General features: G+C 44.4%; 1 protein-coding gene across 1 annotated transcript; it reads left to right on the forward strand.

Moving 5' to 3' along the window:
- Positions 1-40125: 40125 nt before the first annotated feature.
- Positions 40126-119515, forward strand: SUGP1 (SURP and G-patch domain containing 1). Its single transcript, XM_077475448.1, has 14 exons — positions 40126-40281; positions 53596-53764; positions 55648-55745; positions 65279-65500; positions 74275-74398; positions 82399-82502; positions 83872-83989; positions 86914-87233; positions 102688-102794; positions 105931-106108; positions 111251-111357; positions 113848-113993; positions 116594-116723; positions 119023-119515. The coding sequence occupies exons 1-14, from the start codon at positions 40260-40262 to the stop codon at positions 119047-119049; spliced, it is 1872 nt and encodes a 623-aa protein (XP_077331574.1). The 5' UTR covers positions 40126-40259; the 3' UTR covers positions 119050-119515.
- The last annotated feature ends 8476 nt before the right edge of the window (positions 119516-127991 follow it).

Here is a 127991-nt window from a genome sequence, read left to right on the forward strand (position 1 = left end):
ATGATGCAAACGGGCGCACGTGGGTGCGCGATGATACGAACGGGCGCACGCGGGTTCGCGGGGTCACGAACGGGCGCAGGGTTACACGCGGGTGCACGCAGACACGCTTTTGGCGCCCAAAGGGCTACTTAAAGGAATCTGTCACTGTGCCTCCTTGCTGTCCAGTCTACAGCGTGTCCGGTGATTCTGCTATCTGCTACCTAGTTGTCTTTGATTCCTGTTTACCCGGCCTGTTCCTGACGATGTCTGTTTGCTGCCTGCCACCGACCTTTGGCTTGTCTGACTACGCTTTGCCTCTTCCTTGGTACCGTTGCTGCCCACCTGTTACCGACCCGGCTCGTACCTTCGACCCTCTTCTGCTACCTGCTGTTCCAGCCTGACTGCTGAGGGCCTGCTGCCACCCACTGTTCCAGCCTGACCGCTGAGTGCCTTCTGCCACTTGCTGTTCCAGCCTGACCACTGAGTGCCTGCTGCCATTTGCTGTTCCAGCCTGACTGCCGAGTGCCTGCTGACCCAGCGCTCCTGTGGTTCTTTCGCTTCCCCAAGGGTCCGGACCGGTCCTGCACCAGCTTGGCACTTGTGCCCTCTGAACTCTTGAGTCCCTGTCTCCACTTCCAGGGGTTCTCGAGCCAGAGGCTTACGAGAGGCCGCTCCCTGCATTCTGGGCTCCTATACCAGGTACGTGACAGTACTGGACAGCCATGTCCGAGCCCACGCAGGGAGCTTCCCCTTTGGACGAGCTCTGCCACCACCTTGCTGGACTTACTCAGGCGGTGAAGAATCTGCAGGAAGGCTATAGCCAGCTGGAGGAACGTGTCCAGGCCCTGTCTGCATCCTCACCAGCTGCTTCTGTGACTACTGCTGCGCATTCGGTGGTGATGTTGCCGCCAGAACCCAGGGTTCCCACACCTGAAAGATTCTCTGGCAACTGGGGTAAATTCAGGGCATTCCGCAATTCCTGTGAACTTTTCTTTGCCTTGCAACCAAGGACCTTTTCCGTCGAGGCTACCAAAGTGGGGTTTGTCTTTTCTCTGCTGGCAGGTGAACCCCAGGCCTGGGCTCATCGTCTCCTGGAGAAGAAGGATCCCTCTCTGGATACCTTGAACGCCTTCTTTCAGGCTATGTCCCGGTTGTATGAAGATCCACAGCTAACCGCCACTGCAGAGGCAGCTTTGCACGCGCTGCAGCTAGGCCGCAGACCCGTGGAGGATTATGTGTCGGAATTCAGACGCTGGAGTTCCGACACAAATTGGAATAATGCGGCTCTTCGGTACCAGTTCCGTATGGGTCTTTCGGAGTCCTTGAAAGATGAACTGGCCCGAGTAGGCACTCCTGAGACTTTGGAAGCCCTCGTAGACCTGTCAATCCAGATAGACAGACGCCTAAGAGAGCGTCGCTTGGAATGTTCCTCTGCAACCTCTCGTCCAGTGTGGATGTTGCCTCGAGTGCCTAGTTCCCCCATTCTGATTCTTCTGCTTCCGCCACGGCCACCCTGGACCCTCCTGAACCTATGCAGCTGGGTTTGCTTCGACCTTCCTTGACACCCGAAGAACGCCATCGGGCAGGTAACTTTTCCATCTCTCCTGCTCTTACCCCTGATTTGCCGAACAGTGTTACTCACCTGGCTGTGCCTATTCTCTTGCAGCTCCCAGGAGGGAATATTCCAACCAGCGCAATAATTGACTCAGGGGCCTGCAGTGGCTTTGTGGACTTGTCCTTCGCTTTAAGATATAACATTCCCCTTCGGTCTAGAGCAAAGGGACTCTCTGTGTATTTGGCCGATGGCTCTACCCTCAAATCTGGCCACCATTGCCGGGATTCACCAGGAGTTACTGTGTTTGGGTGTCATTAAGTCTCCTCTATTTCCCATCATATTAGGCATGCCCTGGCTAAGAGCTCATAATCCACAAATCAATTGGATTTCAGGGAAGATGGAATTTCTCTCACCCTACTGTCTTCAGCATTGTCTACCGAGAATCAATGAAGCCCCTTCTTCTCTGCTTTGCCTGGAAGTAGATGCTGAAATCCGTCAAGCTGTACCCGAAGTCTACCACAGCTTCCTGGATGATTTTAGTAAGAAGGGCGCTGAAACCCTACCTCCACATAGGCCGTATGACTGCCCGATAGAACTGCTTCCCGGAGGGGAGATTCCTTTTGGGAGAATTTTTCCATTGTCGGAAACGGAATTAGGGGCCTTGAAGACTTACCTGGATGACAACCTGGAAAAGGAATTCATCTGACCCTCCACCTCCCCGGTGGGTGCGGGAATCTTCTTCGTAGAGAAGAAAGACCATTCCCTACGTCCTTGTGTTGATTATCGGGCACTTAATAAGATCACCATCAAGAACTGTTATCCTCTGCCTTTAGAGCCCGAATTGCTTCAAAGACTGGGGTCAGCAGTAGTTTTCTCCAAGTTGGATCTTCGGGGCGCCTACAATCTCGTTCGCATTCGGAGTGGAGATGAGTGGAAGACTGCCTTTCGCACACGTTTCAAGCATTTTGAATATTTGGTTATGCCTTTTTGTCTGTGAAATGCCCCTGCCACGTTCCAACACTTCGTGAACGATATTTACAGAGACTATCTTGACCTATTTGTTATTATCTATCTAGATGATATTCTGATCTTTTCCTCCTCCCTAGCTGAAAATCAGGAACACGTTAGAAACGTTTTATCGCGACTCCGTTTTCATGGTTTATATGCCAAGCCAGAAAAGTGTATCTTCGAGCAACGAAGTATCCAGTTCCTTGGTCTGTTCATCTCGGTGGAAGGCATTGAAATGGACCCCCAGAAGGTGTCTGCCATCCGGGATTGGCCCGCTCCTACTGACAGAAAGGGGATCCAACGGTTTGTGGGCTTCGCAAACTTCTACAGGAAGTTCATAAGGGGGTTCTCCACCATCATTTCCCCCATCACAGGATTGACCAAGCAGGGCCTGAAGTTCCAGTGGACTCCTGAAGCTCAAGCGGCCTTTACTACTTTGAAAGACTTGTTCATTTCAGCTTCAGTCCTAAAACACCCCGACTCAACCCTGCCATACATCCTGGAGGTCGATGCCTCTGAGATAGCGGTTGGGGCAGTACTCTCTCAGAGACAAGGACCTAAATCCCTTCTGCACCCAGTCGCGTTCTTTTCTCATAACTTTCCGAGGCAGAGAGGAACTATGACGTTGGAGATCGTGAACTATTGGCAATTAAGGCGGCTCTTGAGGAATGGCGCTATCTTCTGGAAGGAGCAGCCCACCCGATCCTCATTTATACTGACCACAAGAATCTGGAGTACCTGAAGACTGCCAAGAGACTGAGACCACGACAGGCCAGGTGGGCACTCTTTTTCACCAGATTCTCATTCCATATAACCTATTGCCCAGGGACAAAGAACACCAAGCCTGACGCCTTGTCACGAATGTACAGTGAACCTGAAGCTCCTTCGTCCCCGGATACCATCCTGTCTTCAGGAAACTTCCTCCTGCTCCAAGGGGACTTACTGTCCCAAATCAAGCAAGCTTCCGCTAGTGCTGTTTTCCCACCTGATACCACTCTACTGGCCAGGGATGATCTTTTTTGGTATAAGGACAAGATTTACGTTCCCCAGGAGGTGCGAGTTTCGGTCCTTAGCTCTTGTCAAGACCACTTGCTGGCTGGCCATTTTGGAGTCCATAAGACCTCTGAACTACTTCAACGCACGTTCTGGTGGCCACAGTTAAAGAAGGACTCTAAGGAGTATGTGGAGGCATGTGTTACCTGCATCCAGAACAAGGGCAGCAAGTCTAAGGCTTGGGGTCTGTTGAAGCCGTTACCCGTCCCAGAGAGACCTTGGCGGATGATTTCCATGGACTTCATTGTCGAGCTGCCACCTTCAGAAAATTGTTCCACGATCTTTGTGGTGGTGGACAGATTATCTAAGATGGCCCACTTCCTGCCAATGAAGGGCACTCCTTCCGCCGCGGAGACGGCCAAGACTTTCATCAGGGAAATAGTGAATAGTGCATCCCCGCGAATATCACGTCGCATCAGGGAGTGCAATTCACTTCCAAGTTCTGGAGGGCACTTTGTGGGGCCCGGAAGATTGACCTCTGCTTCTCCTCTGCCTATCACCCCCAAACCAATGGCCAAACTGAGAGAACGAATCAGACGCTGGAACAGTATTTGCGCTGCTTTTCCTCTTTTTCCCAAGATGAATGGGCTCCTCTTCTACCCCTTGCCGAATTTGCTTACAACAATTCTGTTCACTCTGCCACGAAACAATGCCCGTTTTTTGCGAATTACCGTTTCCATCCTCTGTTCCTGTCCAACAATCTCCCAGAATGCCCGGTACCAGCTGTCCAAAAAAACCTCAACTTCTTCAAGTCAAACAATAGGCTTTTGCAGGAGACCATGACAAGAACTCAGAACTACAATAAAGAGGTGTTCGACAGGAAAAGAAGGGGGGAACTTTATCTCAAGGTCGGGGATCAGGTTTGGTTATCCAAATCTCGTGAAATCGAATATGAGGTAGAATCCATCTTGAACTGCAGGAGAAGATGCAACCAAATCCAATTTCTGGTGAAGTGGAAGGGGTACGGGCCTGAGGAGAATTCCTGGGAGCCAGAGTCCAATATCCATGCCAGGAGATTAATTCTTGTCCTTGAGAGGTCCCATCCGGGTAAGATGGCACAGTTGGGCATCCGGAGGCTGCCCCTGGGGGAGGGGGGGCAATGTCATGGTCGTCCCGGTAATCCAGTGGCATATGGGAGACCTGCCCGCAGAATCCCCATGTTAAGAGCTAACCGGTATCCATGGGCGCGCATTGGCGCGAACGGACACAAGCGGGTGCACGATGATGCAAACGGGCGCATGCGGGTGCGCGATGATACGAACGAGCGCACGCGGGTGCGCGGGGTCACGAACGGGCACACGGTTACACGCGGTTGCACGCAGACACGCCATACGATCGCTTTTGGCGCCCAAAGGGCTACTTAAAGGAATCTGTCACTGTGCCTCCTTGCTGTCCAATCTACAGCGTGTCCGGTGATTCTGCTATCTGCTACCTAGTTGTCTTTGATTCCTGTTTACCCGGCCTGTTCCTGACGACATCTGTTTGTTGCCTGCAACTGACCTTCAGCTTGTCTGACTACGCTTTGCCTCTTCCTTGGTACCGTTGCTGCCCGCCTGTTACCGACCCAGCTCGTACCTTCGACCCTCTTCTGCTACCTGCTGTTCCAGCATGACTGCTGAGGTCCTGCACCAGCTTGGCACTTGTGCCCTCTGAACTGTTGAGTCCCTGTCTCCACTTCCAGGGGTTCTCGAGCCAGAGGCTTACGAGAGGCCGCTCCCTGCATTCTGGGCTCCTATACCAGGTACGTGACAAGCAGCAACAGATGAAGTTTATGTCCCCAGGCTGTGGTACTATGAGAGGATGCAGTTTCTGTCAGACCAGGCTGAGGTCAGGGAATCCCTCTCTACTCTTCCTTCCACGCTTCCTTCTATGTTTCATTCCACTCCTGCTGAGTCTTCCGACGCTCAACCTGGGCCTTCCAGACAGGAAGAACTGGAGGAGCCCAGCTTGAGTCAGGTATAGTATTGTTCTACATATTTTTGGAGTAAAAATGAATGATGTTAACTTGATTTTTGCTCACTTATTGCTGGTTTTAGAAAGTGTTTCACATATCAATAGTAGTGGCCAAAATATTTGGGCCAAGAATGAAAAGTGCTGGGCTTAGAATGATAGTCTTTTGTATTTGTTAACAATTTGCAACAGTCAAGAGCTGAAAATTGTGTGTGTTTGATGAACCAAAAACTAAAACTAGGTCCCTTTTTCAGGGAGGCCATTAGTTGAGGCATTCGGTCCAGAGTCCTCTGGGTCACTAAGGACGACATGATCTGCAGCCACCTCCTCCCAGCTACGTACTAGTCCACAGGTTTCTTGGGACTGTAAATCATCCCTAAAAGACTGCTGCTTCTGATGCTGAGTGGCAGGCTCCACCTCCATGCTGACACAATCCTCCTCCTCCTCCTCTTCCTGTGTGATCGACGGGACAGCAGGAACACTGTCTGGATAAAGGGGGCCTTGAGAGGCAAGGAAGTCCTCCTCTTCCTGCCTCTGTTCTGCCTCAAGTGCCCTGTCCATTATTCCATGCAGCGTGCGCTCCAACAGGTGGACAAGAGGTACAGTGTCACTGATGCATGCACTGTCACTGCTCATCATCCTCATTGCCTCCTCAAATGGTGACAGGACAGTGCATGCATCCCCGATCATGGCCCACTGGCATGGGGAAAAAAACAAGCTCCCCTGACCCTGTCCTGGTGCCGTAGTCGCACAGGTACTCATTGATGGCCCTCTGCTGCATGTGCAGCCGCTGCAGCATGGCCAACGTTGAGTTCCACCTGGTGGGCATGTCACAGATAAGGCGGTTCTTGGGCAGGTTCAACTCCTTTTGGAGCTCAGCCAGTCGAGCACTGGCATTAAATGACCGGCGTAAATGAACACGGACTTTCCTGGCCTGCCTCAGGACATCCTGTAAGCCCGGGTACCTTCCCAAGAACTGCTAAACCACCAAGTTACACAGGGCACATGGGTCAGTTGTCCCTGTCGGAGGGCGGACAGGAGGTTGGTGCCATTGTCGCAAACCACCATTCCTGGCTTAAGATGGCATGGCGTCAACCACCTCTCAGCCTGTCCCTGCAGAGCTGACAGAATATCTGCCCCAGTGTGGCTCCTGTCCCCCAAGCACACCAGCGCAAGCACGGCATGGCATCTTTTTGCCTGCGTACTTGCATAGCCCCTTAAACGCCTATGGAGCACTGCTGGTTCCAAGGACAAAGCACAGGAAGAGGCCATGGAGGAAGAAGAAGATGAGGGGGTGGAGGAGAGAGGTGTGTCACAACCAGTAATAGCATTTTGGAAGCGTGGTGTAACAACCTCCAACACTACTGCACCTTGTCCTGCATCCTTCCCAGCTGCCAGAAGAGTGACCCAATGCGCCGTGAAAGATTGGTAACGTCCCTGTCCATGTCTGCTGAACCATGAGTCAGCGGTAATATGCACCTTACCGCTGACCGCCCTGTCCAGCGAGGCATGGACATTGCCTTCCACATGCCGGTAGAGAGCCAGAATCGCCTTCCGTGAAAAAAAGTGGCGTTTGGGAACCTGCCACTGAGGAACAGCACATTGCACAAACTCACAGATGGGGGCCGAGTCTACAAACTGAAAAGGCAACAGATGAGGAGCAAGGAGAGGTCTGCTTTGTTCTTTGGTGTGGATCTTTCAAAAAGGAAGTAAAGGCACTTTATATATTTTTTTTAAAATGCAACCTGCAAGGCAAAGGCATAATGAGCTAGTATGCATACCGTCTATTTCTGCCTTTTACCTGCACTGACCTCGGCCTGTTGACCATGTTTTTGCCTGCCCCTTGGAATGATCTTTTACCCTGCTATACAGGGGTCTCACATGTGAGGGGCTCCAGAATAGTGTTCGGAGTTCAGAAAACCAATTTTGTTTTTTTTGTGTTCCCAGAACAGGGTCTGGTTGTCCGGAGGCTTCAAAGCGATTTGGGTGGGAGAAGCCTCTACCCCTGTCCCCATTCTTTCCTCACCGATGCCCAAAGCTTGATGGTCCTGCCTGCTCCCTGGACAAATACTCTGGCTGTGCTGACCATACCTCTGCCTGCTGCATGTACTATGGACAGGATTCCTGCCTGCTGCATGGACGATCCCTTGATCCTTTTGCTTCTGCTGACCACATCCCTGCCTGCTATCTGGACCAATGCATTGGCTGTGCTGACAACATCTCTACCTGACTATTCCTGCCTGCTGCCTGATTTGCTGTCGCTGTCCATGTTCCTGCCTGCTGCCTGGACTGATGCTCTCCTCTGTGGACCACTGCACTACTAAACCGCAGGTAATCTTTTCTTTACCCTTTGCTCAGTAGAATGTATTTTGGTTTGTAATTGGTATGTACAGTACATGCTATGTGTTAGAAATATGAAGGGCCTTCAACAATGTGATAGGTTAGCAGGAATTTATGTGTGTAATTTATGCTCCTAGAACACCTGATGGTGCTACTTGGATGTTGGGCCTCTTTATGTGGCCATTCAAAAGACTCATTATGCCTCACAGATTATACAGTGGGGTGTTAGCTTTCCAAAATGGGGTAATTTAGTGGGCTTTTCTATTGTCCTGGTGCTCCAGGGCCTTCAAAAGTGTAATAGGTGGTTGTGAAATGAGATGTGTAATTTATGCATGTAGAACGCCTGACGGTGCTACTTCAATGTTGGGCCTCTGTATGTGGCCAGGCTGTGTAAAAGTCTCACACATGGGGTATTGCCATACTCGGAAGGAGTAGCAGAATGCATTTTGGGGTGTCAGTTTTGCTATGTACATGCTATGTGTTGGAAATATCTTATAAATGGACAACTTTGTATAAAAAAAATGCGTTTTCATTTCTTTTCCACATATTCCAAAAACTTCGGGAAAAAAATGAACCATTCAAAAGACTCATTATGCCTCATAGATTATACGTTGGGATGTTAGCTTTCCAAAATGGGGTCATTTTGTGGGTGTTTTCCATTGACCTGGTGCTTCAGGGCCTTCAAAAGTGTGATAGGTTGTGATAGGTTGTCATCAACTGAGATGTGCAATTTATGCTCGTAGAATGCCTGACGGTGCTACTTGGATGTTAGACCTCTGTATGTGGCCAGGCTGTGTAGTATCACTATACTCAGGAGGAGTAGCAGAATGTATTTTGGGGTGTCATTGCAAGTATGCATATGCTGTGTGAGAGAACTAACTTTATTATTAACGTTATTATGCCAATTTTGTGCAAAAAAAAAAAAAAAATAATAATTTTCCCAAGAATTGTGGGAAAAAATTACAACTTCCCAAAACTCACCATGCCTCTTACTAAATACATTGGAATGTCTGCTTTCCAAAAAGGGGTCATTTGGGGGGTATTTGTACTTTCCTGGCTTGTTAGGGTCTCAAGAAGTGAAATAGGCCTTCAGTGCATCAGGTGTGATCAGATGTGATAATTTTTCAATGATTTGCACCATAGCTTTTAGACACTATAACTTTCACAGAGACCAAATAATATACACTTATTTGGGTTATTTTTACTAAAGATATGTAGCAGTATACATTTTGGCCCAAATTTAGGAAGAAAAATGTTTTATTTGCAAAATTTTACAATAGAAACTAAAAAAAAGGTGTTTTTTTTTTAAATTCTCATTTTTTCGCTTATATTGCAAAAAATAAAAAACTCAGTGGTGATTAAATACCACCAAAATAAAGCTCTGTTTGTGAGAAAAATATGATACAAATTTGGTTTGGGTGGAGTGCAGCATGACTGAGTAATTGCCATTCAAAGTGTGAGAGCGCTAAAAGCTAAAAATTGGTCTGGTAAGGAAGGTGTATAAAAAGCCCTTTCCTGACAGGCTCCATGGCAGCATACGTGTGGGTTAGCCCCGCCTCCATAATTACCCAATAGGACCTCTACTCCCATAAATCTTTGCTCCAGGCTGCTATCCGTGTTCCTTTTTTGTCCTCCTCCATAGGACAGGTGTTTCCTATCTGAAGAGATCTTCACTACGATCAAGTTGGCCGACTATCAAGCTTTTGTTCCTCCGATAGGCCCTGTCTGTTAAGCATGGGTATGGAGTGTATGGCAGAGTAGCGCTGAAGACTTTGTTTATCCGAAGATAAGTGCGCACGGCTTATTACCTGCTATGTAAGGTGGCCATTATCTGCCCGGTGGATCGGTGGTGTGTGCTTGAACCTGTTCGGCCAGACGATCGTTGGTGGAGTGGTGAGCTGTAAAAATTCAGTTTTTCATGGCAGCAGTGTTTATGTGTTTTCTTTTCTACCTGTGTCTTTTCATATGCCAGCTGGTTCTTGTGTATAGGCGCTGACGCTTCCGCGTTCCAGCAGCCTTTCTCCCCCTGTTTCCGGGTCCAGCGCTGCGTTCTGCGCATGCGCGGACCCAAATCCAAAGCGAGGCTTGGTTCCCGCGCATGCGCGCGGGCATCTCGCGTCTGACGCCGCTGATGACGTCATGGGCGCCATATTTAAAACACAGTGAGAGATGTCAGAATTTGGGAATGATTGCAGGAGATTCAGCGACTTCCCGGGGCTATTCTCTGGTTGGTGTAAGGTAGGGTTATGATCTGCTCTGATGTATTGTTGCTCCTGTGTTTTGTATGGCTGCTTATGAGGGTCTATTGTTGTTACAGTCAGCGTTCTTAGTCATGGATGCCTCACTGCCTACTAGTGACCTGCCCGCTTGTAACAGGTATGTGCATGGCTGGATTGCTGTGTATTTGTGGAGTATTCCTTAGCATTTGATACCAGCCTGGTCTGTATCTCTCTCTTTTCTTGTGTATTTCCTTATAGCCCTTCTAGGTCTGAACCGCATTACAGTGCGCATAGTCGCAGTGGATCGTCAAAATCGCACCACCGTAAATCATCGTCAAAGTCTGGTTACCGCAGGTCTTCCAGATCTGAACAACGCAGTGGTCACTCGCATTCAAGCAGAGGACCAGATAATTCATGTTGGGGCTGTAAGATGCCCATTTCATCAGACAAATCGCTCTGTGATCATTGCTTCTCTAAAGTCGCAGATGAAAGAGATGGTGCGGATCAACGCTTGGAATCTATGGTGAGAAGAGTGGTAAAAGAATCCCTGCAGCAGAGGGAAGCTCATCACGCTATGGAATTCCCCTCAGACCCATTATGTCCTTCAGGAGGTGAAGGGCTCTTACAAGAGACTGGGGAATCTTCTCAACCAAGCCACCACTCTGTGCTCTTGTCTGACAGCGAATCGGATCCAGAGGATCCAGGAGTAGGATTTGATTATGCTTTAGTACCTGCTCTTGTCAAGGCAGTGAAAGAAGCTTTAAAATGGGAAGAACCCACTACTTCTCCCCAAACAAAGAAAGTTTTTCAAACAACTCAAAAAGGAACGGCAACATTTTCCTTTCCTATCTGAATTGGGAGAAATCATTACTGAAGAGTGGAGCAAGATTGATAGGAAGAGCTCCATGCAATCAAAGGTGTCTAAATTGTACCCCTTTAAGGAGGATGATGTGAAGCACCTTGAATCAGCTCCTCTGGTAGACGCAGCACTTATGCGTTTAGTCAAATACGTGACTCTCCCTTTGGAAGACACAGTATCTTTCAAAGATCCGTTAGAGAGAAGAATTGACTCAGATCTGAAAAGAATTTATCTAACTTCAGGGATGGCTTGTAAACCAACTTTGGCTTTAGCCGCAGTCTCAAAGGCTATTGAAACATGGGCCGACAATGTTGAAGAGTTCTTGAGAGGTATCTCAGTGAATACGGCTAAAGACTCTCCCATTCAGGAGATCAGAATGGCATCAGCCTTTTTGGGGGAGGCATCTATTGACATTACCCGCCTTCTGTCTCGGGCTATGTTGGCAGCAGTCTCGGCACGCCGTGCTTTGTGGCTCCGTCCCTGGTTGGCGGATCCAACATCTAAGCAGGCATGGTGTCGTATACCATTTGAGGGAACCTCCTTGTTTGGTAATAAACTAGATAGCGCCATATCCCGGGCCACAGGTGGGAGGTCTGGGTTCCTCCCTCAAGACAGACGCCTTCAAAACCAAAAACGTATTTTTCCAAGAAGGCAGACCTCGGATCGTGCTAGAGAAGCGCACAGTTATAGACCCGGCAGGGAGTTCTCTAGATCTTGGAGGTCCAGACAATCCTCCCTTAAGAAAACCTCAAAGGGGGCTTCCGCAGGTAATCAAGATTCTACCAAATCTTTTGAATTTGGGCGGCCTCAATTCAAGATTATTGGACCGTCATGACGGTTTCCTCGGGTCACAAGTGGACTTTCATCAACACTCCGAGATTAAGGTTCATTCCCACAACAATTCCAGGCTCAGAGGAAAAAGAAACAGGTCCTATTGACCTACGTAAGTTGTTTGCTGGATCAAGGCGCAGCCGTGCCCGTGCCAGAAGACGAACGTGGCGAAGGCATGTATTCCCCTCTGTTTATGGTTCAGAAAAGAAATGGCGCATGGAGGCCGGTGATAGATTTGACCTTCCTCAATTTCCTCATTCGCAAGGAAAAGTTCAAATGGAGTCTCTTCTTACAATCCAACAGTCGGTGCAGCTAGGGGATTGGTTAATCTCAATCGACTTGAAGGACGCATACTTTCACGTGCCAGTAGCAAGGGATTTCCAGCAATTTCTCCATTTCGCAGTTGGCAATCAACACCTCCAGTTTACCTGTCTCCCATTCGGGTTGACAACATCTCCTCGGGTCTTCTCCAAGGTACTCCTAGCGATAGTAGCTCTTTTACGAGTCAAAGGAGTTCGTCTCCATCATTATCTGGACGATTTGCTCTTATTATCTCAGGACAGAGATCAAATTCTGGTTCACAAGAATTTAGTCATCTCCACTCTACAGACGTTTGGTTGGCTCCTGAACCTAGAGAAGAGCCATCTGGTTCCAACTCAAGTGATCGTGTTTCTAGGGGCTCAGTTTGACACATTAAAAGGCACTATCTCTCTGCCAGAGGAAAAAATCTATGTTATCCGGGACAGGATTCACAAGGCTTGGGAATCATCTCATCTTTCGGCTCTTCAATGCTTGAAAGTGATCGGCCCAATGACGGCCACCATCCCTATGGTGAAGTGGGCCCAGTGGCACACTCGTCCCTTCCAGAAAGGGTTTCTGCAACAGTGGGACTCGTCCAATCAATCACAGCGCATACTCCTTACACCAGCGATGAGGATGTCTCTCCTCTAGTGGCTTCAAGGGAAGAATCTACGCAACCATCATTCGATAATCCCCATTTCCTGGGTGATAATAACCTCAGATGCCAGCAACAAAGGTTGGGGCGCTCATTGCCTTACGGAAGTAGCTCAAGGAAGGTGGTCGTTCCCGGCGCTGTGTGTAGTCTCCAACATCCTGGAGTTGAGAGCAGCCTTTCAAGCACTAATAGCATTTCGCCATCTGGTGGCAGGGTCTTCAGTAATGCTGAGACTGGACAACACAACTGCGGTGGCCTATATAAAGAAACAAGGAGGGACTCGCAGTTGGTCTCTACTACGAGAAGTAGAACCGATAATGAACTGGGCTCAGAAGAATGTGGTCAACATTTCTGCTGTATACATCCCGGGGGTCCAGAATGTTCAAGCAGATTTTCTGTCAAGGGTCAAAATAGACAACAACGAGTGGTCCCTTCACAGGGATGTCTTCGAGTGGCTTCTGACTCTGGGAGTATCTCCAGAGGTCGATCTGTTCGCTTCGCCGTACAATCGCAAGATGCACAGATACTACTCGAGGTTCAGGGATCCTCAGGCGTTCAGGATAGATGCTCTCACGGATTGTTGGAAGTTCCAGAGAGCCTACGCCTTCCCTCCAGTTCCTGTAATCCTACAGTTCCTTCGGAGGCTCAGAGGGGAGAAGGTGGAAATCATTGCGATAATACCATTCTGGCCCAACAGGCCTTGGTTTCCTCTGCTGTTGCTCCTCAGCTATCAGGACCCAGTTCCCCTGCCTCTCAGGCCAGATCTACTGTCTCAAGGCACACTGTTACACCCATACCCATCCTGTCTACACCTCAGGGCATGGTTCTTGAGAGGGGAAGGCTAGAAGCTCTAGGTTTCCCAGAAGAAGCGATTCCAACCCTTCTTAGTGCTAGACGGAAGAGTACCAATAAAGTATACGAACGTATATGGGCCAGGTTTATGGGCCACATGTCTTCTAGATCAAATTCATATAATTCTCCGGCAGTTCAAGATATCTTGTCTTTCCTTCAGTCAGGGTTAGACTTGTCTCTGGCAATAGTTCTCTTAGAGTACAAGTTTCAGCCATTTCAGCCTTTACAGGAGTCTCGTGGGCGAATCATACATTAATACAACAATTCTTTAAAGGAGCCATCAGGCTTAGGCCTCAAAAGAGGCCCAGGTTTCCCAAATGGGACCTTCCGTTAGTATTGGACTTTCTTTCTGATCTTGGGAAAGGTTTGGATGCTCCCCTGTCTTTAGGAGATCTCACTATCAAGACGGTTTTTCTGGTAGCAATAACTTCAGCCAAAAGAGTGTCGGAAATTAGGAATCTTGGGTCAGTTGAACCATTTCTATCTTTCTTTCCGGACAGAGTGGTCCTGATCCCTATGCTTGGATCAAATCCAAAAGTCACATCAGTATTTCTCGAAAATCAGGAGATCGTGCTACCTACGTTTAGAATGTCAGACAACCAAGAGATTCATCCCCTGGATGTTGGTCGCACCTTGAAACAATATCTGGACGCTACAGCCTCGTTCAGACGAACAGACTTTCTTTTTGTCCTTCTTCATGGCAAAAATAAAGGGATGCGAGCATCAGTAAGATCAATCTCATCTTGGGTGGTCCAAACGATTCAAAGGGCATACAAGGCAAAGGGCATGGTTCCTCCTGAGGCAGTGACAGCTCATTCAACTCGGGGCATCTCGACCTCTTGGGCAGCAGTTCGACATGTTGCACCAGAAGTTATCTGTAGAGCAGCTTCCTGGTCTTCAATTAATACCTTTGTTTCCCATTATTGTGTAGAGCCAGCTGCGCTTTCTTCTGTTAATTTTGGTTTACAAGTATTGTCAGTGGACAATGAAAAATAAAATTCTAGTTTCTTTGCTCAACATTTTTAGCCCACCCGGGTGTGTTTGGCGAGTTATTTCCCACACGTATGCTGCCATGGAGCCTGTCAGGAAAAAGGAAAATTTATATCAAATACTTACCGTAATTTTCCTTTCCTGATGGGCTCCATGGCAGCAGGAGTTCCCTCCCAAATGTTGGAGTAGGCTAGTTACGGAACACGGATAGCAGCCTGGAGCAAAGATTTATGGGAGTAGAGGTCCTATTGGGTAATTATGGAGGCGGGGCTAACCCACACGTATGCTGCCATGGAGCCCATCAGGAAAGGAAAATTACGGTAAGTATTTGATATAAATTTTCCTTTGTATTGAAGTGGATAAAGTACGCTTGCCAACGAACTACATGGCAGGTCAACATATGTCTGGTCAAGCATGTGGTACCCAAGTGGCTGATGTTTTGGCCACGCAAGATACGCTTGAGACATATGTTGAAAATAGCAGCGGTGCGATCTGATGCACTGGTCTCAAGCAAGACCCACACCAAAGAACTTTTGGAATAGCACGCAGAGGCAGCGCCCTGCACAGGCGGAGCTCTGCGGTGTGATTCAGTCGGTGAGCTGGCCCCGAAGGGCATCCTGCCTCGTTGGAAATGTGCCTCCTCCTCCTCTCCTATCAGGCACCCATGTGGAGTCAGTGACCTCATCATCCCCTCACTCTTCATCACTGGAGCAAACGTGGCAGTATGCTGCAGCTGGTGGAACATGACTGCCACATTGCCTTCTTGAGCAGTCTCCCCTCTCTCTGGGCTCATGCTACTGCCTTCCTCTAGCTGGGTATCATCATCAGAGCCTTCAAAATGCTGGACATCCTCCTGGAGCATGTACCCAACCAGTGGCGTAACTAGAACCTTCAGGGCCCCGATGCAGGAAACCATGGCGCCCCCCCCCCCCCCCGACCTCCGGACAGGGCTCTTTTCTCCGAGCCCGATGGTGGAACACCAGGGCCCAGTCCCAAGTGGGTGGCTGCATATAAAGGAACCGATTTAAAAAACATCAATTACAGCCACAGTGCCCATCAAACGCCACCACTGTACCATCTAATGCCACCACTGTACCATCAAATGTCATTACTGTGCCCATCAAACTCTGCCGCTGTGCCCATCAAGCTCTGCCGCTGTGCCCATCAAATGCCACCGCTGTGCCCATCAAATGCCACCGCTGTGCCCATCAAATGCTGCCACTGTGCCCATCAAATGCTGTTGGTGTGCCCATCAAATGCTGCCACTGTGAATCCCCACCGCCCGCTCACTGTCTGCCCGCCACTTACCCTGTCTTGGTGGGGCAGTGGGTAACGGCCATGAGCGGGGTCCTCCATGCAGCTACTGCCATCCTCATCTCCCGTCCTCTCCTCCTGATGGGCGTCCAATAGCTGTGTCTATCGTTTCAGCCAATTGGGTGATGGGTAAAAGACCCACACACCTGATTGATGGAGAGGCGGTTCAGTGTTAGGAAAGTGAATATTAATTCACTTTTCTAACACACCTGGGTAGACTGTGAGCGTCAAGAATGGCGCTCGCAGTTCACCTATTTTGAAGCCTATTATAGCCCATGGCTCTAATCAGGTGCTGCAAAAATACCCCCCACCGCTGTAATTCAGGCACCGGGCACCCCAAAAGGGACCAGACACCTAAATATGGGGGTGGCAGCGGTGGCCATGGATAGATTCATGCTATGCTATGCATGAATCTATCAATTGGTCATAGAGGGGGTGGAACCTGTGCACCCTTTTCGATGCACCGCCACTGATAAACACATGCACACACACATGCATACATACACATACATATATGAACACACACACACATACATGCATGCTCACACACACACACACACACATACATGCATGCTCACACACACATACAAGCATGCTCACACACACGCACATACAAGCATGCTCACACACACACACGCACATACAAGTATGCTCACACACACACACACATACAAGTATGCTCACACACACACACACACGCACATACAAGCATGCTCACACACACACACAAGCATGCTCACACACACACACAAGCATGCTCACACACACGCACATACAAGCATGCTCACACACACATACAAGCATGCTCACACACACACATACAAGCATGCTCACACACACACATACAAGCATGCTCACACACATGCACATACAAGCATGCTCACACACAAGCATGCTCATACAAGCATGCTCACACACGCACACATACAAGCATGTTCACACACACACACACACACATACAAGCATGTTCACTCATACAAGCATGCTCACACACACACACATACAAACACAAATACAGTAGATAGTCTTATTAAAAAAAACAGCAGACATTTACCTTGGCTCTTCCTGCCGGGAGAGACAAAGAGCACACACTGCTTTCACTAAGCCTAATGTGAGGAGCTCCCGCACAGTGCCGATTTCAGTTCGGCTGATGATCGTGAGCTCCTCTCAGCCTTCCCTCCTATTGAAGAGTACAGGGGGCCCTCGAGCCCCCTGCAGGAAGGGGCCCGGTCGCCATGGCGATCTTGGTGACCCCTATAATTCTGCCACTGTACCCAACACTGTGCTCAAACAGTTCGGGGGACTCCTCAGGAGGACATGGTGGGTTTTAGGGAAGGAGTGACTGATGCCATTGAGATGAGGGAAGAGGCTGCGTTGGCAGCTGCTTTGCCAGTACCCTGAGCCTGGGTGAGAGAGGATGAGGAGGACTTGGTCATCTACTCTACCAAGTCTTCGGCATTTTGTGGCTCAACACATCTAGTTGTCAAAAATAAGGATAAGCGTGTCCCATGGCCACGTGCTGATGACATGCACCACGTCAAGGCCAGCACTTTTGCCTCTAGACACAGAGCCTGCTTGCCCTCTTTTATTAGTTCATGACTGTCTGCCTCTCCTTGTTGGCCTTCCAGGCATACTAATGGCCTGTAGGGAGATGAGAACACCAGCAATTGGGTTAGCTTTAGGTGCACACTGAGCAGATGACACAGTACACCGACTGTAATTATATATACCTATACCTGTGGTATAGGATCTGAAGAACACAATTAGGGGTAGCTTCAGGTGTACACTGTGCAGGTGGCACAATACACAGACTATAACTGCTGCAGCTGCCTGTGGTATAGGACTAGAACAACACGAGCAATTGGGGGTAGCTTCAGGTGTATACTGTGCAGGTGGCACAATACAACAACTGTAACTGCTGCAGCTGCCTGTGGTATAGGACCAAAACAACACCAGCAATTGGGGGTAGCTTCAGGTGTATACTGTGCAGGCGGCACAATACACTGACTGTAACTGTTGCAGCTGCCTGTGGTATAGGACTAGAACAACACCAGCAATTGGGGTATCTTCAGGTAAACACTGTGCAGGGGGCACAATACACCAACTGTAACTGCTGCAGCTGCCTGTGGTATAGGACCAGAACAACACCAGCAATTGGGGTAGCTTCAGGCAAACACTGTGCAGGGGGCACAATGCACCAACTGTAACTGCTGCAGCCCCCCTGTGGTATAGGACTAGAACAACACCAGCAATTGGGGGTAGCTTCAGGTGTATACTGTGCAGGTGGCACAATACACCGACTGTAACTGCTGCAGCTGCCTGTGTTATAGGACCAGAACAACACCAGCAATTGGGGTAGCTTCAGGTAAACACTGTTCAGGGGGCACAATGCACCGACTATAACTGCTGCAGCTGCCTGTGGTATAGGACTAGAACAACACCAGTAATTGGGGTAGCTTCAGGTGTACACTGTGCAGGGGGCACAATACACCAACTGTAATTGCTGCAGCTGCCTGTGGTATAGGACTAGAACAACACAAGCAATTGGGGGTAGCTTCAGGTAAACACTGTGTAGGGGGCACAATACACCGCCTGTAACTGCTGCAGCTGCCTGTGGTATAGGACTAGAGCAACACAAGCAATTGGGGGTAGCTTCAGGTGTACACCGTGCAAGTGGCACAATACACCGACTGTAACTGCTACAGCTACCTGTGGTAAAGGACTGGAACAACGCCAGCAATTGGGGTAGCTTCAGGTGTACACTGTGCAGGGGGCACAATACACCGACTGTAACGGCTGCAGCTGCCTGTGGTATAGGACCAGAACAACACGAGCAATTGAGGGTAGCTTCAGGTGTATACTGTGCAGGTGGCACAATACACCAACTGTAACTGCTGCAGCTGCCTGTGGTATAGGACCAGAACAGCACAAGCAATTGGGGGTAGCTTCAGGTGTACACTATGCAGGTGACACAATACACTGACTGTAACAGCTGCAGCTGCCTGTGGTATAGGACTAGAACAACACCAGCAATTGGGGTAGCTTCAGGTGTACACTGTGCAGGTGGCACAATACACTGACTGTAACTGCTGTAGCTGCCTGTGGTATAGGACCAGAAAAACACCAGTAATTGAGATAGCTTCAGGTAAACACTGTACAGGGGGCACAATACACCGACTGTAATTGTGCTAGGTTCACAAGAAATGAAGACACTGTCCCTGCCTATCTGTCTCTCTATGAACGCCGTAACACACTACACAAATATAGTGTGGGGCGTGTACTAAACCCCATGAGCTATAATTGGCCACAAGCATCCTGCCTGTGACCAATTATGGCTCTCCTCGCTGCTGGCGCTTTGATTGGCCAAGCATGCGGGTCACAGTGCATGCTTGGCCAATCATCAGCCAGCAATGCACTACGATGCCGCAGTGCATTGTGGGCCGTGAGTGCCGCACGAATATGGCGCGAATGCCCCACAAAGTTCTGGCTTCGCCGAACGGGTGAACACCCGGTGTTCGTGTCGAACATGCGTTTGACTCGAACACCGAGCTCATCCCTACTGGGGACATGATACAGGAGGTGTCAGAGGCTGCGGGCATGGTACAGGAGATGGTTAGAGACTAAGGACATCATACTAAAGATGGTCAGAGACTGCATACATGGTACAAGAGATGGCCAGAGACTGCAGACATGGTACAAGAGATGGCCAGAGACTGCAGACATGGTACAAGAGATTAATGCAACCTCACCAGTGACCGTCAAATGCACCCTCACTGTGCCCATCAATGCACCCTCACTGTGCCCATAAAAGCACCCTCACTGTGCCCATAAATGCACCCTCACTGTGCCCATAAATGCAGCCTCTCTGTGCCCTACAGTGCCCATCATTACAGCCTCACTCTGCCCATCAAATGCAGCTTGATGGTGCCCATCACTGCAGCCTCACTGTGCCCATCAAATGCAGCTTTACGGTGCCCATAAATGCATCCTCGCTGTACCCACCAATGCAGTCTCGCTGTACCCACCAATGCAGCCTCGCTGTGCCCACCATTGCAGCCTCACTGTGCCCATCAAATGCAGCTTTACAGTGCCGAACAATGCAGCCTCACTGTGCCCATTAATGCAGGCTCACTTTGTCCGTGAATGCAGCCTCTCTGTGCACCACCAATTGCAGCCTCTCTGTGCCCACAAATTCCAGCCTCTGTGCCCACCAATTGCAGCCTCTATACCCACCAATTGCAGCCTATGCGCCCACAAATTGTAGCCTCTGTGGCCACCAATTGCAGCCTTTGTGCCCACCAATTGCAGCCTCTGTGCCCACCAATTGCAGCCTCTGTGCCCACCAATTGCAGCCTCTGTGCCCACCAATTGCCACCTCTGTGTGCCGACCACTGAAGCCTCTCTGTGCCCACAAATTGCAGCCTCTGTGCCCACCAATTGCTGCCTCTGTGCTCACAAATTGCAGCCTCTGTGCCCACAAATTGCAGCCTTTGTGTGCCGACCACCGGAGCCTCTCTGTGCCCATAATTGCAGCCTCACCATTTCCTGGATTGAACACACATCGGTCATCTCCCGCTGTATGTCGTGAAGTTGGGTCTGTGTGTGTACGGAGGTGCTGTAAAAAGGTCCCGCCCCTCTAGACCAGCTCGTATGAAGGCGGAACACTGATTCAATCAGTGTTCCATAGAACAGTGGTCATCAACCCTGTCCTCAGGGCCCATTAACAGGCCAGGTTTTATGTATTACCTAGGGGAGGTGCAGACTAGAATACTGCAATCGCTGAACATCAAATGATATCACCTGTGATGTATTTCAGTTACCCTGCAAGCCTGGCCTGTTAGTGGGCCCTGAGGACAGGGGTGATGACCACTGCCATAGAAGACTATCACACAAGCTAGTCTAGGGTGGCGGGACCTTGTTACATCATCGCCGTACACACAGACCCAGCTCCGCAAGAGGAGGAGGACAGAGGGAAGCAGAGCGTTGCAGTCACAGCACAAAGTGGCCCCATCGCAGACGGCCTACCGGGAAATTTCCCGGTATCCCGGTAGGCCAGTCCGACCCTGGTTGACAGGGAATTTGATGGCAGGGGATATGCCGGGTGAATGGCTGATGTTAGCACTAAAATCATCCCGACACCATGCTTGATGTGGTGTCAGGATGATCAAATCACATTGTTTTTATTACTACATTGTAATATATAATGAAATAGTTAAACTCACCATAATGCAGAATTAATGGAAACCCTAAGCTTGCCACTTGCCACCAGATGCAGCATACCACCGTCGCCTGCTCCAAGATGCAGCTTGTCACTTGCCACCGTCGCCTGCTGCTAGATGCAGTGTGTCACTTGTATATTCATAATACTTCATTAATTCCAGCCTAAATACATAGAATAAGCTGTTTCATCTTACAAATAATTTGTGTTTCTACCCCCCCCCCCCAAAAAAAAAACACACCTTGTTGAAAGCCTACTGAAGTCTTGCTAAAAAGTATTTTCTACTTTTCATTCCATGTTTCAGCCAAGACTGTCCCCGATATATCTCAATAATGGGTGTCTTTCCATCTGTCGCAGACTTGTGATCTCAATAGAACTGCGACATCTCTGCACTTCATTGTAGTTCATTGATTTTATCCATCTAGCCCCATAACAGAAACTTTGTAGCTCCGTAGAGACCCGGGTCTGCAGAAGCCTGTGCATTGTACTTACCATGCAATGCTCTGCAGGACTGAATGCAAAGAAAAGTAATAAATGCACATTTTTAATCAATGTGTACACAGTTACTTTAAAGTGGCTCTGCACTACCATAAATGTGGCCCTTGCAATGAGGGAGTTAATAACTCTCCTCCTTCTTAACCACTTGCCTACTGGGCATTTGTAACCCCTTCCTGCCCAGGCCAATTTTCAGCTTTCAGCGCTGTTGCACTTTGAGGCTGGGTTCACACTAGTGCAATTCGCACAGCAGGAGATTTTGACCCTCTCTCTTTAGAGCCGGTTCACATATCTCCGCAGCGGCTCTGGTGCGATTTGCACCATTTGTGCGATCTGTGTGTCTTTTTGGTTAGTTTTAGGTCCGAATTCAGCCAAAAATTATGTTGAAATCAGACCTAAAATGGGGAACAATGACGCATTGGATCCCTGCTGTGAGCCGCTGCGTGCTCATATGTGAATCCAGCCTGAATGACAATTGTGTGGTCATGCAACCCTGTACTCAAACAAAATTTGTATAATTTTTTTCATACAAACTTAGGTTTCTTTTGCTGATATTTAATCACCATTGGGGTTTTTATTCTTTGTTAAATAAACAAATAAAAAAAACAAAAAAAAAAACTTCTTCATAGTTTGTTAAAAAACATTTGGAATTTTTTCTTCTGCACTGATGTGTGCTGATGAGGCGACACTGATGGACATTGATGGGCACCGATAGGCTGCACTGATGAGGCAGCACTTGTGGGCACTGATAGGTGGCACTAATGGGCTCTTGTAGGCGATACTGATAGGTAACACTCATGAGGAGGCACTGATTGGCAGCATTGATGGGCACAGATAGGCAGCACTGGTGGGCACTGTTTGGACTGCCCTAATTATCAGGGTACATGTCCCTTTCAGAGAAGCCAGTTATCGGCTCTCTTCTCCAATCCTCATGCTGTCAGCATAAGGAAAGGGGTGCCGATAACCGGATTCTATTTACGTCCGTGAACAGCTGTGATTGGACACAGCTGATCACGTTGTAGAGAGCAGCTGAATGGCTCTTTACCTCAATCTGTGATCAGCAGTGTCCTCCGGACACTGTGCTCACAGAGCGCGCCGCCCACACCCTGCACCATCATATGATGGCCTCCCAGAACTAGCCATCTGTGAGGTAGCCGTCATTTGGCTAAAGCGCAGTTGGCAAGTGGTTAAAAGAAAAGCATGGCCATTGTTTTATGGCCATATTTCTCTAATGGGTCATAGGAGTGCAGTTACTTGTACTCTCCTGTGACCCAGAATCAGCTGACAGTGGGCTTAGCCCACTGTCAGTTGACGTCACAGAGCCACTCCAGGCTCTGGAAGGATCCTGACCATATTGTTGGTATGCACCCATATGCCCAGCGCACCAGTGAGATCTAAAGGGGCAGAGTGGAGTGTGCTGACTGACCATCACTGCTTTCTGCTCCAAGCAGATTGAGAACTGAGCAATCAGGGGCGATGTGATCACTGGTCTTGTAGCTGATGGGGACAGCTGTCAAATAATGGGCAATCAATTGTCTGTTTTTTACAGCCCCCCTGCCATCCGAGTGAACTTCAGGTTAGGCCTTTCACATGGACGATCGTTCAAGTCCGCCTGTCAGTTTTTCAGGTGGACCTGAACGGATGCTCCATAGAGCTCTATGGAGCGTCGGATGTCAGCAGTGACATGTCCGCTGACATCCAACCATCATCGGATCGGTTCAGGTGACGACAGACACTGCAGCGGTCCGTCGTCACCCAATCTCCCATAGGGGAGAGCGGCGCTGTGACAGGTCCTGTCATCTTCCTGCTCAGCGGAGATCGCTCCGGCTATACCCGCTGAGCAAGCGGATATCCACTGGGCGGATCAGCACTGATCCGCTCCGTGTGAAAGGACCCTAACTGTGGATAAACATATCAGGGATGCCTTGCAAAATACAAGACACCTGACAACTATGCAAGGAAGAGGGCCGAATCAGGGGAGGAATCGGGAAATATGAGAATTTATTCAAACTGGAACAGCTGTGCATGGCAACTTCTATCTTTCATTTTCAAAGCTTATCTGTACAAGCTGAAGATAGAAGCTGATTGGCTGCCATGCACAACTGTTCCAGATTCTGTCTGCTCCAGTTTTGATATACTCCCTCCCTGTAGGAGTAAATGACAAGATGACTGCTTGGATTTGTTAAAGAGGAGGGCCGGTTTAAAAAAAATAAATAAAAGTCAGCAGCTGCAAACACTGTAGCTGCTGACTTTTAATAAGCACACTTACCTGTCCAGGGCGCCCGCGATGTCGGCCGCCCGAGGCTGACCCGTCCCTCAGTCTCGGGTCCTGGCGTCGCCATTTTGGCTAAGGGAAACAGGCAGTGGAGCCTTGCGGCTTCACTGCCCGTTTCCTACTGCGCATGTGCGAGTCGCGCAGCGCTTTGTGAATGGGGCGCGCTGTGTTCTGGGACACACAGTTCCCAGAGCACAGCGCGACCCATTACCCAGAAGACGCCGCACGGAGGAGAGAAGACAGAAGATCTCCGCAGAGGAGGAAGAGGCAGATTAGGATGATGTACCTAGCAACAGGCATTTCTGGTAAGTTAAAAAAAAAAAATTTTCATTTTTTTTTCTGATTTTTTTTCTAATTTTTAATGTATTTTTTTTTTTTTCAGGGTGGCCCTCCACTTTAAACCCAGAACCGAAAATGTAATCTATTGCAGCTTACTAATCATTAGATGTGGTGGCTAAATTTGTTTTCATTTTTAGTCTTTTTTCCTGTTTTCACCTGGTGATCTGGCCAGTAACACACCTCCTGTATTAGGCTGCTTTCACACTGGGGCGGTATTCAGGCGTTACAGCGCTAAAAATAGCGCCTGTGTAGCGCCTGAAAAAAAACGGCCCCTTTCACTCCAGTGTGAAAGCCGGAGGGCTTTCACACTGGAGCGATGCGCTGGCAGGACGGTGAAAAAAGTCCTGCTAGCCGCATCTTTGGAGCGGTGAAGGAGCGGTGTATTCACCGCTCCTAAACCGCTCCTACCCATTGAAATCAATGGGACACCGCGGCAATACCGCCGGCAAAGCGCCGCTGCAGCGGCGCTTTGCGGGCGGGTTTAACCCTTTTTAGGCCGCTAGCGGGGGTTAAAACCACCCCGCTAGCGCCCGCAGACCGCCGCTAAAACGACGGTAAAGCGCCGCTAAAAATAGCGGCGCTTTACCGCCGACGCCGCTCCCGCCCCAGTGTGAAAGCAGCCTTAGAGTGCCTCCACTCTGGAAAAAGGAGCACATGAGGCACCTTTAGACAGCAGCATTTAAGCGGATTTAATACACACAAAAAAACTGATGCCAAACTCTAGCTCACACTTTATAAGCAGTTACAGCAACAGTTGTGTTCCTTTTGGGATAAAGGTTTTACATAAGTAAATAAAACCTGATCATTGTAAGCACCTCAGTCAGTGTTAAATGGTTTGCCTCAGCCCTGTAACTTATACAACTGCAAGAGAGCTTGTAATTTTGAAAGAACCTACTGGCTGGATCACCAGGTGAAAATAAGAATGAAAACCTAAAGAAGAAAACAAATGCATCACATGCTACCTTAGGATGAGCTAACAAGGCTGAATGGGACTGTCAGTGGGAAGATTGCTTCTAATACTGGTGATCAGACAAGCAAGAGATGTGCGGAGGGGTACCATTGATTCCTAAAAGAGAAGTATTGGTATTTTTTTTTTTAGATTCATACTTATCTAGGTGGCTGCAACATCAGTCCAATGCTGCATTTGTACCCCGTCGCCTCTGCACTGAGAACCGAGCCATCGAACACGGCTGATTGCCCGCTTCTCACAGCTCTGTGAGCAGAGAGCTGCTGACTGTCAGTCAACAGCTCACTGCTCTTCTCCCTCCTCTCTTATTGGAGTGCTGAGCTGTGGAGGAGGAGGGAGGGCTGGCTCAGCCTCTCAGCAGCTTTCTGAAAGGCTGAGCTGATGTTCTGTTGAGAAATGTCGTCTGTTGAAAAATGCCTGATGGGTCTGCACGTATGCAGTACATAACGTCACTCCAGCTGATATGTTGATTGATCAGCTGGCATGATGTCAACACGGCGCATGCGCAGATCGTCTGAGGCATTATCCGCTAAGCACCGAGGGAGAATGTAATTGTCAGACTCTGTCTCACTATTTCAGGGTGCGTTGTGGGTGTGTTGAAGGCCGGGTTTTGTGTGTGTTTTAAAGAGGTTGTAAACCTTGGAAAAAACAAACAATCCCAAACCGTGCAAGACAAAGGCATAATGAGCTAGTATATATTGGATACTAGCTCATTATGAAATACTTATCTTAGAACGATGCCCTGGATTGGCGTCGGCCCTCCAAGTACATCGTGGACATCTTCCACCGGAGATACTTCCGGGTTTGCACTGTGATTTGCCGGAGCCACGATGACATCACTCCCGCACATGTGCCGCCGGTCATGGCACGGCTACTGAAGAAATGGCATGAGCGAGACGTTTCTTCAGTGTACATGTGCCCATGACGTTGGCACATGTGTATATCCCAAATCTATGGTCGTGATGACGTAGAGCCTGGACCCACTTTTGTGACTTTAGCACAAAAGAGGGTGGACTGAAGGAACCGCACTCCTGTGATCGAGCTTTGGCTGTACTTCTTGCGTTTCTATATGCGTGCAGCACCAAGCGATTCCATGCGACACAATTTAAAAAAAATTACCTGGGATTTTTTTCCCCATTTTTCTGTGGATAGGATACAATACTGAAATGAATGTGGAACGCTGGTTGCAAAGGTCTGAACTGAGCCTTTTTGCATTGATGATAAATCGCTTATTTGAAATTGCTCGTACCTAGACGGGTTACTAAATAGATCCATGCATGGCTGCTGTTACCGGCCTCAAAATGTGAATTAAGAGAGCCGATGATTGTAGACGTAATGAGATAAGGTGATCAGCTTGGCGTGGACTGCAAAGAATCACACAAACAGCATGAGATATGACCACTGACTTTATGGCTGGAAGTAGTTTAATTTTTACATAACAATATATCTTTTACATTTTTATAGTCACATGTTTATAACCATTAACCATATATATAATACCGATTTTAACTAAAGTATTTTAAAACGTAGTTACAACAATGAACATTACTAAATTTAATAACATATATATCCCTGTTATTCAGTGTTATAGATAATTATCTTTATCTCTCTGGTACACTTTAAGTGTGCAATAATCATACTGTGCATTGCTTTAATACAAATATTATCATGGTAGTACTCTTTTTTAACCACTAGATGGTGCACATTGCATGTCTGTATGATGCAATACATAAGCTTTACATACAATAGGTTTTTTTCTATATTAAATAACAGAAAACATGTGCTTCTATAAATCTATGCCATTTTCAATAAATAAGGTTTAAATATACCTATTTAGAATGGTTTAGTGTTTATCATAGACATTTGTTCTGACTAATGCAGTATTTTCATGTTCTTATGCCCTTTTCACTTGTTTCTGACACATGCTGTTCTAAACTTCTAATTACAGCAAAACTATAGCATAAAATCTGCTGAGACTTTTTCTGCATCTGCTCAAGATGTTTAGCAATCTTTCTATCACAGGTTAATACAGATTCGGAATGATTTAGAGTACATACCTGCAAAGAATCACACAAACAGCATGAGATATGACCACTGACTTTATGGCTGGAAGTAGTTTAATTTCCAGTCACATGGTGTGTGGCCTTATATAGACTCTGATTGTGTACCTTCTCTGCCATCTACTGGTTATTAATAGAATAGAAGGGCCATGTTTAGAAATATAAAAAAAAATGAATATGTACTTTGCTTTGGGGTGTCTGTTTTGTGACCATATAAACCCCAGTCCGTCACACTCTCCCCTCCTTCAGTTAATGGCTCCCGACATTAAACTCAATTGGTATCTGAACACTATTTAGTGATTTAAGTAACCCAAATAGGTACTTGTTGCCACCAAGGAGCTACGTTAACTACCTGGCATGTCATGGGAGTAGCTAGCATTGTAGGAGTTTGTATGGTGTGAATCTGACTTGGTATGTATCTTGGCTGACCTAGTGTGTCATATGTAAAGATCTCTTTAGGCTTAGCTTGTCTGGTAGATCTTCTGACAGGAGTTGAGTCTTCTCCATCAACATCATTTTCCATTTGCATATCTTGGTTCACAGGTAAGTCTTGACTTAATGAGGGTAATTCTGCAGTGTCTAGTCCCACCATGTCTGTAGCCCAGATTTGGTCGCCAACTACTGTTCCATCATTTTGTTCTTGTTCAAGATTGCTTGTGGTAGTTGTAGGATAGAACTCTTCAGCAGAAACTCTTAATGGGATTTTCTGTACGTTTTGAGAGTTTGGTTGAGACACAATACACTCATGACTTTCTGTAGTCTCTGGTATATAAGGATAATACCATCTTTCTTCATCTGAACATTCCTCCTCCTGGTCCACATCCATTCTGGCATCCTTTCTGTTACTTGATTGTCTTTGTTTCATCGGTACTCTTGGAATGTGTCCTTCAATTGGTAGGTCATTTACTGGTAGTAAAAGATTTCTGTGCAGTACTCGAATAGTCTTTTTACCACTTTCAGGCTGAATTTTGTACACAGGCCCATCTTTGATTCTTTCTACCACTTTGTGTACTGATTCTTCCCAGTATGAACGAAGTTTACCAGGTCCTCCTCTTTCAGAGAGATTTCGTACTAAGACCCGATCACCCGGATGAAGAGGTGCTCCTTTTATCTGTTTGTCATAGTACTTCTTCCCTTTAGCAGATGATTTTTTGCTATTCTCGGATGCGATTTTGTAAGCTTCTTGCATTCTAGATGCCCATTTCTGAGTACCGTATATACTCGAGTATAGGCCGACCCGAATATAAGCCGAGGCCCCCAATTTACCCCCAAAAAAACTGGCAAACTTATTGACTCGTGTATAAGCCGAGGGTGAGACATGCCTGTCCATCCCTGTGTGTGTGTCCGTCCATCCCTGTGTGTCCGTCCATCCCTGTGTGTCCGTCCATCCCTGTGTGTCCGTCCATCCATCCCTGTGTGTGTGTGTGTCCATCCATCCATCCATCCCTGTGTGTGTGTGTCTCCATCCATCCATCCATCCATCCCTGTGTGTGTGTGTCTCCATCCATCCACCCATCCCTGTGTGTGTCTCCATCCATCCACCCATCCCTGTGTGTGTGTGTGTGTGTGTGTGTGTGTGTGTGTGTGTGTGTGTGTGTGTGTGTGTGTGTGTGTGTGTGTGTGTGTGTGTGTGTCCAGCCTACCTTTGTCCCGAGCCTCCGTCCCGTGCCTTGCCTCCTTGCCTCCGTTCCGTCCCGTGCCGTGCCGTGCCGTGCCTTGCCGTCGTGTCGTGCCTTGCCTTGCCTCCGTCCCGTCCCGTCCCGTCCCGTGCCGTGCCGTGCCGTGCCTTGCCGTGCCTTGCCTTGCCTTGCCTTGCCTTGCCTTGCCTCCGTCCCGTGCCCTCTTCGGCGGCCATTGTAAAATTCAAAAGCCGCGCCTCCTCCTTCGCCTGTGATAGGCGGAACACTGAATTTCCCAGCAGCCTGTGTTCCGCCTATCACTGCCTTCGTATCATCCTCGTCCGTAGTACGAGGATGATACGATGTCCGTGATAGGCGGAACACAGGCTGCTGGGAAATTCAGTGTTCCGCCTATCACAGGCGAAGGGGGAGCCGGAGGCGCGGCTTTTGAATAGAATGGCCGCTGTCTGTCTGCTCGACACGCTGATCGAGCGGGCAGACAGCGATGACTCGAGTATAAGCCGAGGGGGGCACTTTCAGCCTCAAAAAAGAGGCTGAAAATCTCGGCTTATACTCGAGTATATACGGTAAATGTTGGTTGACTTTCTGATTCCTTTTCCAAATTTAGGTTGAGCATGAGGTCAATTGGCAAATGAGGAGATCTTCCATACAATAGAAAGAATGGCGAGTATCCTGTGGCTTCATGCCTGGTGCAATTGTATGCATGAACCATATGTGGAAGATGTTCTTTCCAATCTGACTTTTTCTCTTCCTCTAAGGTGCGAAGCATCTGTAACAAAGTACGGTTCAGTCTCTCCACTGGGTTACCCTGTGGATGGTATGGAGTAGTTCTTGAATGAGAAATCCCTGCCAATCGTTGCAATGTCTGAAATAAGTTGTTTTCAAATTCTCTTCCTTGGTCATGGTGGAGTTTCTCTGGATAGCCAAAACGTGGTATGAAATCTTGAAAGATCTTTTCTGCCGCCGTTTTTCCAGATTTGTTCTTAGTTGGATACGCTTGTGCAAAGCGTGTGAAATGGTCAACTATTACAAGTATATACTCATATCCTCCTTTGCTTTTCTCCAAGTGAAGATAATCAATGGATACTAACTCCAAAGGTGAACTGGTAGTAATCGAACCCATAGGTGCTCTTTCGGTGATATTTGGACGCTTTTGTTTGATGCAGCTGCACTTCTTCAGCACATATTCATCAATGTCTTTTTGCATAAATGGCCAGTAAAATCGTTCACGTGCTAGGTGGGTTACCTTCTCAGTACCAATGTGACCCATGTCATCATGAAGATTTCTTAAGACCAATGGTTTTAACTTTTCTGGTAGAACTAGCTGTTTTCGGGTTCCAGAGTGTCGGTAGAGGATTCCTTCATTGACTCTGAGTTTATTCCATTCATGTATCAAACGTCTTGTTTTGCTGGTCATACTCTCCTTTTCTTTGTGGTTTGGAATCCAGTCATTCTCCTTAAGCCAGACCACTTCTCTAATGTTGGTATCGTCTTGTTGTAATGCTCTGATATTCTCCTGAGTCATTGGGCAGATTGTCTGTCCTTTCAGCAATTCTTCGGCCACATCACTTTCTGAGTGAAGAGTCAATGAAGCCACCCATAATGCCTCTTCTTCATCAACAGCTTTGCTCCCTTGCCACATAGCTGACACAACCTCAGATGGTACAAGCTCTGTGTACTCACTCAGATTCTTCGTGAGTTCCACCGGAAATCGTGACAGTGTATCTGCGTCTGCATTCTGTTTACCTGGCCTGTACTTGATATCGAAGTGGAAATCAGCCAACTCGCCAACCCAGCGATGACCCACAGCATTCAGTCTGGCAGTACTCAATACATATGTCAATGGGTTGTTGTCTGTGTAAACGGTGAATGTTGGAGCGTAGTACAAGTAATCTCTGAATTTGTCACAGACTGCCCACTTGAGAGCTAAAAACTCAAGTTTACCAGAGTGAAGATGGTAATTGCGCTCTGCTGGAGTCAATGTTCTGGAGCCAAACCCAATAACACGAAGTTTTTCTCCTTGTCGTTGGTATAGTACAGCACCTAGGCCTTCATTGGAAGCATCAGTGTGTAAGACGAAGGGTAAATCAAAATCAGGGTATGCTAGAATTGGTGGATTGGTTAGCATGTCCACCAGTCTGGATACTACAGCTTGATGTTTGGGTGTCCATTGAATCAGTGTTTTAGATGGCACTTGTGCTTTGTTCCCGTTTTTCTTTGTAGATTCCCTCCGATTGTTTTTGGGGATGGATGTAGCAGATTCTTTCTCAGTGTTCTGCAAAAGTTCATACAGTGGTTTAGCAAGTCGAGAGAAATCTTGAATGAAGGACCTGTAGTAGCTCAGGAATCCTAACAAAGATATGACTCCTCCCACTGTTTTGGGTTCTTTTCTTTTCAAATGTAATACCGCTTCAAGATCTTTTGGGTCAATTTTTATGCCTTCTTCTGACACCATTCGTCCAAGGTATCGAATCTGTCGTTTAAAGAGTTCACACTTCTTCGGTCTAAGTTTGATACCATGCTCACGCATTCGACTAAGCACTTGCCTAATATCATTGACATGCTCCTGAAAAGTTTTGGAGTAGCAAAGTACGTCATCCAAGTATGGAGAACAACATTTGTCTCTGATGCCCTCTAATACATTCTCCATGCATCTCTGAAAAGCTGCTGGGGCATTCGTTAATCCAAATGGAATACGGTTCCACTCCAGGAGTCCCCAGGGGGTGCTGAAAGCCGTCAGATGTCTGGAGTCTTCATGCACAAAGCCTTGATGATACGCACTACCCTGGTCCAGGATTGAGAACCACGTAAATCCTCCTAAGCTATCCAGCAGATCTTGTATTCTGGGTAGTGGATGTCTATCAGGGATAGTCTTTCGGTTTAACTCCCTAAAGTCAACACATAGTCGTAGGCTACTGTCCTTCTTTCGAACACAAACAACTGGTGATGAGTATGCGGAAGAAGATTTTGTTACCCAACCTCGGTCAAGAAGGTTTTGGATATATTCTTTCACTTCTTTGTATAGGGGTTTCGGTATCGAATTGTAGCGTTTCTGGACAGAAGTTTCATCTTTCAGATTTATCCTCAGTTTCAGGTTAGGGATGCATCCTATGTCTCCCTCATCTCGAGCAAAGACATCTGATTCATCATATAACATTTGTCTCGCTATCTCCTGTTCTTCTTCTGAGAGATCTTCCAAATTGACAGGTGGGTGCCACTTAACAGATTTGTTAGTGGGTAGCTGATTTCCAGTGTCCACTTGATTCAACTGGTTTACATGAAACACCCTTTTCTTCTGGTCAATTCCCTTTCCATCGTCTTTGTTTGGAGACAATGGTAGAATCTCATCTGCTGGAGAAATGGTACCCAATACTGTTCTGGGTGGAAGATAGATGTCATGTTGAGAACGGTTCAGTATAGGTATCTTCACTAGTTTAGAGAACCCATTTGGCACATCTACCACTGAAGGAAATAGTTCAAGTCCTTCCTCGACTGGATATTCGGGAAGTGGTTCAAATGGCATGATTCCTCCTTTCGGCCACGCTCTAATTCTGCATTTGACTTCACAGAGCTCGCCTCCTTTAATCTGGAGTCCCTTCTTCCCCACTTTGACCATACGACTATCGAATATTTCTCCTGGGTCAGTTGCTTGACTGACAGCATTGACAATGTTATTCGCTACACTCTGTCTTACTTTCATAGCTTCACTCAGCAAGATAGTCAGGTTTTGGGTGCTGTTTGGTCGGTCACGGTTTTCTCTGATCAATTCTTCGATAACATTAAACCCAAGAATTGGATTGTCATTACAGCAGTCACTCACCAGCATTGGCACATAAATGGCTAGGTTTCCATGTCCACTACTTTTGAATTCCAGGCAGACTTCAATCCACCCGATGAATGGAATGATAGAACCATTTGCAGCTGTAATGGATAAGTTGTCATCACAAAGTAAATCTTGTATGTGCCTAATGGAGACACTGGGTAGAAACTTTTCTAACCATGCCTTCCCGACAATGCTGACCTGAGCTCCTGTATCCATCAACATGTCAACCGGTACACCATTCATCCGACATGACAGTAGGCATTTTCCTCCAATTAATTGTGCTACGTGTTGTTTGGAGAATCCATTCTCTTTTGGGAGTGTTCTAGTTGACCGGTGGGTGAATACCCTGTTTACCTTAGCATGGGACAGATCATTTGAGGTGGTCACTGGTTGTCCCTTTCCCAGTGACTGTCTGTCGTTTCCCGACTGCCTTCTTTTCTTCAAGCAATCAACCGCTCTGTGTCCTGTCCAACCACAGTAGAAACAAAGGTAGCAGTTCTGACTCTCTCGTTTAATGCAATCATCACACCTGGGCTTGCAGTGAGTTGTATCTGGAACTTGAACATTGGTTAGTGACTTAGTCATTTGGTTTCCAACAATAGGAGTTAGCTTCATCATCTTTTCCAGGTTCTTTGTGAGAGCAGAGACCTGTGTTGTTAGTTCCATTAATGCAGTGTGATTTGCTTTAACATCTCCCTCAACTCTCTTTTGCAAGGTGTCTTTTTCACTATTCCCTGGTGTCTGTGATGAATAAACAGTAAGAGGTTTATGTTTAGGAGCACTGTTTAAGCGTCTCTGCCTTTCTGTTTCCTCATCAACTGATCTGGTGACCTGCTCTATGATAAAGTCATCCGTTACTGTCAAATCAGACACGTAAGGCTTGATATCTCGTCTAACATTAGAATTTTTCTCATTTAGTCCCTGATAGAGTGTATGAAGGAATATGCCCTGCACCAGTTTTTTGTCATAGCTAAGCTCTTGCCTATCATGTTGTGATGTAGACAGAACTTTTTGTTTTAACCCCACTAGCCTGTAAACAAATTGTTGTGCTGTTTCTCTTTCTTGCTGGGTAGCATTGCTAAGGTCCTGAAATAACTCATTACCACTTCGTTCTCTCATATGTGACTTCAAAAACCTTTTCAATTCAGCAACAGTAAGATCATCTTTGTCAGTCAACATATCTTTAAAATTACCAGGTTTGATTATTCTCAACACTGTGCGTATAATTTCAGATTCAGGGAATTTTTCTGTTAGACCCTCGTCAATTTGTCTGCACACGCTACTGTAACTCATGTCCGAACCATGATCTGAAATTACACCACCATGCATTTTAAATTCTCTACGTGGCAATAAAGCAACAACATCAGTTAATCTCACCACCTCCGATACCTGTTCAGTCCTTGCAGTCCCACTACTTATTTTTTTTGCAGCGGTTGCAATGTCCACAGTTGGTGTACTTTCCTTGTTAAGTTTTAGTTCATTGATCTTGTCTTGGATGATGAGTAGGTAAGACATACCTTGATCTTCCAACTTTTCCAGCTGATCACTTCTCAAGTAGTCTTCAATAAATTCAACAAGTTCCATTTCGTTGGTACCAGTCACTGATGGAACGTCCACGTCTCTTTCATCTCCCAGCGTAATAGCGAGGCTATGCAGCTGTTCTTCATTAAGCAGATGAATTTGTTTCTGGATATCCCACATCAGCGCACGACGAGGAGACGCCATTTCTGTTGCAATCTGAAGACTTGCACTCACAAGACAGACGACACTCAGGACTCTCCTTGTAGCTCTGTAGCAGGCTCACGCTTGTCTCGCACTTCCTTCTCACTGGTAACACAACGAATCCCGGCACACGAGCCCCCAAAATGTTACCGGCCTCAAAATGTGAATTAAGAGAGCCGATGATTGTAGACGTGATGAGATAAGGTGATCAGCTTGGCGTGGACTGCAAAGAATCACACAAACAGCATGAGATATGACCACTGACTTTATGGCTGGAAGTAGTTTAATTTTTACATAACAATATATCTTTTACATTTTTATAGTCACATGTTTATAACCATTAACCATATATATAATACCTATTTTAACTAAAGTATTTTAAAACGTAGTTACAACAATGAACATTACTAAATTTAATAACATATATATCCCTGTTATTCAGTGTTATAGATAATTATCTTTATCTCTCTGGTACACTTTAAGTGTGCAATAATCATACTGTGCATTGCTTTAATACAAATATTATCATGGTAGTACTCTTTTTTAACCACTAGATGGTGCACATTGCATGTCTGTATGATGCAATACATAAGCTTTACATACAATAGGTTTTTTTCTATATTAAATAACAGAAAACATGTGCTTCTATAAATCTATGCCATTTTCAATAAATAAGGTTTAAATATACCTATTTAGAATGGTTTAGTGTTTATCATAGACATTTGTTCTGACTAATGCAGTATTTTCATGTTCTTATGCCCTTTTCACTTGTTTCTGACACATGCTGTTCTAAACTTCTAATTACAGCAAAACTATAGCATAAAATCTGCTGAGACTTTTTCTGCATCTGCTCAAGATGTTTAGCAATCTTTCTATCACAGGTTAATACAGATTCGGAATGATTTAGAGTACATACCTGCAAAGAATCACACAAACAGCATGAGATATGACCACTGACTTTATGGCTGGAAGTAGTTTAATTTCCAGTCACATGGTGTGTGGCCTTATATAGACTCTGATTGTGTACCTTCTCTGCCATCTACTGGTTATCAATAGAATAGAAGGGCCATGTTTAGAAATATAAAAAAAAATGAATATGTACTTTGCTTTGGGGTGTCTGTTTTGTGACCATATAAACCCCAGTCCGTCACACTGCCTTAGGCCCCTTTCACACTGAGGCGGTTTTCAGGCACTACAGCGCTAAAAATAGCGCCTGTGTAGCGACTGAAAAAAACCGGCCCCTTTCACTCCAGTGAGAAAGCCAGAGGGCTTTCACACTGGAGCTGTGCGCTGGCAGGGCTGTGAAAAAAGTCCTACTAGCTGCATCTTTGGATCGGTGAAGGATCGGTGTATTCACCGCTCCTACCCATTGAAATCAATGGGGCAGCGAGGCTATACCGCCAGCAAAGCACTGCTACAGCTACGCTTTGGGGGCGGTTTTAACCTTTTCAGCCACTAGCGAGGATTAAAACCGCCCTGCTAGCGGCCGCATACCGCCACTAAAACGACGGTAATAGCGCCGCTTTAGCACCGACGCCCACACCGCCCCAGTGTGAAAGAGGACAAAAGATGAGCTGATAAGGCTCCAATGGGCTGTCCTTAGAAATCAGTGCAAGTTAGAACCTATGCAGGGTCCAATATACACCACTGCTAGTCCTGTGCTTTTATTATATATTGCTCTCAATTATATGGAAACTTCTTATTGTTGCCTATTTCTTATAACTAATTGAGTGCCGTCATTTCTGAAGCACGAACCACAAACTGCTAGGAATAGCGCTTAAACAATGCAAATAGCAGCAGTGTTCCGTCAGATTAGGCGACCCGTCAGACCTGGTAATGGAAGTGACGTTCGTTGCCGCCATCTTGCTACACCCCGCACTCCTTCACAGAAAGGATACACCGAGAAGGGGCAAGCGGCCGTCTTGTTACACCCACCGGAGTTTTGCATTCCAGTTATTTTTAACAGTAAACGGAGCTTGTAAGGTGTAATACAAGATTTGGAAATCTATCGGACTGTTTACATGTTGAATTATAAAAGCAGCGTTCTGTCAGATTAGCAAACCTGTGAGATTAGCAGGTTTGCCGCTGTAGTGTCATATTTTGCTGCCTATCACAGGATGCTGCGGAAGTGACGTTGCTGCCAGAAATTGCGTACTGCGCATGCGCGATGCGTTCCAAACACTCGCTCCGTGCGTTCCAACATAGTTTCGGCAATACAGTTCAGCGAAACCATCACATAATGTTACGGAAGTGATGTTACACACAACACAAACACTGGGCCGTGCGTCACAACACTAGTACTTCCCTTGTTACCTAGTATCATTATTTACCAACCATGCTGAGCTACGTGCCGTGTTAGGTTCTGCATTGCAGGGACTTGTAGTGCCTATCCTGAGCTACACGCTTCAATGTTCAGTGTCCTCATCCTTATCCCCAAGCTTCAATGTTCAGTGTCCTCATCCCTATCCCCGAGCTTCAATGTTCAGTGTCCTCATCCCTATCCCCGAGCTTCAATGTTCAGTGTCCTCATCCATATCCCCCTGCTTCAATGTTCAGTGTCCTCATCCTTATCCCCAAGCTTCAATGTTCAGTGTCCTCATCCCTATCCCCGAGCTTCAATGTTCAGTGTCCTCATCCCTATCCCCGAGCTTCAATGTTCAGTGTCCTCATCCATATCCCCCTGCTTCAATGTTCAGTGTCCTCATCCTTATCCCCGTGCTTCAATGTTCAGTGCCTCATCCTTATCCCCGAGCTTCAATGTTCAGTGTCCTCATCCTTATCCCTGAGCTTCAATGTTCAGTGTCCTCATCACTATCCGCAAGCTTCAATGTTCAGTGTCATCCTCCCTATCCCCCTGCTTCAATGTTCAGTGTCCTCATCCTTATCCCCGTGCTTCATTGTTCAGTTTCCTCATCCTTATCCCTGTGCTTCAATGTTCAGTGTCCTCATCCTTATCCCTGTGCTTCAATGTTCAGTGTCCTCATCCCTATCCCTGTGCTTCAATGTTCAGTGTCCTCATCCTTATCCCTGTGCATCAATGTTCAGTGTCCTCATCCCTATCCCCCTGCTTCAATGTTCAGTGTCCTCATCCTTATCCCCGAGCTTCAATGTTCAGTGTCCTCATCCCTATCCCCCTGCTTCAATGTTCAGTGTCCTCATCCTTATCCCCGTGCTTCAATGTTCAGTGTCCTCATCCTTATCCCCGAGCTTCAATGTTCAGTGTCCTCATCCTTATCCCCGAGCTTCAATGTTCAGTGTCCTCATCCTTATCCCCGAGCTTCAATGTTCAGTGTCCTCATCCTTATCCCTGTGCTTCAATGTTCAGTGTCCTCATCCCTATCCCCATGCTTCAATGTTCAGTGTCCTCATCCTTATCCCCGAGCTTCAATGTTCAGTGTCCTCATCCTTATCCCCGAGCTTCAATGTTCAGTGTCCTCATCCTTATCCCCGAGCTTCAATGTTCAGTGTCCTCATCCTTATCCCCGAGCTTCAATGTTCAGTGTCCTCATCCTTATCCCTGAGCTTCAATGTTCAGTGTCCTCATCCTTATCCCTGTGCTTCAATGTTCAGTGTCCTCATCCCTATCCCTGTGCTTCAATGTTCAGTGTCCTCATCCTTATCCCCGAGCTTCAATGTTCAGTGTCCTCATCCTTATCCCCGAGCTTCAATGTTCAGTGTCCTCATCCTTATCCCTGTGCTTCAATGTTCAGTGTCCTCATCCTTATCCCCGTGCTTCAATGTTCAGTGTCCTCATCCCTATCCCCGAGCTTCAATGTTCAGTGTCCTCATCCTTATCCCCATGCTTCAATGTTCAGTGTCCTCATCCCTATCCCCAGGCTTCAATGTTCACTGTCCTCATCCTTATCCCCATGCTTCAATGTTCAGTGTCCTCATCCCTATCCGCGAGCTTCAATGTTCAGTGTCCTCATCCTTATCCCCGTGCTTCAATGTTCCGTGTCCTCATCCCTATCCCCGAGCTTCAATGTTCAGTGTCCTCATCCTTATCCCCATGCTTCAATGTTCAGTGTCCTCATCGAAGCAGGGGGATAAGGATGAGGACACTGAACATTGAAGCACAGGGATAAGGATGAGGACACTGAACATTGAAGCACGGGGATAAGGATGAGGCACTGAACATTGAAGCACGGGGATAAGGATGAGGACACTGAACATTGAAGCACAGGGATAAGGATGAGGACACTGAACATTGAAGCAGGGGGATAAGGATGAGGACACTGAACATTGAAGCACAGGGATAAGGATGAGGACACTGAACATTGAAGCACAGGGATAAGGATGAGCACACTGAACATTGAAGCAGGGGGATAGGGATGAGGACACTGAACATTGAAGCTCGCGGATAGGAACTAGGACACTGAACATTGAAGCTCGGGGATAAGGATGAGGCACTGAACATTGAAGCACAGGGATAAGGATGAGGACACTGAACATTGAAGCACAGGGATAGGGATGAGGACACTGAACATTGAAGCACAGGGATAGGGATGAGGACACTGAACATTGAAGCACAGGGATAAGGATGAGGACACTGAACATTGAAGCACAGGGATAAGGATGAGGACACTGAACATTGAAGCACGGGGATAAGGATGAGGACACTGAAGATTGAAGCAGGGGGATAGGGATGAGGACACTGAACATTGAAGCTCGCGGATAGGGATGAGGACACTGAACATTGAAGCACAGGGATAAGGATGAGGACACTGAACATTGAAGCACGGGGATAAGGATGAGGACACTGAACATTGAAGCAGGGCGATAGGGATGAGGACACTGAACATTGAAGCTCGCGGATAGGGATGAGGACACTGAACATTGAAGCAGGGGATAGGGATGAGGACACTAAACATTGAAGCTTGCGGATAGGGATGAGGACACTGAACATTGAAGTTCGGGGATAAGGATGAGGACACTGAACATTGAAGCTCGGGGATAGGGATGAGGACACTGAACATTGAAGCTCGGGGATAAGGATGAGGACACTGAACATTGAAGCTCGGGGATAAGGATGAGGACACTGAACATTGAAGCAGGGGGATAGGGATGAGGACACTGAACATTGAAGCTCGCGGATAGGGATGAGGACACTGAACATTGAAGCTCAGGGATAAGGATGAGGACACTGAACATTGAAGCTCGGGGATAAGGATGAGGCACTGAACATTGAAGCACGGGGATAAGGATGAGGACACTGAACATTGAAGCAGGGGGATATGGATGAGGACACTGAACATTGAAGCACGGGGATAAGGATGAGGACACTGAACATTGAAGCATGGGGATAGGGATGAGGACACTGAACATTGAAGCTTGGGGATAAGGATGAGGACACTGAACATTGAAGCATGTAGCTCAGGATAGGCACTACAAGTCCCAGCAATGCAAAACCTAACACCGCACATAGCTCAGCATGGTTGGTAAAAAATGATACTAGGTAACAAGGGAAGTATTAGTGTTGTAACGCACGGCCCAGTGTTTGTGTTGTGTTTAACATCACTTCCGTAACATTATGTGATGGTTTCGCTGAACTGTATTGCCGAAACTATGTTGGAACGCACGGCGCGAGTGTTTGGAACGCATCGCGCATGCGCAGTACGCAATTTCTGGCGGCAACGTCACTTCCGCAGCATCCTGTGATAGGCAGCAAAATATGACACTACACCGCTGCTTTTAAAATTCTACATCCAAACTGCAGCACCGTTCCTCGGACTACAATTCCCGGCATGCTCCGGAACCGGAAATGCCTGTGATGTTATGATGCTCTAGGAGGGCTGCCGATCGGGAAGAGAGCAAGATGGATGTCTGGAAGGGTGCAGGTATTCGAGGGTCATCGCTGTGCTTGAGCGGCACTGTACTCTCACGGGGCATATTGTGATTGAGGGTCCTGGGTAGCTAAGGGGCCTAGACATTTCCAGGCGCCATTGTTAGATGACTGTACAAAGCATGTCGGTGCATTGCTTGGGCAGTACACACAAGCATAGGGCACAGTTTGCAGTGTGTTTCTGCTATTCAAATCAATTATTATAGGCACAGGCAATTTTACAAAGATGCTAGTACAGCTATTCTTTACAGTGTTATTAACCACTTCAGCCCTGGAAGGATTTACCCCCTTAATGACCAGGCCATTTTTTGAGATGGGCACTGCACCGCTTTAACTGACAATTGCGCGGTCATGCGACGTTGTACACAAACAAAATTGATGTATATTTTTTTCCTACAAATAGAGCTTTCTTCTGGGGGCTTTTTGTTTTTTTGCACTATAAACATAAAAAGACTGACAAATTTGATGACAAAAAAATTGATTTACTTTTTGCTATAATAAATATCCCTTTACAAAAATGTGTCGTTAGTTTAGGCAAATATGTATTCTACACATTTTTGGTAAAAAAAAAAATTGAGATGAGCGTATATTGATTAGTTTGCACAAAAGTTGTTATAGCGTCTACAAAATAGGGATATAGTTATGGCATTTTTATTATATATATTTTTTTACTAGTAATGGCGGTGATCAGCGATTTTTAGTGGGACTGGAACATTGCAGCGGACAGACCGTACACTTTTTTGACGCTTTTTTTGGGACCAGTGACATTTATACCGTGATCAGAGCTAAAAATAGCCACTGATTACTGTAGAAATGACCCTGGCAGGGAAGGGGTTAACACTAGGGGGCGATCAAGAGGATAAGTGTTCCCTAGGGAGGTGTTTCTAACTGTGGGGACAGTGTAGTGACTGGGAATCGTTGTTCCTAATCACTAGGAACAGACAATCTCTCTCTACTCCCCTGTCAGATCAGGGATCTGGCTGTTTACATTGACAGATCCCCGTTTTGGCTCTCTGTAGAGCAATCATGGGTTGCCAACAGACATTGTGGCCGCCAGCGATGCGCTGCTCCTGCTCTTAAATCAGCCGACGTACAGCTACGGCGACTTGCACAGCTGTGCCAACCTGCCGCAGTATAATGACAGCGGTTGGTCGACAAGGGGTTAAACACATTTGTTTTATTGCAGCGTACTAATTCTTAGATGTGATGGCTGGATAATTTTTTTTTTTTTTTACCCGTCTCCCCTTTATTTTCATCTGGTGATCTGGCCAATATATTTGCTATTTTTCAACTTAATTTAAAGCGGAAAAAGTGGAAGTTCCCCTTATATGCTCCCCTCTCCGGTGCCACATTTGGCCCCTTTCAGGGGGGATGTGGGAACAGGTACCTGTTTTTGCCAAGTACCCTTCCCCAGTTCCGGGAGACAGCACCCTCAGAAGTTCGGCCTCCTTCCTCCGCTGCTGGGCCAGTTAGGAAGCGCAGCAAGGAACCGCCTGGTTTCCCTTACCTTGAATGGGTGCGGCAGCACCTGAGAGCCGATAAGAAAATTGGCTTTGGGGTGCTGACGTTATGGGAATCCTGGACAGGTAAGTGTCCCAATATTAAAAGTTGGCAGCTACAGTATTTGTAGCGGCTGACTTTTCATTATTTGGGGGGGGGGGCGCACCTAACGCCTCTTTAACAGATTAAGCTCTCTAGCAAAAGTGACAGAAGGTTGAGTCAATTCATTTAACACTGACAGGAATGCTTACAATGATCAGCTTCTCTTCATTGATCTAAAACCCTTTATCCTAAAAGGAAAATAACTATTGCTCCAAAAGTGTTAGTTGGGGTTCAGCTTCAAATGGGAAGTAAACCCATCAATTTAAGTTTCCCGAATAATTCCATTCAAAGTATGCTGTAAGGCTATTTTCACATTAAAGGGCTAAAATAAGCACCTGAAAATTGCCTCCCCTGCCACCCCAGTGTGAAAGCCCGCGTACTTTCACACTGGAGCGGTGCGCTTGCAGGATGGGAAAAAAAGTCCTGCAAGCAGCATCCTTTGGGTGTTGCGGGAGCGTTTAATACACCGCTCCTAAAATGCCCCTGCCATTGAAATCAATGGGCAGCACTATTGAAGCGCCCTCTTTTAACCCCTTTTTTTTTGTCCGCAAGCGGGGGTTAAAAGCACTGCTCTACCGGCCGAAAAGTGCTGAAAAAAAATCTGTAAAGCGCTGCTAAAAATAGTGGCGCATTACCGCCGACACCCCCCTGCCCCAGTGTGAAAGTGCCCTAAATGATAACTGTCACAGCAGCCTGTGCTCGCAACTGAACTGTCAAGCCATCAAATGGCTGGTCTGATAGCTGATTATATGTGTAGCACCATAATAACTGCTGATCAAACCGAGACCCAGAGGGCAGCTTCCTTAGCTGTGAAGTATAAGAGGATTTAGTTCCACTTTAATTCGCTCTGAATGTTAGTACATCTAACACTAACCTCTCCCTGGACTGACAATCCTGCAGTCTAATGCCCTGTACACGGTCGGACATTCCGACAACAAAATCCATCAGATTTTTTCCGATGGATGTTGTGCCAAATTTTTGTTGCATACACACAGTGGGACAAAGTTGTCAGAAAATCCGATCGTTCTTAACGAGGTGACGTAAACCATGTACGTCGGGACTATAAATGGGCCAGTAGCCAATAGCTGTGGTCTCGTAATGTATTTTGAGCATGCATGGCACTTTGTCCATCAGAATTTAAACTATCGGATTTTGTTGTCGGAAAATTTTAGATCCAGCTCTCAAACTGTGTGTCAGAAATTGCGACGGAAAGTCTGATGGAGCCCACATACGAACGGATTTTCCGACAACATGATCCAATCGCACATTTTCCGTTGGAAATTCTGACCGTATGTACAGGGCATCCACAGTGGAGACACCCTTGGACAGGAGGTGTGTTAATGACTGGGTCATCGGGTAAAAAAAAGCCCAGAAAAAGAATGCAGCAACCACATTTACAGATTGGTAAGCTGCAATATATAAACATTTTGGTTTAAGGGTCCATTATTCACACGGGGTGCAGACATGCATCTCCTATGCAGGGCTGTCTTTTATCAACACAGGGATGCACATGTGTTGTGTGCATACCTGTGCTGGCATCACAATAATGTCTACTGTGATACCCGGCTGCATAGACACAGCCACGGTGTCCATATATGACGTGGGTTCTAAGCCCACAACTCACCCTCTGTGTTCAGAGACAAGGCAGCTGTGTGCATGTGTGTGATTTTATTTTGTTGAGAAATCACTTTAATTAAAGACCCTCTAGCATTTCTGGCCATGGCCATCTTAAGTAAGGGCGAATGATTCATGTAGCATTTATTTTTTGGAATACATCTGTCCTTAGCAAGCATGTATGCAGGAGAGTGTGCTTAACTGAGAAAACCTCTCCTCCTCTCCTGAAGACTCTTGGGATGCATGACATCATTTGCCCAGGCCTGAAAACCAGGAAGTAACTAAAGAAATGAAAAAAGAACAACAAGAAAAAAATGATTTACTTTCCTTTCCATTTACTAATGCCTGCAGCATAAGGATTAAAAAATAATCAATGTTGATTGGGAGAATGAAGTTCCACTTTAACTACTTACAGACCACCCGCCACAGTTTTAGGCGGCTGTTTGAAGGAGAATATCGTTATGGCAGCTGCTAGCTGCCATAACCTCGGTATCCTCGTCTTCAATGGGTGGTCCACTACAAGATAAAAGTGGTCTCTGCGGCGGATTCTCCGCCAGATCACTTTTATCGGTGGTAGGAGAGGGGCCTCCCGCTGCGATCCGGTACCCTCCTACCGCTTACCGAAGCCATTCGCAGCGGTGGAGGCGATCGGTCAGGTATTTAGACGAGTGAGGGGAAGATGGGGGGGCCCCCCCCCTCCATACAATTGCTGGGCGGAAGCGACGTCAAAGCGTCACTTCCGCTCCCACAGCTCTTAAAGGGCCGTTTTATTTAAATAATTTTTCCCAAGGCGTCTTTCAGGACAGCACCTGAGAGATAGCGACTCCACCCTCCTCGTTAGGAAACACCTTCTTCCTCCAGACTTTAAAGGGAGGCGCCTCCCTACCACACATCAGTTTTTGTGTTTCCTCCGGCCCGGAGGGAACACCTTTTGGGAAGGAGTCTGTTTCTCTTAGGTGTTCCTGAGGGACTAGGCTTCTTTCCCTTTTTTTCCTCCTTTAGAGACCCGCTGTCCTCCCGACCTACCCACGCCTCGTCAGCAGTAGCAAGCGGGCTCCTCTTCCCCTCTTGTGCTCGGAGAGAGCCGAAGACTCGGTGGCCCGCACGTTCGTAGGCGCGGCGGCGCGCGTGTGCCGCCGCCATGTTTGTTTTCGGCGGTCGCGCCGGAAGTGACAGAGCGGGTCATCGGGTCAGCTGAAACGTCGTTTCCGGCGTGGACGCAGGGGGGAGGAGGGAGGACAGGTGCTGGTGCCTATTTCCGCTTCCGGTCCGGTGCAGCTGCACGGCGTGACTCCGGAGGCGGCGTTTAGCCACAAGTGGATCTCTGCACAGCTGATTATGGAAGATTCAGCGTCTGCAGCGGTGGGGACAGGCACAGGCACCAGCAAGGCCCAGGTAAGAGGCAGCAGTTAAAGTCTGCCTTTCTTTTTCTATTTCCTGGCGTTTGGTCTCGCTCTCTCCTTTCTTTTTTCCCCCCTGGTGGCAAGGGGCCTGTCTGGGCACTAGAAGCTGACTGGTTTCTTCTTAGTGCACCTGTGTGGTGATCCCTATCAAAGCTGAGACTGGGTCTCACTAAGGGTTCCCTGTTTTTTTTCCCTTTTTTGTCTTTTTCTTCATAGGCTAAGAGCTCTGACCCAAAGAAAAGATGTCCTTCTTGCAGGGCCAAGCTGGGAGAAAATTGGAAGAAAACCTTATGCAGTCCCTGCATTACTTCTTTAGTTAAAGAGGAATCTGCCTCTGTATGTGAGGATCTGGTGGCCTCTGTAAAGAAGGAGCTGTACGCCACGATCCAGAATTTTCGTGACTCACTAGCAAACCCGGCTGCTAGTCAGCCTTCCACTTCAGAGTCTTCCCAGGGGTCTCTCTCAATCCCGGTGTTAGAATCTCTGCCTGAAGACCCTTCAGATAGGGAAAAGCAGTCCACTGCTCTTTCCGTTAAAGATTCGGAAGAGGAGTTGGAGGATTCTGAGGTAGCCCCCTCTAAATTCAAACTGTCCCTTGAAGAGGTCGATGGGCTCCTTAAAGCCATTCATGCTACGCTTGGTTTAAGTGAGGAGAAAAAGGAATTATCACTCCATGACCGCATGTATGCTGGGTTGGATGAGCCTAAGGGCCGAACATTCCCAGTTCATCCGGTCATCTCTGAGGCCATTAGGAAAGAATGGCAGGATCCAGAGAAAAAGCCCCTTTTCTCCAAAGCCCACAAAAGGCGTTTTCCTTTCGAGGAGGACCCTGCAGCAGTATGGAACAAGGTGCCCAGACTGGATGCCGCCTTTTCCCAGGTTTCAAGGTCCACAGATCTGTCCTTTGAGGATATGGGAGTTTTGAAAGATCCGATGGACAAACGCATGGATCTTTTGCTCAAGAGATCATGGCAATCAGTTATGAGCAATTTAAAACCAGCAATGGCCACAACGTGTGTAGCCAGAAATTTAGAATACTGGATTAACCAGTTAAAGTCACATATAGCTGCAGATTCCCCTAAACAGGAAATCTTAGATTCTTTTCCTACCCTGATTACGGCAGTGGCCTATGTTGCAGATGCCTCAGCTGAGGCAATTAAGATATCGGCCAGGTCAGCAGCTCTAACTAATGCTGCAAGAAGAGCCTTATGGCTTAAAACCGGGCCGGGTGACTCGGCTTCAAAGAATAAGCTGTGTGGGTTACCCTTTTCAGGAGACTTGCTCTTCGGCTCTGACCTCGATAGTATTCTTGACAGGACAGCCGATAAAAAGAGATCCTTTCCGGTCAAAAAGAAAAAGCAGGTACCAAAGCGTCTTTTTCGACCTCAAAAAACTCAGGATCAGGACAGCAAGTTGCAAGGGAGAAGGAAAAGTTGGTCCGCCCCGAAGCCGAAGGGTAGAGGCGGAATTCTCTTCCGTCCTCCTACACAGGCCGAAAAATCGCAATGACTCGTCTCTGCGGGTGGGCGGAAGACTACAAGAATTTCTTCCGCAGTGGTCAGGGATAACTTCAAATCAGTTTATCCTGACCACTCTCGCGCAGGGTTACTCACTCGAGTTTGTCAACGACCCCCCAAAAAGGTTCCTGATTACCAACACCCCGCGGGATCCAGTAAGGGCCCTGGCCATGAAGTCCTCTCTAGAGGAACTGATGCAACAGGGCGTAGTAGTACAGGTACCCCTGCAAGAACAGCAGGAGGGGTTTTATTCCCATGTTTTCCTAGTAAAGAAACCGACAGGGAAGTTTCGGTTGATTCTCAACCTAAAACCTTTAAACGAGTCCATAAGGTACAGGAAGTTCAAAATGGACTCAATTTTTTCGGTCAGAAACCTGTTGACGCCAGGATGTTTTATGGCGTCAGTAGATTTAAAAGACGCATAGCTACATGTTCCGATCTCTCCCCAGTCTCAGAAGTTTCTCAGGCTGGCGGTGAGGTTGGGGGGTATGGTTCATCATCTCCAGTTCAGGGCCCTACCCTTCGGCCTGTCATCATCTCCCCGAATTTTTACCAAAATAATGGCAGAAGCTTTAGCGCCACTGCGTCTTCAGGGAATCGCAGTTATTCCTTATTTAGACGATCTGCTGTTTTTCGCCCCATCCAGCGAGGAATTGCAGACCAATCTAGGCAAAGCTCGCAGCCATCTGGAGGCGTTGGGTTGGATTTTGAACCTCCAAAAGTCGTCCCTAAACCCATCTCAGGAGATTCGGTTTTTAGGGTTTCTAATAAATTCGGTGGAGCAAAAAATCTTCCTTCCCTTAGACAAAAAGGACAGGATTTCCGGTGCAGTGTCTTTATTACAGACCAGCCAAAATCTGACAGTAAGACAGGTTATGTCAGCTTTGGGAGTTCTGACTTCAGCAATGCCAGCAGTCCAGTGGGCAAGAATGCATTTCAGGTGTCTGCAGGCTTTCCTTCTAAAATCTTGGGATCACACAGTGGCATCCCTAGAGGCAGAGGTGAGAATGTCAACCCAGGTAAAAAGGTCCCTATGGTGGTGGAAAAGACAGGAGGTCTTATCGGAAGGGTTAGTCTGGGCTTTTCCAGTCGGGAAAAGACTAACAACCGACGCCAGTTCCTGGGGGTGGGGAGCCCATCTAGGAACACGTTTCACTCAGGGGTCCTGGGCCAAAGAGGAGACAATAAGGTCCTCAAACTGGAGGGAACTCAAGGCGATTGCCTTAGCTCTGGAGTTGTTTGTTCAGGAACTGCAGTCCCATCACGTCCAGGTCCTAACAGACAATGCCACGGCAGTGGCTTATTTAAACAGACAGGGGGGTACAAGAAGCAGGTCGCTTCAGGTACTGGCCATGGAGATTCTTCGGTGGGCGGAAAAACATTTGTTATCCCTATCAGCAGTCCACCTAAAAGGGGATCTAAACAGGGTAGCGGACTTCCTAAGCAGAAACGCTATTCGGGAAGCAGAATGGTCTCTAAACCCGGAGGTATTCACAATGATTGCCGGAAAATGGGGTTTACCAGAAGTAGACCTGTTCGCCTCAAGGGTGAACGCCCAGGTTCCACAGTTCTTTTCCCTGGACAGTCGCGATGGCTCGCTGGGCACAGATGCGCTAGCTTATCCATGGGAATTTCGTCTTTGCTATGCTTTCCCCCCATTTCAGTTAATCCCGTTAATTTTAAGAAAAATTCAGAGGGAGAAGGTACCAGTTATTCTAATCACGCCCTTTTGGCCAAAAAGGGCTTGGTTTTCGACAGTTCTAGGCCTGGCAATCAAGCCTTGTTGGCGTCTGCCCCTCAGACACGATCTGTTGTTGCAGGGCCCAGTGAACCATCCAGGAGTGGCCAGCCTGGCTCTCACGGCCTGGTTTCTGAAAGGCAGCTCCTTAGGAGCAAGGGGTTTTCCAACCGTTTGATCTCGACCCTTTTAGCAAGTAGGAAAAGGGTTACGAGGGCCATTTATTCTAAGGTCTGGAAGCGTTATGAAACTTGGTGTTTGTCAGCCGCCCAGGTGACAGGGAGCCTTGTCTCCATCTTGGAGTTTTTACAAGATGGTGCAGACAAGGGACTGGCAGTTAGTACCCTGAAGGTGCAAGTAGCAGCCCTGACGGTGTTCTTAGAAAAATCTGTGGCCTCAGATCCGCTGGTGATCAGGTTCTTTAGAGCTCTTAAAAGATCTAGGCCAGCTCCTGTTAAGGTTTTTCCTAGATGGGATTTGTCGGTAGTCCTACAGTCTCTAACAAAAGGGCCTTTTGAGCCTCTTGTGGAGGCTTCCCTTAGGTTTCTCACATTAAAAACCGTGTTTCTGATTGCCATTGTCTCTGCACGCAGGATCAGTGAGCTAAATGCTCTGTCAATTAAAGAACCATATCTTTCCATTTTTCCTGACAGAGTTATTCTTAGAACAGATGCAAAATTCTTACCGAAGGTAGCTTCAGTTCAGAACCGTATACAGGACATAGTACTGCCAACGTTTTGTGTTAACCCCAAAGGAAATAAGGAGACTTCTTTCCATACTTTGGACGTCAGAAGGACTCTGCTGAGTTATTTAGAAAGGACGGAGTCCTTCAGGCGTTCAGATTCACTGTTTGTACTTTTTCTCAGGAAGAAAAAAGGGTTTTCAGGCTTCTAAAGTTACTTTAGCTAGATGGCTGAAATTAGCTATCTCAGAGGCATATTCCCAGGCAGGGTTATCTCCTCCAGCAGGAATTTGTGCACACTCAACCAGAGCTCTGGCGTCTACGTGGGCAGAGAGAGCTGGTGCCACCCCTGAGCAGATCTGCAAGGCGGCGACGTGGTCGAGTTTTCACACATTTGTGAAACATTATAGACTGGATCTCACTTCTGCCAGCGATCAGGCGTTTGGCAGAAAGGTCCTGCAAGCTGTTGTCCCGCCCTAAGGGGTAAGTCTCTGTTATCCTCTCAGGTGCTGTCCTGAAAGACGCCTTGGGAAAGACCAAGTTAGACTTACCGGTAACTTGTTTTCCAGAAGTCTTTCAGGACAGCAAGCATCCCGCCCTATGGTATTATATTATGCTACGCTGTGACTAACGTATGTGTTTATGTGTTCCAGCCGGGGCCGGAGGTTCTCTTCTACAACTGATGTGTGGTAGGGAGGCGCCTCCCTTTAAAGTCTGGAGGAAGAAGGTGTTTCCTAACGAGGAGGGTGGAGTCGCTATCTCTCAGGTGCTGTCCTGAAAGACTTCTGGAAAACAAGTTACCGGTAAGTCTAACTTGGTCTTTTTTATATTACAATCTTCTTTTTTTTTTTTTTTTTTTATTGCATTTTTGTTTAACCACTTGCTTACTGGGCACTTAAACCCCCTCATTCCCAGACCAATTTTCAGCTTTCAGCGCTGATGCACTTTGACAATTGCGCGGGCATACAACACTGTACCCAAATGAAATTTTTATCATTTTTTTCCCACAAATAGAGCTTTCTTTTGGTGGTATTTAGTTACAGCTCGGAGTTTTATTTTTTGCTAAACAAACAAAAAAAGATGCAAAAAAAAACTAAAAAAAAAAATGTTTAATAGTTTGTTATAAAATTTTGCAAACAGGTCATTTTTCTCCTTCATTGAAGTGCGCTGATGAGGCGGCACTGATGGGCTGCATTGGTGGGCACTGATGGGCTGCATTGGTGGGCACCGATGGGCACAGATAAGGCGGCACTGATGGGCAAAGATGGGCACAGATAAGGTGGCACAGATGGGTGGCACGGATGGGCACTGATAGGTACCACTGATAGATGGGACTGATGGGCACTGATAGGTGGCTCTGATAGATGGCTTTGATAGGTGGCACTGCTGGGCACTGGTAGATGACACTGATGGGCACGGATATGTGGCACTGGGGTGCAGCACATTTGTTAAGGCAGATTGTGGGCACTTCTGGGTGGCACTGTGGGCACTTCTGGGTGGCACTGTGGGCACTGACGGGGGGCACTTACTTTTTATTAATGTGGCACTGGCAGGGGGCAGGTGGGCACTAGCAGGGCTGGCCGTGATCGGGACTGATGTCCCGATCACGGCCGCCGGTGATCGGCATTTTTTTTTCTCCTCGCTCTGACAGCGCGAGGAGGAATAATAGCCGATTACCGGCTCCGTTATATCATATGATCAGCTGTCATTGGCTGACAGCTGATCACGTGATAAGGGGTCGAGATTGACCCCTTGCATGGATCGGTGATCAGGCGAGTCTCGTAGACTCGCCGATCACAGAGCGCGCCGCGCGCGCCCCTCAGGGGGCGCGCAGGCCGCTCGTGCACGGGACTACGTCAATAGACGTAGTCCCGGAAAAGGAGATCCACGCTGTAGCCGTCATTCGGCTATAGCGCGGGTCTCAAGTGGTTAAATATGAGATCTGAGGATTTTTCTATTACAAGGGATGTGTATACATAAAAGGTAAAATAAATAATACACATTTTTTTTTTTTTTTTTTTTTTTTTTTTTAAATGCGCCCCGTTCCGCCGAGCTCACGCACAGAAATGCATACTTGAGTAGCGCCCGCATATTAAAATGTTGGTCAAATCACACATGTGAGGTATCGCCACGATCGGTAGCGCAATAATTCTAGCCCTAGACCTCCTCTGTAACTTAAAACATGCAACCTGTAGAATTTTAAACGTCACCTATGAAGCTCTTTAAGGGTAAAAGTTTGTCGCCATTTCACGAGCGGGCACAATTTTGAAGCGTGACATGTTGGGTATCAATTTATTCAAAAAAAGTTTTTCCAAAAAAAGTGCGCTTGTAAGACCGCTGCGCAAATATGGTGTGAAAAAAAGTATTGCAATGATGAAATTTATTCTCTAGGGTGTTAGAAAAAAAACAATATAGAATGTTTGGGGGTTCTAAGTAATTTTCTAGCAAAAAAAAAAAACCTGTTTTAAACATGTAAATACCAAAATCTCAAAACGAGGCTGGTCCTTAAGTGGTTAAGGGGCATGCTTTCTACTTGTCACCATTGTAAGGGGGAATTCTTCTCTCTGATCATCAATTTAAGGAGCAATCTTCCCACTGACTGCCAATGTAAAGGACATTCTTTCCTCTGTCAATTTCAGAAATCACATTTATTTTTAATGTTATAAGCAATTTTTCAAACAACATTTGTCCATTCATTGGATGTACAAAGAATTTGTATACTAATATTCTCGTTCAAAAATCAATGTGTATGCTTTTTGTATCGCCTGTCATGATGGGGTTAAAAAATGAAATGATGCCCTTATAGTACAAAAATGACAGATAATCTACAATAAAGGGGCTAATTTATACTGTGAAACAGTGAAAGTAATAATATATACCCAGAAGTAGGTTATACAGGATATTTTAACAGGGAGTCGGATATGAAGCGGGGATATAAATCTTTTATTTTAAAGTAATACTAAAAGCTAAGACACAAAACTGGTGAACTTTAAATTTAATTGTAATGCCTTATATTACCTTCATTCTATCAGCCTCCAGATTCTTTGGGTTTGGATGCCTGCTCTGTGTAATGGTTTTGCACAGAGCAACCCGATCCTCCTCTTTTGGGGTCCGCCCCACCGGAGCTTCTGTCTTCTCCTGCCATTAGAGTGCCCCTTAAGCAAACTAAAAAATCTTTTGCCTTTAAAATCACTCACTTCCTTCTCCTGCCCAGGACTACGTGTCCCATAAGGCATTGCACCTCACACATTCACACGTTTTTAGGCACTTACTGACATGTAAGAACGGTATACTGAGCTGTATGTGTGCTGCACTGTGTATACTGACATGCGTGAACAGTGTGCTGCACTGTGTATAATGACATGTATGGATGGTGTACTGAGCTGTATGCGTGCTGCTCTGTAGTTCCTGATATTTGGGCAGCACAGTGGTGTAGTGGTTAGCACTCTTGCCTAGCAGTAAAAAGGGTCGCTGGTTTGAATCCCAACCACAACACTACCTGCCTGGAGTTTGCATGTTCTCCCTGTGCCTGCGTGGGTTTCCTCCAGGTACTCTGGTTTCCTCCCACAATCCAAAGACATGCTGGGAGGTTAATTAGCTTCTGTCCAAAATAAATTGGCTCTAGTATATGAATGTGAGTTGGGAACCTTGAATTGTGGGCTCCTTGAGGGTAGGGGACCAATGTGAGTGTGCGATGTATGTATGGAGCGCTGCGTAAATTGACGGCGCTATATGGGTACCTTTTTTTTTTTTTTTTTTTTTTTTTTTTTTTTTTTATTAAAAAAAATAAAATAAAAATAGATGAGCATCTTAATGAGACACAATTTATAGGGGTAGGGACATTTGTAGAAACGCACCCACACTCACTCAGGTTGAACTGGATGGACTGGTGTCTTTATTCAACCTTACTAACTATGTAAGAAAATAATGCATTCTCTGTATGCAGACCAACTAGTCATCTGAGCAACTAATCGATTATGAAAATAGTTGACAACTTATTTTCATAATCGATTGTCAATAAGATGTTTCAGCCCCAATTATAAGTTAATAATTTCATTCCATTATTTAAAACGACTGTCCTATAGCACTGGGTGTCAAATGCATTAAATACATCACGTTCCTTATTTTTTGTTATATCAACTTATTCTTACTGTTTACGTTAATGTAAAAAAAATATTAGCAGGGGTTCCCTGACACCTGAAAGTTAGGCAGAAACTTGTGTGCATAACATATTACTCTAAATAGAACTGTAAAAATTTGCAGGCCAAAAAAATTATAATAATCAGTAGCATGACTGTGATTAATCATGTCCAGTCCAAATAAGTGAAAAAAATCGTGGAGCTCACATGGGACACGACTGATTTGAAGCAATGTACCAGTGTCCTGTCATCGTACAACTCCTATCTCCTATGAGCATGCTTCCTGTGTGTACCAAAATGAGGCGATTGACAAAAATCCACCTGTGTGTTCCCAGCCTTAGGATGCATGGTTGATAGAAACAACTTGCAGGCTTCAGACAAGTGCTCTGAACAGCTTTCTGCACCATCATATGCCCACACAGAAGGTACATATAGTAACCTGTGCACTATGAAAGGGTTGTATTCATAAATAGACCCTTCAGTTGCGTACCCCAAATCTAGATTGTTTAAAAGGTGTTATAGTTTCAAAGTTTGGCTGAGTTGCTTTCGAGGCTTCTAAAACAACTTATGTAATATGATGGCTAAAAAAAAACTTGTCCAAACTTTTCTTTTAGGATTGGGTGGAAGACGGTTTGGATCTGCTCCTCAGAAACCTGTGAAACCAAGCGATTATATTCAGTACCAAGAGGAGCTTATAGAGAAGAAAAAAAGAGAGATTGAGGCCAAAACCAAGCAGCAAGCTCAGAAATCTATTCCAAGTACCACCCCAGTTCAAGGCCCAGCGTAAGTAACCAAGTGGTTCCACACTATGTACTGTAGATGTCTATAATAAAAAGATGGCCTGCAGACTTGCCTACTGCTAGGTACACATGGGCCGAGAATCGTCTGAAAATGGTCAGTTCGGCAGTTACTGGCCAACTTTCGGCACATTTGTACAGCTGGAAAACCAGCAGCCGACATCCAATCAGCGCTCACCACCAATGGCTGTGAAAGCTGACTGGTGTGTCCTGGCAGTGGGCGGTCCGCTGACGGAACACAATAGCGCAGCGGGGAGATCGCTGTACTAACATTGCATAGTTAGCACAGCAAGCTCCTCAGTTTTTTTTTTTTTTTTTTTTTTTTTTTTTTTTTTTTTTTTCTTTCAGCCCACTGGGTTGAATAGGAAAAATACTGTGAGTACCAGGCTTACATCAAATGGCTTTAGATGTCTTTGCAATGGACATCATACTCATTTGAAGATAAAAAGTTAAAATAATTTTTTTCTCTGCTTTGCTGTAACTGTTTCACGCATTCTATATTAATCTAAGAACATATTGTACATCAACAAAAATTAGGGAAATGACAGAAAAAAAACATCATTTCTGGGTATACAAACTGAAGCAAAATTGTGCAACGCAGTCAACTGCATAGTCTAGCATGTATAGTTAGAATAGCTAAGTAATACAATTTAAACTTGATTCACAATAAAATTATACCAAGGAAGGAATATTCAGATAAAATTGGTTGGAATTCCTAAGCCAGTAGCCATGAACTGGCCATCTGACACACCCAGTAGAGTCGTATTGTGGCCACACTGCGAGCTTCATAACACAAATTTCACTTTTTCAGGTTCAACGTTTTTTACAGGGGGTGGCTGTTTTTGTTTTTTCTCTCTAGCAACAGGGGTTGCTTTGTGTTGTCTTAGTTGGTATGATGTTTCATGAAAGCTTTCAGTGCACTTTACCCTATATCCACAGGAAGGGCCACTCGAAGGCTCCTTCCCTTACAAATGCACATGCACAATAGAGCTAGACTGGGTCATCAGGAGATCAGACAGCCTGCAAGTTACTGGGGCAAACGGTTGTGACCAGAATGGAAGAGTCGCTAAGTGCACCCTTTTATGCTGGTCAGTTGCCCCAGACTGTTGCACGTTTCAGCAGGAGGTTGATGGGGTCAACGTGTCTGAGTGAAGGGTTGGGCCTCTGTGGCCGAGGGAGAGGTAATCTTCCAGCGCAGCGGCACCAGGGGAGAAGGTGGAAGCTAGGTGCCTGTAAAAACAAGGAGTGGCATGTCAGGGGGGTCATCAACTCTTAATTCCATTTTTGGGTGGAACTCTCTTTAAGACCCACTCCTATTTTGGCATACAGAGATAAACTGGCGCAGACTGATGTTGCAAATGTGTCTCCTCGTGCATTCTAAAAATGGAGCAGCATGCTCCAAATTCAAGTATAAGTTCTAGACAGGTACATCAGTTTGGCGTGTTGCACCACTTTTAGATTGCCTGAGAGACACTTTCGCAAAGTCTGTCAATGCCAGTCCTCATGAATTCCAGAGAGTGTGAATTAGTTAGGGGCAAGGATACTTGCATAGTAAATAACATTTGTTTGTGTTCCTGGAGTCTCTCCTTGGATTGCATACTTTGATATCGGTTTTGGGTGTAACATTTTGAATAAACTGTATATTTGCTTTTAATTTTTATTATTTATTTTTTGTACTTGCTGTATAATCCTTTTCTTTCTGCGTTCATTGGAGGATGCACCACCCACCCCTCTGACTTTGCTTTGGGTCTTTTACAAAGACAGATGGACACAAACACTTTACAACTATATTTGTAGTAGTTCATCTTTAAATAAAAAATGGGGATTTGGTTACTTTTTACAAATTGTAATCTAATTTTTATATTGCAGTTCTGCAAGCTCCTCTTCAGCCACTTCGAACAAATTTGCAAATGATGGAAGCTTCTTACAACAGTTTCTTAAACTACAGAAGCAAAAGACGGGCCCTGGTGAGTTGGCGCTTTTACAATTTTAAGATGTTTTTTTTCTTTTGAAAAGAAGAAAACTAGCACATAATTGCAGCTGTATCCCACAGTAACTGATCAGAATTCCCCATTCAAAATAGTGAAATCTGATAGGTTTCTGTTAGTCGCAACTTAAGTTCTTTGCTTATTTTCAATTCTCATTTGTTTTATGTAATGTTGAATCCCTGGAGCAGACCTATTTTTACAGTGCCAGTATCTTGAATCTGCACACAAATGCACACACCAGTGAGATTTGATACAAACTGACAACAAGTCTGATCACTGGGGCAGCACTGAGGTAGACGGCAGACACAATTTGTCAGCATTATGGCATTGTGCAGCTCCAGCAAAAGATAACAGCTCAGGAGGAGAATGTGACAGTGAGTGCACAGTTCTTGTAAGCTGCAATGCTCCCCCGCACACACCACATTTCAACAGCAGATTGCACACTTTCCTGCCAACCTACAGAGCACACTACAGGCTTGGCCAGAGCTGGCATTTTTAATGCCCTGGCCGAGAGAAGGAGGTTCTCGCTTAAGATTTGATGGTACATGGGCCCCGTCCATTGTCCCTTTCTGGTGAATTTGTCCTGTCCCCTTAGCAGAAAAACACCGCCCAAATCATAATGTTTCCACCTCTGTTTGACGATGGGGATGGTGTTCTTGGCGTCATAGGAAGCATTTCGCTTCCTCCAAACACGGCGTGTTGAGTTGATGCCAAAGCGCGTGATTTTGGTCTCGCACAACACTTTCAAACAGTTCTCCTCTGAATCATTCAGATGTTCATTAGCAAACTTCTTACAGGCCTGTACATGTGCTTTCTTGGGCAGGGGGACCTTGTGAGCGCTGCAGGATTTTAGTCCTTCACAGCATAGTGAGTTACCAATTGTTTTCTTGGTGACTATGGTCCCAGCTGCCTTGAGATCATTGACAAGATTCTCCCATGTAGTTCTGGGCTAATTCCTCACTGTTCCCATGATCATTGAAACTCCACGAGGTGAGATCTTGCATGGAGCACTAGACCAAGTTAGATTGACAATTATTTTGTGTTTCTTCCATTTGCGACTAATCCTACCAACTGTCACCCTCCTCTCACAAAGCTGTTTGGCGATGGTCTTGTAGCCCATTCCATCCTTGTGGAGGTCTCCAATCTTATCCCTGACATCCTTGTACAGCTCTTTGGTCTTGGCCATGGTGGAGAGATTGGAATCTGATAGCTTCTGTGGACAGGTGTCTTTTATACAGGTAACAAGCTGAGGTTAGGAGCACTCCCTTTAAGAGTGCTCCTAATCTCAGCTCGTTGCCTGTGTAGAAGACACCTCGGAGCCAGAAATCTTGCTAATTTATAGGGTATCAAATACTTATTCCACTCACTAAAATGCAAATCAATTTATATAACTTTTTTTAAATGCTTTTTTCTGGATATTTTTGTTGTTGTTCTCACTGTTAAAATAAACCTACCATTAAAATTCTAGACTGACCATTTCATTGTCAGTGGGCAAACATACAAAATCAGCAGGGGATCAAGTACTTTTTTTTTTTTTTTTCCCCCTCACTGTATATACTGAAATTTTCCATGACGCTGATTATTGCACTCCCATTGGCCCTTGAAACTACAGCAAAGCCACAAGGCTCTCTCCAGCTGCTGCATTGTACTAATAAGGAAGATGAAGACTGGTGCGTGTCTTTTTGCTGTGACTGTCAGGTGTCCAGGGCACCTAGGGCTCCACCCTCGTGCCAGGATCCAAATGTATGCAGGACATCGCAGTGTTGCCCAGCCATGGCTCCTATCTGCTCTGTTAGCTAGAGCCTAAAAGTAAAGTAAATTTACCTACATAACCATTATTGTTACCAGCCTTTATATTACAGGTGGTTTGGGAATGCAGACTGTGGTTGGTAATATAGCAATACATGTTCTATACACAAAATAGAAACAACCACTCAGTCACTACATGCACCAAATCCTCCTTTCCTTGTTTTTATTGTAGAAATAGTAGATGTCACTTCTGAACATATTAACATGCAGTCAAGTTCTCCAGTTAAAAAGCCACGTTTGCGCTGGCACGGCAGCCGATTCACGTGAATGGGCTTTTATGCTGGGAAAAAAGTTCCTGCACCCTTTGTCTTTTTTAAACGTAACAAACCAGAACCTAGGGTTGCACCGATTCCATTTTTTGTTATCAGGGAGTATGTGTACTAATACTTTTGATCAAGTACTCACCGATACTGAGTAAGGATACTTTGCAGTGTGATTAGCGGCAATACAAAACAAATTGGCGCAAGTTGCACTGCAAAGAATTGCATGTCATTTGAACAGGAATGCGGTGTGATTCTTGTCCAAATCCCATGCGATATCCCCCCCCCACTGCTTGTGTGTGTAGAAAGGGAAAAGCGCCATCTAGTGACTAGTTCATTAAAAATGTTAAAACTCACATTAAAGTGTTACTAAACCCAGGACCCTGCATTTACTATATCTGCTCTCACAGTACAGTACACAGAACATGGAAATGCAATTATTTCAGTGGGAAAAAAAGTATGTACTCTGCTAAATACCCTTTCTCATCAGCGGTATATAGCAGTCTTGTGACTTTTATCAGTGTCTAGTTAAAGCTTGTAGGAGGCGTTTTCACACTACTCTGTTCTATGGGGCCGCAGGACCCCTGACCCTCTGTCTGACAGTGTTGATTGGCCCTGTGCTGATCACATGCACTCTCACAAGAAAAAAACGGCTAAAACTGAGCATGTGCAGAGTAACTCCAAGGCTCTGTAGTATCAGGAGATGGTTTGGGGACAGTGGGACAAGGGGAGGATCAGAGAAAACAGGAGTGAACTGTTTTTACACAATACAGAGGATTAACCCCTTGGGATCTACAGTTAGTACAACTAGCAAGCTTTACTGCATATACAGACTATTTTAACTTTTGTGGGTTTAGTAATACTTTTTAAGTACATATCTGGCTGAATGTAAAATCTGTGTTCCGGTCCCGCCAATGAAAGCTAATTACGGCCACTGGGGGTGCTGACAGGGAAGTTCCAGGACCTCATGGTACGTATATTGCGGAAGTGATGTCAGTATGGGGGCAGACCACCTCTAAATCTCCTGTTCAAATTGCACCGATTCTTTGCAGTGTTATTTGCGCCCATTCAGTTTATATAGATGCAAATCGCACCCAAAAGTATCAGTTTCGATTAGGGCTGCAACTAACGATTATTTTCATAATCGATTAGTTGACCGATTATTGTTTTGATAACCTTAAATAAAAAAGTGTGGTGCATAATTTAGTTAATATATAAAGTTTAAAAAAAAAGGCAATTTATTCTTAAATATCTCCTATATGCAGTGGTAAATATAAATAGCTATATGGTTAGGGAGCAAAATATCTAGTCCACTCTTAGAATAACAGACAGAAGAGATATACTGTATATATTAGAGAAGAGAGATACTGTATATACTATTAGAAGAGATATACTATTAGTGGCGAGATATTGTATATACTATTAGAGGAGATATACTGTATAAACTATTAGGCGAGATATACTGTATATACCATTAGGAGAGATATAGTGTTTATACTATTAGAGGAGATATATACTTTTAAAGGGTCAATCTGATAAATATCAGACTCATTAACTTTAACCCCATTTTGTTACTGGCCGATTAATCGATTAATTTCATAATCGATTAGTTGTTTCAGCCCTAGTTTCGATATCGGGAGCAATTGCGTGAGTACTGAAACTCAAATGCTTGGTTACGGCATCTCGGTATCGGTGCATCCCTAGACCCTACTACAATGTAACAAACTAAATGTCTCAGTCTGAAGAATTCTAAACTCAGTCAGATATTGGCAATATTATTTCCTATAGAAAGTCTTACAGATGATTGCAGCAAGTTAAAACCACAAGTTAAACTGTAGTAAGCACAGCTCCCAATTACTTAGGAACACCACAACCTTACTGCTCATCTCTCCTACAGGTAAAAAAATTTTTAGCCTTTAGAACCACTTACTTTAAGGTTTTCATAGTTGAATGATGTGGTTGCGAACTTGGTCAACAGCGATCAGGGTGACTTTATACTTGGTAGATCAACCAGAATAAATTTTTGCAGACTGTTCCACAATTTACAGTATCCCCATGACTGTCCCCCCACCTGTGCCATTGTGTCCTTAGATACTTGCAAAGCTTTTGACAGTGTGGAATAGCCCTATCTCTTTCAGGTGCTGCAGCTATATGGTTTTGGCCCCTGTATTGTAGCATGGATAAGACTTTTCTATACTTACTGAATTTTCCCAATCACTAGGGGAACTAGGCAGGGGTGTCCGTTGTCACCCCTCCTATTCGCTCTTGCTATGGAGCCTCTTGCTGTGCACGTGCGCTCCTCCCCTTCTAATTAAGGGTCTCCCCATTGCTACCATAGAGGAACGAGTCTCGCTGTATGCTGATGACACCCTGGTATGCATGGCTGATACGAGTTGTTTCAAGCTTTGCTGTCCGATATTAAAAACTGGCGACTTTTCTGGCTCTTGGGTGAATTGGGGTTAAGTCTAATCTCCTTTCCTTTTGGATCCCGCTGTGATTCCACTGATTCACCCACCTCCAGACTGCAGGTTGTGTCCTCATTTCGGTATCTCCAGGTTGTGGTACAGCTACCTCTATGTTCCTTATTAATTCAGCTACAAGTACAAACCAAGCAATGGATAGTTTTGCCTCTAGATCTTATGGACAGGGCCAATACCCTTAAAATTTATATATTTACCTAAGTTATCCCCTTGTAAAATCCCTAAATCAATTTTTAAGCGCATAGACACGATCTGCATGGCGTTCTTATGGAATGGCTGCCCCCCCCCAGGGTGGCACTTGAAACACTAAGGCTGCCTACTCATCTGGCAGGTTTGGTTTTCCTAACTTTTATCTATATTATCTGGCATCTCAACTGGTCCATGTTCATGACTGGCTGCAGCGAATGCCTGTACTACAACTGAGGGAGCTGTTGCTTCTTCTCTAGAGACCCTCCATAACATTCTCTTTAGAGATCGGGCACCAGCCTGTTCAGGTACATCCATATAAGCTACCTCTTTCATTTTGGTCAATTGTTTCAAAGATATCCAAAGACTTAATGGTTGACCTCCCCCAACAACCCTCTGTGGTTCAATCCCAATATGCAGGAACTGTACTCCCTACCTGATCCCAAACGCTGGTACTCTAGAGGGTTTAAATACTTCTATAATGCACAGAGTTTAAAATCTTTCCATCAACTACGCATTGACTTTGTCCTACCACGCTCCTACTTGTTCTATTATGAGCTTCGACATGTTGTTCCTGCTCAGTTTGGTTCTTTAGACGACCCTATAACTGTACCCCCGTTGGAGATAATGCTAAGACACCCTGCCTGACCCAACTAAATTCATCCCCACTTACTATGCTGCCCTTATGACTGACTTTAACCCTTGAATCTTCATGGCTCAGATAAAATGGATCTCCTATAGACATTTCCCTCACGGAAGATGACTGGTCGGAATTTAGTGATACCTACAAGACCTCAGTTATCTCATCTAGGGACTGCATTGCACACGTTAAAATCTTCCACCATTCTCGCCTTATTGCAGCTAGGTTATATAAAATGGGGCTGTTTCCCTTGGCTGAATGCTTCCGAGGCTGTGGCCATGCTGCTGATTTCCTACACTGTTTCTGGTCTTGTCCAGTGGTTCAAGACTTCTGGGTGGATGTAGGTTTTTATCTCCTTTTTGGTGGGTCTCCCAAACGTTGTTCATCCCAAGAACTGCCTTTAAGGCATCTTTGGTGATTTTGCTCATACCGTCTCATGTTAAGACTGCTCCACATTCTGTATTTTTATGTTAAAAAGTCTTGTTGTCCTGGAAAGGAACACAGACCCCTCTAAAATCCCTCCCTTGAAGTTGCTTAACATCTCTATACCACTATACAAACTTAGTTTGAAATCCGGAAGAGAAATAGGACCTTCCACAAAATTTGGGGTAGATGAATAGCTAGCCCTCTTACCCTTACCCCAGGGTGAATACAATATTATGTCATTCCTTGGTGGGGCCACGTACTTCAATGTGCTGATCTCCACTATTGCTATAATAACCAATAACCATGTACTGAATAATCACAAGAGACATATGAATTGATATTTGTTTATTAACTGAAAGAGTGTATTGCCTGTTTATGTATAACAATGAACAACCAAAGTTTTTTTTTTTTTATTTTTTTTATTTTTTTTATTTTTTTTTGTTTTGTATGTTGGTTTATCTTTAAACTCATTAAAGATATCTTTAAAGTTTTCATAGTTGGGAGGGACAGTATGTTTAACAACTGCTAAAGGGTGATGTTGCATGGTTTATAATAGAACACCGAATTGCAGTTAATTTTATTTTTTTCCATTTATCAACTGTAATATACTAAATGTAAAACTTGAAACAGATCTCAGCAAAGCAATTTTAAATTAAAGTAAAAAAAAAAGAAAAATCACTTCAGGAGGAAAAACCCCTTCAAATATTTTAGTAGATATTTTTTTTGGCAACAATTATAGTGTGGGGTCTATGTAGTTCTCAGTTGGCTTTGCACATCTGGACACTATAATACTATACTATTCCCTATTTCTCTTTGCAAGACCTGACCAGTTCTGTTAAGTTGCATGGGGGCTGTGGGGAAACGGCCTTTCTTTATGTCCAGCCACCAATTTTCTTTTGTATTATGATTTGGACTTGTGGCATTAACATTGTGAAACTGAGCTCAAAATGTGAACATTTGATATGTTATAGGGGACATCTAGAAGTGTTATTTGTATCCAAGCAGTAACCTAAAACAATTTCACATTGTTTTGGATTCCAACTGAAAAATAGCAGGGCATGCATGTGCATAAAGCCTCATAGCTGTATATCTGCAGTGTGAGCCTAATGCATACCATAGATGATGCAGTTTTCTTCCCTGCAACCACAGTCAGTGTTGATGGGGGGGATTCCCTCCTGCAGCACTATTGTGTTCTGCCGGCAGGGAGGTTTCCCTGACAGTATACTGCAGGCAGCTATAGCTGCTGTCAATTACATGCAAGAAATCTGACAGGCTAGTTGTACTTAAAGCGGACTTCAGTTATTATTATTATTTATTTTATTTATTTTTTTTAACTTTCCATCTATTAAATCTTCTGCCCTTGTTATTTTAACTTACTTTGGATAGTAAAAAATGTTATTTTATTTTATACAGCCCACTTCCTGTTTCTTGTCTGGTAAAAAGCCTAGGCTTATGACATCATGCACAGCTCTCGCACTCTCATGAGAGTTTGCCAGGAAGGGAGTGGGGATGATTCATAAGAGTGCCAATGAGGGCTGCAGAGATGGAGGTGTGTGTGTCTCTGTATTAATCCAGGAAGTGAACAGGCAGCAGCTTTAGCTGCCTACAGTTAAAATGGTTGCAGTCAGACTTCAGTGGAGGGAGATTTCTGCAGCATGTTTGGCAATTACAGAATCGCAGTATATATAAAATATGCAAAGTAGTTGGAGGGAAGCTTCAGAATGACAAAAATATTTTTCTCTTTTCAAAAGTTTTATTGGTAATGATCAGAAAACAGAAACGGTCACTGTTACACATAGTTTTGCTTAGAATGAGAATTTCTAACAGTATATGCACAGGGGAAGGCTAACGGCAACATACAGAAAAACAAGGTATATATGTCGTGAGAACTGATAATCATGTATAATCAGGTAGATAGCAATGGTTCTATAAATGATAGGGGCGAGGGCCCGATAATAACATTTCAACAGATCTAAGGGGGTACTCTGCTTGGGTCGAAAGGGGCAACAGTAACGATTGCATGATACACATTACAGACTTCATTACCAGCGGGGTGTATCAAGTTAAGGGAAGGCATGGTGGGAAGGAATAGTTGGGTAGGGGGCAGGGAGGGAGGATAGTGATGAGAGAGAGTTAGATGAAGAAATGAGTAGGAGCAGAGGGGGGAGGGTATTTGGGGTCAATCTCGTAACTATATGGTTGAGGGTCAGGGTTCCAAGAGGAGTCGAGGTCAGGAGGGAGAAACTGGTCTATCCATGGGTGCCAAATTTTGAGATGCTGGGGGATTTTGTCCAATATTGTGGCTTCAATTTTACTGTGTATCATAGCCTGGGCAACTCTATTTTTTACAAACACAATATTCAGGGTTGGAGTCTTCCAGGCTCTCGCTATCGTCTGCTTGGCAGCAGTAGTAAGTAGAAGGAGGAGATGTAATTGCACCCTAGTATAGTCCTCTGGGGAATGGTTAAGTAGAGCAAAGGAAGGATCAGGGCCGAGAGGTTCAAATAGTAGGGCAGAGGCCATTTGGAATATAGTCGCCCAGAAGCGCTGCAGTATCGGGCACGTCCACCATATGTGAACGTGGGTGCCTTTTATCTCCGCAGCCTCTGAAGCAGTCAGAGGCAGTTAGTAAGAATTTGGCGATCCTAATCGGGACCAAATAACACCTCATAAGAACTTTATAGCTCACTTTTGATGTGACAATATTCTGTGATGACGGCTTTATTTGCCCATATATTCATCCAATCTCCTTTTGTCTAAATCAATGGTTAGGTCCTTAGACCACGCTGAGGCATATGATGGGAGTGAGGCAGGGGGAGATGTGAGGTACGCATAGAAGCTAGATATTATACCCGGAGCATGCGGGTCCGAGTCGCATACACCCTCAAATATAGACAGGTTGTCTAGACAAAAATATTTTTATTACAAATGATGTGAGCAGACTGCAGTTCCTCTTTAAATCAATGGATGGCATGTGAGATGTAATGAAAAATGTTGTTGCTTGTTTTATTTAATTATTTATTATTTTTTTTCAAACTCAGCCACTGAGGGCCATTCACACTAGAATGCAATTCATGCCCCATCATGACACTTATTCATAGCCATGATGGGGCATGAAATGCGTTAGTTATTTTTCCTGGTTTCCTTATTTTTAAGTGGTGACTGTACTTGGATTTTAATCGTTTGCCAATAAAGATGCCTTTTTTGATGTGCGGCCATCCAGGAATTCTTTGTCTCCTCAATTTTGAGCAGAGCCAGCACCTGCGAGTTCCATTAGGGTGAGCACTTTATTGTGGATCTGGGAGGTTGGAGCGGTTATCTCGTTGTACCATGCAATCTGGTTGCAGTGCGTTTCAAAAAGCACACTGGTTTTGGTGTGGTGTGATTTTAACCCATTCAAAATTAATAGGGCTGAAATAGCACTGCAAGAATGGGCCCTGAGACTTTAGAGTTGTCGTCGCTCTGTGGGTGGCCATCCACCAAAGGTCTCTTTGGTCACTGGTGGATGGCCTGTTCTAAGCAGTTTTATAGCTGCAATATAACAAATGGTATACCACTACATGACTATTGCCTTTGTGATACAGTAAAAGCCAAATTGTTTCAAATTGTTTAATTATTTTAAAATCACTTTTGAAATATTGTTGTATAAAAAGGTACAAATGGATACTGCAACTTCTTGTACACACTTATGGCTCTTGTTTTGTTCTGCAGAAAACTCAGCAACACGTTCCAGTGGAAATTCAACAACAGCTCAGAAGAAGCCTGTACTTATAGGAAAACGGCATGTGTCGTCTATGGAAAGCATGCTAAACCCAATGAAGTCCTATTCTCAAACGAAGCAGACCCCAAAAGTGACCAGAAACAGCGTTTTTAAGTCCCCAGATGAGGATGACGATGATGAAGAGGACTATGAGCAGTGGTTAGAGATAAAAAGTAAGCTATTTCATGTGAGAGTACATCAAAAGAAACATGTCTAATGGGACGAACTCTCTACGCTGACAATTTTAGTTGCTGTGGGCCACAAAAAAGTTCTTTTTTTTAAATAAATTTTCCATTGCAGGCCTTATTTCATGCAGTATGAGGACTAGGCACTGTTAGGCCGCGTACACACGGGCGGACTGTTCGCCCAACTTTGTCCGTCCAACAGTTTCGGCAAACAGTCCGCTCAAAATTAGCATGGACGGACATGGCCACACACGACGAACGAACAGTTTGCTGAAACCGTGCGCGATGACGTGAACGGCACGTACGACGGGACGAAAAATACGACGTCCTATACACTGCATTATAGCTTTCGGCGTGAAAATCCTTTCTGAGCATGCGCGCAACTTTGTTTGACGAACAAGCCTACACACGAGCGGGCTGTTCGCTGAAACAAGGTTTCAGCGGACAGTTTTTCGGAAATTCCGAAAAACCTTGTCCGTCCAACTGTCCGCTGAAACTGTCCGCTGAAAGCCCACACACGAGCGGACTGTCCGCCCAAACACTGTTCAGCGGACAAAGTTGGGCGAACAGTCCGCCCGTGTGTACGCGGCCTTATGTGTATTAGGAAAGCGAGGTATTACTATAGTATATATGGGGTAAAAGAAGAGGTTCAGGATCTCATAGAGTTTGTTAGAAGTAGGCAGAAACGAACAGTAAGTTAAAGAGGAAGTAAACCCTGATGGGTTTACTTCCTCTTTTTTTCCCTGCAAAGGTAAAGCATAATGGACTACTATGCATCGCATAGTAGCTCATTATGTGTCACTTACCTGACACAGGAGCCAGCGAAGTCGCCGCTGTCACCTGTAGTCCGCCGCATTCATCTTGGTTGTGGCGTCTCTCGCAGCTCCGACGAATGACAGCGGAGAAGCCGCGATGACGTCACTCCCGCGCATGCGCACGGGAGTCGCGTCTCGGAGCTCCGACGCTGCCATTCGCCGGAGCCGCGATGACGTCACTCCCGCGCATGCGCACGGGAGTAGACAAATTTGGCAAATCCATTCTTGGACTTGCCGCATTTAGTGCGCCTGCGCGCCGCTGTCTACGGCGCATGCGCCGTAGACAGCGGTGCCCATTTTCGGGCAAATATCTCCTAAACCATATAGGTTTAGGAGATATTACTTGGACCTACAGGTAAGCCTTAATCTAGGCTTACCTGTAGGTCAAAGTTGTTTGGAAGGGTTTACTTCCATTTTAACACAAGAGGGAAAATCTCCCAATAGCAATACTTGTTCCAGTGCTTTTTGCTGTATCTACCTTAGAAGAAGTGAAGAAAAATCTCCCCAGTGGGACACAAATGACAAAAATAAGCCTGAGCAGGTTTAAACCTTTCCGGTCTATCAGAAAATGTTAAAGTTTTGACTTTGAACATACTTTAACTTGCAATTGGTTTCACTTAAAAAATCAGAATTCGTGGAGTCTGATCTGCTTTACACTTTAGCCTTAAAACCAACTACAATATGGTATGTTGGTGTTTGCATGCAGCCATCGGTGTATTGAGCAGGCTTTATGTGGACTAATTCCAAACACTACCAAACACTTTTTAGTCCACACCTTATCCATGTACTTGTGCAGTTGCTATTGTAAGTTAAATACAAACACTCCGTGCAATTTTTAACTCCTAAAAATATAATCCCTGGGATTCATCAAGACTGATGCAGACAGATTTTGCTCAAGTGTCTCCAATGCATTCTGAAAGTGGTGCAGCATGAGCCAAATTCATATACTTGTCTCGAAGTTGTAAACTTTGACTGCACGAGACCCTTTTGCAAAATCTGATTGAGCCAGTTTCTCTCACCAAAAGTTAGTTAATATTAAATAGCTCCACTTTCACAGAATACAAACTGTTAGTATTGTATTTTGAATTTGGCGCATTTAGTGTGCCACAGTGCAAAAGTTTCACATTTTAGAACTACTTGAACTTGGTGTACGAGTCGCAGTCAGCATCAAAAATGTCGCAGATGCTTCTGGAGTTTTGGCGCAATACGTTAACGAGAGGGATTAATACCAGAAAAGTGGGACAGCAGCTTTATTGAATTTCCCCCAATGTCTGTAATTGCCCTTACAGGAGGTAGTGTGATGCACGGCACACTCCAGTAACTATTCACGTCCTCATTCTGGTTAGACCTTTTTATCATGTAAGAAATGGAGTGGATACAATTACATTAAAGTGTTTGTTAACCCCAAAACATATATATACAGATCCTGGTACCTTTAAAGCAGATTACACAGCACAATGCGTGTGTAATCTGCCCCCCTCTAAACCTGTATAAAAAACCTCCCTTAACCTGCCACTTCCTGTATCCTATCTCTATACTGACCACGAAAAACAGGGCTGCTCAGCCCTGACCACCGTGGTCAGAAAATGTGTCCCTGAATCATACACTGCTGTCCCCTCTGCTCTCCTCTCTCCCCCAATCTCACCCCCTCCTTCCTGCATGTTATCTCCCTCTCTGTATCTGTCCACGCCCCACCCCCCACCGCTTTTCTTGAAAAATAAAAGGTACAATTGTCACTGCCAGCCCCTCTATTAGAGGCTGGCATAGCATACTATGTAAGTAGTTTTTAAAAACGAGCGTTGTTAATAACGAATTTGAGCTGTCTTCAGGCCAGCCGTTCACATGACATTGTGGGCGCTTTACAGCTACGAGACAGAGCTTCTGCGGAGGAGGCGAGCGGCCGCGTGATCTCCCCGGCTGATGTCAAAGGGAGATCATGGCTCCACCCGCAGAAGACATCCAACAGAACTTGCACAAGCAAAAGTCAGTTATTTAGGGATAAATTAAATAAGGTAAATTCAGAATCTAATATTTGGTGTTAGGAAACCATAGCATGCACATTTTGTCCAGAATAGGTTGTTGATGAATATAGTGTTATGCAGCCTTTTTTTTATTTTTTTTATCAAATATTGCTTTATAAATTTCTGAGTGTAGCTCTACTTTTGCAGTCAAATTTGAGAAAACCTCACTATGTTTGGTATGTGCTCCTATTCACACAGCATACAAAAAACAATATATGTATTTCTTACATTTTAATTGGCTTGTTTAGAGCAGGCCTCGGGCAGACTGCAAGCTATTCTGAACAGTTTTTTTTTAAAATGAAAGAACACTCCAAGCTATCCCCGCTGGCAAAGGAGGACATCCTGATTTTCGCCTTGTTCACATATAATGCAGAAGCCAAGCTTGTAAATCTTTAAAGCCTAGTATACATGGGCTGAATGTCAGGTGGCATCGGCCAGTTCAAAAGAAACCGACCCATATTTGGCCTGTGTGTACTGCAGCTGGTCCGGCTTTTGTCGAAGGGGCATGACCGAAAATGGTCTGCCAACCGACTCCCGTTCAGCGCATTCAGAAAGTGGTTGAGAGCACTGACTGGAGTGTTTTGGCAGGGGGGCTGTCCCCCTGTCAGAACACAATAGAACAGCAGAGAGATCATAGTACTAAGGTCAGATAGTTAGTACATCAGCTGCTCCTGGCTGTCAGGGTTTATTTATTTATTTTTCCCATTCAGCCCTGCTGGGTTGAACAAAAAAAACTACTAGCGTGTACTAGGCTTAAAGGGGTTGTAAACCCTTAAGGTTTTTAATCTTAATGCATTCTATGCATGAAGGTGAAAAACCTTCTGTCATTCAGCAGCCCCCCCTCCCCATATACTTACCTGAGCCCTGTGTTTCCTACGACAGAAACGAGCACACCAGCTCAGGCTGGTGTCTTGTGTTCTAATTGTTTATATTGATATTCACCTTCTGGTTTATGTTTATATTGATAGCAACACAGCCATTGGCTTCCGTGGCTGTCAATCAAATCCAATGACATCGGGGGTGGGGCCGAGTCCAGCTTTCTGTGTTAAGAGACGCATAAGCAGGACATGGGAATGCGCCCGCACAAATGTCCTGAAGGAGAGCGCTTCTCCGATGGGGCACTTGAAAAGAAAAGGAGCCAGGAGCACCGCTGAGGGTCGGGCCACTCTGTGCAAAACCAACTGCATACAGGAGGCAAGTATGACATGTTTGTTTTAGAAAAAAATAAAAAATAAAACCCTGAACCTTTACAACCCTTTTAACTCTGTATTAGGACAGAGAGTGTTCAAATCTATGATAAACATTAAAGTCTTTGTAAACAGCTGAAAAAAAAAAATCCTGCAAGACAAAGGCATCCCGTCTAGTATATCATCACAGCGCTCAAACACCCCCCTCTCCCCAGCTGCCACTTAAATAATTGAATATATCTCTCAGAAGGTGAAAAAAGGAAAACTAACAATCACAATACAAAAAACACCTTGTGGCGCTACAAAGAAAAAACACTGCTGAATAACAGTGTACTACAATATCCAAAACTGAGCTGCGTGAAAATTATAAACGCATGTGCATAAATACAGTACAATAAACATTAAAGTAAATTGTGATTTAAATAGCAATCAAAAAAATCGCATAAAAGTGATAAAGTGAATATGTGACAAAACATAAATAAAACAAATCAACAAAATATTTTCTGCTACAAATAGTGCTCTAATAGCAATGTGCAGTTCCAAAAAATATTTGTTCTAAAAAGTTCGATATTCAATCAGACACAATTATTGTCTAATAGAGAACAATAACTGATGGTAGCATTAGTTCAAAAAACTCCTTTTCCAGTGAAAGTTCTATACCAAAGTGTCCATAAAACGCAGAGCCTCCACCGCACCCTTGGTGTTCGTGCCCCCCTTGTTTAGAACACTCACCCGCAGTATTGCCCAGCACTCTCGTGTCGGGCAAAAATCGCTTATAGTGTATACAGATGATAACTGTTTCTCCAGCCAACTCTTGTGAAAGACTTCGCAGCAGAGGGTAATCAATTAATATCTCAGAGTTACCTCAGGGAAACAAAGAGACTTCCCATAGTGCAAAATTGCAAAACTATTTTTCTCAATTAGGAGATCCTTCACTCATAGGCATTGGTGAGCACACTGGAAGCAAGCCAAGTTCATATCAAAAAGCACCGTCTCTATATAAGGTAGCTGTCTTGACAGCTACCTTATATAGACGGTGCTTTTTGATATGAACTTAGCTTGCTTCCAGTGTGCTCACCAATGCCTATGAGTGAAGGATCTCCTAATTGAGAAGTGCAATGTCTATTTGAAGTGCCTGCTTTTAATTGGATCCATGTGAGTGTGATTTTAATCGATTGTTTTATTGAGATTAAAAAAAGTTTTGCAATTTTGCACTATGGGAAGTCTCTTTTTGTCTCCCTGAGGTAACTCTGAGATATTAATTCATTACCCTCTGCTGCGAAGTCTTTCACAAGAATTGGCTGGAGAAACAGTTATCATCTGTATACACTATAAGCGATTTTTGCCCGACACGAGAGTGCTGGGCAATACTGCGGGTGAGTGTTCTAAACAACAGGGGCACGAACACCAAGGGTGCGGTGGAGGCTCTGCGTTTTATGGACACTTTGGTATAGAACTTTCACTGGAAAAGGAGTTTTTTGAACTAATGCTACCATCAGTTATTGTTCTCTATTAGACAATAATTGTGTCTGATTGAATATCGAACTTTTTAGAACAAATATTTTTTGGAACTGCACATTGCTATTAGAGCACTATTTGTAGCAGAAAATATTTTGTTGATTTGTTTTATTTATGTTTTGTCACATATTCACTTTATCAGTTTTATGCGATTTTTTTTTTTTTTGATTGCTATTTAATCACAATTTACTTTAATGTTTATTGTACTGTATTTATGCACATGCGTTTATAATTTTCACGCAGCTCAGTTTTGGATATTGTAGTACACTGTTATTCAGCAGTGTTTTTTCTTTGTAGCGCCACAAGGTGTTTTTTGTATTGTGATTGTTAGTTTTCCTTTTTTCACCTTCTGAGAGATATAAGACAAAGGCATAATGTTCTAGTATGTTACACACTAGTGTAACTCTGAGAGTGCTGACACCTTCTCCCATTTCGTCCGGGGTGCACAGGGAGCCCTCCGTTCCGGCAAGAAGCTCTGAGGTTCCAGCACTGAACGCTGACCCTTCAGAGTGAATGCGCCGCTGGTGCCAGCAGTGGCATGCAGGTTGACTATCTCCTAAACCGTGAAGGTTTAGGAGATATTCATTTTACCTCCAGGTAAGCCTTATTATAGGCTTACCTGTAAGTAAAAAGAACAAAGGAGTCGTTTACAACCACTTTAACTCCCCAGCCCACTCTGCATAGCAAGGGAAAACTTTTGTTTTGGAGCCTTTAGAAAAGAGCAAGTAAACTTAAAACGGGAGTCCGCGTTTATTTATTTATTTTTTTTTTTAAAGCCGGCAGCTACAAATACTGCAGCTGCTGACTTTTAAAATAAGGACACTTACCCGCCCAGCGCGCCCGCGATGTCGGCACCCGAAGCCGATCTCTCGATTGTCTCTCGGGTGCTGCCGCCGCCATCTTGGGTATGGGAATCAGGAAGTGGAGCCTTTCGGCTTCATTTCCCGGTTCCCTACTGCGCATGCGCGAGTCGCACTGCGCAGGTCGCTGCCTCTGGGATCTTTGTGTTCCCCAGCAGGCAGCGGGGGACTTTCGGAAAGGGGCGTAATCTATGCCCCTTTCCGCAGAGAGCTATCCCGGAAGTGGGTGCAGATACATGTACTGTAGGATTCCAATGAGCAGAAGGTCCACTTTAGGGTGGAGCTCCGCTTTAAGCAGCAGTTGTTAATAATTTTTAAAAGTATGCTATCTGGGAACGTGTAACAAATATAGATTAGATGTCATCTCAATTTGGCTGCATGAATAGAAATACACTTCACGATGTTTTGGTGTATTCTCACTTACCATGTCGATGTAATTTGGGAAGTTTTTTTGGGTTAGGTGGATTATAGTATTTGGGACCAGGGCTGGTTAGAAAGCTAAGGCACATTATAAACTTATTTTCTTATCGGTGGCAATAGATGTAAAAAGTTATTTTGGAGCTCTAAATTAGACCGGCCCACTTGTATATCTCAAGTTATACTTCTATATGCCAACTTTAGTTTTTAAAGCTGACCTCCAGGCAAGCTGATTAATACATGATGAAATGCATACAGTATATAGGAGCCGTTTTACATGCCAATGATTTGTATTTGTCTATTTCTAAGATTTTTACAGCTCAGCCACACAGCAAAGATCTGTCTGTCAGAGGAGACCTGATTTTTCTCTGCTGTGGTGAAGTATCGGTCACAGGTCATCTTCCTGCCTACACCATGTGTCTGGACAGTCAAGGGAGAAGCAATAGACTAAATGAGCTCATCTTGTCACTCTGCTCTCTCCCCTTATCAGCATGTTTGTTGGCATATGATCACTGGAGCACAACTCACATGCCCCTTGTTCTGCTCCTGCTCTTTCAGCCTGTACTGTAGACATTAATACCAGGCCAAATTCAGGCTCGTTGATTATGTAGTAATGGCATACAGAGCTGCATTAAAATATATAGAATATCTCTGCCTGTAGTTTAGCTTTAAATGTACCCCCCTCAGAAACCAAGATAATTTTATTCTGTTTGTCAGGAAGAAATACATTTTTATACATAAGTGCCACTGGGTTAAAAGAAAATTGGGTAGGGGCAAAAAAAAAAAAAAAATGCATCTTTATGCAACCAGTCTGATTGTACGTGCCATCATTGACAGCAATTGAAAAGGCTTAAAAGTGTTGATTGTGAGGTGTCATTTTTAGAGTGGACTATGATTCCAGTTAACCAAAGATTGTAAAATGTCAGTCAGGTTTTTAACTGATATTAATTTGATGGGTAGATGCTGGCTTGTCGATTTGCTCCATTGGCTTCTTTATTACCAGAGTATGCTGGTGGTGAAAGCTCCACCTACTTATGATGGCCATTATGAGTGCATTTTATTTTCTGGGTGCAGCTGGAATAGTAAGACCTGAAGTTTGTGCTACTTCTGCTGCAGGTGTCCATAAGACAAATGGAACCAATGGATGATTCAACCAGTTGGAATCTACCTTAAGCTGGAATATTGGTTTCAGGTGGAGTGGCCTTGGCTGTGCCAAAATTACATCTGCTTTAAAATCTAGTCTTGGGGGGGAAAAGTGAAAATCCTCTTTGTGGGGCTCCTTCTGCATTGCAAGGGTTATGTCTAGGGGACAGAAATGCAGTTTTACTTGCCTGATTCACCGCTCCCCAGAAGATGATGGTCCTTGCTCCACTGGTAGATGACTTGGTTGATTGTCCCTTTGTGTCCTCAAGTCCAATGTAGGGCTTTGAGCCCCCTACATCAGCCTTGAGCTTTGACCACTGGATCATTGGGGAGAAGAGGCTGCTGGGACCAGTCTTGCAGCATGAAGGACCCTGTGGGAGCGGAGAATCGTGTAAGTAGAAGTGCTTTTCCTGGTCTTTTAGGCCTAAAAGAGCAGTTACTCCTTGCAGTACAGGAGCAGCTCTACTGCAAAAGAGGATTTTTGCTTTCTCCTCAGTTCAGCTTTTAACTGAAAAACATCAGTATATATTATGTACAGTGACACCAGTTTACATGCAGCACTGTACTAAACATAGTACAAGTTAAGGGATTTCAAAAGATATTGTGGAAAGATAGTTCACTGGATAATTTGTACATAATGAAGAATACTGGCCAGAAGAGAAGACCATAAAAGTGTGTCGCTTTCTCATGCCTGCTTCTGTTCCCTTCCTCTCCTTTGCCTTGGCATTCTTCCTAGCAATAAAATGCCTGTTGACTATTTGCTGTGTGAATTGAATCCCAGTACTGACAGCCTGCTTAAAGTTTCACCCCCAGAGAACTCTGAAACCCGAAAGGTGGTGGAGCAGTTGGCTCGATTTGTAGCTGAAGGGGGCAAAGATCTTGAAAAAATGGCAATGGAGGATTACAAAGATAACCCAGCGTTTGGGTGAGTAGTGAAAGTTTTTTGTGAAGAATGTACATGGATGGGTGCATGGTGTGTGTGTGTGTGTGTGTGTGTTTGTTTTTTTTTTTTTTTTCTTTTTTTTACTCTTTTACATTATACATTAAAAACATATGATTAGGCCCTGGTTCACACTGACTGCGGAGATGAAGTTCAGCTGAATGATTCCCGCATGACAGTCACGACTTTGGGGGGTGATTTCAGAGCCATCTGTGTGGGTTTCTGCACAGATGTCAATAGAAATCGCATCGGCAAAAGTAGTACAGAACTACTTTTGGGAATCAGTGCGGCATCGCACCAAGTCGGACTCTGCAACTGATGCTTATTTGGCATGCGATTTGACATGTCAAATCACATGAATGTGAACCAGGGCTAAAACTTGTTGGGGTCGGTTTATGATGGCTGAAGCAGAAAGGTGGACAGTTTGCTGATGGCAACCATCATCTTTATTTCTGACCAAAATGGAACAGCAGCTCCATGTTTTGGTCAATTTCTTTTTTTTTTTTATAATTGTACACCTTCAATATCCATAATCAAATTTTCTAAAGAATTACATTCTTTTTTTTTTTTTTTTTTTTCCCCCACATGTTCAATTTTAAACATTCTGATCTATCTTGGTTAAAGACAATTGGTTTGTAAAAATTGCAATTTCACTGTCGTTTTAAAGCGGGAGTCCGCCGTTTTTTTTTATTTTATTTTTTTTAAAGCCAGCAGCTACAAATACTGCAGCTACTGACTTTTAAAATAATGACACTTACCCGCCCAGCGCGCCCGCGATGTCGGCACCCGAAGCCGATCTCTCGTTCGTCTCTGCCGCCGCCATCTTGGGTATGGGAATCAGGAAGTGGAGCCTTGCGGCTTCATTTCCCGGTTCCCTACTGCGCATGCGCGAGTCGCGCTGCGCAATAAGGATGGTCCCCGCTGTCTCTGGGATCCATGTGTTTCCCAGCAGACAGCGGGGGACCTTCGGAAAGGGGTGTCGATTCTGCAGATAGCTATGCCGGAAGTGGGTGCAGATACCTGTACTGTACAGGTATCTGCACCCCCCTCCCCCCTGAAAGGTGCCAATTGTGGCGCCGGGGGGGGGAGGGTTCCAATAACAGGAGGCTCCTCTTTAGGGTGTACCTCCGCTTTAATCTCCGCAATTAGACATAACCTGCAGCCATGTCTCGCACTGCAGGTTGCAAATTCAAATGGTCGGTGATCTTATCCTGTCTTCTGATCCATTTGCAGGCTCAATCGGTGCATATCTGTGTTTTGTTTACAATGTTCAAATCAATGACCCATCAGTTTGGGCCTTCAAAATTTAGAGCAGTCCCAGAAGCTTAGGCCCCTCACACGGATGGACTGTCTATCCATTTTTCTTTCTCCGTCAACAGATGATAATACATTCCTATGGGCAAATGGATGACCATCTGTTAACATCCGTTTCCATTTTTACCTGTTTTTTGTTTTTTATACATACAAGGCTATGTCCAGATCCGTCAAAACGGATATTAACTGACAATGTCCGTCAATGTCCGATCAGTTAGGCTCCGTTCACACAGGGGGCGATGCGAGGTGACACGACTTGCCTCGCCGCGACCTCAGCGGCGACTTGCAAATGACTTCTGTATAGAAGTCAATGCAAGTCGCCCCGAGGTCGCCCAAAAGTAGTACAGGAACCTTTTTTCTGAGTCGGAGCGACTCGAGTCGCTCCTCTTAGAACGGTTCCATTGTACAGAACGGGGGCGACTTGTCAGGTTGCGGCACGGCAAGTCGTGTCGCCCCCCTGTGTGAACCGGCCCTAAAGATCTGTTTTGAAGAAATAAAAAAAAAAAAAAAAAAATAACTTTTATTTTAAAAGGGTTATGCAGAATAATAAAACTATTTTGAGTGTTTTTAACAATTTTTAGTGTTGTGTCTTTTATGCTATCAAAACACAATGAAATAACCAAATTAATAAATTTAAATTATATATTAAAGGCACAGAAGCTGCTTGTCAGAATGTTTATACTGAAATAATAAAAATCTTTGATTTACAATTTTCTACCAATACCAACAAGAAATGTTTGTTTATCAGTGCTATTTTGAAGACAAGTGATACAAATGATATTTCTTAAAAATAAATATTTATTAACTAAAAATACAGGGCTAAATAATATCCGGTATAATTTGTGATAAAATTAATTAATGGATATACTTCTACATATCAGAATATATGATGATTCAGATAATATTCACAGTTAAGCTCTTATAATTACCACATTTCAATACTTGAATGATACTGGTACTTTTAAGTCTTGGTAACTCTTAGTGAATATCTTCCCGTGTCTTCATGGGCTAGTGTAAACCATCTTGTTTACCTTCGCTACGGTATGATCTCTTCTCAAAACAAACAGACCTTCTCACTTAAGGCCCGTACACATGATCGGACTTTTTGACAAGAAACATGCAAATTAGCTGCTTTGGAGCAACATCCGACCGTGTGTACGCTCCATCGGACGAACTTTTTCGTTGGACTTTTGTTGGCAGTGCGAACGGACAAACTTTTTGAAAACATAAGTCCGATGGAGCAAAGTCTGATCGTGTGTACAGAAAACCATCGGACTTTACAAACACGCATGCTCAGAACCAATGCAAAAGATCAGACAACAATACAGAAGTTGACCAAAGGTGGCGCTGGAGTCCTCTTTTGTAGTGTTGTCAGCATGTTGAAACGTCACTACGTTCATGTTTGTTGCCTAAAAAGTCAGATCGTGTGTATGCAATACAAATTTTCAGGCAACGCCCTTTGTACAAAAGTCCACGGGAAAGTTTGTACAAAGTCTGATCGTGTGTATGGGGCTTTACACTCTTAAATGTGCACAAACAAAAGTTGTTATATTGTGCACAGCTTGATAATTTAATCAAGAATTATTGTTAAATTTAGAGTGAATTTATTTTACACATATCTTGATAATAAAACCATTGTACCAATATTGGCTTTAGCTTTATAAAGACAGTCAAACTGTGTGTCTTATTAATATTTGGAATATAATTATTTCATATTGCAATTAAAAATAATGCAACTCCAATTTGCTTTGCCATATATTTAAATGGTCTTAATAATGTATATGCAAAAACAATTCAATTACCAAAAAGGTATAATATGGAAAGGTTAATACTTTGCCATTACTTTAAGAAGTCTGTCCGTTTGAGAAGATTCTGTTATGATGATGATGATGAGTCCCCCAGGGGGACCTCTTCCAACCTCCCAACATTTCTATGTCTTTCAGTGAGGTATAGACAGCTCCCTGGAGATCTTTCCTTCAGCCTCTATAGAGATGGAACTGTTCAGCCATCCTCCTTTCTCTCTTCCATCAGACCTCTCTCCTGCTATATTTGTAGCTACTTTTTATCTAACCCTAAAAATGGGTGTGGCTCACAACTATGTAATTTGATGATGTCATATGACAATGGTGTTTATATGTTACCTTGACAATCATGACCAACACCATTTTGAATAATTAACAATTTCTGCCTCTTAGGGGCAGTGTTAGATCAGAAATTACTTTTAATGTGATTGACATGACCTTCTGACCTTGGCTTAGCAAAACACCATTAATTGTCTAATGGTTTACAATCAAGTGTCACTATCTCTGGACACACTGGCGTTGGCTTAAATATATGGGTTGAGAAAGTTACCCTACATCATTAGTTGGGTTGTAAGTGCCATGAAAGTGAAGTCATTATTCTAACGATAGCTTAACAATTATACATGAACATTTCCATTAAATAGGATACCATATTTGCAACCTTATAATATGTATGTAGTAAACAGGTTTATATGTAAATAATTAATACTGATACATTGTAGACATATTATAAAAGAAAAACCTTATTTAAAATGCATAATACAATAGGAATTGTGAATAAGCCCTCTGGCTTCGTTCATGCAAAGATGATTCCAATGCTCATGTGAACACAAGAGCCTCTAACCATTTTCTTATCTTGTTTATATTACTTAGGCCTCTTTCACACGAATGATCCGTTCAAGTCCACCTGTCAGTTTTTTAGGCGGACCGGAACGGATGCTCCATAGACCTTTATGGAGCTTCGGATGTCAGTGGTGACATGTCCGCTGACATCCAACCCGCTCCAATCTGAAAAAGTGTGACGGAGGAAAAACCTACTTTTCCATCCATCATCGGATCGGGTGGCGACGGACTCTGCGGTCCGTCATCATCCGATCTCCCATAGGGGTACAATGAGCAGAAGTTCCACTTTTGGGTGGAACTCCGCTCTAAAGTATAACTAAAGTAAAAAAAAAATGTTGTTTTAGTTTTGAACAGAGTGGAGAGGGATTAGAATCCTGTCAGTTCTCATTGCTATCTGTGCCCGTTAGGAAGATTCACCCTCTCTATTTGTTCTGTTTATCTTTATCATTGAATGTAAATGAAAATTCTAATTTTTGGGTTGTTCCCATAAAAGCAATATAGGGAAAACCTAGTGTGACTTTTGAGTGCAGCTTTGATCCAACTTTACACTCTCTCTGGATCAAAGTTGCATCAAAGTAGTGCAGGTGCCTTTTCAAAGTCAGTGGTTCTCAAAGTTCCATAGATGGGATTGGGTGCCATTTAAAATCAATGGTCACAGTGCCATGCAGAAACAACCACGGGGTTGTACACTGTAGAAAATCTGCAGCATGTTGCATTATAATCTATCTTACAAACATAATCTCTCGCTCTCTCTATCGCCCCCCCCCCCCCCCCAAAACAAGGCAATGAAGACGGGGGAGAGATCAAGTTCTATGGGGGTGGGGCTGGAATGGAAGGTCCAAGAATGACCAACATTTTTTGCAGGAAGTGAAAGACAGCTGGGCAAATTCAGATAAAAGGAGATGGCGTTGTCGGTGAAGAACAGGGAGAAGCTGATTGGCTTTGATAAAGGCTTTCTAAGCTACACAATCGGCTTGCCAGAAGATGAATAAGATCAAAGATAACAATATTTAACATACTATTAATAGAGGGGGAAAAAAAAATTTTTTGGCTGGACTTCCACTCTAACTGTGTATTTTGCTAAAAGCACTGATTGTGAAGCAAGCAAACAAATCCATTATTTTCTTACAATACTGTTTAAATATAGGATCGGTGTGCAAAGTCGACACTCGTAATTTTATTTATTGATCCTTTTTCTAGGTTCACACCTGCTTTGATAAATTTTAGGTCAGATTTATTGCCATTTTGAAGCACTAGATTATATCACTGGAGCTTTCATTTTGTTAATCATTACTGGTATAATTTTGCAGTGATTGATGATGATAGAATGCTGTATGCCTAGCTGACCAATTTTTTTTAAAATGTGTGTATTCATGGTTGTGAATAGTCAAAATATATGCTTAAAAAAAGCCTACTCATTGTGCGCACACTCCAGGGAATTCACTAAGCTCCCTTTGCTATTATAATGGCGCTGGAAACTGTCAGGTGTGGCGTGCACCACATTAAGCAGATAGACAGGTTTCAGGTCTACCTGCACCAGTTTCTATTTTAGAGTGACTTGGAAACTAGCGCAGATCTGCCTCTACATAACAGGCAATATGGCAGTTTTCCATATAGAATACTGTCGCAGATTGCCACTAGGTGTGACTTTGTACGAAATGTGAGCTGTCTGCAGCTGCAGAAATATTCAGGGCATGTAGCTCAAAAAAAAAAAAAAAAATGAAATGGACACAACTCCTAATTTAACAATGGGGACACAAGAAAGAGAGGAGGGTTGTTAACACTGTAGTCCCTGCTCGTGTAGGATAATCGCTGCACAGGCAGAGAGGGAGATGTGAGCTGTCTGACCGCTTACATCCCATATGACCAGGTTTCACCTGGCGGGAATCTGACTGTTCTATATGGACAACTGACACATTCCATCTGTTAATTAGGAGTAGACTTGTGCTAATTTATATTTCACTTTGAAACAAACTGGCATAGATGGACCTGAAACAGGTATTTTAGTACGGTTTCACCAAAAAGGATTTATATTATATTTGTTTTTGTGCATTTCTTTTTTTTTTTTTTTTTTTTTTTTTTTTTTTTTCACCCAAAAGCATGTATTATTCTTGCATTTTGTACAGCGCACCATTTATGTTGAATTATTTTGATGTATTGAGATTGTTAGGAGATGAAATAGGAGTATCTAAGTAAGAAAAAAATGTTTGGATGAGCTGGAAATGGTATAAATATTGGAGCTCCTTATTTGTAGGAGTGAAGCTGTGCAATTTCTGCAGTTCATTGCAGGTGTGGATCTTAAATATGCACCCAACACTTATGTTTCAGATGGGGTGAGGGGGTATTATGTGGGTTGGTTATTTAAACTTGCTATGGGGGTCATCGTTCATGAAGCAGTGGACTGGAATAAGCATGTAGATTGTGAGTTCTTCACTCTGACATCTGCATGCTTGATCCTGATCCTGGACCTAATTGAAGTAAGACACAGCCAGGCAACTACTGCTTCTCCAATGAGGCCAGCATTGGCAGCTCCTGTATTTCTCCCACTACAGATTCCCTTTTTAACAACTAAAACATCATGGACAGAAAGTACAGTGGATATAAAAAGTCTACACACCCCTTTTAAAATGTTTCTGTTAAGTAAAAAAATTAGACCAAGATATAAATCGTTTTAGAAACTTTTCCACCTTTTTATAATTTGACCTTTTTAAACTGTACAACTCAGTTGAACAACAAACTGAAATCTTAAGTGTGCACACCCTTAAAGTAATACTTTTGTTGAAGCATCCTTTGATTTTATTACAGCACTCTGGGAATGAGTCTGAATCAGCTTGGCAATATTTGCCCACTCTTCTTTGCAAAAACACTCCAAATCTGTCAGATTGCAAGGGTATCTCCTGTACACAGCCCTCTGCAGATCACCCCCACAGATTTTCAATTGGATTCAGGTCTGGGCTGTGGCTGGGCCATTCCAAAACTTTTAATCTTCTGGTGAAACCATTCCTTTGATTCATATGTATGCTTTGGGTTGTTGTCATGCTGAAAGGTGAAGTTCCTCTTAATTTTCAGCTTTCTAGTAGAAGCCTGAAGGTTTTGTGCCAATATTGACTGGCATTTGGAATTGTTCATAATTCCCTCTACCTTGACTAAGGCCCCTGTTCCAGCTTTGGAAAAATAACCCCAAAGCATGATGCTGCCACCACCATTGTTCACTGTGGGTATGGTTTTCTTTTGGTGATGTGCAGTGTTGTTTTTGTGCCAAACATATCTTATGGAATTATGGCCAAAAAGTTCCACCTTGGTTTCATCAGACCATAACGAATTTTGCTACATGCTTTTGGGGGACTTCAGATATGTTTTTGCAAAATTAAGCCTTGGGTGTTTTTTTTTTTTTCATAAGAAAAGGCTTCCTTCTTGCCATTCTACCCCATAGCCCAGACATATGACAAATAGGGGAGATTATGACATGTACCACACAGCCAGTACTTGCCAAATATTCCTGCAGCTCCTTTAGTGTTGCTGTAGGCCTCCCGACAGTCTCCCTGACAAGTTTTCTTCTCGTCTTTTCATAAATTTTGGCAGGACATCCAGTTATTGGTAATGTCACTGTTGTGCCATATATTCTCCACAGTGATGACTGTCTTCACTGTTTCCCATGGTATATCTAATGCCTGGGAAATTATTTTGTACCCTTCTCCTGACTGATACCTTTTAACAATGAGATTGCTCTGATGCTTTGGAAGCTCTCTGCAGACCATGGCTTTTGCCACATTATTTTTATTTTTTTTACCCCCTCAAAAAAAGAAAAAAAAAAGTGTACAGTTTTAGGTTACATTGGGTTACAGCAGGGTTGTGTGTAGACTTTTTATATCCACTGTGTCTCTTGGAAAGTAAGCCAGGCAAGATCTCTTGCTGTGTGCTTGAAAGATGTTGGTACATTTGAGGCTCTTGTCATATCTCATAAGAGTGAATAATATGGATTGTTGTCAAAAAAAAAAAAAGGTAACTCTTGATCATTGCTTATAGGTTTCTCCATGATCAGAACAGCCCGGAGTTCCTGTATTATAGGAAGAAGCTGGCAGAATGTAAGCAGGATTGTCAGAATCGAGAGAAAGTTGCATCCCGTAATGGTAAGTAGAAAATCCCCCTCACAAGCGCCAACAGTACTTGGATGTACTAACATTTGTGTTACATCACCACATTCAATTGACTGTGGCCTAATAATTGTGACCATTGATGCAGGGGTAGCTATAAAGAAGTCAGAAGCACTTGTTATAAAGCAGAGATTTTCCTGACCGGTTGGAAAAGTTTTGCATGATTGGTTTCTGATACTCTCTCTTTTCTAAAGAGAAATAACATTTTCTGGCATGGATGCTATATCCATTCATGTCAAGGAGGTTAACCCCTTGCCGCCAAGCGTACACAGTTGTGCGTACCTGGCTTCCGGGGGGTATACCGGGATGATGCCCTCACCTGCAGGCATCATCCCGGTACCATTTTTTATTTATTTATTTATTTATTTATTTTTTTATTTTTATTTTTTTAGGGCAGGCGGTTGGCTTTCCAGCCATAACAACCGATGCGGCTAAAAGCTACTCTGTTATGCCGGAGGAGCGGGAGGGGACATCCCCTCCCACCGCTCTTACCGGGGCTCCCGTTCAATCAGGAGCACCGATACATGATCCGATGCCTCTGGCAGCTAGGGAGAGACTGAAATGAAGCCGTAAGCGGTTTCTTTCAAGTCTCCTTGACGTAAACACGGAAGTGACGTCGCTTCAGGTTTACTCGGCTGCTGATGGCGCTGGCTTTAAAAATGTATACAGTATTCCGAATCGCCGAAAACTGCGATTTGAATACTTTGAAGTGTAAAGGAGGGATCGGGGGTTTCTTCTTCTTTTTTTTTTTTTTTAAAGCGCACCCCCCGCCCCCCCCCCCCCCCCGTCAGCTCGCGCAGCAAAGATGCGATCATCAGAGCGAGAGCAATAATTCTAGCACTAGACCTCCTCTGTAACTCTAACCTGGTAACTGTAATTTTTTTTTAAAGCGTCACCTATTAAGAGTTTTAGGTACCGTAGTTCCACGAGTACCGCACATTCCACGAGTGCATGCAATTATAAAGTATGAAATGTTTGGTATCTATTTACTCGGCGTAACATTATTTTTGACATTATGCAAAATGATAATTTTACAGTTTCGTTTTATTTTAAATTCAAAAAGTTGCGTTTAAAACACCGCTGCGCAAATACCGTGTGACATAAAATATTGCAACAATCGCCGTTTTATTCTCTAGAGTCTGCTAAAAAAAATATATAATGCTTAGGGGTTCCAAGTAATTTTTCTAGCAAAAAATATGGATTTTAACTTGTAAACAGCAAATGTCAAAAATAGGCTTAGTCATGAAAGGGTTAACGCATTTTGGGTGAGGAAGTGACATTCAACCCATCATTCTTACTAAGAGCTGCCCATCTACACCCATTGTTTTTCTGTGCCATTTTTCAGTGCCAGAAGATGAAGAAATAAAGATGTTTGCAGAGAAGTTGGCCAGATATGTAGCAGATGGAGGTCCAGAAGTGGAAGCCATTGCCCTGCAGAATAACAGGGAAAATCCTGCCTTTAGGTAATTAGTATTACGGTGTAAGTATAGAATATCTGGGTTAACTTTTGAAATGTTTACTGTTTCTGACTTGTTTTTGAAGTTGGAAGCTTCTGGGAACTCTCCATCATACCAACACCTTATACGTTTAAGCTTATTAACTTCTATCACGAGTGTGCTCACTTTTTAAATATTATATACTCTAGGTGCAATCAAAAAATGAATGCATAAAACAACTATCATAGAATTCATCAAATATTATGCAATTAAATTCATACATCAAAAAAATCATATAAACTGAGTAAAGTGCAAGTAATAAAGTGCTACGTGCAAAAAAGAAGACTCAAAACTCAATTGCCAAAGGCTAAAAAAGCAAAAAGTCCCAAATATGGAATGCTACAAAATTGATATTGTGACAAATTCAAATGAAAAACCTCTTGTGGAAAGCCTTACCCACCAGTATATACGTTCTTTACCAGATTGAGCAGACGTCTAGATTATGGGAGGTCAATCTAGCATGGATGCATTATAGAACAACTGACAGCAGCCCCTTATCAACCACACCATCTAGCTCCAAGACTCCAATGGACCACCTCCAGGATTATTAACCTGGTGATGCTCAAAGCAAATAAAAATACTCCATGGCCCAATATCACAATTTTCTGTAAGTTTTATTTTAAAATAATCCTCACAAGGAAGGGCATGAAACTAACATATAACTCAAAACATGGCACCGACCCCCGACATCGAGCGCGTGTGATGATGTCATGGATAGCTCTGCCCGGTGCATTCCTTGTAAACTTGCGTTTTCAGGAGAACTCAGGACCCATGTAGGCACATAGGCTTATACTTGTGCAGACCATTGATTCTCAAAGTAGAAAGTGATAATAAGCCTGACCGTGTTATTCGTATTTTGTTTTTTTTATTAAACAAAAAACAAAAGCACTCAATGGCAAGACTGAAAATAAAAAAATTGGGTTATGTTCACATGGCATGTCTACCATGGACGATATGCCTCGTCCTTGGAACGTGTGAGAGAACGAAAGTCCAAAAAATATGGGACTTTATGGGCACCGTATCAATGAGTAGCCAAATGTAAAAATTAAATATAGTAATTTATTAAAGAATAATGTTAAAAACATAAAAAATAATAATCCCAGTTTTAGCTAAGCATACCCACCCCCTAAACATAAGTAAGGAGCCTCCAAAACGTAAACCGTGGTGAATCTGTAACATAATGACAAACCTCACCAAACACTGGTAGTGAGCATTTGAAGCTATATCTGTAGAGGGGTGAGTAGCTTCACGCTAGATGGAATGAACTGTGCTCAACATGTTTCGCGTTGACAATTATTGCTTCTTCAGGCACGTGAGGGGTTAATAATGGTTTAAAACCAGAAATCGGGTAGAGCCCCCCCCCCCCCCCGTAGGGAGATATGGAGATGCATGGCAGAGGTTGTAGGGGGCTGGAAAAGTATGATGGTAGCTTGACTATATGTAGTGTTGGATTCACAACCTAAGTTCTCCATCCAGAGTAAGTGCATCTGCTAAGCAAATCTATCTATATATCAATATCCTTTATCGAGCATGCAAAGCCAACTCTTGTTTGTGACGCTTCAAGACAGATGATCAGCCAGAGCCCTCCCAATGGACATCCCTGTCCTCAGCATGTGTGGCTCTGCCTACTCCGCAGATGCACTTACTCTGTAGAACTCAAGCTGTGAATGCAACACTATATATATCCATAGTCAGGCTACCATCATACTTTTCCAGCCCCCTACAACCTCTCCCATGTATCTCCATATCTCCCTACGGGGGGGGTCATGCTTACCAGTGGCTCTGTCCCTCGTTATACTTGATTCGTGCATTTTTTTCTGATTTTAAACCGTAATTAACCCCCAGTGTTTGGTTATGTTTGTCATTATGTTACAGATTCACCACTGTTTACATTTTGGAGGCTCCTTACCTATGTTTAGGGGGTGGGTACGCTCATCTAAAATTGTGGTTATTTTTTTTTTTTTTGATGTTTTTATGATGTTCTTAACATTATTCATTAATTTATTATATTAAATTTTTACATATGTCTACTCATTAATACGGTGCCCATAAAGTCCCATGTTTTTTGGTCTCTTGTTCTTTCAACCCTGATATTAGCATTGTGATTGATTTTCTTTTAATATCCATAGTTCTAAGGAAATGTACATGTATATATGCGAGACCTATGTGAACACTGGACTTCATTCAGCGAATCTCTCCAGCAATGCTCAGGGCAGTATTCCATGAATGCTTTGATTTGCTGACATTTTTCTTAAATATATATTTATTCCTTTTCATCTTGCTAGGCTGATAAAGAGAATACATCACAGAAACTGCTGGTTGTCTGGCACAATAACTTTGAGGATTAGGCTGTGAATCGGTTGAACCTGTAAACCAGTTAAAATGTATGTAAAGCCTAAAACTTTTCTAATGTTATAGGATGGGGAAGATTAGAACTCCTGTTGGGTTTTAACTGCTTTCTGAACCTCTGTTAGAAAGATTTACCCTTCCTATCCTGCTGACAATGGTTTTAGAAGACAGGAAGTGAAGTAAAATCTGTGCCAAAGAAAAATCAGATGGTGTGCTAGTCTTCCTCCTTCTCTACTATAGAAAAAACACTTTTGTTTCTGTTGGAGTGTGCTATTCACTTTCTGCCTAGTAAAACATTGTCCCCAGGACAGGAAGTCAGGTTAAATCTCTCTAACAAAGCCCTGGATAGCATTAGATACCTGATATGGGTTCTAAGAGCCACCCATACCCTCCAAGCTATTGAAATCCTGGAAAAAAGATTTGGACTGACACTTTTGACTCCTCACTGATCACTGTACCCAGATGTAAGCTTCACAGGCTGCATGTCCAGTTTATTATCTAATACTATTCAGATTCAGTGTTTTTATCTCTGTAATTACCAGGTTTTTGTATGATACAAATGGTAAAGGTTACCAGTATTATAAAATGAAGGTGGAAGAATTTAGACGAGCCAAGAAAACCTCTGCTGTCTTTACTGAAGAACCTGAAGTCAAGAGACGGTTTGAGCCAGAGTCTAAATCTACTGTAATGCCTACCCCTGAATCCTCATCGTCGTCATCATCAGCTTCACCACCACAGCAACCCACACAGCAGACAACTGCCAAAAGGAAAAGAAAAAGTCGATGGGGCCCCGAAGAGGAGAAGGTTGAATTGCCTGCTGCATCTGTGGTTAATGAGCCCCCTGATACAAGCCTTCTTTCTGGTGAGAGTTGTGCTAATTTTTTGAATTGTGGCCAGTTCTACCATTTGGGAGGAAAATATATAATCTATATTGGCACATTGTAGAAATGTTGCCCTTCTTTTGTCCTTTAAAAGAATTTAAAATTCACCAGCTACAAATACTGTAGCTGCTCACTTTTAATATATGAACACTTAACTGTCCAGAGATCATGATGTCCTCACCAAAGCCGGTTATTTAATCGGCTTTGGGTCCAGGTACCGGCATCTTTGGGTAAGGGAAACTGGCAGGGAAATCTTCCAGCCTCGCAGCCATCCTACTGCGCATGCACAAGCCACACTGCACTTTGTGAATGCTCCCACAGTCTTCTGGCACCTGTGATGTGTTGCAGAAGGCTGTAGGGGGAAGGAGTGTGGGTGATCTGACCAGAAGTGGGAGCAGGAACCTGTCAAATCCAGGTACCCACTCCCCTCCTCCCCAAAAAGTGCCAAATGTGGCAGTGGAGGGGTGGGAGGATGTAAACAAGCAAAACCTCCCCTTTTTGGGTGACCTTCCCCTTTTAATCCACATAAATTATCCATAGTATGCATAATAACAGGAAAATACAAGGTTACAAAGGTTTGGAGACAGGAAGGTGAACGATTTCAAGGTCAGTTGTGGCTGACATAAAGTAGCAATAGTTAGATTACACTTCAATGGTGCTTCAAGTTTATTGTGTTTACATTTGCAAGACAGAGACAACTGCAAAACAGAAACCAGATCATATCCTTACAGAATAACTTGTGATTTAGTCGATTTAGTGTTTTAATTGGTAATCCATACAAAATTTTCTAAAATAATGTTCTGTTGCTGATATGTTGGTAGGTGAACAAACAACACCGTAATTAGGGGAGACAATAAGAACCCAATATCGGCTCTAACTTGACCACCTAAATGTACACTCCGGTGGGAAAAAAAAAGTGACTGTAAAGTGTTTATAGTTCCATAGTAGGTGAGGTTGAAAAAAGACACAAGTACAACCCACGTGTATGATTATATGTCAGTATTACATTGTATATCCCTGTATGTTGTGGTTGTTGAGGTCCTCATCTAATAGTTTTCTTTAAACTATCGATGCCCCCCGCTGAAATCGCCGCCCGTGGAAGGGAATTCCACATCCTTGCCGCTCTTGCAGTAAAGAATCCTCTACGCAGTTTAAGGTTAAACCTCTTTTCTTCTAATTTTAGTGAGTGGCCACGTGTCTTGTTAAACTCTCTTCCACAAAAAAGTTTTATCCCTATTGTGGGGTCACCAGTATGGTATTTGTATATTGAAATCATATCCCCTTTCAAGCGTCTCTTCTCCAGAGAGAATAAATTCAGTGCTCGTAACCTTTCCTCATAACTAATATCCTCCAGACCCTTTATTAGCTTCCTGAGGTCTGGTCCCCAGAACTAGACAGCATACTCTAGGTGAGGCCGGATCAAAGTCTTGTAGAGCGGGAGAATTATCCCTTTATCCCTGGAGTTGATCCTCTTTTTTTAATGCATGCCAATATTCTGTTTGCTTTGTTAGCAGCAGCTTGGAATTACATGCCATTGCTGAGCCTATCATCTACTAGGATCACCAGGTCCTTTTCCATCCTAGATTCCTCCAGAGGTTCACCCCCTAGTGAGTAGATTGCATTCATATTTTTGCCACCCAAGGACATTATTTTACATTTTTCTACATTAAACCTCATTTGCCATGTAGTTGTCCACCCCATTAAAAAATTAGTTATTAAAAAAAAAAAGTGTCCTACTTGCCTGTTCTGTACAATGGTTTTGCACAGAACAATCCAGATGCTCTTCTAGATTCTCCTGGCTCTTCCTCCTCTCCATGTGCCACCGTAGGAAGCTACGTGCTATGGTGGCACACGTATGGGCTCAATCCCGAGCTGGATTTGATTGACAGCAGCAGGAGCCAATTGCATCTGCTGCTCTCACGGAGTCCAGTGAGGAGGGAGAGAGAGCAGCACCGGTTTGAGATCGAGCTTAGGTAAGTATTTGGAGGGATCCTGTACACAGAAGGTTTTTACCTTTATGCAGAGAATGCATTAAAATAAAGAACCTTCAGCCTTTCCCAGTGGTTTCAATTTGTCATGCAAACCTTTTGCATCATTCCACCATGGACCATTCTGATGTGAGAACATCTGCTTCTGATGCAGGAGGGGAATTGTTAAATGCACCCAGTGACAGATCCACACACACACTGATCAGATTTGTCTGCCTCCAGAATTGTGAATTCATTGGCTATTGAAAAGAAAAGACATAAAATTGATCGGCACAGGTTTCTGGAGCCTTTGAAGTGATGTGTGGATTCTGACTGTAAATGATTTCAAAATAGTGGCAAATTGGGAGAACTTTCTCTATTTAGCAAAATTTCACTGTTTCATTTGGTCTGCTCAGACCCCTGTGGGTCAGCCCAGCCTGGTCATCACCCCTGTCCCTCAGGAGAAATCATGTTCTCTTGGAGCATGTAAGGTTATCAGCGATACATGGTACCCCTCAGTGTCACCCCTTTTCTTCTCCAGAGTCAACTGGAGCCAATCTTGGCTGTCCTCTGCCCTCACAGAATTTTGAATCTGCACATCTGTTAGCGTCTCAGAAACCCACACTCTGTCTTATTGACGTTTCTTGGCATCCTCATTGTGGGATATTCAGACAAAAGTCTGTGAAGTGGGCAGTCACAGAGGCTTATGCGCCTGCATGTACGGCCAGTTCTTTCTCTGAGAGCTTTAAAGTGATTGTAAAATCTTGTTTTTTTCCTATAAAAATAACAAACCTGTCATACTTGCCTGCTCTGTTGTCATGGATTTGCACAGAGCCCCCTCAGGTCCCTCTTTTGTGCTCCTGTTCCCCCCCCCCCCCCCTTCAGTGCCCCCACAGCAAGCAACTTGCTATGGGGCACCCAAGTAGAGTCACAGCTTCCTGTGTCCATTCAGATAAGGAGCCTAGACTCGGTCCCGCCCCCCTTCTCTCCTGATTGGCTAACTGACTTTGACAGCAATGGCCGCCAATGGAGCAACTGCTATGTCTCAGCCAATCAGGGAGGGAGAATCTCGGACAGCTGAGACACTCATGGACAGAGGGACCTCAGGTAAGTGTTAGGGTGGCCGAAGAGGGCTGCTACACACAAGGCTTTTTTTTCTTAATGAATATAATGCATTAAGATAAAGGGGTTGCAAAAGGCAGGAAGTTCTTTAAGTGTTAACCCACATGGCGCTGCAGTGGGGGATCCACGGCATAGTAAGTCAAAGTATATATCGCCAGCACACCATGGATCTCCAAGATAACATCCAAACATTTCTTAAAGTGGCCACAGCACAATGTTTGGAAGTTCTCTGGTCCATGGTTTGCTGGTGATATATGCTCCAATTAATGATGTTACCAGTCTCCTGCTGGTACTTGCTACAGAACCCGCTTACACCTTGCCATTTCCATGAACATATGCATTGGGAATGTTGTGTTGCCTCTAAGGATCAAGTCATTCCTGGCCTGATCACTTAAAGGAGTTGTAAAGGCAAAAGGTTTTTTTTTTTTTTATCTTCATGCATTTTATGCATTAAGATACCTTCTGCCTGTAGCAGCCTCCCCAGCACCCCCCAATTACCTATCTTAGCCCCCTCTCTCTCCAGCGATGTCCACGATACCTTCAGCACTCCGGGACACTCCTCCTGATTGGCTGAGACAGAGCAGGGGTACTTTTGACTCCCACAGCTGTCACTCAAAATCAGTCAGCCAATCGGGGGGCGTGGGGGTGGGGCCAGGTCGGGGCTCCGTATCTGAATGGATACACGGAACTCTGACTCCGCTTGGGTGCCCCCTGTAGCAAGCTGCTGGCTGAGGGGGCACACAAAGGAGGGAGGGGCTAGGAGCAGCAAAGAGGGACCCGAGAAGAGGAGGATCCTGGCTGCTCTGTGCAAAACCAGCTGCACAGAGGAGGTAAGTATAACATGTTTGTAAAGGCTCGTTTGTTTTTTTGAAATAACAATCACTTTAATTTCCCTATTGGACGCATGGCAATGTCTTTTCTTAATTGTACAGTAAAATGAATAAGTTCATTTAATCATAGGCACTGGGTTATAGGCAGCCACCTTCAGGTGATTGGACATTGGCAAACAAAACTGTGGGACAACCTCTCTCACTTCCAACAATTCTTTTGTTTTTTGCTATTGTCCTTAGGTGAAGGATGACTTCTCTCTCTGCCGAGATCAGGATTCTGGCTTTCACTTTTAATCTCTACCTGAAGAGGATACCTTTCTTGGTCTAGCTGCAGCCACGGTCTAACTTCTGCAGATTCTGTAGCAGTGTCACTCTGCAGCAGATTTTGTGACAGTACCTGTTACTCTGTATTTGATGCTTACCTTGATACAGCAGTACAGTGAGGTGCAGTTAGTCACAGGATGTTCAGGGCCATGGTCCATGCTTCTGGTGGAGCCCTGTACTTGAAGACCCCCTTCGTGGAGGAGAAGGTATGCCCTCACGAAACAGCGAGTGTCTCCAGTCTCTCCCCTAGGAATAAGTGCCCAGAACCATGGAGTGGTAACTGCGCAAGGCGTCCCCCATTCCCTTGTCCCTTCCCTGATCTGTGGGGCCCTACTTTTCCAATCACAAAGGGATCAGTGGCACAAGTCTCTACGTCTGCAGCAGTGGACTTCATAGAAGCATTAAGCAACACTTTTCCTCGCCTATATGGAGGACGCCAGGCACAAAGGAAATGGTACTAGAGGGCCCAATGTGAAGAGGGCCATGAGAGAGTGAAACAGGGTTTCCTTGGTACCTCTTCATCAGGTACTTTGGACCTTAGTCTTCACCCTGAGTTCTCTCTGAAGACGTTGGGTATCCCCCATTCCTCCTCTTTTTAACCAGAGAAGAATTTGAGTCTTCCATTGGGGCACTTATGAGGAAGGTCATTGTGCTGATGGAAACTGCTGAACGAAATGGGCACAAGCACCCACAGCTGGTGTATTTTGTCAAATACCCATTGGCTGCTCCTGGATGATGAGGAAGGGGGTGGTAAAGACAAGGAGTAGAAGCTAGAATTGTCAGAGTAGATGAGGACACCACTCAAGAGTGTGGTTGGCTAGGATCTATCCCTAGCTTACAGGAACCATTGTGATTTTTGATGGACATGGTGTGCAGGTTGAAGTTAAAACAGCATGTACCTACTGGCCCTAAGGTCATCAGAATGGGGTCTCCTGAAGATGTTCAAGAATTCCATTAAGGCATTTCCAGTCCACTCTATTACACAATGTTCTGTACGAGGGCTGGCCATGGCCAGCAAAAGTGTATGTCAATCCTAAGCAGTTAGCTCAGCATTACCCTCTTTTGAACGTTTACCTCCAGAAGTGGGAAGTCCTGTTGCTGGATCCATCTATTTCTTGCTGCAACAAATCCCTGACAGTCCTGGTTGAGGACATCCTAATCTGTAAAGTTTGTCTTGCCAAGAGGTCGAAGGACCTCCTTTTTAAAGCCCTATTTATTTTTTTATTTTTTTTATTTTTTTTAGCATGACCATGCAACTGACAGTGGTTTATATTGCCTTTTGGCAGACCCTTGTGGTCTGGGCTGCAAGTATGGTTCAGAACCCTGGGATGATCCTCACAGAGCTTTGTCTTTAAAAGTTGGAACATCTGCTGGCAACCTTGTGCTATGGCATAGACAGTTTGGCAGATTCTCTGTGCCAAAGTTCTTGACTGGTGCTTACGTCAGTCAAGATGCACAGGATGACTCTTCAGAGAATATTTGGAAAACTTTTATTAAATCACTGGCAGGCAGAGCAAGCTGTTACTTGGCAAGAAAGTGAAAGTTCCCATGGCAAGTTCTGCCACACTGCAGATTGGAGGAGTGCTCCTTTAGGCTCTCTCAGACCTCTGCTTCCAAAGCCAAGTCCTCCACTTAGTTTTATCTCAAGTCCTGGATGTCCAAACCTGCCTCACAATGAGGGGGCACCACCAATTCTTTGGGTAGTGGGATGTCTGTCAGCCTTCTTGGCCACCTGGACTTGGGGCATTTCTGATCTTTGGGTCTAAGACCTGGTGTCTAGGGTGTACTTGAATTTTGGTCCTTGCCTCCTCCACTTCATGCCCTTAAATCTTCTTCCCTCTTCTCCTCTGAGATTACAGATCTTGCCCTTGCTCTCCACTGAGACCTTGTACTTGAAGAGCTTACAATCTAAGGTCCCTATTTCACATGCATACACACACCTACTTGGACCAATTTAACCTGCCTGCATGTCTTTGGAATGAGGGAGGGAAACCACAGTGCCCAGAGGAAATCCACACATGTACGGGGGAATTTGCAAACACCATGCAAGTGGTGTCTGGATTGGCATTCAAAAAGACCTTAGGAACCCCACGGGACCTGCCCATTTGGGGTTAGTCCCCTCTTCCATCACTGATCTGCAGATTTGTGAAGAAGGCCTTTCTGGCACCTTTTCCCTGTTCTGTCTTTACTCAAGTTAAAGTGGTTGTTACCTCCTCCAAAAAAAAAAAAAAAATCATCTGTCCCTTTAAGGCACAAGCTATAGCATAGTGCTTTTGCCTAGTGAATTGCCCCTTTGTATCTCTTACAGTACCTCGTTGAGTCTGCCTGGTCCTGACTTTTCCCACTGTGAGCTGACCATTCTTATCATGGCTGCTGAGCCATGAGATCATGGTCAGGATACATCTGTCCTGTGTGTCTCTGCAGCTCTCCCCTCCTCTCTCCCTGTCAGTTCCTTAGGATCTCACAGCCCCCTCCTCCCCTCTCCTCCAGCCTTCATTCACTGACTATGCTGTTTACCTAAAACGGAAGGGGAATCTCAGCCCCACCCACTTGGCTCTCTTGGATCAGGATACCAAGCAAAGAGAGGGCGTGGCCACAAACGAGCACAATGAAAAAAAAAACATATTTAGGATTTAAAAAAACAACCAAACCACAGTGCTTGATAAACACATAGAGACTAGATCATATTTAGCCATTTGAGATTTCAACCACTTTAATATTCTTTCCATGTCCCAGTAAGTCTCCTGTCCCTTGTTCCATGGATGCTGCTACTTCATTTAATCTGGGGAGTCTGGAACTTTCTTAGTCCTGTGACTCTTTTCGAGCTTGCCCAGAGGTTTCTTACCTACCGGTGAGTTTTTCTACCTTTTTTTCCTCAGTTCTATTAGGGTTCTAACCCATCTAACTAGTTTTATGGTAAGTTGTAACCTACAAGTTCTGCCTACTCTTATTGTGAGTATTCTATGCACCTTGTCCCTTCGGTCATGCTGACTTTGTGCTATCAATGCCTAAGCTTCAATGCCAATGCTTCCCATCTGGACTTAGGAGGCATTTTCACACCCTTCACAGGTGGTGGTTTCTAGTCTTCTGCAGGCTTTGTCCTGATGAGCTTCACCTTTGCGAGGTAACTGTTTATTTTGACAATATCTCAAGCTTTGGAGTTCTCCTTCCTTGACCCTTATGGGGCCAGGTTAGCAGAGGCTTATTTATTGCCTTCCTATACAGATTTGCTTATGTTGCCCATATGAGAACTTTTCCCAGGTCCTTGTATGATAACGATTACTACTAGGGACATTTTCCATCTCCATGTTTATTTTATTTTTTTCCTACCCTAGTGGGAATTTTGTTTTTGCTCCAACTCTTGGTGGGTTCAGGTTGTTCAGCTTCTCACTTGGTCTTGGTTTGGTCCTCCCTTTTTGTATTGAGTCATTCCTTTCTTGCTGGTAGCCAATCTTTTTTTTTTTTGGCTTTGGGCATCAACTCTGTGTCTCCCTCTGGTCGCATTGGCAGGTTTATTGTATTAGGTAGAAGGTTCTCCTCACCCGTTTTCAGATTTGAATACTAATCCTTCAGGTAGCTTTTGGCTGCAGGCAGTCTCCAGTTCTGTTTTTTTGTTAAGCCAGTCAGCAGGTTTTGCTATTTCCCAGACCTCATTTGGACTGCTTTTGAGTATCCCAACAGTTTGACTTCCTGTGTCCTTCATTGGACGAGAAAGAAAATGGAATTTCTCTTATGCGCATACACACAATCAGACTATCCGGCGGACTTAGTCTCCGAACGAGCGGACCTGCCCGCACACAACTGGACTTTTCCGGCAGACTAGGTCCGCCGGACTATGGCGGGAGAGCGCCGTACTTTTGAAATGAACGGACTTGCCCACACACGGAGGAAAGTCCGTTCATTTTGAACGCGGCTCCAGGTAGCCTGGACTAGCGAAGGAAGTCCATGTCGCCGCTTTCGACGGCAAGATTGACACGTCGCTGACCCTGTCACCTGGTATGGACTTAAAGGGGAAGCCCTACGCCGAAAAAATGGCGTAGGGGTCCCCCAAAGTCCATATAAGACCCTTATCCGAGCACACAACCCGGCCAGTCAGGAAAGGGGGTGGGGACGAGCGAGCCCCCCCGATCCGTACCAGGCTGCATGCCCTCAACATGGGGGGTGCTTTTGGGAAGGGGGGGCCGTACCTTGTCCCCATGTTGATGAGGACAAGGGCCTCTTCCCGACAACCCTGGCCGTTGGTTGTCGGGGTCTGCGGGCGGGGGGCTTATCGGAATCCGGGAGCCCCCTTTAATAAGGGGGCCCCCAGATACCGGCCCCCAACCTATGTGAATGAGTATGGGGTACAATGTACCCTTACCCATTCACCTGGTGATAAAGATGTAAAAAAACACCACACAAGGGTTTAAAATAATTTATTGCACAGCTTCCGTCTTGGGGGGTCTTCTCGCCGGACTCCTCCGCTATCTTTTACTAGCGGAGGAGCCCGGCTTTCTTCTTTGACGCTGCCCGGGGGTCTTCTTCCGACTTCGGGGGTCTTGTCTCCCTCTTCGGTTCTTTTCTGCCCGGGCCTCCGCTCCTTCTTCCAGCTCTTTTACTAGCGGTGACCCGGTCTTCTGTCGTTGTCGCCATCGTCGCTGTCGTCGTCGCCGCCGCCTTCTCTTTTCTTCTTGCTTGGATAAGTGTCTTGTATGGACCTTGGGGGGACCCCCACGCCGTTTTTGAGGCGTAGGGCTTCCCCTTTAAATCCATACCAGATGACAGGTCCAGCAACGTGTCAATCTCTCCGCTGAAGGCGGTAACATTGACTTCCTTCGCTAGTCCCGTCAACCTGGAGCCGCGTTCAAAATTAATGGACTTTTCTCCGTGTGCGGGAAAGTCCGTTCATTTCAAAAGTCAGGCGGACTAGCACACAGACGGCCGGATTGAGTCCAGCAGCTTTTGGGGAAAAAAAGTTCGCCAGAGCCCACACATGGGCGGATTGTCTGGCGGACTCTGGTCCGCTGGACCAAGTCCACCGGATAGTCTGATCATGTGTACGTGGCATTACGTTCACTGACTGACGCAGGTCCTTTCTTAGACCATCAGTTGATACGCCACCTTCAGGAGAGGACTAGGCAGATCATGTTAACATTTACAAAAAAAACAGAACTTTCTAGTTTGCCCAAGGGGCGGTCCCTTAGGTAACAACCCCCCAGGCTGCATCCTGCAGCCTCAGTTTTTTTCTGCCTAGTGAAGGAGAAGGACCTAGGAACCCTGCAGGCTCATCGGTCCATGGATTTTTTTTCTGCAGAAGTTTGCCTTTTGCGCAAGATTAAGATCCTGTGATCTGCTATCAACAGCCGGCTGGATGACAGGCTGGATACCTTTTTATCCTTGTAGTCTCCCCAGCCTGGTCAGCGAGTGTGTGCAGACCAGAGCTCCGCTGTGGGTCGGCCAAGACATGCCCCCAGGCTCCAGGGGTGGCCGGTGAGCTTAATGCTCCGGGGCACCCATATACCCGGGCTACTGATGTCTACGTCAGTGTGCCGGGCCAGCAGCCACCCTGTACTGTTTGGAGAGTGGGTCTGCTGCGTGAGTGTGTACAGCTCTCCCTGCTTCGGTGGGGCTGAGCAGCTGGGTATTCCCTGGGAGGTTGTTTAGGGGGTCCCTCTCTTCTCTCCCTGTCCCTATCTTCCATTCCCCCCCCCCCCCTTGAGGAATGCTGCCTGGGCTGCTGAGCGGTGTGTGCCATAGACGGGGCCCCCTGGGTGGGCTCTCACCTGGGGTGGGGGCTACGCTTTGTAGCTGTTCCCTGGATGTTTGTAGGTCTCTCCCCTGGGTGTCTGGTGGTCTGTGTCTGCTGATCGCTGTAGTGCTGTTTGCCGCCATTTCCTCTGCCTGTGTTCATTGTCTCTCGTTGCATACAGTGCTCGGCGGCCATTTTTGGTGTGACCAGGGAGAAGCATGGTCAGACTCCATTTTGCTGTAGTCTGGCGGCCATTTTCCCTGTGATTATGTCCTTTGAACTGGATGCTTTGTTAAACCCTGAACACGGCTGTCCAACCAATGGGTTTGCGATCTGATTTCCTCTGGCTACAAGATCGTTTCTCTCTTTGCCGCCAAACACATTCTTCCCTCCAGCATACCCGTACTCCTGGCTCGGGAGGCCCTAATGGGGGCGGTAAGGAACCTGCTGAGTCACGGTGTGATAGTACCAGTTCCGGAGCCGGAAAGTTTCCAGGGGTTCTACTCAAATCTGTTTGTAGTCCCCCAAAAAGGAAGGGTTATGTCCAATCTGGGACCTGAAAGCCCTCAATTACTAAAAGTACAGAGGTTCGGAATGGAATCTGTTTGCTCAGTAGTCGCTGCACTCCATCAAGGGGACTCCCTGGCGTCTTTGGACATCCAGGATGCCTACCTGCACATACCCATATGCCTTCGGCATCCGAATTTTCATCGATTTGCAGTTGGGGAAGCCCATTACCAGTTTGTGGCTCTCCTTTTTGGCTTGGCATCAGCCCCCCGAGTCTTTACCAAGGTATTGGCTCCTGTTTTGGCGTTGCTGCGACAACACGGGATCGCGATTGTAGGTTACCTAGACGATCTCCTCCTGAGAGCATCTTCCGCCTCAGAATTAGAGGAGGATGTGGCAATCGCCATGCAGATCCTGCAGGAATTTGGGTGGCTGTTGAACCTAAAAAAGTCGGTGATCTTACCGACTCAGTGCTTGGAGTACCTAAGCTTCCTGCTGGACTCCATAGAAGCAAGAGTATTTCTCCCTTCAGACAAGCTGCAGACTCTGAGCCGTGGTAAAACTGCTGATGAACCGCAGGTGGTTGTCACTACGCTTCTGCATGTGAGTCCTGGGACTCATGGTGGCCTCCTCCGAGGCAGTACCGTATGCCCAGTTTGACACCAGTGTCTTATAGAAGGAGATCTTGACGAAATGGGGCAAATTTCCATTATCCCTGGATCGGCAGATTTAGGTGAGCCAGTCGGTCATGGACTCACTGCTCTGGTGGCTGAGATCCCCGCCACGGTCTGGGAAGTCGTTCCTACCTCTGAATTGGACAGTGATCACAACGGACACCAGCTTAACTGGCTGGGGTGGAGTGATGGGGGTTCAGTCGACCCAGGGTCTCTGGTCGAAGGAGGAATCCAAGTTGCCGATCAATGTGCTCGAGCTGCGAGCGATCAGGTTATAGCTCTCCACATGGTCGATAAGACTTCAAGGACGTCCGATCAGGATCCAGTCAGACAACGCCATGGCGGTGGCATATGTCAATCAAGGAGGAACAAGAAGCTTGGCTGCCGCACGGGAGGTCGCTCACATCCTTCAGTGGGCAGAGCGACATGTACCGGCCCTATCGACCGTTTACATCCTGGGAGTGGAGAACTGGCAAGCGGACTACCTAAGTCGCCAGATGCTGGACCCAGGAGAATGGGCGTTGCATCCGGAGGTGTTCAGGCTACTGTGTCTGCGACGGGGCACTCCAGACGTGGATCTTCTGGCCTCCCGTCTCAATCAAAAGGTGCCGAGATTCGTGTCCAGAACAAGAGATCCTTGGGCAGACATGTCAGGCGCGCTGGTGGCTCCGTGGGGTCAGTACCAGGTGATCTATGCCTTTCCTCTGCTAAAACTGTTACCACATCTGCTCCGCAGAGTGGAGGCCGAGGGGATTCCAGTAATGCTGATTGCCCCAGATTGGCCCCAGCATCCCTGGTACGCAGACCTAGTGTGCCTGGTGGCAGACGCCCCCTGGCGACTGCTGTTACGAGAGGACCTTCTGTCTCAAGGTCCGATTCTCCATCCTGCTTTACCGTCGCTGCTTTTAACCGCATGGCTATTGAGAGCCAGGTAGTAGGGAACCGGGGCCTTTTGGACTCTGTGATTCCAACTATGTTTAGAGCACAGAAATCTTCTCGGAAGATATATCATCGTACCTGGAAGGCCTACATCTCCTTGGGTTAAGCGAAAGGATGGTGTCCGCGCTCTTATTCTATATCCAGGATCCTGCTGTTTTTACAGCGAGGAGTAGACCAGAAATTGGCTTTAAGGACAAATATCAGCCTTGGCTGTCTTTTTTTTTTCAGCGACCCCTGGTGTCTCACTCTCTAGTGAACACTTTTTTGTTCAAGGGATCCGACATGTAGTTCCTCCGGTACGTCCACAGTTACCCCCGTGGGATCTGAACCTGGTGTTATCGGCGCTTCAGTAACCGCCATTTGAGAATATCGGAGAGATCCCTCTGTTGGCTATTTTCCAGAAAGTGTTTTTCCTAGCGGCCAATACATCGGCCAGGAGGGTTTCCGAACTGACGGCCTTGACAGTATCCGCAACCTTCTTCTCTGCCAAAGGTGGTTTCGGCGTTCCACATCAATGAAGACATTGTGTTACCATCTCTGTATCCTAAACCGACACATCCTAAAGAGGTGGCCCTCCATTCCCTGAACGTGATCCTGGCTCTGGGGGTGTATTTGTCTGCTAATGGCTCCCTTTCGGAAGTCAGACTCCTTGTTTTAGTGGCTGGTCCGAAAAAAGGCATGGCAATCTCCTCGGCCACCATTTCCAGGTGGATCAGACAGATTGTAGTACAGGCCTACGCCTTGAAGGGGCAGGTACCCCCCTTTCCGGTCACGGCACTCTCCACCAGGGCAATTGGAACGCCTTGGGCCTTCCGACATCAAGCGTCTGTCACTCAAATGTGTAAAACGGCGACTTGGTCGTCTGTTCACACCTTTACAAAATTCTACAAGGTAGATGTCAGTGCATCGGCTGATGCCTGTTTTGGCCGTAAAGTTATGCAGGCGGCCGTGTAATTTGCAATTTCACAAAAAAAAATCATTTTTTTTGACAAAAAACAGTTACTTTTAAGTAAATGCACTGTTGCATTTGTTACCGCAGGTTTTTGAGGCGGTTTGTAGGTAGTGACTCCCAGATTAAGGAGCACTCTGTGTTTTGTGGGTAAAAGTTCTATGCTGTTCCCTTGTTTTGGCACTGCTTGGGGATGTCCCGATGGTCTAAGAAATGAGCTGTGTCGTTCAGTGAATATAAGAGAAAATAGGATTTTTTTTGTACTCACCGTAAAATCCTTTTCTTTGTAGTTCACTGACACAGCACCCTCCCCTCCTATTTTTTACGTTATACTGCTTGTTGATGTACTGGGGATGCAGGCTGGGGGGTTGTTGGGCAGAACTAGAAAGTTATGGTTTTGTTGTGCATGTTAACATGTTCTGCCCAGTCCTCTCCTGAAGGTGGCGTAACAACCCGATGGTATAAGAAAGGAGCTGTGTCAGTCAGTGAACTACAGAGAAAAAGATTTTACATGGAGTACAAACTGAGTCCCACTCAGGGGCGGATTGACCATTCGGGCACTGCCCGAGGGCCCCGGGCCACTAGGGGGCCCCATCGGGGTTGTCGGCCTCAGTAAAACCAGGGACAGTATGTAAAAATCTGTGTTTTTTTTTTTTTTTTTTTTTTTTTTTTTTTACATGTCTCTGAAATGTCCCTTACCGACATCCTATTGGTCTAAAAATCCTGAGATTATAGCTGCACCACCTCTCCAGTACCTTCTCAGCCAATAGAAACATGTCTGTGTATACTATGTGTGTTTGTTTTTCTTGTATACTGTGTGGCCCCATAATCTCTGATTGCCTGGGGGCCCCATGAGTTGTCAGTCCGCCGCTGGTCCCACTCCTTTGTGTTTATGATCATACCCTGATACTGCCTGCTACAAACTGAGGCACTGTAAGAGTTCTAATAACCCACAAAACAAAAAAAATAAAAGTGTCAGATGGGTAGAAACCTAGTTTACAGAGACCTAGTTACAGAAGGCTGATAGCTGATCAATGTATAGCTTTATAAACCACATCCCACCCCAGCAAAATGATGGCTGACTGGACATCATGTGACCTTCTGCAGAACAAGGAGTGCAGCACGGCGATCTGTGGTGCGGTGTGTCGCTCCGACACACCGCATCTCTGATCACAGTAAAGAGCCTATGACGTAGGCTCTTTACCATGTGATCAACTGTGTCCAATCACAGCTGATCCCAGCGTAACTAGGAAGTGCTGGTTATCAGCATTTCTCTATTAACGCTGACAGTGCGTGAGTAGAGGAGAGCTGATGAGCAGCTTTCCTGACCGGGGGCATCTCCATTGATGGTCAGTGCAGCCCCATCAGTGATGCCTGTCGGTGCTGCATTTATTGCCTTCTCATTAGTGCCTGTCAGTGCAGCCTCATCAATGCAGATCAGTGAAGGAATAAATGTAGTTATTTACAACATTTTATAACGGAAACAAAGACTACTTTTTCTTCCAAATTTTCAGTCTTCTTTATTTTATTTTATTTTTTTCATTGGTTTAGCAAAAAAAAAACCCCCATTGTTGATTATATACAACCAAAAGAAATCTCTATCAGTCTAAAAAAAATGGTAAAAAATTTAGGTACGGCGTTTGTCTGACCACGCATATGTCATTGAATGTGTGCGACAGCACTGAAAGCTGAAAATTGGCCTGGGCTGGAAGAGGGTGAAAGTGCCCAGTACTGAAGTGGTTAACCACCTGTCGCAAAATCACATACCTGTACATCATTCTGCTTCAAGTGATTGTACCGCAGGCATCGCCCTGTTACCGTTTTTTAGAGCCGATGGTCGGCTTTCTTGTGATGACAACAATACCTGCCGTGTGACTATTGCTGTCACAAGGGGATGTTTACATTGCTTGTGACAGCAATAAAAGTGATCGAATAAATATAAAATTTCAAAGGACTGTATAAAAAAAATAAAAAAAATTGAAAGCACCCCCCATCCCTCCGTACTCGCGCGCAGAAGTGAACGGTGAATACAGTGTGACAGAAAAAAAACATTGTAGCTACCACCATTTTATTCTCTAGGGTTTCTAACAAAAAAAAAAAAAAATCTATATATAATGTTTAGGGCTTCTAAGTAATTTTCTAGCAAAAAATACTGATTTAAACTTATAAGCAACAAGTGGCGAAAAAGGCCTGGTCTTCAAAAGGTTAAAGAATGTATCTCTATGCCTTTTACTTGTTTTGTAGCATATATGTAAACCTCAGGCTGCACTGTAAACATAATATCATGATTATGTCAGAATTTTTTCACAGACAGAACTTGGATTTTATTTAAACAACTTGGGCTAGAACCAGATGTACCATCTCCATCTCTTTGTTTTATATCCTTTGTTTACAGAACAGGATTTGAAAGGTCTGGGATATGATAAAGGAAAACCAGTGGGGCTGGTGGGAGTGACAGAGTTGTCAGACGCCCAAAAAAAACAGCTGAAAGAGCAGCAGGAGGTAAGGAGTCAAGAGAATGAATAGAAGACCTTTTTTGTTTTAGTATACAGTATATCTGTTTTTTTTCTTTTTCTTTTTATTCATTTCTACAAATGAAACGCTGAATGAAGTTAAATGAAATGTGACAGCACCTCTCAATATTTTTAAGTCTCACAATGTGAAAATGTTTTGTCCTGCTAGTATTTCAATAAAAACATTCCTTCTAAACCTCAGCCTTAAAGCGGTAGTAAACCCGCTAAATTTTTTTTTTTTTTTTTTTAACACCTGCAAAGCAAAAGGCATAATGAGTTAGTATGCACCGCATACTAGCTCATTATGAAATACTTACCTTAGAACGAGGCCCCGACATCTGGCACGATCCACGCCGAGGGAGCTGACATGCTCCCTCGGCGTTTCTTCCGGGTATCGCGGCTCCGGCGCTGTGAGTGGCCGGAGCCGCGATATCGTCACTCCTGCGCATGCGCGCGGGAGATTTCTTTCCGCCGCCGGCCACTGCCAGATTTTCAGGCCGAGAATCCCCTCGTGCGCATGCGCCGCTGCAGTCAGCGGCGCATACCGAGGGGAATATCTCCTAAATCGTACAGGTTTAGGAGATATTTTTTTTACCTACAGGTAAGCCTTATTATAGGCTTTCCTGTAGGTAAAAGTTACAAAAAAGGGTATACAACCACTTTAATGGGGTACAAAAAAATTGACAACTCTGTTAATAGGAGTATGACTGGAAGATGTGGTAAATGTCATGTGAGTATGGGAAAGAACCATAGCAACAAATCCTTTTATATTGCAAGGAGATGCTAGAAAAGAGAGGACGGAGCTGATTAGTTCTTATTCACATCATCATACAGTATATTGTAAAAAAAAAAAAAAATCTTGTTCACTGGGTGGTAACCCAATAAAACTTGGTGTATTTGCATGCCTTGTAGGATCTTGGATGCAAAGAACGTTTGCCTCTCTCATTTGGGATATGTCTTACCACTTGTTTCTTCCCCTCCATATGTTGCTCAACCCAGCAGATAATTTTGTTTGTATCTGTAGAGACACCATGGCTAACCATGCCAAAAAATACTTCTGCTCTCACGTTGACCAGGACAAAGTTTAAGTGGTTCTAAACTTAATTTTTGTACATATGGAGTAAACAGATGCAATAAACTGAGCAAATATGGAATCAAAAAAGCAATAGTTATATCAAGTGAAATACAAACTGTAGTACAGTAATGTTCTTACAATCAGTATGGTAAGCAGGAGAGAAAATATGAACTGTGAGGTCAAAATGATAAGTTAACCTATTGTAACTGACATGGCATCAATACATGATCAAGGAATCAAGTGTTGATAGGAGGAAAGGGAGAAAAAGGGGGAAAGGAAGAAGGTGGGTGAAAACGGGAAGATGAGAGAAGGGTGTGATGCAGGGGATGTCTGGCCAACAGGAAAGTCTTACTCAGCAGACAAACTCACTAAGGGGATCGCTGAGTGTCGATAGGTTAGCCATGGGCTCCAAATATTGAGAAATTTGTCGTGACTTTTAGTGAGAATGCTAGTCAGTTGTTCATTATTGAATATACCATCAAAGCGAGATTCAACTTCAGAGAAACAGGTAAATTGCATCTTCCACACTTTAGCTATTATCATTTTAGAAGCTAGCAAGACAAAGCTGACCAATTTAAATTGGCATTTACTTAGTGACGTTTGGAGGATTCTAATGCAGGAGGGGTCAAATCTAAGCTGAACGCCAAGTAACAGCAGCCCAGCATTGGGCAGGTCCATCAAATATGGACATTATCTCCAGTGGTTTGGCATCCTCGAAAACAATGTCCCATGTGTCCAGGGATCATGTGAGCTAATTTGGCAGGGTGATACCAACCACTTGGTCATCACTTTACCAGCCAATTCCAGCATAGTAATGTTAATTGTACAAGAAGGACCACATGGCCTGCCAATCTAGGGGCGCTTCCTGGGCTTTCAACTCTTCTCCCTCATCTAGCCACATTGCTGTGAATAGTTGATGATGACAGCTGTTTGAGTCGGGAGTATGCTAGGGAGATAAGAATATAAGGCAATAAGGTGTGTTTAAAAATGGAGAGTGGGGTTTAAAGATCCTTGTCCCGGGTGAGACGAACAATCTAGTGCCTAGTATAACCTTTTTTTTTTTTTTTTTTTAAGCATAAATAAAAAGATTTACAGCCTCTTTAATAGCTGGTAGGTGGTCCTTCACAGCTTTCCTATTTTAGGCCTCTGCCCAAGCTTGGCTTATATCAGAATCCTTGCTAGCATAACAAATGCAGGCTTTTTTATGTAATAAAAAGGTGAACAGGTTTCTGCTGGTCATCACAAAGCCAGGGCGGCACCTTCTCCTAAATGCTCTCTCCCTGGGGCAGCTTCTTTGGGTATGTAAAGCTTTCTCAGGTTTGCCTTTTTCAACAAATTTTCTCCTTTTACAGGCTCCTCCTACTTTGTGTCTAAACCAATTTCCTCCCTTATTTAGTTGCTTTTTCCCCACCTTGAGTGACTTCAGGGTCTCTGCATAAAGCCATCACTGATGTCTCAGGAAGAGTAGATCAGATTGCTACATCCTGGACCTAAAGCACCTAAAATCTCAACTCCTGAACCTGGATTTTTTTTTCTTTGGTCTAAGTACTGCAGAAGCAGTGTACAATTGTGTAGCTGTTTGCAGCAATGCACTCTGCTTTACAATTAGCAAGCTGTACAGTCACATGCTGGATGGCCACCATGGTCAATATTAAGAGGGTCAATCTTAGGGGTGTTTGTATAAGGTCTGCATTAGGAAATTGTATGATACGTGCTATTGATTTTCAGCAATGTCCATGTGTACTTTTAGTTTAAAATTATATACATTCTCGTGGGCTCAAAACAAAGATCTGTTTTAGATCTGTTTTTGAGATCTATATATATATATATATATATATATATATATATATATATATATATATATATATATATATATATATATATATATATATATATATATATATATATATATATATATATATAAAAAGGTTTAATTTTCTGACAAATAACATTTTCTCCAGCTTGTTTGGTTTATTAACAGTGATAGACTTGATTTCTGTATATACATTGTTTTTGTGATATGTTAATCTGTCTCCCTTGGTCTTTTCAGATGCAGCAAATGTATGACATGATAATGAAACACAAGAAAGCCATGCAGGATATGCAGTATATGTGGGAGAAAGCTATGAAACAGCATCAACATGATTATGATAGTGATGAAGATGTGGACAATGAATTTGGAACCTGGGAGCATCAGCTGAGACGCATGGAAATGGACAAAACAAGGGGTAAGTGACAATAACTTTGTCAGGTATTTTAATGCACTTTTTATTTTTTATTTTTTTTAAAGTAATATGTGAGCCCTCACCTTGTAATACAACCCAGTCAGTTTAAAATAAAATTGCAAAGCAGAACGTGTGTGTGTGTGTGTGTGTGTGTGTGTGTGTGTTACACATATACAACCATCTCTAGGGTTTACAAAAAATGCTCCCAAAAAAATGAAAATATGGAAATCTGTGGATGAAAATGCCTTGTTGACCTCAAAAGGTCAGAGGAGAATGGGCAGACCGAATGGGTCTGAGATGATAGAAAGGGAAGAGTAACTCAAATAAGCACTCATTACAAACAAGGTATGCAGAACATCATCTCTGAATGCACAACACACTGAACCTTGAAGCAGGTGGGCTACAGCAGCAGAAGACCACACCGGGGATCAGAACAGGAAACTGAGGCTACAATTCGCACAGGCTCACCAAAATTGGACAATAGATTTGAAAAACATTGCCTGATCTGACGAGTCTCGATTTCAGCTGCGACATTCAGATGGTAGGGTCAGAATTTGGCATAAAAAAACAAAACATGAAAGCATGGATCCATTCTGCCTTGCATCAACGGATCAGGCTGGTAGTGGTGGTGTATTGGTGTGGGGGATATTTAATTGGCACACTTTGGGCCCCTTAGTACCAACTGAGCTTCGTTTAAATGCCACGGCCTACCTGAGTATTGTTGCTGACCATCCATGTCCATTCCTTTGACTACAGTGTACCCATCTTCCAGCAGGATAATTCACCATGTCACAAAGTTGAAATCCTCTCAAACTGGTTTCTTGAACATGACAATGAGATCACTGTACTCCAATGGCAGCCAAAATCGCCAGATATTAATCCAATAGAGCACCTTTGGGATGTGGTGGATCTGGAGATTTGCATCATATATGTGCAGCTGACAAATCTGCAGCAACTGCATGGTGCTATCATGTCAATATGGACCAAAATCTCTGAGAAATGTTGAATCTATGCCATGAAAAATCGGGCAGTTCTGACGGCAAAAGGGGGTCAAACTCGGTACTAGCAAGGTGTACCTAAGGAAGTGGCTGGCGAGTGTGTGTGTTTTGTATGTGTAATAATTATATGTATGTAAATAATATGGTTACATAACCACCTATAATTTTTTTTAATGCTCGGTTTGACAGCAAGTCATCTTCACCACATCTAGATGTCTAAATGCATTAAGTTACTGCCATGTGATTGGCTGGTTAGTAATTTGTATTACTAAGCAATTGAACAGATGTACGTAATAAAGTGACGTGTATATGTTGGGTTAACATATTCTTTAAGCAAAGGATATCTGTTCATTCCTTTCTCTTGTTCTTGTTCTGTTAAACAGCAGTGACAAAACATACAGTGCCAGGCAGGACTTGTGTAACAGATACTTGTCCTCTGTACAAGGACAGTTCTCCTGTCACTTACCATTTTGTCATCGGAGAGCAGAGAAAGCATTAAATCCAAATTTTAGCCCATTTAAGCATGACATGGGAATTATTTTTGCATTAATAACAACTTACTCATGGAATTGCTTTGTCCTGTTGTGCTCATTTTTGAAAATTGCTTTGCATAATAGAGCTGTCACCAGTGTAAACATAAAGTAGATCAAAAAAAGTATAGTAATACTTTGGCCTCCTACTCTTGAAGGAATTAAAGTCTAACAGAGCATATGGGGGAAAGACTATAGGTTGCCCATGATGGTCAATTAATTCCCGATGATGACATTTTGTGGATAGAACAGTTACATAGGTTCAATAAAGACACCAGTCCATCCAGTTCATCCTGAGTGAGTGTCTACAATTGTCTCTTTCCCTGTACATTGCACACTCACATCAGTCCCTACCCTCAAGGAGCCCACAATCCAAGGTCCCCATTCATATACTAGGGCCAATTTTGGACAGAAGCCAATTAACCCACCCGCATGTCTTTGGAGTGTGGGAGGAAACCAGAGTACCCGGCGGAAACCCACGCAGGCACAGGGAGAACATGCAAACTCCAGGCAGGTAGTGTCATGGTTGGGATTTGAACCAGCAACCCTTCTTACTGCTAGGCGAGAGTGCTAACCACTACACCACTGTGCTGCCCGCAGTTAAAGTGGATGTAACCCCGATTTCATGAAATTTGACCTGGGCACATATATATCTGTAGTGTTTTTTCTTATCTGTCTCCAAAGCTTTACGTCCCATAGCTGTCGCTTGCTCCGTAGCTTTATCGGCCTGATAACTTCTCACACGTTCTCCAAGATGGGAGATAGATTTGTGTGTCTGGAGACGTTAATAGGAAGAAACAAACACCGCTCAGGTGGGTGAATCCAGATAAATAGGTAGGTAAAGTGAAATGAAGGACTCCTTAAGGGTGCTAGCCACGGCTCGCCCACAGTACAAACTGCAAAAAGGAAGAAACAGCTGCGCTCCAAGATGATGAATATGAGTCCTTTTATTGATCCATCCAAGTGAAACGCCACAAGAAAAATGACAATTTTTGATGATTAAAAATGATGATCGATGATAAAAAATGACAATTGCCTGATCATTAAGCACATGATACTGTGTGAAACATGTCTGCCTTGATTTGTTTTTCCTGTGGTGTGTCACTTGGATGGATCAACCAATAGTCGTGGTCTTGAAGTGCAGCTGTTTCTTCCTTTTTGTGGGGGAGGTTGCTATAAATAGATTAGCAGCCAGCTTGCCTATGAGTAGAGGGGGTGTGTGCCTTTCCTCCAATTAGCTGTCTTGGCTGTATGCCAATAATCCACTCCTGGTGGTGACCAGGAAAAGAAAAACTTTAACACAGAGAGCACTTTCTAAAGCATATATACAGATGAAGACAGCCAATATACATGTAAAACTTATGTAGGGAGATTTGTTTCATCTCTGTATCATCTGAGGCTCTTCACTTCACTGGGTATATGCGAGGGTTTACATCCACTTTAACCGCTTGCTGCCTGCCGGCTGTCATATAACAGCCAGGCGGCGTAGCTCCCTTTCTGGGACGGGCGTCATATGACGTCCGTCCATTTAAACAGGGAATGCGCGCGCATCCCTGTTCCTTTGGTGGCGGCGTGTCATGGAGTGGGAAGGGAGGGTGTGACAACAGCCATTGGGCATGGCTGTTTACCACATGAAACGGCCCTGATGAAGTCGCAGCCGATCACAGGTGGTACCGCCCCACTTTGCACGGCATGCGTACAATCGTCGGTGGCGGCTTGTTCCCAGGAACACTGCTCGTCACTGACACTGGTAAACAGCCATTGGCCCGGCGGCTGTTTACCACGTTATCCACTGTGATCCTTTCACAGCCGATCACTAAATGTCAACAAATAGCAGTAAAGAAATGTTACCGGGTCATCCTCCTCACACACCAATCGTGTGTGAGACGGAGATTGCGGTAACATCTCGTTACCGTTTACAGTACACACCAAACACACTGATTCCCCCCCAAATAAAGAGGACCTGTCACCACCCGTCAAAGTACCTGTCAGCCCATATGCGTACATGTCACAGTCCATCAGAGTACCCGAGTACCTGTCCCCAGGCCATCAGAGTACTTGAGTACCTATTTGCAGCCCATGCCTCATAGAATATATGTTGGGATGTTTGCTTTCCAAAATGGGGTAATTTTGTGGGTAATTCCACTGGGCTGGTGCTCAGGGACCTTCAAAATGTGATATGTAGGAATTAAATGAGATGTGTAATTTATGCTCCTAGAACCCCTGAAGGTACTACTTCAATATTGGGCCTCTGTATGTGGCCAGGCTGTGTAAAAGTCTCACACGTTTGGTATTGCCATACTCTGGAAGAGTAGCAGAATATATTTTGGGGTGACATTTTTGCTATATACATGCTATGTGTTAGAAATATCGTATAAATTGACAACTCTGTGTTTAAAAAAAAAAAAAAAAAACTGCCTTTTAATTTTTTTTTTTTTTTCCACATTTTCTAAAAACTTCTGGAAAAATATGAACCCTTCAAAAGACTTCTTATGCCTCATAGATTATACGTTGGGGTGTTTGCTTTCCAAAATGGGGTCATTTTGTGGGCAAATCCATTGTCCTGGTGCTCCAGGGCCTTCAAAAGTGTAATAGGTGGTTGAGAAATGAGATGTCATTTATGCTCTTGGAATGCCTGAAGGTGCTACTTCAATGTTGGTCCTTTGTATGTGGCCAGGCTGTGTAAAAGTCTCACATGTGGTATCGCCATACTTGGGAAGAGTAGCAGAATGTATTTTGGGGTGTAATTTGTTGTATGGATATGCTGTGTGTGAGAAATAACCTGATAATATGACAATTTTGTAAAAAAAAAAAAAATCTTAATTTTGCTAAGAATTGTGGGAAAAAAATACAACTTAGAAAAACCCACCATGCTACTTACGTAATACCTTAGCATGTCTACTTTCTAAAAAGGGGTCATTTTGAGGGGGGGGGTGTATTTGTATTTTCCTGACTTGTTAATGTCTCAAGAAATTAGATTAACCTGATGTACTGAAGGCCTGATCAGATGTGATCAATTTTCAGTGACTGGCACCATAGTTTGTAGACTCTATAACTTTCACAAAGACCAAATAATATAGACTCATCTGGGTTATTTTTACCAAATATATGTAGAACAATAAATTTTGGCCAAAATGTATGAAGAAAAATTATTAGCAAAAATTTTATGACAGAAACAAAGAAAAATGCATTTTTTTCCACAAAATTTAAGTTGTTTTTTTTTTTTTTTTAATTTATAGCACAAAAAAAACCCCACTAGTGATTAAATACATTCAAAAGAACGCTCTATTTGTGTGAACAAGGCACAAATTTCATATGGGTACAGTGTTGTATGACTGAGTAATTGTTGTGCAAACTGTGAAAGCTGAAAATTGGTCTGGGCAGGAAGGGGGTGCAAGTGCACTGTACTGAGGTGGTTAAGATACATGTACATGTATGGATAATGTAGCACTTCTGACCTGCCACTTCTTAAATTTTTTTTTTTTTTTTATGACTGTTATTGGAACAGCTCTTTACAATAAAGCAATTCATCATCATCAGACTAATACAGATTTGTACTTTTTGTATTCCCCATAATGTATGTTTACATGGTTTTTCTTTCCACTCTCTCATTCCAGAATGGGCAGAACAACTGACTGAAATGGGACGAGGGAAACATTTCATTGGAGATTTCTTGCCACCAGATGAGCTGGACAAATTCATGGAAACCTTCAAAGCACTAAAAGTAATGTGTTCATCTCTAGAAAATGTCATTTTATCCTGAATATAACGTGCTGGAAGGCCTAGTACACATGAGATAACCAGACGAAAAATACCACTTTCAAAGTGATAGGATGATAATCTGATCGTTACACAGCTTTTGAGAGCCAATCATGACCGTTCATGGGAAATTATCCAAAGGGACAAACTCCAATTTTTTTTTTTCTTGTACAATAGCAGATTGAGCGATTTTTGTTTTAATCAGCACAGTATTTGTCTGAAAAACATCAGAAGACCAAGACCATGCATGCTTGGAAACCTTACCATACAATACAACACATTACATCACTTCCAAAGTTGTATTGTGTTGTACGAGAATTTTTGTAAGTTTAGTAACCTCTTCGTTTTTGATAGGAGACTAGCATGCAAAAAAAAAAAAGACAATCACTCGTGTACCAGGCTTTAGACTAGAGCTTTTATCAGTTATGCTTGTGTGTGGATGAGTTGTATGGTTTAGTTGTGTGTGTTTTTTGTATTTTTAATTTGCAGCTTATGGTTACAAAACAAAATGGACTGCTTGGTAAAAACAATACTCAAGCCTGGTACACACTGTGTCAGCCCCGGTCGAAGCCGCTGTACTAACGATCTGACGTTGGTACAGCAATCTTCCCCCAATGAGCTGTTGTTGTGTTCTGACAGGCGGGCACCCCCCCCCCCCCCCACCAGCACACTCTGATCAGCGATCTGCCATTGACTGAGAGCACTGACTGGGAGCTGGTCGGATGCTAGTTTTCCAGCATGCTTGTCTGCCAAACGACTGGCTTCTATCCGACCGGCTGCCATACACACAGGCCGAATGTTGGCCAGTTTTTATTGAACTGGCCGATGTCGCCCAATATTCGGCCCTTGGGGCTTAACTATACAAATGAACTGAATTAACATAACCAAGGCAACTGTGTGTGGGGTGTAACAACCAATACAAAACTTACTAGTGTGTCTGTGTGCTGATCCTTAAAGAGGAGGGCTGGTTTAAAAAAAAAAAAAGAAACACTGTAGCTGCTGACTTTTAATAAGCACACTTACCTGTCCAGGGCGCCCGCGATGTCGGCCGCCCAAGGCTGACCCGTCCCTCGGGTCCCGGCGCTGCCATTTTGGCTAAGGGAAACAGGCAGTGGAGCCTTGCGGCTTCACTGCCCGTTTCCTACTGCGCATGCGCGAGTCGCGCAGCGCTTTGTAAATGGGGCGCGCTGTGTTCTGGGACACACGGTTCCCAGAACACAGCGCGACTCATTACCCAGAAGACTCCGCACGGAGGAGAGAAGACAGAAGATCTCAGCGGAGGAGGAAGAGGCAGATTAGGACGATGTGCCTAGCAACAGGCATTTCTGGTAAGTTAGTGGCCCTCCACTTTAAATCCACTTTAAATCCTACTGATAGTCATTGAGATCTATGTGAGAGGCAGACAGTACAATTACAATATAGTTTAATAAAGTAGGAATCGGAGGGCCCTGCACATTAGAACTAAGAGGGAAGAGGTCAAGAGATACAAAAGATAACTGTGGGAACAGGTTGATGGAGAAAATGCTGAGGGGTAGAGTGATGAACGTGGCTGTCATCAGAATAGAAATGGTATTGAAAGCCATGGGAGGCAATCAACTGACCCAGAGAGGAGGTGTAGATTGAGAATAGGAGAGGTCAAACAGAACCCTTTTGAACTCCGACAGGCGCAAGAGAAGGGGAGGATGCTTTTGCGAAGAAGAGGAATGGCAACTAAGTTCTGTTGATTGTGGCTGCTGCCATAGGGCATGGGGTGGTGGGATGAGGGGGTTTGGTACAGTTAAATAGTGTGATTTTATATAAGGGGTTTATACCACAGCGTCCTTGAGGTTTTATCATTTAAGAAAACACTGTGCTTACTGAAGTCCCTCACTGTTTTTTTATTTTTTTATTGGTTTAATGGTAACTGTACATGTTGTTTTTTTTTTTATTTTTTTTTTTTTTTTTTACTAGTAGAGTATATAGAGCTTTTACTCTTGCGCCTTCCTTTTGTAGATATCATATATGCAGGGCAGATACAGTATATATCAAATATGCAGGACAGCTCTATAAACTGTATGTAAATGTAAGATGTATGTGAGTTGCCAGGTCCTAATCTTGCTAAGCGCGTTTCCTGGTGCAAGACAGCTTCCTGCACCTAGTGAATAACCTTGATAAAAAGCAGCTCCAACTTAAGACGGGCAACAAGTATTTAGTTTAGGGTTGTGTTACCACAATCTCCAAAAACATTTATTCTTAAAAAAAATATTGAATCAACCTCATAAAGCTTCTTTTTGGTCTTCATTTCCTTATAAAATATGCAATTTTTGTCTATTTACTTTAATTAAAAAATGATTTAGGCTACATATCAGGAATGGTCCAGTGTATAAATCCATAAATGTATAAGCTGTACATGAATTTTAGGGACCTTTTAATCTCTATAGAGGTGCAATGTATCTCCTTTTTGTTTTTCCTGCAGGAGGGACGCGAGCCAGACTATTCAGAATATAAGGAATTCAAAATTACTGTAGAGAACATAGGTTACCAAATGCTTATGAAGATGGGATGGAAGGAAGGAGAAGGCTTGGGTACCGAAGGCCAAGGAATCAAGAATCCTGTGAACAAGTATTTTTTTTTTTCAATATTTTTTTTTTCATAGTGTAAAACAATACAGGAGTACAACAGGTTAACAATATGCAGTCAATAACTTTCAAGAATCCTACAAACAATAAGTAAGCAACTTAAAGAAGTAGTGATTTGTAGGTTCTAATGCACATTAAGGCTAACGGGAGCTTCACCTTCTCAGGCTTTTCCTTTTCTCCCCCACCACTCTGTTCAGCACAAAGAGCTTAAAGGAAATGCCCTGAACTGCACATATGGAGATGCGCATGGCTCACTCCAGGTTACTATGCTGAGCTAATCAGAACTGTCATACAAGGAAGTCTATAACCTTGTGTATGCTGCAACTCTGGGAACTTGGAGCTTACACAGGGCTTTCCTTTAGTTTTTGTAGCGACTGAATGGAGCAGTGATGGAGTAAACTGAAGGTATATGCTGCAAGAGAAGAGCCTGATGCTTTGCCCCGCATAGGCAAATCATTTTAAGATTTATTTTAAAAGGTATCTGTAAATAGAAAGAAGGGACAATGTCATTAAGGACCTGACCCAGACAAAAGATGCCTCCTGAGCAGGTCATAACAGTTCTCCGATATGTACATATGTAAATGACATTATCCAATATGCCAAAATTTGAGATACTTTGCAAGCATTTTATTAAAAATGCTTGTTATCTTTCCATTAATCATGATGACAATGGGCCTTCAGGGGGACCAATTTACAAAAACTGAAGGAAAAAATAATCATTCTCAATCGTTTTGCTCCCACAACCACCAGTCAGGGGTCATCTGCTACATTCTGTGAAAATGAAGCAAAGGACTACAGGCAACTGTATCTATTTTTTATTTCCTTAAAAGGGACCATACTGCCCTGTCTTCTCTTGGTCAATACCCCATATTACTAGGATGTAATAAAATAAATACCGTATTTATCGGCGTATAGCACGCACTCCAAGTTTAGGAGGGAATTTAAAAGAATAAAACTTTTAGGAGGGAAGTTCAAGGAAAAATGCGTTTAAATGCTCATCAATGTAGCCTTGTCAGTGTCAATTGCAGCCTTGACAGTCATTTGCAGCCTTCCATTGCAGCCTTGCCAGTCCATTGCAACCTCGTTAGTGTGTTTGCTGTTTAAAAATGGCGCCGCCGAGATACAGAGCGGATGTCCTGTGTATCTCGGTGGCGCTCCGTAGTTCTTGGCTGTTCTCGGCGGCCTTCGGGTATTTTCGGCCACAATCGTCCGTTCTCGTCTATTTTCGGCCGCTCTCGGCGGCTTTCTGCTTTCCGAAAGCCGACAAGAACGGCCGAAGATAGCCGAAAATACCCGGAAGCCGCAGAGAACGGCAGAAGGGGATAGAAACAGCGGGGGATCGGCGTATATCACGCACCCCCAATTTCCCCCTGATTTTAGGGGGAAAAAAGTGCGTGTTATACGCCAATAAATACGGTAAGCCTATTAGACAAAAGTTAGTAGAGGCTGCTTACCTTGTACCCTAGTGTCTCGCTCTTTCCCATAGGTGCTAGTGGCATCGCTTCCCTTCCGCTTTCACAGAGGATCTGAAATCTTGCACACTAAAAAAAAACACGTTGCTGTTTTTGTATTTTGATTTTGGATCCTCCACTTTCCCAGAGGGCTGACTGACATAATTGAGGCTTATAGGCACGGGCTGGAAGCTGGGGTTTCATTTATTTTAATACATGCCCACAATTTAGCATGAGGTGAGGTGTGGCTAGCAGATATGTACTTCTTGAGGACTTTCATGACTCGCAATTTTTCTTTTCATAACAAAAGTCTGAATAAGTTGTATTTTGTTATGCAGCCTTTCTATTGGAACAGAATACCAATGAATAGGTTACTTTTCAAACAGTCCCAACTGTATGAACACACAAAGTGAAAAATTGATCCGCTCCATATATACTTTTTTTATTTATGTCTTTTACATTCTCTCTCCCTTTTTTATTTATTTATTTATTTTTTTGAATAGAGCTTTAGAAGGGGAACTTTAGCATAGTTGGCAATCATTAGCAATGTATAAAGAATTATGAAGAAAAGTAAATCCCTGTTGCAATTTGTCAGTTTTTTTTTTTTGGTTTATAGAGCATATCCACCAGGGGGCATCACTGCCCAAATTAATGATACATACAATAGATTCCCAATACACGTTTTGACAACAGAGGAAAGGAAAAGCAGATATTTCTTTTGGTTAATAAACTTTTATTACGTTTATTAACTTATTATTATGTCACGGTGGGTCTTTTGCATAACTGTGTTTTAAAGTAGTTGTAAAATGTTGATATAAAAACAGTCCCAAGTCTATTTAATTGGTTCACTTGTAGTCACATGACCATTATGTTCCTCTTTCTGGTTTCCTTGAGGTGGCCTATGGTCAAAGATCTAAAGCAGTTCTTCCACCAAGTTCTTTTAGCCCTTCCACAGCTGTAGGCTATGGGGAAGAAGGGAGTTGCTGTCATTCTGTCAACCTGGGTTTGTATTTTAAAGACGTAATGGCTCGTGTACAGTACTACAACTTGATGAGGAGCCACTCTTATAACAGGTTTGGATATATCCTACACTGCTTAAGTATTGTTAAGCATGTGGCTTCCACTTTTTCAGGGGATCTACAGCAGTTGATGGGGCTGGTTTTGGCATAGATCGCCCAGCAGAATTATCAAAGAGTGATGATGAATATGAAGCTTTTAGGAAAAGGATGATGCTTGCCTACCGTTTCCGACCCAATCCACTGGTAAGTCATAGTACAGGGTGACTTTAAAAACTTTCTGTATTTAAAGGCTAAGATCACCTTTGGAACATGTTACATCTGTATTTTAGGATGTGACATGAAACATGTTCCAGCTTGTGCCCTGCTCACGCCTTTAACTGTGACAGCGGGTGAGGTATTCTTTGCCTGCAGCCACTGTCACATTTTGTAAAAAGATCTGTGAATAAATGAGCTACAAGTCATTTCTGCCACAGCAGCACATGGCTTGTAGTTCTCATTGAACTAAATGGGGCGCTGATGAGCGCCCTCCTAATTCATTGACACTTCCTCCAGTTTTAAAGAGAGCCCATACTGAGGTACAGGCAGAAAACTATAGGCAGTGTTTGCAGGAGCTTGACGTTGCACCCCTGATCCACTGATTGCGACTGCAGGTTTCTGTAAGAAAAATAATAAATGTACATTTTTTTTTTTTCTGAAAAAATATGTGCATTTATTAATTTTTTCCCAAAAGGTCAACTTGACCTTTAACCACTTGACCTCTGGAAGATTTACCCCCCCCCCCCCCCCCCCCTTGACCAGGTCATTTTTTGCGATATGGCACTGCATTACTTTAACTGATGATTGCGCGGTCCTGCAACACGGTATCCTAATAAAATTGATGTTTTTTTTGTTTTGTTTTTTGTTTGTTTTTTTTTTACCAAATAGCTTTCTTTTGGTGGCATTTGATCACCCTTTTTTATGTAGGCGCTATACACAAAAAAACAACAATTTTGAAAAAAAAAAAAAATAAAAAAATATATATATATATATATATATATATATATATATATATATATATATATATATATATATATATATATATATAATTTCGTTTTCTGCTATTCAACACATCCAATAAAAAAAAATTGAAAAAAAAAATCAAACTCCTTCATCAATTTAGGCCAATATGTATTCTGCTACATATTTTTGTTGGGGGGGGGGACAATAAGCGTGTATTGATTTGGGCAAAAGTTCTAGCATGTAAAAACTGATATAGATATCTATATCAAACACACATACGAGCAGTCCCCGAGTTACCAACAGGTTAGAGACTGCCGGTTTGTTCTCAAGTCGGAAATATTCAGAAGCCCATGCGCAGAACGGCAAAGGCTACTTGACAGAACAGATGTTCTGTCAAGTAGCCGTGCACGCGCAGACGATATTTTCCAAGGAGCCAGCTGTCGAAAAGTGGCCGTGCATGTGCAGAACGTCACACCGCCTACCATTCGTAACTCAGGGACTGTATTTTTTTTTACTAGTAATGGCAGCGATTAGCGACTTTTATAGCAGGACTGCGATATTGCTTTGGACACTGACACTTTGGGGACCAGTGACATTACAGTGCTCAGTGCTAAAAAAATATATACTGTCACTGTACTTCCATTTGTGAAAGGTATGGAATAGGTTTGGCCAAGCTAGTGTGTTTAAAAGCTTTATGCAGGGCCAGGGAAAGTAACACAGGGAACAGTTAAATTTTTTTGTCCCTTACTTTATCTCAATTAGAGTGTAATGGTGATCGGTATTTATAGCCCATCAAATCTGGTCTGCCACCTGGAAACAGCATCATGAGTCATGAGCTTATCCTTGTCACTCTTCTCTCTCCTCCTGTCAGCATGTTTGTTAGTACTGTACATAAGCACTGCAGCAAAACTAATTGGCACCTTTTGCTACCCCTCCCTCTCCCAGACTGAGCTGTGCTAGTTTGGGACTGCTGGAAGTTGATATTAAATTCACATACTTGCACTGCGTATGTTAAATACATTTACTAATGTATTAATGAAAATGGTTGTAAACACTTACATATACCTAGTGAAGTTACTGGCCTAAAATGATACACAGAAATGAAACGCATCCTCCTACACAAGTTGTACCTGTTTTATCTGCAGTATTTTCTCTACATCATTTGAAAGTCAATAATTTATAAAGCTTGCCTGACAACAGGAGGCATAGAGCTGAAGTTGCACTCTGCAGAGCTCAGTGAGGAGAGAGCTGATTGGAGGGAATGAACCCCCCCCCCCATACAGCACACAGAAACAGAGCTGAGGCTATCAATCAGCTGAAATTCCCTCCCCCGTCAGCTTTTTTTCTCTTGGTGTCAGGAAAACTTGTCAGAAGTGATTCATGCCGATAGCTGAAGAACAAAGTGAAATGCGTAAATGACACTTCATGCTCTGGATAGAGAAAAGTGCACACTATAAAGGGATATGCTTTGTTCATATTTCATGTCTGAGGTTAATAGAGTGCATAAATAGGCCTTGTTTACTTATGTTTGTCATATTTTCAGAATAACCCAAGACGTCCCTACTACTGATGGACCCATGAAACGTATGTTGAACTCATCCACCTCTGAAGTGTACTGTGTCCATCTTGTTTGCGGGCTGTTAGAACTTCTATGTCAAAATGTGTACAGGAATACTTGATCTATTCCAGCAGGAACTGAACCCTGGATGACTACACAGCCGTATCCCAGTTTACCCTCACACTGTTGATGCTTTCCTTGGAAAAACATGAATTTAATAAACATCTTTTTAACTCTGAATAATTGGCCTTTTCTGTCCTATGAATTAGCATGGAAAATCTTCCAGTTTAGGAAAATCTAGAGAGTGGAATGATATTTATCAGTGTTTTTACATAATTATGAAGGACAAAGCGTGCTTGGAAGAGTATTCTGTGATTGTGGCTGCTTGGCAAAATAATGACAGACCAATGATTCCCAGGCAAATGTGAAAAATATTTAGTTGTGTGTACATTAAAACAGTTTGAAATTTTGCCAGAAATCTGTCGTTATTATCTTATAATTTCCTACACTGCAGAAATTCAAGTATGAGGTTATTCATACAGTCAGAGGCTGTATTGTGTCGCACAGTGCTGTTGGTCTAGAATGGTTAAGGCACTAAGGACTAGAGGGGAGGGTAACTTGGACACCAAAATGATCCCTCCAGTGTGATGATGCTCATGTATAGATCAATGAGTAGGCCAGAAATCTGCAACAATAAATGGTTGTGCAATCATCTTTGCTATGCATATGTAAATAAGACTTGTGGCAGAGAATTGCAAATATATTTGCAGACAAAACGCTTCACATTTATGTATTCAACAGGGTATTTAAAAATAAACAGTCTGGTATTCTTTGTTCAGATTGTTGCTTCCACACTTTTACTCACTGCCTTCTCAGGCCATTCTGCTGGCATGCCAGCTACGCAAACCTAATTTATTTTTTATTTTTTTTGTGCCCAGAGAGGATTTTTTAGTTCAATGTTTTTATTCAGTTTTAACAAAATACAAAGGGTGAACATTGTTTGCCATGAAATAATATGCAATAAACAATTACATGAATCTAATATAGGTAACAGAGTAGTAAATATACATGAACATTGGCATAGGTTCCAAGTGTTACTTATAGGGCAAGAGGTATTATCCCACTCCTCCAGACACCCCAATGGGAACAAACTGTGTCATGGTGGGAGGACAACACCATCAGCCTCAAACCTCTATAATATAAATTACAGATGAGGTAGATTATCATGTTTCCTCTCATGTTCTATATTGGGTGAAACAGGGCTAGGCGTTATGAACAGATATTCACAGAGATCTTATAGATCTAACTATAAAGATAAATAGAAAAAAGGAACATAATCAGAAACGAGGAAAAAAGAAGGAATAATAACCCTCATGAGGGTTCAGCTACTCGGGACTTGGCTAGAAGACTAATTATAGGGTCTATGGTCTCAGCATTATCGCTTAGGGAAGGTATTTTTTGTGCACCTTACAGTGTCTTGTAGGATTTATACCAGTCTATTGATGGTTGCCAATGTTTTAAGTAATTCTGCATATTTTCCATCTATTGATGCCTGCATATTTTCCATCTATTGATGCCAGCATACTTTCACATGTGTAGTGGATAGAGAGTGCGGATGGCATCGTTCACCTCTGAAGGAGTTGGGGACCTCCATAGTCTTGAGTATCACTAATTTAGCAGCCAGAAATAAATGCGTAGTGAATTGTCTATGGGGTGGTGGTATATTTTCACTGCCCACGTTTAAGAGAGCCAGTGAAGGAGAGAACTGTATGGGTAGGCCTGTCACTTGGCAAAGGATTGTGAATATTTTGGACCAGAAAATAGCCAGTTTACTACAAGTCCATAATATGAGGAAGATGGTACCTGCTTGTGTACAATTCCTCCAGCACAAAGGGAGTATGGAGGAATCAAACTTGGGAAATAGTATACAGTGTTGGATACAATCTGTGTATGACTTTGTGAGAGAGCTCCCAAAGATTAGTACGTTTTAGTGGCAGGATATGTGTTGTAGAGCTTTGCTCCACTGTTCATCTGAAAAGGAAGCATTAAGGTCCCTCTCCCAAGCTAGCATGGAATTAGTTTTCTTAAGTATAGACTTGTTGTAGAGGAAATTGTAAAATAAAGAAATGCCTCCTCTGCTGCTTTCTTTTGTGAGGTATATTTAGAGCCGCCAAAATAATTTATATCTCAGTGTTATTGATTTTGATATATGATGCTATGCGGACATAGTTAAATTGCTAGGTAGGCAGTTCATATTCTGCTTGTAAAGAGGCAAATGGCTTTATATTGGTGACCGAATATAGGTCCGACATCCATTTGATTCCCCGTTCATGAGTGGGTTAACTAAGGAACCATCACCTAAGTTCATCTAAGTTGTGGCAATATTGCTGCTAGATGATAGTCAGCAAGAACCGCTAGTCCCACTCCACCTGCCCTTCTTGACTTACAAAATTTTTAGAGAAATTACTTCTGGCTTTTTTACCCTCCCAGAGAAATTTAGATATTAGTTGCAAAGTTTAAATTTTTCTTTGCGTGTAGGTACTGATCGGTATATGTAGAGCAGCTGAGGCAACGGTTGCATTTTGAAGGCTGCCAACCTTCCTGACCATTATAGTGTGTGCTTGCTTAATAATCGTAACCCCGCTCGTAGTTTATGTTCAAAGGTGAGATAATTGGCCTTTTAAAGAGTTGCGCTGGGGGGAAGGTGAGGTTTATCCCTAGGTAGGAGATTCCATAGTCATTCCACACATAAGGGAAGTTGCAGGTACAATTTGTCATGTGAAAACACCCCTGGATCCAGGATGTAAGATTTGGTATCACTGACTTTGTAGTAGAACGCCATACTGTATTTTTTAGGTAAACAGGAGACATGTTCCAAGGAAGACACTGGATTAGTGAGCATTAAAGTCACGTCATCTGCAAATAGGTTTATGACGTGTTTACAGTCATTAATAGAAAAGCCATGGATGTCAGTATTTTGTCTAATACTAGTGGCTAAAGGTTCCATTAGCAGGTTAAAAAATTGGGGCAATGGTGAGCACCCCTGGCATGTACCATTACTAATCCCAAAAGGCTTTGACATCATGCCTGATGTGTACACCCGGGCTGATGGAGAAGTATAGCAGATAGTATATGCCCTGAGAAACCAAACCTTTCTAACACACTTGTCAGGTACAGCCAGTGCACCCTATTGAACGCCATCTCTGCGTCCAAAGCCAGAAGCAGAGAAGGTGTCTGCTTTTTCTTAGCAAGATGAATTATGTCAATGAGTCACCTGATGGCATCTGATGTTTGTCGACCTTTGGTAAATCCAGATCAATCTGGGTCGATTAGTGTAGCTAGGATATCCATCCATCTTAGTGCTAGCATTTTGGCATAAATTTTCAGGTTGTTATTCAATAGGGAGATGGGCCTAAAATTTTGAAGTGCATCCAGTTTAGGCAATGTTACTATCAATGCTTCTAACATCTCAGATGGAAAGTAAGCTGAGGCAGCTGCAGCATCATATACCCTAAGAAGGTATGGTCCCAGAATCAACTTGAAATTTTTATAGTTAACCCATCAGGGGCAAGAGACTTATTATTTGGTTGAGTACCTATAACCTTCAGCATTTCAGCGAGGGATAAGGGGGCATGTAAATCATGAAGTTGTGGGGCGTGGCCTGATAAAGCATGTGAGCAGACATGCTGCACGGAGCTCCCGCTGGTGATCCTCACAACGATCCTCTCTTCACTCACACTTTTGCCCAAAAACCACTAAAAGTGCTACCAGCAGCCACCCTGAGCTGGCTGGACCTGCTCGATCCCAGAACTGAGCCGCTGATGACCAGGCGAAACTGAGGAGATGCAGAGGCGCCCCAAGATGGCGCCTGGCAGGCACAGCCTTCTGAAGCACAACGAGGCCCGGAGAAGAAACCAGAGCAGGGGGCTAAGTGTAACAAGCTTCTGAAGCTCAAAGAGCAGCCCAGAGACTTGCTTTATTATGCTCGTCTGGCAACATTGAGCCATCCCTAAGTGCCTTACAGCAACACACACTCCCCTGAGCAGGGAGACTGGGATGAAGCAGGCATGCTGGATGACACAGTGCCACTAGATTCCCATGCAGAGCACATACATGACTTATTTGATCCCCCTTCAGAGGACCGTGCATAAATGCACTGCCACTGTGGATGATCTGAAAGAAAAGTTTGAAGGGCTGAGGGAAACAGTGACTCTCCTGCAGCAGGATCTCCAGAAGATCAGGGAGAGAACCACAGCAATGGAAGGCAGGGTGAGAGATGTGGAAGGTGCCCCCCCCCCCCCCCCCCCCGGATAGAGATGTTAGAGTGGCTACTTAGCAAGGATTCCAAGCCCTTAACAAAACAGAAGACGTTGAGAACTGTCTGTGACGTAATAATGTTCGCATAGTGGGGCTCCCAGAAAAGGTGGAGGGCAGGGACCCCACAGCATTTGTTGAAGGATGGCTGCAGGATGTTTTTGGCAAATAAGCTTTTCCCCTTATTTACACTGTGGAAAGGGCACACAGGGTACTCCCGAGACCCCTCCTCCCGGCAACCCTCCACGATCAATCCTAGCCAGACTTGAATTACAAGGACAGGGAGGTGGTGCTGCGTCTGGCCAGAGAGAAGGATACTGTACAATATAATGGCACTCAAATCTCCTTTTACCCGGATGTTTCCACAGAAGTACAACACAGACGATCAAAATTTGCAGATGTCAAGAAAAGGTTACAAAGGCTGCAATTAACCTATGCAATGCTATTTCCGGCCAAGTTGAGAGTGACAGTCGGGGGCCAGAACCAGTTTTTTTTGAAAATGCACAAGACACGGCCAGCTGGCTGGATCAAAATGAGCAAGACCTTTGGCGGCACGGGCGTGAAGATGATGCAGGATGAATCCTGCTATGTCACCAGAGAAATAAGAGAAAGTTGGGCGCAACATTCCCCATACAGTTTTCTTCTTTACAGAGGACCTATTTCTAAGGTTTATACACAGCGAGTGACTACCCGCCTTCTCATTTTTTGCTTGTATTCCTATTGAGGCTGGCCCACACGGGTGAGGTTGCCATGTTAGCGGTGTGTGAGCCACCAGCAGTCATGGGATGCATTGTAGTTGTGTCATTGCCCGGTTGGCACGAATAGACAGAATGGTACTTTTACCCTACAGCCCCTGGGGAGTCTTAGCTGTGAATGGTTACGTATGGCCATAACGCAGGGCATCTGCTATCTCACCTTGTGGTGTTTTTCTCCCCCACCCTTATGCCACGCAGTTGTGTGAAATTGACTGCCTTTTACGCAAACTGTTCTTCCAATGTACAACCCCCTTGTGGGGAATACTATACCTAATGATTTTTTTCTTGTATGCCAATCCAGGTTATCAATGTGCCCGGCTTAGCTGGGCAACCAATGTACACGTGACTCCTTTAGGGCTTCCTGATCATTATGTAAATAAATGTCTGCAGTGGCATCCACACCTATAGTAACGTGGAATGTCTGCGGAGTGAATGAACCTCTGAAAAGGACCATGATCTCCTCCTGCTTACTCAAGTTCAACCCAGCCATTACTGGCCGGCAGGAAACGCATCTCCTGAGGGACAATGTGAGGGTGCTGCAGTATGCATGGGTGGGTAAAGTGTATCACTCTACTCGGCTTATTCGCGCGAGGTGAGTGTATTGATACACAAAGCACTAGTCTATCAGGAGCTTGACTCTGTGGGCGCCTCTGGTAGATTTGTATTTTTATACTGTAAACTGTATACCATAACCATGCTTTTAACTTTTGTGTACATCCCGCCACCATTTTCGAGGGACATAAGGCAGTAGTTGTCATACCTGGGGAGCAAACCTGAGGTTCCGGTATTGATTATGGGGGATTTTAACTGTTCTCTAGATCCCAGAATGGATAGACACACACCCCCCCCCCCCCCTTCAAGGGGCAGCAGAGGTACGGCCCTTAGCCGCCTGCTGTCTGAGGCGGGATGGAGCATACGCATCCCTGACACAAAACAATTTTCACCCAACATTGATCGCACCTCCAAGGTGGAATACTTCCCACATGGAGTGTCCGATCACTCTCCCCTGGTCCTGTGACTGATTACCCAACCCCCTACCTCGCTACCGAAGGCCCCTTGGAAACGTAACACCTTCTGGCTTAAATTATTCACCTCACCAAATCCAAAAGCAACACAAATTGACAGCTTTTTCCAATCCCGTAGCCAACACTCTGATAGGACCCAGAAATGGGAGGCCTTTAAAGCTTACCATAGAGGGTTGTTTATTACTGAGATTACATGTGTCAAAGGGAAATCCTCAGCTCTGCTGGAACAGGTGGAGGACCAGGTACGGCAACTGGAACTTGCCTATATAACCGATCCAAAGGACTCTGCAAGGGAGGAATGGATGTCGGCCCATGATTCCCTGGATAGCCTGAGATCCTCTGCTGCAGAGCGTAAGATGTTCTTCACCAAGCTTGCTTTTTATGAAGAAGGGGAAAAGATGGGACACCTACTGGTGAGGATTGCAAGATCTCAGCAACTGGCTATCGGGGCAATCGGCTCATCTAGTGGCAGGGTGGTTAACAATCCAGAGATGGTCATCTCTGAGTTGGCATGCTTTTATGCAGACCTCTATGGGGCGAGGGATGACTAATCAGATGCGGATCTGGAGAACTATATATCCTGCATTGACTAACCCTCCTTGTCAGAGGGAGCCAAACAATTGTTGGAGGCACCGCTGACTTTGGAGGGTCTACAAAAGGCGGCATGCTCCTTCCCCTCGTGCAAGGCCCCAGGGGAGGATGGACTTCTCATGGAGGTCCTTGTCCAATATGGGGAACAGGTACTGCCACAATTTCTGAAAGTGTTTAACGCCTCAATTGATGAGGGACATCTCCTGCCGTCAATTGCCAGAGCGAATGTGATACTACTGCTTAAACCTGCGAAGGATCCAGTTGACCCAGGCTCCTACAGGCCCATTTCCCTCCCTCAAAGTGATGTTAAGATCCTAGCCAAGGTTTTGGCAATTCTGGTCAATGGAATCATAGCTTCAGTCATACACCGGACCAGGCTGGTTTCATGCCACAAAAGTCCACAGCTACCAATCTTAAGCACCTTTTTCTTAACGTGCAGTTGCAAGCAGACAACGGGGGTAGTAGGGTTCTTCTATCCGTCGACACCAATAAGGCGTTTGATAGTGTAGGCTGGCAATATCAGTGGGCGGTGCTATCCAAATTTGGATTCAGAGATTGATTCATAGCTTGGGTTGAACTTCTATACGCATCCCCACAAGCAACCATTAGGATGTCGGGTAGAATGTCACATGCGTTTGCTTTGGCAAGAGGGATGAGGCAGGCTAAGGCTATTGCTGAAACGCGTCAGCTTTATTGTCACTCTGATGTACCAATAAACGACACTACAAGGATTCGTTTTGCCGGCTCTTCTTACTACTGTTGCAGTGGAGTGTGTTGGGACACATCGAGCCTCGGTACCTGTGAGTGGATACCCACCTATAGCCAATGTTATGGTTCCTCAGAGTTTTGTGATATGTTTAGATTTGCGTGGAGTTGTAATGTAAATTGCGACAAGTCCACATAAAATTGAAGATCTAAATAATCGGTAGTGCATGTTCCTCTTTACGTGTAAGCTGCATCAAGCGTTCTGTGGTGTGGTAGAAATGCATACGGCGTAGAACATCTCTAGGGACTTGCTCTGGTATAAATGTGGCCTTCGGGATATGATGGATTCTGTCCATGGACAGCTCCTTCGAAGGAAGGACTGGCATAAGGGTGAAAAGCATTGTGGTGAGCGTAGCTCAAGGGGTAACACTGACTTTGATATGCCCCTTATCTTAACGTTGTTTCTTCTAGATCTTGCAGGTATGCTAGTTTTGCCTTGATACAATTTTGTTCCTCCTCTGCAGTTTCATGTGCATCTACTAGGTCATTAATCATCTTCGTATACCCCCCCCCCCCCCCCCATTTTCGTCTCAATATGATCCACTCTGTCACCTACAGCAGTAAGATCAGAGCTAAATTTTCTCATACTGGCCGTCATATCAGTGTGGATAGTATTCCTTCGACAAATGAGCATATCTTTTAGTGTTGTGTCAAGAACTGGCTGGTTCAGTGTGGGCAAAGCTATTATTGAATCATGAAGTTCCCTGGTGTCCTCTTGAGAGTCAGTATTAGACCCCACCTCACACTGCTGCAGCCCAGAGTTTTACATCCTGAATCATGCTAAGGATGTTTCTGAGTTCCCCGTGGAGCGCAGGTCATTTGTGTACGCAGAGTCATTATGGCTCTGTGGGGATCAGTTAGTGGAGTTGATGAGGAGCCGGCCCCATCTTGCCCACGAGGCCACGGCAGTTGGGTGAAGCATGCCGTTGGCGTCTTAGGGCGGTGACTGTCTTTGCACCGCTGACATGATGTTGGGTGTTAGGGGTGTTAAACCGCCACCAAGGGATAAGGTTCTGATGCCCTGTATTGCTGTGAGCCACTTTGTTTGCCTGACGAGTGCCGGAGCTCCGGGATGCCACAACATCAGAATTAATGGGAATAATATCAGGCTTTATAGAGGCCAATGGGGGGGAAAAATAGGATTTTCATAACCGCTTACCTGTAAAATCCTTTTCTTGGAGCACATCATGGGACACAAAGCCATAGTAATTGCAATGTGGGTTATAGGCCACTTTTAGGTGATGGACACTGGCACACCTTATGACAGGAGGTCCACTCTCTCTATATAACCCCTCTCACTACTGGGAGTACCTCAGTTTTTGTAGCAAAGCAATATACGTGTATTAAAAGAGGGGAGGGACCTCTGTGTCCTGTGATGTACTCCAAGAAAAGGATTTTATAGGTAAGCGATTATAAAAATCCTATTTTCTTTATTGTACATCGCGGGACACAGAGCCACAGTAATTACTATGTGGGATGTCCCAGAGCAATCCCAACTGAGGGG

Source organism: Lithobates pipiens, unplaced genomic scaffold (assembly GCF_037356315.1).
Source record: "Lithobates pipiens isolate NorthernLeopardFrog02 unplaced genomic scaffold, aLitPip1_a1.2 Scaffold_13, whole genome shotgun sequence".
Lineage (NCBI taxonomy): Eukaryota > Metazoa > Chordata > Amphibia > Anura > Ranidae > Lithobates > Lithobates pipiens.

What these genes read in the sequence shown, in the direction of transcription:
- SUGP1 (XM_077475448.1), top strand. Translation starts at nt 40,260, where the DNA reads ATGGATGTCTGGAAGGGTGCAG. An exon ending in GAAGCAAAAGACGGGCCCTG is followed by an intron (nt 55,746 to 65,278) that starts GTGAGTTGGCGC and finishes TTTGTTCTGCAG; the next exon opens with AAAACTCAGCAACACGTTCC. An exon ending in TGATACAAGCCTTCTTTCTG is followed by an intron (nt 87,234 to 102,687) that starts GTGAGAGTTGTG and finishes CTTTGTTTACAG; the next exon opens with AACAGGATTTGAAAGGTCTG.